The sequence below is a fragment of the Theobroma umbraticum genome, unplaced genomic scaffold (genome assembly GCF_002168275.2).
Source record: "Theobroma umbraticum cultivar Fairchild unplaced genomic scaffold, ASM216827v3 scaffold_50.0, whole genome shotgun sequence".
Lineage (NCBI taxonomy): Eukaryota > Viridiplantae > Streptophyta > Magnoliopsida > Malvales > Malvaceae > Theobroma > Theobroma umbraticum.
The window spans coordinates 3,901,909-4,037,429 of NW_018397261.1; the positions used below are offsets into that span (position 1 = coordinate 3,901,909).

A 135,521-nucleotide genomic window follows, 5' to 3' on the forward strand; every position below is an offset into this window, starting at 1 on the left:
CCCGGCTTCAGAACAAAATTAACGACATTCGCTTCTTCTTGAAAAACCCCACCATTATTCGACCTGAACACGCTGATCGCAACCGATTTTGGTGCGTCTTCTGCGATACTGATGTCGACGAGCTCGATAGCTCTTTCGCTTGGTAAGCTTTTTAATTTTGAAGCGGTTTCTTTTTTTTTTTTAATTTAAGTCTATGATTTATATGAACACAGAAACTTTGAAGCTTGGCTCAACTTAGTTAAATAGTTTGGAATTTACAGCCATTTCAGATTAGTTACTTAGAAAGCAAAGGGAAAATCGGAAACTAAAAATTTGGATTTAATGAGTGAAATTTATCAGAATAAACAAGATTGCTTTGCTTTGCCAACAATATCTCAGTGACTGAATTGTGATGGTGTTCGTGTTTTTGGTTCTTTGCAAAGTGAAAATGCTATTAATCACTTGGTTAGCGCGCATCACCTGAAGAATTTGAAGCATTTTCTCTGGCAATATGGTGGTAAGATGGACTGTTTGGACACGTATAGGATATTGGAAACTGATCTAACTAAGGTATGGCCATTAGCTTGCTACTAAAAGATCTCAAAAGAAAGCTTGGAATGATATTAATTGTGTTAAGGAGTTCATTTTTGGTCATTGTAGTGGGAGAAGAAGTGCAAGTCATTGAAGAGTGAAGCTGTGGCTGCACTTGGTGAAGGATCTTGTGGAGTTGTATATGGAACTTCTTATGATATCCACAATAACGTCAGCTTTGACAAAATAAATAATCTTGAACAGAATAATATTGACCCTCTCAAATCAAGTTATTCAAATGTTGTTATGCCTTTACAGTACTATACGAATGAGTCTCAGATATCTAATTCGAGATTCTCTGAAGTTGCAAACTTTGGTTCAAATTTGCATGATGCTAACTTTTCTTTGCCTACGGCTGCATGTTCCAATATTAGTTTGTGGAACTCAAATGATTTGACAGGTATGCATATCTGGTTATTTGATATTTTTCTCATTTAATCTAGTTCAAGTTATTTCACTGATATCTGAGAGGGTTTCTTGTATAAAAAATGAGAATACACTTATTAGTTTTGTTTTTATGTGCTCTGTGCTTGAATTGCCAGCTAACAGCATAAGCCAACATGATCTCCTGGACAAGAATGGAATATGCTCAGCCAATGCTTACCTAAGTAATATTGGGGTAAGTTTATTCATCCATGCGTTTTGCCTATGGAGCTAATTTCATTTAATTGTTTCTGAGAAAGAATCTTGTGACTGTTCTTATTATGCTAAAATTTGAAGCCATCCCTTAACAATATTATATGCTTATTGGGATATGGTATTTAGTACCTGGCTTTGTTCGTATAGTTGAATGCAGAGCGTTGTCCATCCTTATTTTGCCATGCCACTTTCCCTCAGGCTCTTGAGGAAGTTGATCATGTAAGTAGTTAAATCATCAGGTGCACCCTTGAGAATCTTCACCTTGATGAACACCTTGAAACTGCCTCCCATAGTAAAGTGCATTGCTGGATTGGAGAGCTTGCTTTTTTGTATTTGACTGAAGCTTCCTCTCTTTAAACCCAGCTTTACCATCTCACATGTGATCTTATTGTTAAGGGTCTTTACTAGTTTCCGTTAGTACTTACTTGCAGTTGGATTATCAGGATTTTGGTTTGGAGTTAAGTTGCATAGGTGACAATTGCTATACCATTATTTGCCATTGAAGTGCCTGTTCATTATTTTCTTCTTAAATACATGCTTCTTTATGCCATATCTTTACTGTTTAAAAATTTCACCGGGGCTAATTATATCATGTGCTTGAACTTTGAATATAGTACCGTATGCCTCTTATGCAACAAGCCCATCATCTGGATTCCTTCTCATGTTTTTTTTGTATGAAGTTCAGTTGTTTTCTAGGATTTCACAGACTAGTTTCTTCATACATGAAATTACAGTTACGTTTTTCGCGAATATATATTATGTCTCATACAGGTGTGCCAAGTGTATCAGGGTGGAAGCATGGTGAATAGAGAAAGCAGTTCTCAGGGTAATGCTTAATTAGATTTTGTTTTCATATAATTCTATTTTCATTCCAAGTCACTCAAAAATGTAAAAAAACAGTATGCTGAAAATTTGCTTATAGTTGTCTGGTAGCAAAGTGGAGAGATGCTTTTGAGAATGCTAATTTGTATTCATCATCTTATGACCATTTTTTTTTTCAGCTTTGCTGAGCTTAACTGAAGCCACTTCGCTGTCAACAGTAGATGCTGGAGGAAATGTGCATTCTGGAGCACCCCCTCCCTGGTTTGAGGCAACTGATGAAGCAAAACCATCTTTAAGTAGCTTTATTTCATCAAATAAGTCACAGAAATCCTCTAAGTTGAATCCAAAAAGGGTGGGAGCTGCTTGGGCTGAGAAGCGAAAGCTGGAGCTGGAGAAGGAGAAGAGAGGGGAGATTGTGAAGAGTGATTGTGATGCTAACTGGCTTCCTAATTTTGGTAGAGTTTGGCAGTCAGGTAGCAGGAAGGAATCTAGAAAAGAATTTGAGATCGAGAAACAGAAGTTCCTCAAGGTTGAAAGTCATTCTGAGATGCCGATTAAGATACAGCCTTACATCAGCAAACGAATGGTAAGCATCACATTTTCATATACCACATCATTCTGAAGGCTAGTTTCTCAAGAGGTAGAAGTGGAATGATAAACATGTGCTCTATTCCATGCTCATTTAAGGCATCAGCTTGTATGATTGTCATTTGGGTAAGGTAACCTGTCTATGTATTATAATGCAGTACTAATAATGGCAATTCAAAAGTTAGCCAAGCTGGTCTTTGAGTTGTCTCTTTAGCAGTAAAGGGCATGTTTGTAGAATCTCATTAGTTTGCTTCAAAATGCAACTAATCAACTGCGTCTCTAGTGGATTCACTTTAGTTTGAGTATTTTCCAGGAAGAAACTTGCTGCTTCTTGAAAAGATAATAGATCTAACTGTCTAGCCCTGGCATTATTACCATTAACTTCTAAGTTTATACTTCATTATGTTGAAAGGTGATTGTATATTTATGCAATTAATCTTTCCCCCCTTTTTGGCAGCGGGAAGATTTCGGTGAATGATGACTAGTGACCATGCAAAGAAAAGAAACTCAGGTGAAGCTGATGTTGAAAGAATCAAGTAGCATTGTTTTGTTTTTCCCCTCCCATGGTGAATCTAAAGATTCACAGGGAGAAATTTTCAGGAAAAGGGGGAGTGGGTCATGGTGATTTCACCCTAAGATATTTAGCAACTGTTGAGATCCCTAAATGTATTACACCTGGAATCTTGTCCTACCTCTCAAAGTTGTGCACTTTGTACAGCATAAGAAATACAAATTATCTTCCGCCCATGGCTCTTTTACTTTCCTCACAAAATGTACCATTAGTTGTGTTTCGTTCTTTCTATAGCAAGCAGATGTGCTGTTTGAATTTGAACCATGGATTTCTGAGCAATGGCACCCAGATTATACAAACAATTAGCAACCTTAATGGCCACTTTACCTTATTACGATATTTCAGGTCCTACACGATATTATGAGAGAAGCTGTTAGTAACAACCAAGTGCATCTATTGTTTCTAAATTTACACGCATCTGATTAAAATATGCAACAAGGCAGTAGCACTCGTACTCTTGACTGACCGAGTCCGTCTGATGTTTCTTCATTTACACGCATATGAATAAAATATGCAATTCTAGATACTCACAAATCTGCCTTCCTGAGCCGGAATTCTGTCGTCCACAATGTAGGGTATAACCGTGTGACTTACATATGATACGCGACCTAATACATCCTGGATGTGGTACTCCAATTTTGGTGATATATCTTTTATAACGCGAAATGTGATGGTATCTTATTCACAAATTCTAGGACGGCCGACCTGTAGCAACGATGCCACTGATTGTTCTGTTGCTGCAGAAAAAGAAGGCTGTTACTCTATCCGAACTGTCTCGGGAGAACAAAACCTTGTAGAATTTGATTGACCGGGGATCCTAAAGTTCCAGAATTTTCCTCTAGCAGAAACCAAGTTCTCTTCACACAGGAATTCCCAAGAAAACCATTTCTCTATCGTCCGATGAACGTCATGTACTACAACATCAGTCGTCCTCCCAACCCTGGCTAACATACTAGCAGTGTAGATAGTTGACATCCTGCCTGGTGCTTCTGGTCCGTCCCCAATTGGCCCGTCCACCACCACGACATCCCATTTACGCTGATAAATTTCTTTTGGTAAATTTCTCAATGCCAATTTGCAAGTTGATTGTTGGAGCAGACTTGTGCTTGGTGCGCAGGCAGGATTTCCCCTGGCATGCTTGAGCAGGCTGTATGCCTTCTTAGCTGGTGCCTGGTGCTTAACCTTATAAATTCGAGTTCCATTAGAATCAGCTTTGATTTCACTTATCTTGTATGGGTCATCCTCGAGAAAAAGAGTGACGCCTCCTGCATTTATTGATGAGAGGTTGAGGTACTGGGATTGAAGCCCGAAAACTAGGAGGTTACAAGGTGCTTTACGGGTAATGAGATTTGAAAGAAGCTTGAATTCCTTTGGGGTGAGAAGGGTTGCATTGGCGGAGGATTTGTGCGGACGGGAGACCTCCGGTTCATTTGATGTAGCCTCACTGCATTCAGAAGGAGATGAACACTCCTGTTGAAGAGACGACGACAAAGCAGAAGCTGGAGATGCAGAATGTGAAGTAGTAATTGCGATTTTAAGAAGTCTGAGAATGGAAAGGCATGACAGGATGAAAACAAGCACCGGGAGTAGTGTCTTTCCAGGGAATTTCATCCTTCTAGCTGCTCTGCCAAATTTGGGGCTTGAACCCGAGGCCGCAGTTGTAGAAAACTGAACCAAAGGAGTGATCTGAGGGGCACGGAAATGAGATACTTCAGGAGGCATTTTCTTGCTTGGCTTTTTTCCTTTTCCAGCACCTTACGGGCACTACTATCACATCCTCCTCACAGGGTAATTGTGGGTTTTTGATGGCATGGGTTGTTATTATGTTATCAATCTTCGTATCATCTTGAGTGAGGAAGAAGAAATGGTTTTTGCTTTCGTTTCAAGTGTTAAACCTCTCCTTTATTATCAGCTGTCAGCCAGTCACCTAATTGCTTCGGTTGCCACGTTGCGTTTTAGCAATTAAAGCTACTATCCGTATAGAAAAAGAATAATTAAGGTTTGGTGTTTCTATCATTTTGCAGGATCCGGCTCAAGCATAGGCACGTTTAGGGCATTGTTTGATTGGTTCATCTTTGTATCTTAACTGTTTTCAGCTTGTTTGCTGGGCATGCGTGATGCTGAAGGAGGCTCCTCCAGTTTGGTGCTCCATCACTTTCAATCATTTTTGACTTTCTTATTTGGTAAAGTTGCACATTGCATGCGAAATTGTAAGGTTTGTTGTTTTGTTGGCTAAGGCCCAGCCATGGTTGGGGTCCCAGCTAGGCTCATACAGAGAGAAGATCAGGAGCAAGAGACTTGAGCATGCAGATTTGCAGCCTAGCTCCGGATTATGCATTGCAGTTTGCAAACCATCTTCCCAAGTCCCAACCAAGACGTGCAAAATGAACCTTTCCATCTGTTTGCTGGGAGATTGTGATATTTCATACATGCTATTGGAATGCTTCTTTCGGCTTAGGAACTTTAGGAAAGTCTGAATGGATCCAATCATGTGTGGTCCAAAACCATAAGCTGTTTGGTTCATCGTATTTGCCCCACTTGAAGGGTGGGAATTACTCTGCAGGTTTACGGTCAAATCAAAGTCCTACAATCCCCTCAAAATAATAGTGTATAAGGCTATGCATGGTAATGTCCAGAGGTAATTGCATTGAATAATATTAACAGCTTGGGCCATGTGCTGATCACATCAATGGGGAGAATTATTAATAATTGTTTGCAATAAAGTTTAGGAAGCATGGGCTTAAACCTTATGACCTTTTCATTTTAGAGACTAACTATTGACTAAACTATATTAGAAACACTTGATCAAATGAGTTGGTGGAGGAAGTTGCGTTCTTGATCTCATATGAATTACTGTTTCAGTTTATATGTTTTGGTTGTATTGATAAGGTGAGAAGTCCTAGTAAGGAGTCCATGTTGTTGTCTGTGTCCTGTATTTTTGTTAGTTATGTTTTGTGTTTGGATAGGGAAGTGATTGATCAAATGCTGTGTTCGGATTATTTTTGTTGTCATCGGGATTCCTAGGGCTCGTGTAGTTTGGTGGGTGGTTTTCAGCAGAGTATTGCCTAGAGGTTTGAATTCATTATGCCCCCACTGCATCATAAAGACGTCAAACCTCCACTGTTTTTTTATTGGTCAATGGCCCTTTAATGAATTACAACCTTTCAAAAAAAAAAAAGAAAGAAATACTTGATCAAAAATCTTTCAAATATTTTTGGTTGTTAAAACTGTTAATAAGTTGGTGCAGTGGTCCTTTCAACCGTCCAATTTACCTAGAAGATGAAGAAAACCCAAACATTTAAACCAAAGCAAAATTTCAAATGGTAAAGGTGAAACAGACTTCAAAGGAGTAGGGAATTCTGTGGTTGCCTAAGCAATCTCTTCAAACTTGTCTAGTTCTTTTCTTTGGTACATTCAAACTAGTAGCAGCTTACTTGTATTATTTGGTTTCTCAGAAATTTGCCCAAAATTTTTGTTGACAGCTCATAAGAGGTTGATGATTAATTTATCAGAGTCAAATCCAGCGTGGCTGTAACTCTCTAGGCAACAAGTAAAAGAAATCATCAAACTAATGATCATAAAAATAGAAGAATATTTGATGAATGATAGAGAGAGGGAGAGAGAAAGAGAGTCGAAGTGTGGATTTAAAGCCTTGTTGTCCTTTTCAACTGAAGCCTCCAGGGAAGTCACATAACGAAAACTTCAACCAAGGGACAGATTTGTTTAAAGACTTGGTTTAAAAGAATAATTAGATTATGCTCTTAATTTATACTCTTAATTACAAATATGAGTAAATTAATGCATCTGAGCAGTTGGGTTCAACTGAAATATAGGTGTTTAAATAAGTTTGTTCTAGCCTGGAAGCTTAACATTTCCGGCTGATTACTCTAAATGCCAATTTGCACATAAAATAAGCTTGTTATTATATCCTTGTCTCTTTGTAAGCTCTCATCCAAGGTATCTCTATGAGGAGCATAATTTCTTTCTTCTACTGACTGTCTGCCTGATCATTGTTTCTAACGAATTGAATGACATGTTTTCTTGGAACCTTCTCTAGTCAGAAACAAGATCAAGGAAATATCGAAACCACCCTGGAATAACTTATTATTTTGCTCCATGAACATAATCTTTGTAAGGTAAGGGCACACTGAAGTAATATTGTTTGGAGTGCTTCAGAAATCTCTGCTCATGTCAATTCAATGCTGAAGTCCTGGAGTTGGTTTGAATCATTTTTCTACTTTGTGCCATAATTTCTCATGAATGTTAGAATATGTTAAAATGATATCTCGAAATATGATAGCTTCATTTTCCTGTTCTTTGAAATTTGCATCAAAACCTACAAATAAGGATGGCCCTCTCTCAATGGATGACATAAGGCTCCCTTGTTCCAAGTTTGGGAGATTGACTGGTTCTTCTTAAGCAAACCATAACAAAATTCAAAGAACAGTGTCAGGTATATAACAAATTTTCCATTCCATGCATGTACGTAAGCATCTTGATGACTGCTTAACTTGTTTGCTAAGGGAATTGAATGGCCTTTTAGGATGCAGTAGTGTAGTGATGTCTATATTGTATTTGATAATTTAGATCCATAAATATTTACATCCCAGGAGGCTCAAGTCACCACTTTCACGTATTACCTTAATGAATTTTTACAGGCTGACTCCCATCCTGCTTGTCTCCTAAGCCTCAAGATTCCCTTCCCACCTACTTTGTTAGATAAACAATAATTCAAATGGTCACTCTCCATTGAAGATTTTAAAATTCCCAAGGTGACGTTTCCTCTATAATTGAATCCATTTTTCTTGTTTGTTGTCATTCCGGAAAATCATATGAGGAATTTCAACACCATTTCGATATCCATCCTTAGGCTATTTGATTAAGGTAAAAAATTGAGCCAGAGTCCTGAACCCTACTCATGATCGCAGAACACGTGTTGGTGTTAAAGAATATTTAGCTGAACCACGGTTCTGGCAGTAAAATGTTTGCTCATCTACCTCTAGAGTTCCCCTGTTATGGAGCATTGCTGTTGTCATTGTCGGTATATCTTTATTCAAAACTACTACTTTTAATTTTTTATTACCCCTTAGCTATGGACTTGCACTGCAGCCAGAAATGTTTTAGTTTGGCTTGGTATTCTGTTCAAACCTACTTTTCTTCGTTTTCTTCCCCCATCTTTTCCCTCCTCATTCTGCATCTTTAATTTTTGAGGATAATAACTCCTTACCCTTCAAGAGCAGTTTTGGTTCATGCCTCTGTTTTCAGTTTCGCTTTTTGTTTGTGTGTTCCTCAATCTTGGCAAGTGTTGTTTATTGGCCTGAAGACAAATCTTTGAATGCTGGAGAGTGGAGAAGAGACAAGGTACTATGGTCTGTAGCAACAAAGATCGGGTGGTTTCACCTGCAGGATCCAAGGTAAGTGCTGTTAATGATTCAACAAGTTATCCTGCAAAGTGTCTATAGCAAAAGCTTCAAGGATTCTCATTGAAGTATTTGACAACAAATTTTAAACATGATGGAAAGTGAACACAAAGAATCCCCTTTTGCATCCATACCAAAATCAGCCATACAGAGCAGCAGACCAAGCAGCATGGTTGTCAAGGTAAAATACTATGCTTTGCCCTCCATTTTCTTGACTCTCAAGTTTCTGCAAATCTGTATTTCGAATATTTGACTTTTTTTTTTTAAATGCGACAAAAACAGAAAGCACATACTGTTATTCCAGCGCATATCGTAGCTGAGGCCATATCAACACTCCACGGTCTTGATCTCAGATGGTCAGGTCCCATCACAAACACTGAAAGGGTATATGTTGAACAGTATGTCTTGGCAAAATACCCGCAGTATGCAGGACAAGTTGAAATAGAAAATATGGATCTCTCTAGTCTTTGTATCAATGAGGAGTCCTCTGAGCCCGCACCTGATGATAAAAGAAAATCATCTAAAAGTAATTTTAGGGAGTCCTCCACACCTTCCTTTGGAAGCAATCTTCCCGACCTGGACAGGATCCAATTGGAGGCATCAAGACTGCTCGATATCCTGACCATGAAATCTTCCTTTCCTGGAAGTTTCATTTCAATTCCTGAAATCCAAGCTCAAAACAAAGTTTTGAAGCACTGCGGGCTACAAGATGATGACTATCTTGTTCTGTTTACTCCAAACTACAAGGATGCGATGATGCTAGTAGGAGAAAGCTACCCTTTTTTCCGAGGGAACTTCTACATGACCATCATTGGTGAAGATATGGATTACATAAGGGAGTTTGCCATTTATAAGGAAGCAAAAGCTATCCTGGCCCCTGAATCATGGTTGGATCTGAGAATCAAGGGATCACAACTTAGCCAGTACTTTAGGAGGAAGTGTAAGCACAGCCCGAAGGGTTTGTTCTCTTATCCAGCTGATGTAAACGGAATGCGTTACTCGATGCATTGGATTTCAGAAGCTCACAGGAATTCATGGCACGTTCTGCTCGATGCAACTGCCTTAGTTGTGGGACAGGATCGACTGAATCTTGCACTTCATAGACCTGACTTTGTTTTGTGTAGTCTGGAGAATACACACGCTCAACCATCAAGGATAACTTGCCTTCTGGTTAGGAAGAAATCTTTTGATACTACGACATCTTCATCTCAGGTCACCGAGTGAAAAGTGAGATTAGCTTTTGTGAATACATCATATGTTTAAATTAGTTAAGCCATATCTATACCTATTTTGGACTTAGGAAATTTACAACAAATTAAAGGAGTTGGGTCAGGGATCATGCAAAACCTGTCTAATTGATGCTCCCCATATATGAAATGCAATTATACAACTATGATTGAATTATTGGATGAAAGATCACAATTGTGGCAAGTTTCTAAACGTTGTTTAAAGCTTGGTTTCAGTTTCGGATATCATTTCAAGAAGCTTTGAGTATATTTTGGCTTCTCTTTTCAGTGTAAATTTCTTGCACGGGATCGATGCAATTATAAAGCATAACCTTCATGCTACCAATTTGACAAAGAAAGCCTTTCAAGCCAAAACACACACTAAAAGGCATAAAGAGTTAGGTTTCTCTTTAACTTGGGAATTTGGTGTAGTTGCAAATGTAAGTAATAAGTGAAGGCATGTTTCCGCTTTCTGCTCTACCAGGTGGACTTTCATGCATTGATCAAGTTTCTTGGGTGAAAAACTAGACAAGTTCTATTTCTACGCATTACAGGTAATTAGTCCAAAATGGCACTGCAGTTAACAGCCACTAATCAATTAAAAGGAACAAATCTTTAACAAGAAAGCATTACCATATCCATGTGGCAATTCCTATCAAGTTACATGCTTCTGGATTTGAAGGACACAGTCTTTCAAGGAATAAATTAGTTAGAACAATTCCTCCTTTGTTAGTCGGTTTCTGGGTTAGCAATTTATTGCCTCTACTTTCAATACATTGAGGGGTGAAGATCCAAGGGAAGTGACCGGTACCATACAGGATTTCGGATTCAATTTGTTTGACGTAAGGATATCTTACTAAGCTCGAGTTTATGATGGTGAAAATTAGTGTTTGATTTCAACAACGATTAATTACAAGAATGTCTATGCATAATGACTTCATATGAATGTTAGTTACCTAATTTTGGGTTCTTGCAAGGCAAAGTTATTTTCCATTTGGCTACTTAAAAGAAGTCATGTGAAAGACCACAAAGCAATTTCTGTTTGTTAAGGAAGAATTTCCTCATGATTTGTTTCTTCTTCTCGAAATAGCACAATAAGAAAAAGCTCGCAAGTCAAAGGCAAAATTAATCATAATCTATTACGGAGTGCTCAAAGAAATTCCAATTGACTTCAGATTCAAGGTTTCTATTTCAACTCATACATTTAAAAGGAAGGAAGGGGGTTGGGTTGTTCGCTAAAAGCTGTATTCTAACACTCCTCTTTGATGACAAGTTGCAACCAATCACAACGGTCACATCCGCCAGCAATGTCTACAAACCTGCAATTATATATTAAAACCAAATCAATCCCTTTCACTTATAGAACAACAAAACATAAATATTAAGCAAAATTGATCACCAAGAATGTTGACGTGTATGAGCTAAAGAAAACTTTAGGATATTACAGTATAAAGAGCAGCAATACTATCAATTTCATATTGATCCTAGCATATGCCAAAGGTTATACAACAACTTATATACCAAATTGTAGTTCAACTCTGTCATTCATTTTACATGTAACTTCGGTCTAAAACGTTAATATTCAAGCAAATGCTCAAATAATGCTACGAAACATTGATTGTTATATGATTCACTAAACTCAGAATTTTTACCCACACCAAGATGACAAAGACCGCCAAATGCCTAATTATATCAAAGCCCAAAACAGGAAAACTGAAGTCTGAGATCAAATTTCATATCTATTCCTGAGGGCCGAAAATGAATGATATACAAGGACCATAGCAACTATGGTTTTAAATTAGGGAAAAAAACATAACACCATTTGAACCTCAGAAGCAGTATTCCCATAAATAAATAAAAACAGAGGCAGTATTCCCAAAATTCATCATCAGTGAGGGAAAAAGGTAAACTATAAACTCATTTACCCCAAACAAAGCAGACTCTTCTATATCTATAGAAACTAGGAAGGACTGGGTAGTTTTGAGATCCAAGATTTAACATAGCATCACTAATCAGATCAACAAAAAATAAATTCAAATCCAACATAGCATCACTAGTCCAGATCAACAACAAATAAATGATGAAAAATTACAAATAGTCTTAATCCTCAAACCCAATGAAGACTCAGGGTGAAAATGCTAGTTTATGAGAGAAAATGAAGTTGCCATGCATATAGAACAAAAGACATGGCAATTGCAATCACCCACCAAAGGGTCCTGGAGAAACAATAAGCCTACCACATCTTTTAACATTCCAGAGCAGTAGATGCCATATCCCATAATCCAAATGGGTTAGGCTTAAAAACCAATATATTGTTCGTAAAAGGCAGAACATAGTAGCCGCTAATGATGATTCTGAAAAATGCATCTGCTTCAAAATCAGACCTTTCGCAAATTGACTATATATTTTTTTTCCATAAATACAAGAAGAAACCCCTAATTCAGAGTCATGCAAATGAGAAGAACCATAAAACTTGTATTGCAATCATGCATATGCAAAATCAGATAAGACAAGCATCCAAAAACCGAGTCAACAAATCAAGCATTAAAAACCAGATAGAATCGGATAACTACCTAAGCGGAGCCAACAATGATGTTGTTAATGGGAATAAAGATGAGCTTAACAAAGAATCCGACGAACCCCATCACTACAAAACCGATCGCAGTACGGAAGGCCACCTTCGTGAACTCTGCATGCAAAGAATCAGCATTCTCCAAAAATCAGATGCTCAATAAACCCTAATTTTAACAGATCTAAAGAAAAAGAAAAGAAAAGCATAAGGAAAGAAAAAGGGGATACCTTTGCGATCGGGCTTGTGACAGCGCTTGACGAGGCGGACGCTGTCCTTGGCAAAGTCTCTCAAAGGATCGACGACGGAGTCCAGGGCGTCCATTTCTCTCTCTCTCTCTCAACACCTAGCGACGAGATGAAATCTTAAAAGAGAAAAAAATGGAGATTCTTTATGAGGCGATTGCCGCATGTGAATGCAACTTATAAAAACGTCGAGGCAGCTTTGTTGGGTAGTAGTAGGAGGCAAGTCAAATTTGGGAACCCAGTTTTGGCCTTCTTCTCCATGAACAAAGAACAATTCCACAGGATAGTTGCCCATGGGCCTCAGGTCGGCCCACAATTTTAGGCTGCTTACAGACCTTTTCTTATTTCTGGGGCCGCATTGGGCCTGGTTTTTAGGACCCAATAAATACATTAACATAAAGTATTACAGATTTTAGATTATGGGTAAAAGGATAATATTTTCTATACCCCTTTATACATGGATCCCTATTTTACATTTTCTTATTTCTCTCATTGTTGGTAATGTTGTTTAGGTTATATAATATGTTAATTAGGTCATGCATAACTTGTTTTTTATAAAAATTTATATTTGATACATTGCTAGTATATTAATTCTATACATTATTAAAAATATAAAAAATATCATATAAACATAAAAATTTTCATTAATAGAGATTTGTGAGGCATGCTAATTAAAATCTCTATGGGATTAAAGGACAAAACAGTTTGTTTATCCTAGGTTTAAGATAAAATTAAATGCAAAACTTTCATGTGCTTGTTATTAATTGCATTGTCCATTCAGTTATATTAGGCGTGCCCATATTGCTGGCATGTGTTCAACCGTATTAAACAAAAAATGCAAACATGGCTGAATATATATAGGAAATTTTTGTAATTCAGACTTACACAATTCTCGATGGAATCCTGGATTCTGGGTCTCTTTGTTTTTCTCTTTCTTGCATCAGCAAAAACAAGCAAAGCTCGTAACAGTGCTAGCTTTTACTCTAACTACTATGTCACCTGGGGATTTGATCATGCCTTACCTATTAACAATGAAACAGAAATCCAGCTTACATTGGACCAAACTTCCGGTTCATGTTCTCTACTTGTTCTGTTGCCTTCATCACTTAAAGAGTGTTTTCTTGTTAATTTAATGGTATTTTCTGTGTTTTAGGGTCTGGCTTTGAGTCCAAGTGGAGATACGGATCAGGGTTCTTTCACATCAGAATGAAAATACCAGACAAGAATTCAACAGGGGTTCTTACAGCATTCTATGTAATTATATATGTACTTCTTTCCATTGAATTATTATGATATTCTTGATCGTGATGGTAACATGATGGTGTGGTTGCAGTTAACTTCACGTTCAAGTGATCACGATGAACTGGACTTTGAGTTCTTGGGAAACAATACTGCGCCTTATACATTACAGACAAACGTGTTTGCAAACGGTCAAGGAGGTCGCGAGCAAAGAATTCATCTTTGGTTTGATCCCACTAAAGATTTCCATTCTTACAAGATTCTTTGGAACCAGCATCAAATAGTGTACGATTAAATATCTACTTTTCACTCCATAACAAACGTCCAATGGCATAACGAATAATGTTCAACTTTCAGGTTCTATGTTGACAATGTGCCAATCAGGGTTTTCAAGAACAACAGGAAAATGGGAGTAAATTATCCAAACCAGCCAATGCAAATAGAGGGCAGTGTATGGAATGCTGAAGGGTGGGCATCCGGTGGAAAGAGAACTGACTGGAATCAAGCACCTTTCAAAGCCTACTTCCGAGAATTCGATATAAATGGTTGCGTTTTACATGATTATGCCGTTGAGAAATGTTATTCTTCACACTTTTGGTGGAACAGGGAGAAGTTTTGGAAGCTAAACCCCAAAGATCTGAAAGCATATGAACATGTCAGAACGAAATACATGTACTATGACTACTGCTCGCGCTACTCTAAGCCTCCACCAGAATGCAAAAGTAACCAGTAGAATTTAGATCCTGGTCAAATGATATCACATACAGATAAATATTAGTAGCTTTTTTATGATAATTTTCTTACAACTATTGCACTTCACAAGCATTTATGGGCAAATGATACTTAAATCCTCATCCCCTGTTTTGTTGATCATAGCGAACACCTAAAGACCGAGGGGATACCCTTGGGAGGGTTCTACTCAAGCTTACAAAGAGCACAAAGAAAAAGAAAGTTGTTCCCATTAATCATTCTCCAAAAAGAAGGTTGAGAAAATTTAAGATGTCCATTCACATGAAGATATAAGATAAACAGAATCCTTTAGAACACAACAAGGGGATAATTAACCCAGAGCTGCACATTAGATATGATTAGGCAAGTCATAGCAACAAGCAATTGTTTTGCTGCACTAAATGAGTTATGGTCTTGAGAAGTTTCTAAACAAGTCATTACATTAAAGGAAGCTGTCCATAAACAATAGCAGACAAGTGCATTCATAAATCATACGCAAGCAAAATTCCTAGTAGCATCAGCTGAGCTGCACACGTTTGCCACACCATTGAGCATCATATTGGAACAATGAAATGCTTAGCTGCAGGAAACAACAAAAATAACTTTAGACAATGGCCAGTGTGAAACCATGATAAATTAACAGCTCATAAAGCGAAAGAGGAAGAATGATTCAATAAAGCAATCCTCTTTCCTTCAAAAGGCAACACGACAATTAACGGTCCAAACAAAATAAAACATCAAGAGCATAACTTACTACAGCAGAGCAACATACTTTAAAAAAGGCATTATTCGATACATGAAAAGAGAACATTCATCCAAATGGCTTAAAGACTAGTAGAATCACCATTTAACTATTAATATGTTGACATTCCAAATTGTATCATAACTATTCAACTTCTCCTGTCCTAGCTTTTATCTCAAAAGACACAACCCCAATATGGGAGCAGGGCAAGGTGTTTGCAACCTTCTATATGGAAAAGAAAATAAAACCACAGCCAGGAAAAGGCGAATGCTGGTTGGCAGGCTTTAGAATTTGTCCTAGGTAAAATAAGTTCTACAGTTGAAAAAGAACGGTTCAGATTCTCCCCCTCGTTTGTTCAAGGTTTTAAGTCAAATCATGTTTTGATGGTGATTTACATCCACACCAACCTCTTGTATATAGTCAAAAGGCAGTCATGATCCACAACCTCTTATGTATAATCAATCAACAGTCAAGAATACAAGCATTTTTTAAAATGCAAAATGATAATTTAACAACAATGCAAAAATTAAAAGAAAAGTCAGACAGTATTATACAAAAAGCAAGTGCTAAGAATGCAACGTGCTAAAACCAATCATGGCATTGATATTACCTATATGTATCATAGTTGCTAAATGGTTAAGGGAAAAAGTCTAATGTTAGTTTAAGGAATCAAGTCACCAACCATGTTGCTGAATTGCAAATAAACAACTAAAAAAGAAACCATGCCCAAAAAAAAAAAACCAGCAATGAAGAATGGCTAAGACATGCACCCCTCCCCCCCCTTTTCTCTTCTTGTCCATACCCCCTTTAAGTTCATCAACAATCTCAAGAAGTTAGTGCCTACCAATTTTTACTAGGAACTAAATGAGTGAAGTGGAACTAAATTACACTGAATATGAATCGAAATGGAAAATTGAAGGTTGTTCACTGTCTTCGGACAATATTCAACATTTCCTAGAAAATGTCTCAACCATCTTCTTCCAAGTAAACTCTCCTTTCTTTGTTCTCAAGCTTTCCTAAGTGACAACCACCTAATTAATGATTTAACTAACATAATTTCTCATTCTAAGCAAGCTCTTCTTGCTCTTTTCTCAAGCTTTCCTAGATGGAAACCATCTCCATAAGTGATTGAATCAAAACTAATTAAGTTTCATCCTATACAACTAACTAAAGCATCCAAAGGATGCCTGCTCAAGTTACTCATAGCATCCATGTAGTGTACTACAATGAAATATCAGCAATATCATCACTACCATCAGTCCATCACTGCTTAGCCATAACATAAACAATCACTTATCTTAAAGCCAAATTTGTCTCAAAATCAAAGAAATAAAGTGACAAAAATTAGAAATTTAAACTGTAGATCTAGCAACTTCAATCCACCAAATGGGATCTTCATATCCTAACCAATAAACAAAATCCACTGATGTACTTAACCAGCCCTTGGCAAGGGAAAGACAATGCCTAAGCAAGACATATAAAAAATACACGCCAACCATCTCATTTTTCCCCACAAGAACTGCAATGATTATATGCTCAATTAAACTAAAAGGCAGCAACCAAAGTTCAAAGGATAGGAAATAGTTTTATAGAACTACAGCCCCTATCCAATAGGCTAGAATCTCAAACAAAACAAGTTAAACATCACTCTACCAAATGTTTCTTATTCTACAATATGAAAAGAGTTTACGAAAAACAGAAATTTTGGATGGAATCAATAAATTAAAGAACAAAAAAAAAAAACAATACTTTAACAAAGAGAAAAACCCCAGAAAGTGAAAATTCTCAAAATCAACAAAGAAAAAAAAATATTATTCCACATACCCTTGTCCGTCAAGATTCCCCTGACCACTGCTACCTCCACTGCCATACGAGCCATCCTCAGCCCCTGCCGTCTGCCAAACACTCTGCCAAGCTTGTGAAGGAGGCTGAACATAAACACCACCAGTGGGATCGACGGCAGGCCTCCCAATTATCATCCCACCAGGTCCAGCAGGACCCCCAGCAGGCTGACCTATCGGAGGATAATAGTACGGCACCCCACTTGCCGTGGCCCCCACCATCCCACCCAATCCAGCTTCGTCCTTGATCTCGTCCCTTGGCACAATATCCACCAAAAAATCGAAAATGTCGGTCCTCGTAATCGCCGCTGCGATGTCGTTTTTCTGAAGCGTCCGCCGCTTGTTCTCCTCGGCGTGAAGCCAAGAGCGGATGGTAAGTTCGAGAATGAAAAGCTCGCAGGCCTTAGCGAAGAGAATGGGAGCCTCGGCGGAGATCATGCGGACGTCCTCATCGGCTTTCATGATCTTCTTGATGCGGGCGAGAGGGAGTTGGTGGTTCTTGAAGTCGTTGACTTGCTCGATTTCTTGGCGTTGGTAAGACCAGAACATTTGCAGTTGCTGCTGCTGCTGTTGGAGGAGGTGGTGGAAAGGAGGGGGAGCGGTGGCGGAGGTGGTGGTGGAAGGAGTAGAGGTGATAGCAGCAGTGGGAGGCTGAGGAGGGTAAGAGGACTGAGCTTGCTGGTTACTGTCCATTGGCTGAAGAGCAAGGGAGAGATTTTGGGGCAAATGGGGCAAAATCACAAGTTTTGAATTTCCCTTTCTTTTTTATTTTTTTTTCCTTTTTTTTCTTTTCTTTATTTTGGGCTGGGTGGGGAGATGGGATGGGATGCGTTTGATCGGAGGGATAGGGTGGGAGATGGGGATGGCGGTGCTGGATTTTTTCAAGGGTGAGAGATGTATGGGATAAGGTACAGCCATTGCAGCTGATTCTTTTTATGTTATTTCTTCTTTGCTTTTTCTTTTCTTTGTTTTTTTTTTTTCGTTTCGAAAAAACGAACAACTTCTTTTATCTTATTTATTTATTTATTAGTCTACCTAAAAAAAATAAGAAATGGCCTTTAATAATTGGATTGTAGATTGTTATATGATATATAAATCAAAGTTAGAGTCTGCAAAATATTACAATTAAAGTTTATATGCTTGATACGTTTTTATTTAACTAAATATGTTAATTTAATATTAATTGATTCCTTTTATTTAGATGGATCAATTAAGTGTATAAAGTTATCTGTAAAATTTATGGATCAAAATGTAAAATAATATATTTTAGACAGATAGAGTTTATTTTTATTTTATTTTTGGATTTCGGACAAAGCAAGCTGTACGGAGATGGAGACTTTAGTCACATTTTAAACTTACCTCATATGTCATTGTAAATAATGCTGTAGCTATTAATTTATACGGAAGAGGTCGTCCGTCTGGTGGCCAACCAACCTTGATTATTTGAGTATCTCGTAATTTATAATAATTAAATATATTCTTCCATTAATTTTTTAATAGTTGAATGAAAAAAAATTAAGATTTTATTTTATTTTAACCAGGAATAAGAAAATCTAAGAAAAAGAAAAGAGAAAGAATCAACTTATTATTATATAACTTAAATGAATGAATTGAGGAAAAAAAAAAAGTTGGTCCACAATCATACAAGTCGGCGACTTAGTTGTTACGCTTTTACGTTGGACTCTTTTGTGGAGGATGAGCAAATGATGAGAGCAATGAATCGTAGATTAAAATAAACCCTTATGATGTTTACATTTATGGTTGAAGAGTTGCAAGTAGAGCTATGACTTATGAGTGGGCTATTATTCAGTCCTTTTTGAGTCAAATGAAGGAATATAATATCAATGCCGCTTTGGCAAAAGAATGGTTTTTGTTTCTTTGGAGGTGGGCAGGAAAAAGGATCTTTATTTATTACCTTTCACATTGTATTATAATTAGTGAATCGTTTAGCTTTAGCTTTGGCAAAACCTAAAAGGGCATTTGCATTATAGGAGAAGAGATTGAAGGGCATATATATATATATATTTCCAATTTCAGGTTAAGTGTTCCTCCTATCCAAGCATAATATAATTGACCAAAAAATAGTTTAAAATATATGGTGTCCCTTTCATGTGCTTTTTATGGGTCCCCATGTACAGCCACAAAGAATGGGGTTGAACCTGCTTACCAGTTACTAATATATATTGTTAATTACTATGAAATTGATCAATATTTAATATTAAAAAAGACTTCTATTAAGTATGTATAAATTATTGAAACCAATGTTTACGTCTGAAATTCAACTATTATCTTATTTATAAAATTATATTACTTTTTTTGTCAACTTATTGTGTTTTTTTTTTTATTTATTTGACTGGGACACTCACACATTTAAACCTTGTGAGCATTTTGAGGAAATAGCATGTAAGAATAAGATAATATTTTTAAGTATTCATGTGATTAGCATGTCAAAAGAATAATAATTCATATGCCACATCATCAGTTACGATTGGATTTTAAAGTGTTAATAAATGTTAGCAAAACATTAGAATATAACCAGCTATGTTAAGGGTGCTTTTAAGGCAAATGACAGGCAGGCATGGTAACAGAAACAGCAAGACAATCAAGTAGGAGGATTCAGGAAAAGTTGAAGAGAATCACCATGTACAAGCTGAAACATTTTCCAAATTGCTATATTAAGGAGAAATAAAAGCCTACATGAACCACAACTATAGTTTTCCATGAAAAAGAAAAAAAAAAGGCAAGGGCAGCTCCTGGAGGGTTTGTTTGTTTGTTTGTTTTTTTGACCAGGTGCAAACAATGAGTTCCTTTTGGAATATGTATTGACCCTTAAAGAAAAAGAAAAAAAGAAAGAAAGAAAACCTATGTTGATCTTCAAAACGTTCTTCAGGTTAACAGATATACCTAAACTCGGTTTTGAAGAAGACCCTATAACTTTGATGTGATTTTGTTGTCCCGCCAGTATGCAGCTTGCTGAATTCTGCAGAGCTGCATTTGACTGCTGAGGAGACTCAGAGAAAAACCTATGAACATTATAAATTCCTGGATTTTCACCTTAACAAATCCCTAATCACCAAGATTCCTCTGGCATTCCAGTTTTCCTTGCTGTCTTCTACCATAAACAAGCATCCCAGGTTTTTGGTTTTCCTCTTCTTCTATAATCTCTTCTTCCATGAAAGCTTGTCCAACACCTTCTACACCAATATTTGGTTTCATTTCTTGGTCATTCTCCACCAGCTCTTTTTCTTTAGATCTTTTCAAATCCCCCAACACAGTTTCTTCCCGAGCTCTTTCAGTGATCTCCTCCATTTCTATCACCTGAGCTTCACTTAATACCTGAAGAAGTTCCAAAGGAGTAGCTGCTGGATCAAGCTCCAAGCAACCATTCGGAGCATTATGACCTTCCTGACCTGGGAGCAAATAAGAAGGGACCTGATGAGAGAACCGAAACAACTCTTCTCTTGGAATCATCCAGGTTTTACTTGGCATGGAATGCTTCTGAAACACTGTCCTGAAGCCAGGCACCTTAACAAGCGGGGCAACAGCAACACCATTTTGCTCATTGTAATCTTCAAGCACCTTAACCATGTCATATTTGTGTATCACTTCATTAGGTGTCAGCTCATTCCAATCAGGGGACCAGTTCCTATATAGAGCCCAAACATCTCCCTTTCTAGGATATATTTGAATTGCTCCTTTTCTGCCTTTTGACCACTTCACCTTGTGTGAGAAAGAATTAAGAGACCTATTAACTACATGTTTGCCAATCCGGAAATCTCCACTAGTCTTGTAAAAGCCAGAACCAATCCAACTTAGTGGAGCCAGTTCCACATTGCTTTTAGAATTAAGCCAACTCATCCGCATTTTGAATGGTTTTAATGATATCACACCATGAATCATTACATAAAGACGAGGCATCCCATCATCGTCATCATAAGCAGCCCAAACCTGCTTCTGACCGAATGATCTTTCTGCACGATCCTTGTCAAAATCATGAAAATCTGGATCTGGAACATTCATTGACATTGGATCAGGTTCCTTTCTAGCAGGATCAACATCAGCATCAACAGGGTAAGACTTTTTGGGCTGAATGCTAGACTTGATATCCACGAACTCCATGGATTTTTGTGCATCAGATTTCATATTTAGAGCATCTTTCCCATTTCCTTCGTCCTTCTCATCCATCCCCTTATCAAAAGCCTTTGGTTTATTTGAAGCATTTGATAGAGAAGCTGGGTGCCATGAATTTAGCTTCTTGCCGATTTCTTCCTTAGCCATCTTCGTCAGCATATTGTGAATATCCTGCTTCGAGAGCTCCTTTCCTATGGGTGGATTCCCCATTTCACTTTGATTGAAGGGCCTCCTGTTCTTACTTCTGTGGCTTTTTGCTGCAAGACTGGAAATATAATCAAAGGACCAGGTACCTAAACCGTCATCTAGCTTCTGAGAAGGATGAAATTTCATTGGCAGGCTTCCCTCTCCCATGGTGACTGTCTGTGACCCTTTGTGCCCACTCTTTAATGTTTCACGGGCTGAATGAGTAAAATTAGCAACTTGAGCAGTGAAATAAGCCGGTGGAGCCGCGTTTATGTTACTTCCTGATCTATTCAGAGAAATATTGGTAAATGAATGCAAGCCAGAAAATCTCCCCGGACCTGTATTATGAACCTGAGGATATGTCTGTCGCTGAATACAGTCCGTTGATGGAGTATATGGCCTACTACCATTTACAGGTGCAGCTGGCATCACAACAGCTCTAAAGGGAGTGCTACAGTTGGGACAAGTAAGATTCAAGTTGACATAAACTCTATGGTACTCAAAATTCATCCTACAGGTATTGCAGGTTGTCCAAAAGGTATCGTTTCTTGCTGAGCGAGGAGGAGCAGGCCTGGAATAAGCAGCATTGTTCTGATCACTAGTGTTGTTGAAATTATGGAAACCCTCATGACTGGTTGGTGCCAATGAAGACGACTTCCCACATAAAACATTTGTATGACTGCACCTTAAGTTACGCTTCAGGTCATAAGCAATTCTCTTCGCTTTATCAGATAACAAATTCCAAGCTTCAGACAGAATATGGAAAGCCCCATCTGCACCTACTGATTTATTTTTGTCAGGATGAAGAATGAGAGCCAGCTTCCTGAAATGTTTCCGAATTGTGTCCTCATCGGCAGATGGTTGAACACCAAGCACGCTGTAGCAGTCCACTTCTCCATCGATCTTCATATCTGCAGTTATGTACACATCAATAGTTGCAAGCAACTGAGAAAGACCATCAAGCTCGGGATACATGTTTTGAGCCTTCAAAGCAAATCTTTTGGCCCCAGCAGCATCCATCTCCCCAAGTTTTTTCTCAGCAAGCTCTTTAGCTCTGGTGGCCTCTTCTTTGTTAGAATCCATTATAGTTATGCCAGTGACTCTCTGCCTGCCTCTAACTGCTAGCTATTTCCTTCTTCAGTTGATTATCTGCATTTGTCAGCCAACACAATATCAGAAAAGATTCTCACATTAAAAATATAAAATCTAAATCCAAGGTTCAAAATTTTTTTGCAAGCATTACAAGACTGCAATTAATTGTGCAAGACACCAAGTGGTTGTACACAACATTGCATAAAATCCTTTCACAGAAAAAAAAAATTGTCTAAAATGTCTTTCTCCAAGAATCTATCAACTGAAATAACGAATAATGCGCGGGAAGGTCATTCATTTAAAACTAAACACACTACGTTACCGAACTTTCAAAATACGCAACAGATTTGGAAATAAAATGTTGCACAAAATTTCGTTATCTGAGAATTTATTAATTAAAATAAGAAAAAAATGCGCGGGAAGTTAATCATTTTAAACTTCAACGAACTTGAATACCGAACTTTCAAAGAAATCATAACGGATTTAAAACAAACACCTTGCTAAAATATGATCACAATGCAGACATGGAATGTATCAAGTTACAAATACAAATGGCTATCTGCAAAGTCTTTTTCTTCATTTTAACAATACAACTTTTCCTCAATAACCAAAACAGATCATAATTCAGTTTTTCCTCCTGGAAAGTGAATTCTCAGTTCTCAACTTTCATTTCAAACAACGAAATTAAACCACCTTTTGAACCAAATTCAAATTGAATGAATGCATACAATTTAAATATCAAACAACAACAAAAAGCAATGAAAAAAAATTCCAGTACACCAATCGACTTGAATATTGGCCAAAACAAAGAAACCGACAATTCAACAGAGTATTTGAGATTGCCAAAAGCTTCAATCAATAGCTACACATTCCACATTCAAATTCGCCTCATTTCAGTACTTATTATCCCGATTAAAACCCCAAAAAAGCCTGTATCACAAGTTCACAATCAATGGCTATAAGAATGATTTTTTTTTTTCTAAAAGAATTGCATGCAAAGCAAAATAAAAGGAATACACTTTAACTTTCAGAGACAATAAAAAAAGGGGAAAGGAAACTCGCCTATTTACAGAGAATTCAATCTCAGAGGCGGCATTGAAGAATTACCAGCTAAATTTTGATTTTTGCTGACCTTGTTTACCTGAAAGATAAAAATTTAAAAACCTGAATTTTGAGAATGTATATAAGACAAAAGGCATAAGACACTATATAATTACTGGGTATATGAAAAAAAATACATATTCTATTCATTTATATAGGCATAAACCTGACCGTTTTGTATGTGGTAAAACCCTAACCATGGTTAACTTTTAACTCTGGCTAATGGAAACATTGCCATTTGGCTACAAAGAGGAGGCAAATTTAATTAGAACTTATCTGTATTTAATGGAATTTTTTTTCTCTATGTTTGGTGATTTTTTTTTTTTGGGCCTTTTTTGTGTATAGAAATTTTGAAATGAATAGGTGGCTGATCATTCTCAATTCAATGTAGCAATGGAATTTTTCCTTACCAGGGTCAAGTCTGTTAGACATTGGCAATTAGTCATACTGGGTAATATTAGCATCCCAATACTTATCATGTATCTAGTCAATTCAAGGAATGCGCCTTCCTTCATATTATTGTACAAGCCAAATAAAAGCAGCGTTTGCTGTGTCATAATTGAGCTTGTTCATGAATTCAATGGTCAGTGCTAGCACTCATTTTCTTTACCATTTATAATCTTCCCTTGTATGACTGAATTCTTTGGATTTTTGCTTTAAAGGAAGAATCCAACTGATTCTTAATGATTGGTTGTGGAATCACATTTGAGTGGTTTACCAAAAAAATGTTTGCAGTTACCAAATAATGGCCATGGTTGCCAAGAATGGAGGTGCAGAACAGGATGACTCATCACCATGTCACCAAAATGCATCCTAGTCACAGATGGAAGGTTGCCTTGCATTGCATACATGCTCCTTAGACGATTACATTTTCCTTTTACTTTCCATTTAATCCTGCAATTTGACTCATACAGCAGATTTGGAATTCTTTGCTGTTATTGCCATTTGGATGAAAAATACAGCTAAGATGGCCTGCTTAAGCTGTATGCCTAGCTGTTAGATCAGATACTGAATACAATAGGTTTTGCACTTTCTTTCACTGACATGGGATTTCTTCTGAGTTCATTACCAGTGCAAAACAAACTGGAAACAGCAGAAGAAGATCACTGCTTACAATGAGCAGAATTTTACATCCCACAACTAAGTAAGTGCCTTTTCCTGGAAGAAAACAGGGCAGAGGTTCAAATTTTCTTCACACCTTTTAGTCTAATGACAAAAAGTGTGCGGTGTTGTTTTCTGGTTGTACGGGACATGAATTTTCTCCAGAGACCATAACGCAGATCAGTTACCCTTGCATAAATGAGCTTCATCATGACTTTATTGGAAAGAGCTAGCATCCATATATAAATATTAATGATCTTGCCATTTATTATTGGAATTCTTAGGATTTTGCTGGTACTGTAAATCCTATTCTGACATAATTTGATTTGGAGTTTGTTCATGTCTGAGTTGTTTGCCAAATATGTAATTGGGTTACTTAGTTTGGGTATGGTCGCCATTAATGTATATGCAGAAGATTGCACCAAGGATATTTGCCCTATTCATACAGAGAGAGCTGCCTTGCATTCGCCGTTTACATTAATTTCCTTGTACAATGTAATTTATGCGAAACCTCGACATGTAATCTTTGGGTGAAATTTGAATGAACAATATACTGGCATGGCCTGGCTAAACACTGTGCAGAGATGCCAGATGGGATTCTAATTAATGTAAATTTGGCCTCTTTGTATTCCTAGTGCAAAATGGTATATCGTCAATGAATTCTAATGGAAAATGTCTGCAGAAAATATCAGAGAAAACCATTGCTTTCAGTCCAGCATATATCTCTTTGCAGATATATCTCATGCAAGCATCCTGTTCTTCATTAAGCAAACCGTTTTTGGAGACATTGATTTCACAACATATTATGGATGAGAGAAAAATGATGAAAAAGCAAGAGTATGAACCGAAAATTTGATGAAGTAGACAATATCTTTCTTATTGAACTGTCACCTAGATGCAACAAACCACAGTTTACATCTTGAGTGCAATGCCAGTCACATTTTTTCATCCATGCCTCTATCTCTTAGTCCCATGCTTTTTACTGTACAACAAGAAGCAGCATTGTTCTCTTAGAACCATGAATTTTCCTCTCAAGGCTTCCCTCTCTTCACAGTTCATACTCTCTCTTGATTTTCTAACGTGTGTTGGCTTGGATGGTTCACCTTTAGCTTGAGCAGCAGATGCAGGCGCAAGGATTATAGTTTTAATAATAGTAAAAATTAGAAATGGATTAAAATTTTTAGTTTACTGTTATAGCAATGTGATCAAATACTATTAATTAACACTTTAAACTACCTTGACAATGTATTTTGCATTCAACTTCTCTTCTAATTGCCATCTGCGCTCATTAGTTGTTAGACACAGAATCTTTACTAAGTATATTTAATTGTATGTACATCATTTATAACATTTTCTCCCTCTTTCTAATTATACGGCCATTAAGAAATATAAGATTCAATTTAAATTATGACAACATTGTGAAATGAGGAGTCAATATGAGTGAACTGCAGGCCCAGTCACATTTATCTTGCTTTTCTAACTGTCCTCTGTAAAACAGAAGATAATAAGAAAGGAAGACTTAAGAAAAATATTCTAACTCTACCATCTATAAGGCATGGTGGCTACATTACAAACATAAGTTGGCTGAGCAGATCCTGGTTATGGTCTACAGGTGAATGAAATAACCTGCACCTCTTGACCAGAATCCTCTAATTCTTGTATAAGAATCAACTATGCCTTCTGAACCGTATGCATCCAACATTAAAACAACATGCAGAGCTTGTTTTGAAAACCTTGTAAACATCTCCAGTTGCCTGTTTGCAGTTGCTTGAAAAGGAAATGTTTGCCCACTTTTCTTCCCTCTGCAACATACCCAATCGCATAGATAAGGACCAACAAAATTCTTCAGGTTGACAGTAAAGAAAAAAAGCTACAGTGGCTCCTCCTTGCAACTCAATTGCGAGACTTCCCATAGAGTTGAGCATACACACTTCTAGTCCGATAAACAACGATCAAGCTTAACACCATTGCAACCAGACAAAGTCCTGACATTAAAGCGCAAGTGAGAGAGTAGCATATGGAACCCTCACAGGTTAGTGAATCATCATCCCGAAGAGGAATACTGAGCAGAGATCCTGAAACTGGCTGTCGAAGGCTAGCTTGTTTCTCTGCATAATGGTCATATATACCACTAGCAATGACACCAGAAAATATTAGAGAACCAGCAGGACTTGCCAGTGTGAGAAAATTATACAAGGCGCCAAAAGACTTCAATCCAAAAAGCTCGGAAGCTGAGGCTGGCACAATAGCCCAGTGGGCACCATATCCTAGTCCTGTTAACACAGTCGTGACATATATTTGCCCAGGCCCGCCTAGAGCATAGTAGAGGAGTCCAAATGCCATTATAACCTGAACCACAGCCATGGCCACTGGTCTGGGGAAAGCATATTTCCTGGTAAAATATAAAACATAAAAACAAGGATTAGCATATCATTCGCCAGTATCAGCTGAAGGAGAATTACTGAAGTTGCACATTTGGATGAAATGTAATTTGTTTTCACCTGATAATAGTCTCAGAAAAGTATCCACCACCAACACGACCAAGAAAGTTAAAAATACTGACCATGGATACAAATATGCTCGTATCGCTGTACCCCAAAGACTGGCAAATTTGACCCAGGTTATCGATGACGGTCAAACCAGATCCAGCAGCCAGTACAAGGGAGAAGAACATTAGCCAAAAATCTGCTTTTATCAGTGCTTGTAATAAGGTGAAATCCTCCCCTCTACGTGGCCCTCTTTTTCTCTTGACCCGCACTGCTCCTTCTGCAGCTGCTTGGAACAGTTTTGCTTGCAACTGTGCAATTCGTTTTTGTCTTTCTAACGCTGGAAGAGAGTCCACTTCCGGAGGCTTCTCATCTTCAACCTCACTCAGAATGACCTCATTTTCATTCTGCTCAAAACTACCTGATTCTTGTTTCTCTGGCTTGGGGAGAAGATTCTCCTCTACTGGAGGGCTTGGTTCCGATGCAAAAACCAATAAAATAGGAATTATAACTGGAAGCAATATAAGAATGATTAAAAGCACTCCAAGCAATGTGACCAGAGTTTGATTTATGCCAACTATATCCTCAAGCACCAATACTCCCAACAAATAAGCTGCCAGAATAAGGCAAACACTATATGTAAAAAGGAAGCTTGAACCATCGGAAGGCCTGACTTGTTTGTGTCCCCCTACAGGTCTAACAATGAACATCAAAGCAATAACAACTATTGATGGCCCAACTGCAACCATGAAGATGAGTGCCGCTTCATTAGGAAAATTAATCATGGTATAAACTTGGGTCAAAATTGCACCACTTAAGCCAGCAAATCCTTTAAGTATCCCCACAACAGGACCCCGACTTTTGGGGAAGTTCTGCACACATGAAACTAGAGCTGCTGTGTTGTAGTATGTCTCACCATTTGTTCCCACAAATATAGCGACACACAGCTGCAAAGCAAAACTTGATTAGCATTTTTCAACTTGGAAACAGCCAAAGATGGTCCACAGATTTTTAACTAAAGTATGAAAAAAGGATGAATTTCCTCAGTTAGATAATTATGATTCAACAAATAAAACAAGATTCATTTTAACAATTATAATCTCAGAGTATGGTGCTTGACTATAGTGTCCTGGAACACATAGTATAGAAAAGAAGCATATTTTTAACTGCTTTTCTCCACCATAAAAAAGAACAACTCTTGGATAAACTTGTCATTAGATCAGTCCCTTCATTTTATATAGCCAACTTTCTCTTCTAACACAAGTCTATTTACTAGAAAGATTTAGCCTCAACTTGACAGGCTAAAACAAGTTCAGTCATTTTCAAGAGTCTTTCACTCATTATGTTTTTGACCATCATTAGTAATGAGACACTGAGGCAAAAATGAATATGAGATTGATTAAATTGCTGTGGCTGTACCCTTAAAATTTAAAACTAATGCAGGATAAGCCCAAAGCCTTTCTGTCTGTTAAATAGAAATATGATGAAGAGAAAGATTATGAAGTTCTTTATGTTTAAAACAAATGAAAAGAAAGCTCAGCTAAACAATATCAATATTAACAATCAGAATCAGATCAGAATTGAGGAACATGATCAACAAAAATTAAAAGCAACATAGATATGATTTTAACGTAAGTCCATGACTCAAGAGTGCATCTAGACAATCAGACACCCAATCTGCTATCAGTTTGTTGAAGAATCGACTCTAAATTGTAGGAGTAATTCAAAATACAGTTGAATCTGTTATGGATAGTATTAGAATTTTTTCACATTATGGACAACAACTTTTGTGAAATTTCAGGAGCTTTATCAACTGGAATCTAATTCTTGTTAGTGATCCTTCTGTCAATTAGAGTTCCCCCTTAATCTTGAGATAAAATGTTAATTTAGGGGAAAAACTTACAAATTTACCATATCACGGTTTACAGCTATAAGCTCAATTGCCAAGCTTAAGGCTCTCAGTTAATTAAACAATCAAATCAGATACCAACCACACATATTCCACTCTAAAACACAGAAAGATGCCTTCTTGCGAGCAACTGGATTATCATCACCATCAACAATTCAACATGATTGACAAAGATCACTAGATTTTCTTATCCCAGAAGAGAAATCAAATTTCTTAAAAGCCACAAAAATTAATCCAAAAATGCTTTTCAACCAAAGAGAGAAAAAGTCAAACTTTTTTCCTAGCACAGAGCAAACAATTAAACTTTTTCATTTAAAATCCCAAGATAAATGAAAACCGAATAAAACTCACCACCCAGAGAGGCAAATCAGGCAGTATATTAGCAATAACAAGCCAAACCAGACCATAGCCAACAAAATTCTGGACAACCCCAATGAGCAAAATCACCCAAATAGGCAGGATCTCACACAAGCTTCCAGCTACAAAGCCAATACTATCACCCAAGTCTTTAGCCACACCCAAGATAGCTATCTGCCTCTGGTTGTAGCCCATGGCACTTTTGATCACTGGCGAAATGCTTCCAAACAAGTAGCCAACTCCAGCACATGACTGAACCCACATTGCACACACAAACACCAGCCATCTGTTGTTGACAAGGGCCTTGAGTTTTTCAGGTATCTGTTCCATAACCTCTCTCTCTCTCTGTGGCTCCAGCGAACACAAAAAAAAGAAAGAGGTAAAACTGACCCAAAGAGAGTTTTGATTGGGATTGATTCAAGTTGATTGATGATAAAGGAGTCTTTGTTCAGACACAGTTTGTGTGAAGATGGAAGGGGTAACTTGTTAGCTGAATGGTTTGCCACGAACGTTTCTTCTTTTTCAACGATCTGTGGAGACTAGAATTACGAAACAGGACAATAGCTCATGGTCTGACCAACGGTCATTATAACTGCTGTCTCTTTCTCTCTCTCTCTCTCTCTCTTACATTCTCGTATCACATAGCTTATCAGTTTGCTTTTCCATCGCTCCCTCGTTCTTTCTGTGCTTTTTTTGTTTTTCGTAAAACAATTATTAACCATGTAGATCAATGGCCTAACCATGTAGACTCCTAACAACCATGATTAGGATAATAATGGTTGCATATATATATATATATATATATATATATTATATTTATTAATAAAAGCATGCTTGCGAGCTTAATTAATTAGTCAAAGCAGCTGGATTGAGAAGATAAACAGATGGGATGACATTCCAATTTCGATTTTAACTAGATAAGCATTGAAAAGTAGACGAGAATTATTGTTGGAAATAAGATGAAGAAAGGTGTGATAACAGTAGCTTCTGACCCTGATTCAGCAAACACATATTGGGCTTGATTGTCTTTTCCTCTAATTTTCTTGCAATTTGTAACCCAAACAAAAAGGGAAAAAATCTGCAAGAATCATGATTGTCCATGGAAAGCGCCTCTATTAAATGAAAACGTGTGCCGTTAATCCAATGAACATCGCAACGTGAATGCCTGCTGCTTTTAAAAATGATAATACTATCATCAACATGCGTAGGCCGTCATATAATAATTGAAAACGTGCTGTTTCGGTGTTTTCCACTTGCCTTCAATTAATATTTAATATTTGTCCCTAGGGATCTAAACAATAAGAATCCTACTCTTCTACGTAAGGCTTTTTGTTTGAAGGGCTTGTCAGTAGCATTTTGCTCGTGATGGTTGAGTTCAGGAGGCTAAGGTAAATGACCACAATGGCTTTTTCTTCATTTTCTTGAAAAAAATACCTATGGACAGAGGTGTTATAAATATATATGTATATATATATATATATTATATTAGGTTAAGTAGTCTAATAGGTTAAATATATGAGTGTAATTTAGTTTGAATTTTAATATTTGATTATTAAAGATAGATTTACAAATGTTAAGTAAAATTATAGTCAGAATTCAACAAAAAAAATAAATATTAAAAAAATCATATTTCAAAATTAAAATAAAAATATCTTATATATATTTTCATGCCCAATCTGATTTAATAAATTAATAAAAAAATATGATAAATACTATACAATAACAAAATTCACATTAAAATTAATTTTTACAAAATAAAAATACTTAAGAGATATCAAGTCATTTACTTGATTTGCTAAAACTTAAAATTAAACACCAACTATTAAAATCTTTTTGAAACCTGAAGAAATGGACTTTTGGATTATAAAAACTAAATGATACTAAAACTTAAAAAGATTAGAAATTGTACTAATAACATATTGTGAAATATAACCCGAAAGAACATCTATGAGAGAAAAGTATTAATAAAATAAAAAAATCTTATTCAAGAATATGTATTACAAATGAAGTAAGATACTTATTTATAGGGATAGAATTTACAAGATAAAATAATGCTAAAAGATTTGATTTGAATAGATTAAATTCAAATTTTAATCTAATCTAATGGACATTCAACTTAGTTTTTATGGTAATGTATAGAAATTAGTAAGTTTTTATATAATAATATAATAATATAAAAATTAAGTCTTTTAATCAAATTATATAGTAAAAGTGCTAAAACGATTCTATATAAAGCACATCCATTGAATTCACTAATAGTTGTAAGGTCACTAAATGTAAAAAAAAGACCCTTTCCAATCTCGTGAAGATGATAAAAGAATCTTTTGGTCTTGAAGTATCATATCTTAGTGAAATCAAAATACTAACGTATCTTACTAGCAATACATGACCTAATATATTATTTGCTGTAAATTTATTAGTAAGATATAGTTCTTTTCTAACTTGAAGGCATTGGAATGAAATTAAATATATAATTTTATATCTTTGAAGAACAATGGACACATGCTTATATTATTCAAATATATTCAAAATCAAATTTAATTAGTTATGAGGATGTAGAGTATTTATTTAATCTACACAAAGCTTGATCTCCGACAAGTTACTTATTCATATATAGAGGTACGGCTATTTCATAGCGTTCTATATAATAAATTATAGTTACTATTTCTTTTAATCGTGTATAAATTTTAACAATTCATGAAGCAAGTCAAAATTGTGTTTAGTTAAGGTTTATAACTCAACATATTCGAGTAAAGTGTGACTTGTCAACAAAGAAGAAAATTCTAACAACGCTATATGAGAACAATACTATTTGCTTGACCCGATTAAAGGAATGATACATTAAAAGCAATAGAACAAAATATATTTCACAAAAAATTCTTCTTCATTTATTATCTTAAAAAAAAATGATATTAGCGTTCAATAAATTCATTCAAGTGACAATCTAGTAAATTTATTCACCAAAGACCTTTCTACTGTAATATTTGAAAAATTGATACAAATACGTCGTTTTAAATATCTTAAACAATGTAGCCATTAAGAGAAGTAAAATATGAGCTGTATTATTTTTCTTAATCAAGGTTTTACTCACTAGTTTTTTTTTATAAGGTTTTTAATGAAGTAATATTTCAAAAGCGTATTCTTAAAAATAATTGTATACTATTTTTTCTTTGCTTAAATTTTTTTTCAGAGGTTTTTTTCTAGTAAAATTTTATATATTGAAATATATTTTTAATATAATGAATATTTAAAAAAATTGTTATAAATATATATATATATATATATATATATATATATGAATACATAATGTCGCCACTTAAGAGCCCGAGCCCGAACAAATAGCAGTAGACTTAAGGGTAATAAATAAATTTAAGATTTGAAAAAAAAAAAAAAGCCAAATTTTGTACTATTGCTTTCCTAGAATGGGTACCCTTTCTGCCACTTACAGATTTGGGACGAGAATAGCTCCATTGGTCCAATTCTACCCACCTTAATGTGATGGACGGTCCAATCAAATTAATCCAGCCGTCTTTATACAGTGAATTTTAATTTCAGAATTGCAGCCGTCTTTATACAGTGAGCTTGAGAATGAATTATTTGAGATACATATATAGATGAAGTGGAAATGTGGTATACGTCATTCTTTGACTGCATTATGATCAAAAGAAAGGGACAGGAGGTTTGGTGGGTAAAATTTAAAAAGTTTTTAAAAATATTTTAAAAGGATAATTTGATTTTTTTATTTTAAAATAATGTTTTTAATCTTTTATTATTAACACCATTAATCAATAATTGTTTTTATTTCAACTGTCCATTTCTATGGAGCATGCACTACACGCATCATCTATCCAAGCCATCCAATTTCTGTGGACTTTCTTTTATTTGACTCTTTCCACTCTTCCTTTTTCTTTCCTCCCTTTCACTGCCTCGATTTGTTGGGCTGTCGAGTGAAGAAACTGACATGCCAAAGACATTTTTTGGATTATCATCTCAATGTCGTTGTTTAGATCAATGTTGAATCACGAAATTCATGGCTATATATTGGCCAATTGGTACAGAATTTTCTTTATTTTCTTGCAATGACTTAAAGCCTACACCATATAAGAAAGGAGATACGATTTTTCAAACATGTTAATTAAGGAGTATTCCAATGACCAACTTGTTGATTGATTAAAAGGCGAAAAGTAGACTAGATTTTTCTTCAAGACTTTGCTTAGGAAATCTTGTGGATGAACAAATCGTTTTTACTAAGTTCTGTCAACTTGCCACTTGTTTTTGTACATGTGTTATACCTTGAAACTACGGCAACTTTGAAGACTTGCAAGCGATGACTTTTTTCAGTTGAATATTAAGTTGGATACCATTTTTGTTTTACCAATTATTTCAGAAGTCATGAAAACAGTGAGTAGTCAATGAATTTGCAGGTGAAACAGCAAATTCTAGGCACTAAAATGCCATAAAATTACAGATGAACTTCCACAGTCACCATACTCCATTCATCCTCCGTATATATACCCCGAATAGCTTTTCCAATTTTTATGAAAATTGTTCTTCTAGGAAAAAAGAAAGGAATTGAAGTAGTGGATACATATTGATGAGGGAAAACGACATAAGCCTATTCCATGGAATCAAAACTTGGAACATACCAGCCTAATTGGGCTATGATCTTCTTTAACCTCTCTTCCTGACCTTTTGAGTCACCAATTGCTGTTGTGAAAGGGTAAACATAGGTCACTTTCTCGGCCATAGACCTGTAAGTAACAACATCTCCCTTCACTAAAAACTCCAGCACGTCCCGCCCAAACGCTCCATCAACCTCGGCTAGTAAATATTTCCCTGATCATTTGTTTAACAGTTGTCAGTAAATTGTTCGATATCTCAGTCTACACAAATATATGAACATAAAAGATTAAAAGGCCTTAGCTTATTCTTAATTTGGTTCAATTGTCCTTCTTCCTTTCTGCCCCATATAAACTATCTTTAAAGCCTTTAATTTACACTTGAACTACATGCACATTGGATATCTCCATTATTCCACTTCAAATGCCAATTTGTATCATCATGTCGGCATGTATAGGGCTTTCAGTCTACTTACCACTTGGGGTATCTTCAACAACCTCAATCTTGGCATTCTTCTGAGTTTTTAGGATTGCTTCTTGTAGTTCCTGCAATGAAGCATGCTCAAAACCAAGTCAATATGACAATTTCACATTACAAATTATTCAGAAATAAAGGCAAAAAAATAAATTTCTCAAACCTGAACCGCATTCTCTGTAGAATTCTCGGGAATGATCCATGGGAAAGCAAAAGATGATGATTTTGCATTTGTTGACACACAACCTGGATTTGTGGACGGGCAAGGCCTAATTTTCCTGCGAAGTGATAAAGCATTTCCCTCCTAGTTATAAAACGTTATTATCAATAAATTAAAAACCACTGAAATAAACTTAATATATTTGCTTAATTGAAACCAGTTAAAGAGATGAAAAAGTTTTAAGACAGACCCATCTTCCAGTCCAAGCTGCAAGAACTTGGACTCAGTAAAAGGGGTGATGGGTGGTAGTTGGGGGGAAGACACAGAGTTAACAGAAGGAAAGGCTATGGAAGGTAGTGGCGAGTTCAAGGTTAAAGTGAGGGCTAGAGAGAGCAAGTTAGAGAAGAGAATGGGTTTCAGGTTAGGATTCTTTGAGATTTGCACTTGAGAAAATGTTGCAGAGGGTGTTGGCTGTTTAGAGGCCGAAGAAAGTAGAGGGAGGAGGTGACCAATCAGAGTAATGGCCATGGTTGTTACTTTCTGTTATCCTTTTTCTCCTCCGCTCACATCTCCAACCTTCTCTCCCTGGTTGTGTCCCAACTAGTATAAAACAGTACCGTTTCACACTTTTTTGTTTTTTTCAACAGAGTCAACTAGAAAATAAGAAAAAATACTAGTCCTGCTTAACTTTAACGCTGGTTGATTGTCTAAATACACATTTCCACTAAGAAGTTTTATAGTTAAGTTTCATGGCATAACTAAATTCTGAAACAATTTCCTTCTAAACAAGAAATAAATTCAGGCGGCTGAAACGTTATGATTTGGGTTTTGGGGAATGAAGCATTGTATGATCTTTATCACAATAATATTAAATACCTTACAGCGCTAGCAATTGTGTCGATATGTCCGAGTGGTTAAGGAGACAGACTTGAAATCTGTTGGGCATTGCCCGCGCAGGTTCGAACCCTGCTGTCGACGCTTCTTTTTATTTGTTTAAATTTTTTGTGCTCTGATTTTTCCCAATCACTAGCTTCATATTCACTGTTACGTTAGGGCTCACCCAGATTTGATTTCGTTTAGGAACTTGAAGCCCGGAAATCCTCCACTTTAAATTTTCTCGGCAACCAAACGGAAAAAGGGGGAAGACAAAAGAAAAACCCTTTTTAAGAAAATGGAAGAAAATCCCTTAAACGCGACAACACCACCAACAAGCAGCAACACCAAAACGACACAGGAGCTAGCAGCAGAAGGCCTGAAACATCTAGAAGAAACCATCGAAGCAGCTTTCCAGATCCTTTCTTCCATGAACGACGAGCTTTGCAACCCTGCCTTGTGGTCGACCACCCCTTCTTCAAGTAATTCTACAACCGCTTCTTCTACTACTACTGCCAACACTGCTGCGCCTAACGGCCCTTCTTCTCTCTCCAACGGCATAGCCAACGGTGATTCGGCATCCGATGGCGGCCATCACTTGGAGATGGGTGGAATCGGAGGTAGCGGCAATGGTGCTCTCGATGAGGCTCGCCTGAGGTATAAGAACTCCGTCGCTTCTCTTCGCGCTGTGCTCGCCGCTATTCCCAATTCTCAAAAGGTATTGAGAAATTTAGGGCTTTTACAGCTCAAGTTAGGAACTTTTCTGGGGTGGGAAGTATGAGTGTTATTTAGGCAATTAGGAATTTACTTAGAGCCTGATTTCATCATTTAAATTAGTCGGTCTTTGAAATTGTTAATTAGGAATAAGGCTTTTTGTCAAAAATTCTATATTCATACTGCTTTACTTTGAATGAGCATCATGCCACAAATTTTAATATATTTATTGCTACATTGTTAGGAAAGTTATTTTCATTATTTGGAGTTTTAATGTGTTTCAATTAGCTCAAGGAATAAGAATTGAATTATATTTGGTGTATTTTTTTTAATCTTAAAATAGGCAAAAGCATTTGAAACGGGTTCAACTGCAAGCAGTCCTGCAGATGAAGCAGAAATTGACAAGTTGGAAGACCAAGCCTCTAATCTAAGAAAGGTAGTTGGCAGTGAAAATGTTTTTAATTTTAGTCTTTACGTTATGCAGTTCATATCCCTTAAAACACTAGTGGTAATTACATCCACTCTTTTTGAAGGGGGCAGGATTTGGGTTGTTGTGGATTTTCAAATTTTAAAGTAGTGTTGTTACTTTGATTATATCAGGTTTGCAAAACCTATAAATTTGTGATGGTTCATGGATTCTTGGAAGTGTTAAAATGGGGAGCTCTTAGCTGATTACTTTCTTTCTGATGCTGTTTAATTTTGAGTCTTAATTCATCAAGAAACACTGTTTAATGTCTGTAAAAGAGCAACTAAAATGGTGGTTTTCTATGTAGGAGCTTGCAAACAAAAATGAATATCTCAAGCTTCTAATAGACCAGCTACGGGAGCTTATTACAGACATATCTACTTGGCAAAGTCCTTGTTCAATCTAAAGTTTGGATAAGCATCTTGGTTGCTGAAACGGGTGTCCTAGGAGAGGAACATGAACCCAGGTGTCTGCTTTGAATGATGATGTTGTTGTCTTCCCATCATTCATTCTATGGAATGCCAGGATTAGTTCTATGTATACGTCTTTCATTGGGATGGAGCGGCACTTTGGTTTTGAGCAATTGGAGGGCAGAAAAATGGTATGACCAAAAAGAAAAATGAAAAGGAGCCCTTCAAGAATTTTTTTTTTTTTTTTGCCTTGTATGCATTCAGTTTAACATTACAGACTAAGCGTAGTTCGAACCAAGCATCCATCAAGTACAAGGTAGCTTGATTCATTGTAGTGATCACTTGATTGAAATACATATAGGCATAACTTCATTTGCATTATGAGCTTGAGCTCACCATGGCTGTATCTCAAGCATTAAGCTGCTCCTCAAAGGAGAAGCCCTACGTGATTATTGAACCACTGGCACTTCCTAATTGAGCAAAATGAGCTGCGAGAAGTTGATTTATGTAGCTTTTTTCTCTTGCTGGTGCTAGGATGTTAGCTAATTGCTTTCTGGCCCATCAACTGGAACCCAAAATGGCTGCTGTTTATTTTGCTATTTGGTGTTAGTGGTAGGGGCTAGAAGCCCATTATTTGTCGTTTTCACGGAGTTGTTAGCTGCCTTGTCTTGTAGCAAGCGCAGCCATCGTCGGTCGCCACTCTGTTGCATCTTCAAAATTTTATTTCACGTGAAACTGATGGGGAGGATTATGTTCTAAACTCATATTCGAACCTGTAATTGATCGAAAAGACAACCAAATCCTTGTTAACCATGTGGTGTCAAGTTTTTCGCCACTCCTATTACCAGAATGTGGTAAATTTAACTGAATGATCAAATTTTTCTTTATGGTTATTTTTACTGAAATTCAAGTTAGAAACCATTAGGTGAACTGATGAAGATCTTAAACCTCTTCATCACGAATTTTTTTAGGGGTTCATGAAAATTAAGATCTTACCTTGTATAATTTTACATTTTGAATGATTGACTATATATTTTTGTTTTGGCCAGAGATTAACTAAAAATAATAGCTGCAATTTTCATCAAACCACAAGGCCAGGGGCGACTATAATAATCTGCGTTTTTAAGGGCAAATCCTAATTGGAATGGATAGCTTGATGAAGGTTCTCAGAATCGTGGATAATATATATATATCCCCGGTAATTATGAGCTTGCTGGGCTGTGTGTAGGCTGGTAGCCATTAGTTCTCGAGGCAGGAGCGAAGGAGCCCAGTCTGCCTTTTCTCTTCTCCCACCACACAAGCAAAGCAAACCTAAAATGTAAGGGTGCCAAGAGCCTAGGACCCATCTTCAGCTATTACAATCCTCGTGTCCAGATGCCGACCAGATGTTGGCAAAACGCCAGTTCTGAAATAAAAGCCCGGTGGTCATACGGCAACAAATTAACTAGTTACCTGTGAAGCATGGGAAGAGGGCGCTCTAAATGTACCAGACTAAGTTCTTCAAAGAGCAAAGGTGGATTCTATAATTTTGGCACAAACCCTTTTACTTCTACAAATTGAAGTAGCCCTTAAGCAGTTATTTACAGAAGGGGCTTTGACACTGGAACTTTCATCACCTCCACAGCATAAGGAGATATCATTACACATTTATAATTCAGACACACTTCTTTTCACAAAAATACCTAGATTTATTGCATATTACTTGATAAATTTAATGAGAGAATAAAATTCTATAACATGTAAGAGATAGAGGCCGATAGATATTAATGGAGGGGAGAAGATTCAACTAGTTGTGGATTGAAGATCTAGTTGTAAGTGATGATCTCATATCTACAATGGCAGATTCATCTGCTCCCAACTTGATTGCCTCTTTGCTTGCTCTTATAAATCGTGAAACTGCTCCTTTCACATACTCTTGAGCTTCTTTCACGCTCATCTTCTTGCCCATCTCATCAGGGAAGCTACTCAAGAAGTGATCACCATTAAGAACCGCAGCTAGTTGAACTACCTCACTTTGAAATTCAGAGAGACCAGCATCTTCTTTAGCTTCTGTTGTCCTCAAAGGTGCTACATCTGGCAGTGTCACTGCATTTAATTCAAAGGAAATAAATTAATAAATTTCTTTTCAGTTCATCATGCAAAACTTTGATGCTCTAATTATTAAAATGATATTTTGCCCTTTTCAAATTAGCATAAGCCAATCATGGATGCTCCATATATTTGTCACCAATCTGTCCATTGATTTCTTATTTTCCACATGATCAGAAGATCCAATAAATCCATATGATTTATTTTAAATTTATTTTTACCTAATTAGTCTGCTCATATCTCTTTCCACTCAGTTTCTCCCTTTTTCATCTCACTTTGAGTATACATTGCCCTTTTTCCCATCTAGGCCTAGCTAGAAGATCCTAAATTTGCCACACCAATTGTGTGCAACGGAAAAAATACCTGGGCAATCAGTTCTGGGAGAGGTCAACCCCGCAACAACCTCCTCAAAAGTGCCAGCCCAAGCATCTCTGTGAGTCAAGAAGTTGGAGGACAGGTTGAACATTTTCTTTACTGTTGCAGGGATGGATGAGTGCTCAAATTCAGAGTTTGGAGTAGGTCCCTTTGGACCACTTATCACTACAAGAAACAGCAGAAATTCAAGCATATAGAAGAAGAATTAGGGAATCAATCTTCTAATTTAAAACCACTAGAAAAAGTACAGCAGCATGCGCCTAAATACATTATTATTAACTAATCCACAAACATCTTCAGTTAAGGTGGCAATTGAAAATTACACCCAATTTTCAAATCAGTGGAGTCAAAATTATAACCATTATTAACTAATCCACATACATCTTCAGTTAAGGTGGCAATTGAAAATTACACCCAATTGTCAAAATCAGTGGAGTCAAAACCATAACCACTTGCCTAAACATACCCCAATCAATTAATCCAGAGTCTTACTTATTAGGCTATTTAGTAAGAAGATCAACCAAATCAAATCCTATATAATCTGAAAAATTAAGCGCCTTTTGACAAAATAAACTTATAATACCCCTCAATGCAGAAAAAACAGAAACGGGCTTGGAAAACTTAATGTCTTCTTATGAACAGGTATGAGTTTTTTCACAGAACTATTCTATTCTAATAATAGAGCTTATAGCAGAACATAGAAGAGGCAAGCTGAAAATAAATGATGAAAACCCAACTTACCAGTGCCTTTCTTGATCCAAGGAGAGACCATGATTGTCGGCACACGGACACCAAGCCTGTCAAACTTGAAGAAAGAAGGAGCAGGGCCAGTGTTTCCATCTGGGTTGGGGACATTGATATAAGGAGTCTTGACATGATCATAGAACCCACCATGCTCATCATAAGTAATAACCAAAAGGGTCTCATTCCATTGAGGACTTGCTCTCAATGTCTCATACACCTCCTTGACAAGCTTTTGCCCACTGGCAACATCATGGGATGGATGGTCATCATTTGCAGGCAATCCCTTAAGATCAAAATATCTTGGCTCGATAACAGTTAAGCTCGGAAGTTTACCTTTCCTAGCATCTTTCTTAAATTTTAAATCAAACTGATGAAATTTGAATACATACTTCAATTTTCTCAGATTTCTATAGAACAAAGTTGTGGGTATGTTTTGGAAATAAATACCGAAGTCCTTACCATTCTCATGAAGTGATTCAAAGATGGTTTTTTGGGGGTAGCCGTGAGCCAACTGCTTCTTAACATGACTTGTTGAGCCATGAGAAGTAGCAGAATACACAAATAACCTATTGGGCTGTGTTGGGCCAGGAATTGAAGAAAACCACCTATCAAAGAGTGCAAATTCCTTTACAAGAGCAGCATAAACTGGCACAGCCTGAGGCCTAAAACCTTTCATGACAGTCTCAGAGAGGTTCTGAGACAATGACAATGCTTGTTCCACAAAGCCAGACATGGAAGGAATGACGGCAGAGCCAAATACCTGTTGCTCCACAGCTTCAAAAGAGTGACCTGGATCCGGATCCACAAACTCGGCATCATCAGTGAAGCAGATGGATTCTGGGTTTGGATTTTTTGTCGAAACGGGATTGCATTCATCCCCTGTCACCCCATTGATTGCTGGATTAATGGATTTCTTCATCCACCCAACCATGTGATCAAAGGATCTATTTTCCATCACCAACACCACTATGGTCTTAATGGGTGACTGCTGCTGGGCTCCCAGTGTTGTGAAGAGACATGACACCGTGAGAAACAGCAAGAAAATGACGGAAAATGAAGTTGGTGCCTTGGTTTGGGATCCTCCCATTGAAACCTGTGGGAAAGATTGGTCTTTTACTATCTCGATACTCAGGAGGCTACCCCTTTGCTTCTATAGTGGGCTTCCAGGAATCCAAGAACCTCTAAACTTATCCTATAATGTTAACAAATGAAGGAAAAAAAAAACGTGAAAACTTGACTGGGAATTCAATACACTACCACACAGAGACAGTGTCTTTGCCTAGATATTTTCAGTGTAGAGAAGGGAGGAGAGAAAATCAATGTACAAGGACATCAGATACAGAAAGAGAGACCCACAGCGAAGAAAAGAAGGTTCTGGTTTTGTGCTCTTTACAAATTACAATGGTGACTGCTTTTTATCCTTAATATATTAAAAGAAAAAGTAAAACAATAAAGGGGCTGAGAAAACGACATCTGGAATGTGGAATCGGTTATGTTTTTCGTTTCCATTTATCAAGGCTTTAAATTTGATTCTTTCTTTCTTCTCTAAGTTGATTTAGAACTTTTCTTCTCCGGAAAAAGGTCAGTTATAATTTAAATTGGTGAGTGGGTTGGGATTTTGGATTAAGCACTGGTCAGGTTCCCACTCATTTTCGTAGCACTTTCAGTTACTCTTGTGACACAGATTCTTTATTTTGATATTTATAAATATAAATTTCACCTAATCTTTCAATAATTTTTGCACAGTTTATAATCCTGATTGATTAATTATAATTTAATTATGGCAAAAGATATGTATCCTCAGTTTCCATTAAAAAGTGCGACAAGTTAAAAATAGATTAACTGATATTAAAATTACACTTGTTAATTACCAAATTACGTGGAAAGGGCAAGTAAGCAATTAGAAAATGTTAGAAACTTTGTCTAATATGAAGACAAGAATCAAGAATGTCAAATGTGTTTGACTATGACAATAGCCATTTGGTTATTTTGTTAGAGCCAGACAGCGGTCATTGTGCTGGCAACGCCAAGATTTTTCCCTTCCCTTCCCTTCCCCTTCAAATAATCAATTCCCACATCATACAAATTTGATTAGACAGTTGTATTATACTACTCCTTGTATAGTAAATACAGAAGGGTACACAGCAACAATATGATTGGAAAAATTGTAATATTAAAATCTCATTTCCTTAAGTAGAACCATATATATGGCAACACTGGTTATTTCGAAGATGGGTATGGATTCAGATTAAATTATAACTATTCTTAATCCCCCTGTCTTCTCAAGTTCCAACAGACAGCAGCACAGGAAAGAAGAGTATAAATTGAAGCAGTGGGGAGAAAAAGTGGAAAAGAAAAGTGAAGGAGAGACCAAGGTGTGCACCGTGAAGGCCTCCCATTTCACCAAACTAAAGTTCAATTAAGGTATAACACCATCACTACCCTAGAATCCCGGGCAGGGCGAGTGCACTGCCTAACCTAACTTTAATCTATTTTCTTTCACTGAAAAAGTTCAGTTTCTTTTACTTTAGATAGGACAAACACTACTCTGCTTTGCTTTATCCCTTCCACTAACAGAACATGAAATGATGGGAAAAACTTGGGCAAGATTAGGCTGGGGTATTAATAAATAATTAGTTTAACAAATTAATTAATGATTTAGGTGTAGCAGTAGAATAGAAGGTTTAACGTCTCCAATTCAGATTAATTAGTATGTTTATTGTTCCACCCCCAAAGTGTAATGCACGTGATGCATGTTATAATCCTCCTCGAGCTTTAAATAATCTCCGATTTGATGGAACAAACACCACTCTTTAACTTTTCCTCTCGTTGAAGGGAGGGCCTAAAAATAAAGTTAGATAATAGTAATTGGAGACAGCTAAGTTTAAGGCGTACCTGCACCTTTCATGCTTTCTCGTTTCCATTGGCTGAGGTGGAGGCCCCGACAGGAATCTAGTCTTTAACTAGGCTAGGCTAACCATGTTTTAAGGTGAACGGATGGCGTTGTCGCATGGCATACCTCTTCAAAGTGAAAGGGAAAGGACCAATAGATTATGTGCTCTTCTGCACTACTGTCTCGCTTACAGACTAAGGAAGGTGGGAAATCACTGTATTTTTATTCCAAGAAGCCGAACTTTAAAAAAACCACATAAAGAAGTCAAAAATATTGTACCACAACACCCAAATCAGGCATTGAAGGGAGAATAGGCTCAGATTGGACCCACAAACCGACAGTTGAAACTAGAGGAGATTTGAAGGGCTCCAAGCTTCAACCATTTTAACCATTCGTTAAACCCACAAAAAGATATGTTACGGTCCTTGTTCCATTCGTAACTTCATTTTTACAATTTGGTTATCACTTACTGCGTCAATTGGATTTTCTTCAGACACCCATTTATGGCGATGGCGATCTATCCTTGCCTCCTGGGTGCGTAATACAAATTAGAGATTGATATTTCGAGAACCCTTCGGACCACACGATGGTTTCTTGTACTTCTGGCAGTGACCTTTCTTCTTGAGCTTGTTAGAGTTATGTCACAGTGACCATGGGGCAGCTACCTGTCCATGGTCTTTGAACTCCACTCCATAAATTAGTGTTAAGACAGCAGCCTTTTAAATCATAATTTTTGTTGTTTATCATCTAGGAAACGTTCTTTTTCCTTCAATTCACACTTACCCAACGTGCTGCCTGCCAGAGCCGTCATCGCTTGAAAACGTGAAACTTTACAATCCTACATTGGTACGTGTCTTTGTTTTGGCTGATCTTTTTAAAGAAGCAACGAAATTCAACCAATTCCGTCAGCGGCTTCGACTTAAAGATTGTCATCTGGCAAGGCTAAGTGACAAAAAGTTATTCCCACAATGCTTTACTACCTCTAATCAGTGATCTGCATCAAGCTTCCTGGGGCCTAATGAACATTGATAAGATTCGTATCAACTACGACAATCATTTTTACTAATCCTAAACATGAATTACATTGAGTCCAAATAGAGCCTACGTGTACTCCTTGATCAATTACTCATCAATGGTGCCAAATTCTAGACTGTACACAATTAATTTTTGGCGACATTAACCCCGTTTATATGGCTTGGAATTCAGACTACCTTCCAGTGTTTCGATCTTGTCTGCCGATGCAATGTATTTAAGTTGCCAGACCTAATCCAGGGAGTCCGAACTTGGAAAATCTGAAGCAAATTGTATTTCATCAAAATGGTATTGTTTATTTTTTATGCACGGTAATTCCACCGGTAATTGCACCGCTACAGCTGCAAAACCTGTAGCGATAGATAATGGAGACAACTGCGATTCAACATTGCAAGCTATGCAACATGCAGCACCCAGAACAAAAAAAAAATTGATTTCTTGATTTGGTATATTGTTGAGTCATGAGTATTGACCCAAAAGAAAAGGAAAACGAAATCTAGCACAAGGATTGCCTCCGAGCCAAACCCAAGTTGACCATTCAGTCCCAAAGAAAGTTGCATCGCCCGTGACATATTTCATTTTATAAAATGGCAAAGCATTTAACAATGCTAATTGCCGGCTTTCCTTAAGTATGCTAACAAGCCCAACCCAGCAACTACTGCAGCCCCCGCTGCAACAGCACTGTATGCAGCAGCCCAAGCATCAGAATGAGCATAATCCAAGCTTCCCGAACTGAAACCCCTTCGACGACCTTGTTTTCCTGAATAATCTAAATGCAATCTCAAACCCTGCAAAAATCATCAATCAGATGACTTCATTGAGCTGACAAATTCGATAAAAGTTGTCGCAGCTATAAAGTAGATGCTAATTCTAAAACTCTAATTGACACACTTGGAAACGTAAAATTTGCAAGAGGGATTAGACCTTTCAAGGTTTCCAATTAAGAATAAAAAAATGAAATAATTAAAATGTGGAAAGATCAAAAAATATACTAACGCCTAATGCCACCAATATCCACTATAGCCTACACTTGAGTTCAAGTCAGTCTGTCAGGCATGGATATCTGTCAAACATTATTAATTTGAATTTTACAAGTTTTCCTTATAGTTAGAGAGTCATATAGTCCTAGCCATGTCAAATTTTTATCATAAAATGTATGTTACTGTTAGGGAAAACAAAGAGTCAGACAGAAGTCCACCGTAAAATGCTCCATCAGGTGTACACCCACATAAAAACACAGTCTAATCGTACCTTCCAACCAACTAATTTTGCATGTTCCACAGCCGCTGCAAGATCATTGTCTGATGACAATACAACTTTGTCATGGTCTTCATCTTCATACTGCATAATGACCCCACCAATTACCATAAATTTCTGAGAAAAAAATTAAATACCCAAATTAATCATCATAAAGTAATATTTTTTCCTATATCATACCAGAATTTGAGGCACACTGTCCCTATCAATGTCATCCTCCAGCCTCTGAAGGATTGCAGTTATTAGATCTGTCATACTTCGTGTATCTGTATCCAGTAGCAACAAGCAAAATACCTATTATATACACTTTTTCTAGACAAATTGGTAGGTACAAATGCAGGGAGTTAATGAAGAATTAAATCTCTCCTATAATATCTCCTGAACATAATGCTCAGCTTTGGTGCCAAATGGCATGATCTTCCAACTAAAAATGTGCTATCAATGCAGCACCACTAACCAACTATTAATCATACATAGATATTAACCTAAAGATCAGAGCCTGGACCAACTGAAGGATGAATTGTTGAAGCTAGTGTCATCTATAAGTTAACTTGGCCAAGAAATGTTATGTTTAGGCTGCACAGTTTTGACAAGTGAAAAGACAAACAACATCCACATGTGCCACATGCAAATCAAAAAACCATATATACATGGAGGTGCCTAGCTCATGAATAGCACTAGTAGCATACCACAAAGTAAATCTATGCATTCACCCCCTTTTATCTTGTATTTTGAAACCAAATGTATTAGGCATGCTGAACGATCATCCCACTAAAAAGTGCTATCAATGCAGCACCACTAGCAAACAGTAAATCATACATGGATATTAACCATAAGATCAGAACTTGGACCAAATGAAGGATGAATTCTTGAAGCTAGTGTCATTATACGTTAACTTGGCCAAGAAATGCTTTGGTTAGGCTGCATGGTCTTGACAAGTGAAAAAACAAACATGCACATGTGCCACATGCAAATCAAAAGACCACATATTCATGGAGGTGCCTAGCTCATGAATAGAGCTAGTAGCATACCACAAGTAAATCTGTGCATTCGGCCCTTTTTATCTTGTATTTTGAAACCAAATGTATTTGGCATACTGGACGAAGGATAGGGAAGAGATCTTGCTGTCTCCCCTCCATCAGAAGCTAGCTTCAAGGAATTATCACTGAAACATCACTATCAATATGTCAATCAACAGTGGTGGCACAAATCACAACTATATAATCAGAAAGACGTCAAAATAACAAACCTTCGCGTCTCATCATCATCTTCATTGGGAGGTAAGGCCATTGCAGAATCCCAAAACTTCTGCATCATTGTTGTGGCAGCCTCATTATTGATTCCAGAAGTACTCCCAACCTAGTTATTGAAGAAAATGATGAGACGCTAACAAAAACATCATGCTTATCAAAAAAGGAAAAACAAAAACATCATGAATTACCAAGGGAAATAGAAAAAAACAATCATATACTTCTTAGAATTCTCATATCCATCTCCAAAGATATTTAAACAAGTTTGTTAGGTGCTTTGGAATAATTGTTCATAGACTACGGTTACTTATCCTGTAAGACTACTTCAAGAACACCAGAGTCTTGGAACGATACTGACTTGACTTACTGTGGCAACAGCAGCATGAGTAATGTGGATTACATCAACAACAGCAACTATCTCTCCATCTGCATCAAACCACACAAACTTCTAAAGAACTAGCTCGATGTACATACAACACTATATTCTTCACAAGATAGTAACTCATATCACCTCTATCAACCACAGGAAGGTGTAAAAATTTCCCATCATGCATGGTATGCAAGGCATCAACAATTGGTGTGTCAACTGTTGCACATTCTGGGTTAGGAGTCATGACCTGTACATTAGATAAATGGCAAAATGATTAGAATTCAAGAATGTGCTTATTATAGAGGTTAAAAATGATGATCTGCTACTAAAGGGTATAAAGTCAAGTCATAAGAATAAAATTCTATGGACATAAAAGGAAAATAAATCCAAAAAAGGCGAATACCTTCTCCACTAGTGTCGTCTCTGGAGGCAGATTTTGTGATATTACCCGCATCAATATATCCTTAGAACTGGAAGTATCAAAGGGATAAATTACAATTTACACCATTGACAACTGTAACATTTAGATATAATAAAAACAAATTGGCAATGCTCTTTCTCTTCCTGGCTATATATGGAACAATGTTGAATTACAATTTGATTCAAAAGAGACTCACGTTAGAATTCCTCGTGGTTTGTTTTCAACTGTCACAACTGCAGAGCTTAATCGAGATTCAAGCATCTTTTTTGCAGTTGCTAAAACTGAGTCAGTTGGTGAAACTTTTACAATCCTGAAAGATGGGCGTCATGTTATTAAGCAAAGCTACTCATAATATCAGGTGTGAACAAAATATTATTTACAGAAGTTGCATTAAGGACCAAATAGATATACATATACATAAATACATACACACACATATATATATATATATAAGAAAGTATTACCTACTTTGAATTGTCTGAGATAATCGTAGACAGTGAGGGCCTGAACATACGCTCTCGAAGTGCCTCAATGAATGTATTCTGACCTGCATATCACCCCAAAAGATAGCATAGACTCAAAACACCCCTGCTGATAGCTAAACTAAAACCACAAAATGAATAATACCAGACCCAAAATAAAAGAGTAAAAGGCACACATAACAACTCCATTAACAGCAAAAGATAACATTATCCACCAACCAGCGAAAGATGTTCCCCAGTTTTTTTCAACACCTTCAACAGCGGCCGCAATGGCTTTTCCCTTTTCAGCTGCCCTTTCCATTCGAGCAATAGCATCATACAAACACTTAGCTATATCGAGCAAAGCAATGACTTCCCCATTCTCTACAACAGGCAAGTGTCTAAATTTTCCTGTTTAGAAAAGTACCAAAACAATCTCAAAGGGTAAGGTATGAGAAAATATATCAAATAAGGTGGATATCCATCACAAAAGGCCAACCTTGCACCATCTTCTGCAGCGCCTCTACAGCAAGAGTGTCAGAAAGAACAAATACAGGGTTCCTAGTCATTACTTTGGAAACTGGTGTCTCCTCCAGATTAAGCTCCTGAGCAATCACTCTTGTTGCTATGTCCTTCAAACATATAATCAAAAGAATAAATTAAGAAGAAAGAACACTCATCTTGCATCATTTAGTTGTCTCATTATATTTTGAGATTTAAGTGTATAGAAATTTGAAATTGTCCATAAGGATATAAGTCATACCTTGTCTGTGAGGATCCCACAAAGTAATGCATTAGAATCAGTAAGCAATAAAGCATCAACCCTACGAGCAGCCATCCTACGGCAAGCCTCATAAATGTTTGTACTTTCAGGTACCGTCAGGGCCTTTGACAGTCGCAACCTCTTCACAGTACGCTCTCCAGCTAGTCCCCTATCAATATACAAGTCGAAACAAAAAGTTCCATTACTAATTTTTCAAGTTGAAATTTTGGATGAGTTAGAATCGGTAACCATTTGTCATCTCTGATTTGACAGAATATACACATTTAAAACATGAACTTTCACAAATTATTAATGACTGCTTTGACTTTTTGATAAGTAGCATGATTTATAGAAAATAGATGTACAGGCCCAATGTCTTCGCAAGCTGCTTCTACTCTTCCAGAATAAAAATTTCAAAGAATGAAGCCAGTCTCGAGAGGATGAGCATTTTTAGAGTGAACAAATGAACGTTCATGTTTATAGCAGTGCAACTAGCAGCAAAGCATATATTGCACCAACTCTTCAACTTTACAGCAAAACCTGTGTCAGACACAAAGCGACCCTTCCAAGCGTGCACATCCTTATCAATAGAGAATATGACCCCCCAATTATAAGGGAAAAAATGAATGCTCCCATGTTGGACACATTCCCATGTTTGATTTGAAACCAAGCAACATAGGCAACACATATACGAGAAAAAGAGGAAAAAGAAGATTATAGTTGCTAATGCTTTTTAACTCCTATCATATTGAATGTAGCTGTCCACATCCCATTCCTTTATGCAAATGGCAGCCACCCGAAATAGGCATACACTTGCACTTTCAAGTCGATATTCAAGAGCTAACACCAAGTTTTAAAGAATAATCAGCAGAAAGTTATCGAAAGAACTATCCAAAAGCACTGACAAATGCAACTACAGTAATGCATCCCTGAATGGGTAGTTTAAAGCAGCTAAGCTTATACAAACGGTAAAAAAAAAAAAACCGTATTCAAACAGTAACAATTAAAATAAAGATTACTTTCTTTCAACAACAATTGATAAACACTAGTAATATAATTAATAGCCTTTATTAATCCATTCAAATTCAATAATTCTTTTTCTAAGTAAAATTTCCAAGAACTAAATTGTGCCGTTTACACATCACCCTCACGCACACACACAAAAAGAAAGAAAGAAAGAAAGAAAGAAAACCTTTAATGTTTTCTTTACCCAAAACTTCAATAATTCAAGTTTCAAAACAAAGTACTATTATTTTAATGATGACAAAAAGAAAAATAAAATAAAATTCTCGCAATAAAAACTTACATAGGACGAGAAGATGGTAAGAGTTTTCGGCCAGAGTCGGAACCTGCATTCTCCGATGATTTTTTCCTCCCTGACGCCGAGTTTACCACTGATAAACTTCGTCTCGATGAACCGCCTTGACTTGCCATCTCCAATACCTGCTAAACGTATAGAATTTCCAATTTTCTCATACGAAAGAAACGAGTAAAAACAAGTTAATAAAATGAATTAACAACTTACCAGAATTTGAAACTTATTTGATTTTTATGTCAAATCCAAAGATTACAATCAAATCGCTAAATCCTCTTAAAATTACAGCTCAAGTTATTAATAAAGCAAAATGAGGAGAGGTGAAGCGGGAAAATGAAGCGATTGGAAAGAAAAGTAAAGATTCTTTGGCCTCAAAAAGCGCGGGAGGTTTTTCTAGCTTCGAGAAAAAAGGAACAAATCGTCGGTCGGGAATTTCGTCGGGAAACTTGGATTTTCCCGGCAAATGCACCGACCGGAGAGAAGAGAGAGAATAAAGAATGGAAACGAAACCCTAACAAATGGAAAGAGTAATAATAATTCGGAAAAGGGGAGCCAATGACATTTTGGCACGTGGGCTCTTTTATAACTGAAATCGCTCCAATTTGACGGGATTTCGTGAGGTTTCCAACTTTCGCGAAGGCTGTTCGAATTTTCGATTGTTCGATAGTAATTAATCGTAGGTAGCAGTAATAAAGTACATTACAGTAATTACAGCCTTTTAACGGTTTTTTATGTTCCAATCACCTTTTATTCTTTGACCTTTTTTGTTTTAAAAAGGTAAACTACAAATCTTTTGACAATGGTTTAAAAGGTTTGCTTACACATATATATATATATATATAAAATTTACATAATTAAAACTATTTTTATTATCAATAATGAGTTTTTCCATTTACAAGTAAATTATTTTCTCTATTCCAAAATAAACGTTTTTAATAGTATTGTTTAATTTTTATCTTATTTTTTATATAAATATGTAATATATTATTTAATATTAATAATTCATTTATTATGTAAAAGGTAATTTACCAGCGTTAAATTTGAATCTTAATATATTATAAAATTTAATTGTGGTCACTTATCCTAAAAGAAAGATTTTTTGTCAACATTATTACTATGATAATATATTTTGAAGTAATTAACATGTTTCAGTTTTTAAATTGTTTTATCAAAATATAATTTAATCAAAAGAAAGACTTGACTTCATGAAAAAAAAAAAAATTAATATAATAAATTTGTTTATTTATTATTATATTAAATACTAAAATATAGAGATGAAAAATGCAAAATAAACACCTTGTAGGGGAAAATTTGTATCTAAATTTGGTGGTTAGCATAAAGAGCATGGATGGTCCACTTCAGATTTCTTTCTCATTATTTTTGTCATTTTTTATACTTAAAATTGAAATAAAATATGTAGGAGACTTTACTTCAGACAAGTCGTATCATTGAATGTTTATTTAGTTTAATCCGCGGTCATACATCACGCGAGCCGATCTTAGTTGACTTGGTAATAATTAATTAAAGCACGATGATAATAATATTGGTTTGATTAACCTTTAAAAATATTGTAATATATAATATTAGTTTCACATTTTAAAAGATCATATGTATAATTCACATGATATTTAAATAAATTTTTAAATTATTTAATAAAATTTAAATACATTATTATTTTATTACGTAAAATTAAATTTTTATATATTTATTTTGTATCAAATAAATTTTTATGATTAATAATTAATTAATTATTATTATTTAAAAAAATTAACTAATTATTATTAATCAAAATATCATTTGTTATTTTATATTCATATGATATTGACGTAACTTTAATATGAATGATAAAAAAATCACATGATTATATTATTATATCAAATTAATACATCACTTCATCAATTATAATATATTAACATATCACATCATTATTAATTATAATATATTAACATATTACTTCAATGTCATGTATAATGAAATGATAAATAATATTTTAATTAAATTAATTATTAATAATAAAATTATAATTATAAAAAATTTAGTTCACTTAAAATAAAAAATTAATTAAATATAATAAAACTATAAAAATTTATTTTAAAATTTTAAAATAATTTAAAAGTTTTTTTAAAATATTATACTTATATAGATTCATACATCTAAAAGTCCCTTGAACCTTGAAGGTAAAATAGTTTGGCTAGGCCATCGCTTGCAAGCGATGTGCCTTTCCGAATGCCCAAACAGCATTCTGACAACTACATGTGACTAACCCTTTAATGCAATCTTGATTGATAGAAATAGAAGCCATTTGGTACTTGATTGTGAATTTATTATAGAAGTAAGCAAGCTTGCTCAAACAATTTGCTGTAGTTTTCCCTTTCTTCTTTTATCATTTTCTATGTAAAAAACCTTAGGAGGCTAAAACAATTCAATTTATCTGAGACATTTTCCTAATATAACACTAGTCCAACCAAGACCTTGCTTCTTATCCCTACCATCAATGTTGCAGGTACCTGTTGCATTGTCAACGTTTCCTTTGCCACAGCACCCCACCGCTCAGGTGGCGAAGTACAAATACATAGGCTGTCCAGTCCTACCAGGTTAGCAGGTCTCTTAACTCTCTCACTACCATATTGCCGTTTCGTGGATAACAAACAGCCTATTAGAGCTAATGCTCAAGCCTTGGCTTTGAAGTTTGATGCCAACGGATTATTTTGGCTACTAATGGAAGGGGGAGATGCTTAACCCAATGGGGTAGCTTTCTTTTGTCACCATTCCGTGGATGCATTTCTTTGGACGAAAGAAAGAAATCTTTGCCTAAGAATTTTGTCCTAAAGTGCGAGATTCTGAGACTTAAGTAGGGGAAAAGCTAGTGGTGCTGCTGCTGCATGCCTACCTATGTATTCTATAGGAACAAAAGATAGGGAAAAAAAAACAAAAAGGAAGGCAATCTAAAGAAACTATATTCATAAATTAGTCAATCTAATGGTGTTGGATGCCAGACTATAATGCTTTCATTGAAAGGAAAGAATTTCAACATATAAGGAGCCTCTGCCATTCCCCTGTGTAGGAAACTTTGCTCTCTCTGGGACTTCTATACTCAAAAGTATGCCAAAGCAAAAGTATCGAACCAGGCTTACCGTAGCGGGTCCCATGTCACTTTTACATAGCAAAGAGCTGACATCAAGCTCTTGCAATACCTCGAACTAACCTTTTTGTTTCTCCATATGCTTATAATGTTCCATTGCAATTCGTGTAAGCATTCTTGGTTGTTACTTAGACTGTTCCAGTTCCAGTGACACTCTTGCAGAAAAGCAAAGGCTCAGCAATGGTGGATTGGGCGCCTGTTGTGGTAGGGCTATTGCTCTTCATACTTCTCTCACCTGGCCTCCTCTTCCAGCTTCCAGGGAACACCCGGACTGTGGAATTTGGCAACTTCAAAACCAACGGGAAAGCAATTGTGATCCACACCATCCTCTTTTTTGGGCTCTTCACTATCCTCATTTTGGCCGTCGGCATCCGCATCTACATTGGCTAATTTTTATACGCAGAAACAGAATGGACAATCCAATGAGACCTGGTTGGTTTTAAATTTTATTTTATTTTTTTGGATTCTTTTCTATTTAGTTTGGTTTGTTTTCTATGTGATTTCATCATCTCTCCCCTGTAGAAACTACAAAGAAATTCTTTGCTCTGTTTTTCATTGTGTGATTCTTTTGTTTTTTTGGGGGTGACTGGTCGTGTCATTACTTGATGGTTGACTCCTTTTCAAGGGTGAATACTGCACCAAATTAAGGTATTTTGTCATAGTCATGCTACATTTATTTCTTTCTTTTTTTCAATTTGTGAAAGCTGCCATTTGTGGTAATCGAAAGTTTCCGGAGTTGCAGATGAAATTGGGATTTTATTATCAGTTACTAAGTCTGCAATAAATTTGCAAATATATCGATTTATGTATTATACAGATAGAAAATACAAGTGAGGAGATTATTTATCAAATAATTTATACCAAATTCTTTAAGCTTTGTTTCAAAACTTAAGGAGATTAGCTATCAAATAAGCCAACGGACCAATTAATAGGAGCATATAAATGGTGAATATGCGAGGTGGCTTTGTTAAGTTACTAAAATTAGTATTGGGTTTTAACAATAATTTTGGTAATGCTTGATATCGGCTTGATTGTCATTGTTAGAAGATACGTTTTGAGAGCTAAAGGCCTAAACGAGTTTGGAATTTTGGCACGTTGGTTCACGCATCCTTTCTAGGGCTTGGCCATCTTGTGGGCTTGGGTTTCTAACTTTTTAGCCTCCAAAATTTTTTAACAATATTGGTGGAAAAAAAACATTTATGTAAATAAAAATAAGATCCAAACTTAATACTCCTCCATCCCATCCCATGAATATCATCTTGTTTGCATACTTAAGTTATTATCCTAAATTAATGTCTCATTTAAAAGGTCAAAGAAAAATCATTCTTACTTTGTTTATTACCCTTAATTACAATCACTTAATTTTTTTCTCCTTATTCCAAATTGATGGTAATTTTCTCAAGTCTAGTCGATAGTGTTTGTTTTCGTATGTGATGATAAAATATAACTTCTTATGGCATACCTTCATTGCTAGTCAATAATTTTGACCTAACGCGACATATCATGCCATTATAATTAAGCATTATCACTGGTATTGTTTAGATTTCATAATTCATGTTTTTGTGTTTTAATTGTATGATATAAATATAAAGTATTTATAATTATATGAATAGATGTAAATATAATATAATTAATTAAAACTATTAAGATACTAAATATAAATAAAGATATGCTTATTAAACGTGTAATATGATACATATGATATTCATAAAAAAAGATACAAATCAATATGTTAAAAGCATATTGATCAAGTATTGAATAATATATTTTTTGTGGATTTTTTATGTGACTTAATTACTAAAAAACTATTTTTATTTATTTAATTTTGAGTTGAAACATGAAAAATTATTTTTTTGGATTTAAACTTCATAGTTTAGACTTAAAACAAATAGGAAAAAAATAGATTCAGCTTTTCTATCTCCACATATTAATTTTTTTAACTTTTAGTTAATAAATTAACCTGAAAAATACATGTCTTATTTAAAAATATATATTATCAAAGAGCATGTTGAAAGTTTAAATTAAAACAATATTTTTTTTAATTTATGTCATATAATCCTCAATCATATTAATAAATATAATATTTTTAAATTTATTTTTTTATTTTACACTTATACAAGTTATTTAGAAATAATTTTAATTTTTTATCATATCTTACGATATTATATGATATTTAAAAATAAAATTTAAATATACGATATATATATATATCTTGATTTAAAAACTATAAGAATTTTTAAAAATTCAAGTTTTTTGATAAGTTTTTACATTTTTTTTCAGTTTTTAGTCCCTTCCTAAGACTCTAGTTTTTTTTCTATTTGTATTTGGCTATATTGGTTTGGTATGCACATTGAGCTGGTGTTAAGGGTTACTTTTTTTTATTTATTTTTATATAATTGAAGGAGGGAGATTCGAATCTTGGGTTTTAGGTAAAAGATAATGTACTAACTAATGAACCAAATCTTTCTTTCTTGATTAAAGATGAAACTTAAAAAACTCTTAGATTCAACTTTACCTTTTTAAATAAAATTTTTTTATATTAATTAATTAATTAAATATTTGAGTATAAATATCTAAATTAATTAACAAAAAATAAATATTTTTCTAATAATAATAAATTTGGGAGATAAGAAAAAAAATTATTAGTGACAAGTAACATCACACGAGCTCAGATTGAGTTGTTGTGTGGACATTGAACTCGGCTTCACTAAAGTTGACTTCAAAGTCAAGCAAGATCTGGTGAAAGGCATGTGCCGCAGCCACGTTTTAAGGCTAACATAAAGCCCTAAACTTGAAGGCCTTCTTAACCAAGTTGACCCACTAGCCCACTACTTATGGCTCTTTTAATGTTTTAATAAATGTTTATTTTTTATCTATATAAACAAAGTCAAAATGAGCGCACAAATTTTCTCAATATCTGTAAATATCAAGCCTAAGATTTCGATTAAACAAGGTAAAAATTATTATTATTTATGTTATTTTATGGAAAGGGGAGAACTCCGAAAGGACCCAACCCAAGATAATCGCAGCCGTTGGAATCACAACACAAGCAGCGCAGAGTCCTCACACGTTTGCTCGCTCGTGTCACGACACCCGAGAAGCATCCAATATGAATGCAACCTGTCTCACTTCGTCCGTTTCCGCTGCCCCATCTTCTTTACATTGGCATCACTCTTTTCTTTTTTCCTCTTTCCAAAACCTTTTGCACATTCTCTTTGTACTCTACTTTTTCTCCTCTTCTTCATCTTTATTCTTTCTGGCAAAAATCAAAAACCACAGGTGAGAGGGCAAATGGCAGATTGGGGTCCTGTCTTAGTAGCAACAGTGCTGTTCGTTTTGCTGAGTCCTGGACTATTGTTTCAGATACCTGGCAGGAACAAGGTGGTCGAGTTTGGGAACATGCAAACTAGTGGAGCTTCCATTATCGTCCACGCTATTATCTACTTCGGTCTCATTACTATCTTTTGTATTGCCATTGGAGTTCACATCTATGCTTCGCAATGATCTTAGATTTTGTACCCTTAGTTTCTCATTTTTAATAGTTTTTTTTTTTTATTATTTATGTTGATGTTCTGGTTGTTTTGATTTTGCTGGATCTGTAATCAAGGAAGCGATGTCTTAAGTTATATAGTGTTTAAGCCTTTATTCTCTTTTGGTTGAACTGTGAAATGTTTTTGGGTTTGTAACTGAATAGAAACGAAGCATATTTTTCATTTGGGAGTTTGTGATTTGCATTTTTGCCAAGTTATGGTTGCTTATATTAGTTCTGTCTGGAAAGATGCGGGATTCGATGGGTAAATAAAAGATGAAAATCAGGCAAGAGGAACTACGACTAATAATTGAGTGAATGATAAAGATGTGAATCTAATCCAACTGCATTTCCCTTGATTCACTGCCTTTTTCAAGGCTATGTTTTGTGACCATGACACATTCCCATCTGCTTCGCTTTCGCTTGTCCTCCTTTGGAGGAGGGTATGATTGCTCCACCACTCTCACCAGCAACTTGGGTTGGGAGGTGCTGGGGTTTGAGTAACTAAAAACTGGACTGAGATAACACTTCTCGTCGAGCCAGCCTTCCAGTGACTGGGCTTAGGCCCTAACAAGGCTTCAAACAAAAGTTGAAATTTCAAAATCTTTCTTTGGCAACTTGCAAGTAATCTGTAATATTAATAGATTGGAAGCTTTGTCGGTAGTAAAATCTTCTGTGACTCTACTAGGAATTTATAAAGAAATTCCACCTCTAATGATTTCTTTTCGTTTCTCAGCTCATACAAGCTCAAGTCACGCGAGAAGTTTCACATTTAGACCATATGAAACGTGAGAAGCATTAAGCTCTGTTCAAACTTAGGTTAGAAGAATGAGAGATGAAGCTTGTTGGGCTTTTTCCCATAGTTTAAAAAGTAGTCAAACTTGCTAAGTATCTTATTGATTAGGGATGTTAATTGATAAGTTACCTGTTATTTTTGGGTATCTTAATATGAACTCTATATTTTAATAAGATCTTCGAATTCTATATATATCTGATTGAATTTTGAAATTATTATCCAAACTTGTACCTAATATCTTAATTACTATCCATTAAATATCTAATTAAAATAACAATAAAATCAATATTTATATATATTAGTAACAAAAAAATAAATTAATAAATTGAAGTTAATTCATGAAAAAATAAATTAAAATTTAAAATCATATTAAAAACAATCAATGAATTTTAGTAAGTATTACACAAATTATAAAAAATTTATAAAAAAAATAATATATAAAAAACTAAAATTTTGTTATGAATATTTTTGCATATATATATAGATTTGAATGTAAATTAGATTGAATGAAGATTAAGATTTAATCCATCCATTTAATCCTTTAATATTATCTTTATTTTATAAATTCTATCTAGATAAGAGGTTATTAGCCTATTTATCTCTACTTCATTCATAAATACACACTTGAATAAGGTCTTTTTACTCCCTCTAAATACTTTCTCTTATATTTCTTTTATAGTTATTTTTTAAGTTATATTTTATAACAGGTTATCAAACTGGTCTTCTAACCTCTCAAATTTTGATATTATTTTGTTTTCATCATCTTTAAGTTTCAAAAGAATTTCAATGATTAGGTTTTAATTTCTAATTTAGCAAATCAGGTAAATTGTTGATATTATTTTGTATTTATCATCTTTAAGCTTTAAAAGGATTTCAATTGTTAGTTTTTAATTTTTGGTTGTAGCAAAGCGATAAGTGACTTGATATGCCCTTGATGTTTTCATTCTTGAAAAGTCAACTTTAATATGAATTTTGCTTATCATGCAGTATTTTTATTATTGAGCAAAATATCAAGCTACTAAAGCTCAATTATAAATTTATCCATTTCTTAAAATGAATGCAATATCATTTAACAATTATGGTTATGGACATAAAAGATGTCGTCATAATAATTTACATTAATCACTATTCTAATTCTTAGAATAACTTTACCCACCAAGAGTGAATGTATAACTTTACCCATTAGGGGTGGATGAATGCTTTTAACTCATCAGGAATGGATAAATACTTTTAACTCACTAGGAGTGGGTGAATAGTAAAGAGGTATAAAAAAAAGACAAAAATGTACAAAATACAAAAAATATAGAAAATATCTTCTCAAGACCGTTGGTCATGCCCCTATTGTTCATCTTGAATTTTATCAAGCATCACTCTAAGCTAACCATGGCCAAGTTGATATAACACATCAAGATGTTGGTAATGAAAATATCCAAGAATGAAATTTCTTAATAGTAGTTGGTATATTTTAATATAATTATATTATGAAGATACTTTAATATTATTTCATTATATTTAAATGATATGTTCTTATTATATATTTTAATTATATATTTAATGCTCTTTCATGTTAAGTTATAAGCTTCTTATTGTATAGATCTTATTTTATTGAAAAAAAATATAGATATTCATTTTGTTGGATCCAAGATTCATAATGTAAATATATGTCTAGCAAACATTACTACAATGCATCCTATATTTAAAGATAATAAATATTTTTATCACTTGACAATAGAAAAAACCAATGTCAATATAATATTTGGTAGCATTGGATTATTTGAAGGTTTAAGAAGAGTCAATATTTTACTACCTTGAAGAGCAAAATTTATAAGAGGATGTATTATTTTCAATGTCTGAAAAAAATTTATTAAGTTTTAAAAAAATTAGTCTGAATGGATATCATATTGAACAACGAATGAAATAAACACTTAATACTTCTATATTACAATTATTATATTAGGTAAGAAGTGTATATTAAAAAAAATTACTCGTTTTGATCTTTGGATTGTACTACATAAATATTAAAATGATTGAAACTTATGCTATAGAAAATCAGAAGTTTACTAATGATTTTAATGTTTGGCATGACCGGTTGGACCAACCAAGATCAATAATAATGCAAAAAATAATTGAAAATACACGTAATCATCCATTGAAAAATCAAAATATTTTTCAATCTAATAAATTTTCATGTGTTGTTTGCTTAGAAGGTAAATTAATTATAAAGCTATTACTAATTAAAGTTGGGACTGAAGCCTCTACATTTTTTAAACATATTTAGGATGATATATGTTGATTCATACATCCACCATATGGATCATTTACACATTTTACAGTTTTAATCAATACATTGACTAGCTGGTCACATGTGTGCTTATTATTAACTTGCAATTTGACATTTGCAAGATTATTTGCACAAATAATTTGTTTGCAAGCACATTTTTTTTATTATGTAATTAAGATAATTCATCTTGATAATACTGGTGAATTTACGTCACAAGCTTTTACAGAATATTGCATATTAGTTGAAATAATTGTTGAACAATCTGTTACTTATATTCATACACAAAATGGTCAAGTAGAATCGTTTATTAAATGCCTCAAATTGATTGAAAGGCCATTGCTTAAACTTTCAATTTCTGTGTGGGGCATGATATTTTGAATGCTGTAGCACTTCTATATATCAGGCCAGTGAGTTATTATAAATTCTCCTTATACTAGTAGTTTATGATTAGAAACCAAATATTTTCTTCTAAGAATTTTTGGATGTGTAGGTATACATTCTAATTGCTCCACCATAATGCACAAAGATGGGTCCTCAAAGGAGGTTAGGAATATATGTTGGATATGAATTTTCATCTATAATTAAATATCTAGAACCTTAACAAGAGATTTATTCACGATAAAATTTATCAATTGTCATTTCGATGAAACAATTTTTTTAATATTAATGAGAGAAAATAAATAGTTGAAAAAGAAAATATCTTGAAATATGTTATCATTATTTAATTTTGATCTTCATACAAATCAATGCGAACTTGAAGTTCAAAATATAATTCATTAGTAAAATAGAGCAAATTAGTTACAAGACGTATTTATTAATGTAAAAAGAATAATTAAATCTTATATACCATCTGTAAAAACTCTTATTAGAATTAATGTCCCTATAGGACAAGGCACACAAGAAGTGTGGAAGACCAATTGATTTCAAAGATAAAATCCTTGAAAAAGATAAGGAACAAATATTCAAGATGGTCAAAAAAAAGAAAACAAAAAGTCTAGAAAAAATCCTTGAAATAATTGCAGAAGAAATTCAAGTACTTGAAATCTGTGAGAATGAAGATATCTCAATAAATTATGTCATGATGGTAAAAGATGGAATCAATAAATAAAAATCAACGATATTTTTGTATATAATGTAGTGCTTAATATTATGAAAGAAAATAATGATCGTGAACCTGCATTTGTTGGAAAATGTAGAAGTAGAAATAATTGGTCAACGTAGAAAAACGTAATTAAGGTAAAATTAAATTCACTTGCAAAACGTGAAGTTTTTGGATTTATAATCTGTACACCAAATGGTGTAAAATCAATGAGATATAAATGGGTATTTGTACAAAAATGAAATGAAAAAATTAAGATTATGAGATATAAAGTATGGTTTACTGTACAAGGTTTTACCTAAAAACCTTATATTGATTATGAAGTGACATGTTCTCCCATTGTAGATATAATTATATTTTGATATTTAATTAGTCTAACAATAAATAAAAAATTTGAAATACATCTAATGGATGTAGTTATAGCTTATTTATATGACTCACTTGAAAACGATATTTATATGAAAATTTTTGAAAAATTTATATTACCTTAAATACAAAATTTGAATTCTCGAAAAATTTACTTGATTAAAATAAATATATGGATTAAAGCAATCTGAACACATGTGGTATAATTGATTTAGTGAATATTTGTTGAAAGAATGCTATAAAAATGATCTTATATGCCTATTTATTTTTATAAAAAGATTTGGATATGAATTTGCTATAATTACTGTTTATATTGATAACCTAAACATTATTGAAAGTCTTGAAGAGTTATCAAAAGCCGTGGATTACTTAAAGAAAGAATTTGATATGAAAGACCTTGAAAAAAAATAAATTTTTGTTTGAGTCTTTAGATTGAGTACTTGACAAATGAAATTTTTATCCATTAATCAAATTATATAACAAAAGTGCTAAAATAATTTTATATGGACAAAACACATCTATTTAGTTCACCAATGGTTGTTAGGTTACTAGATGTGAAAAAAAGACTATTTCCAACTTCGTGAGGATGATGAAAAATTTCTTGGTCCTAAAGTACCATATTTTAGTGACATTAGAGCACTAATATATTTTACTAGCAATACACAACCTAATATATCATTTGTTGTAAATATTAGTAAGATATAATTCTTCTCCAACTCAAAGACCTTGAAATAGAATTAAATATATACTTTGATATCTCTGAGGAACAATAGACATGGATTTGTATTACTCAAATGTATCAAAATTAAATTTAATTAGTTATGCAGATGCAAAATATTTATTTGATCCACACAAAGCTTGATCCCAAACATGTTACTTATTTATATGTAGAGATATGATTATTTTATGGTTTTCTGTAAAACAAATTATAGTTGGTACTTCTTCTAACCATGTAAAAATTTTAGCAATTTATGAAGCAAGTCGTGAATGTGTCTGATTAAGATCTGTAACTCAATATATCCAAGAAACATGTGGCTTATTAACTAAGAATGAAATTCTAACAACATTATATGATGATAATACTACTTGCATAACAAAGTTAAAAAAAGGATACATTAAAGGCGATGAAATAAAACATATTTTGTCAAAAATTTCTTCTTCATGATCTCTAAGAAAATGGTGATAGTAGTGTTCAACAAATTTGTTCAAGTGACAACTTAGTAGATGTGTTCACCACAGTCCTGTACTTTTTTTTCTTCATTTGAATTTTTTCCTATGAGATTTTTTATTTGTAAAGTTTTAATAAACGTATTATTAATCAATGGATATTCAAGAGAGAATATTATGAATATTTTTATAAATATCTATTTATGTTATATGTATCTAGATTTGAATGTAGATTAGATTGGGTGAAGATTAAGATTTAATCTATCTATCAAATCTTTTAGTATTATCTTCATTTTGTAAATTTTACCTAGATAAAAAGTTATTAACCTATAAATAAACCCTCTCACTTCATTTATAAATAAACACTAAAATAAAATATTCTTACCCCCTCTAAATACTTTATTTTATATTTTCCTTATAATTATTCTTACAAATTATATTTGATAACAAATTTAATATTACAATTATTATTTATAATCAAGTTCAAATTGTAGGTATCCTAAAACTACTAACCAAACCTTACTTGAATTCATGATAGATAATATTTTTAATATTTAAATTTTATTTAAATTTAATTATAAAATATCTTAATTTTACTTAATCGAATCAAATAATATAAGGTACTTGATTACAAAATAGCTGGTCCTGTCCCTACTTATGATTCGTATCTTGAGCTGTTATCAGGCCCTGAGTACATGGACACAAGATAATGGAAAAAAAAAATGAAAAAGAAAGGAATAATCTCATCATAAACCACTTTTCATTTTGTTTATAAGAGACATCGGCAAGATGTCCTGAACCACAGCATTTTGGCTTTGTCCAGAGGGCGTGGGGGCTGTCGGAGGTTGAAACTGAAAGTGGAAACATTGAGGTTAAGCAACCCCACCTGTCAATATCCCTAACGCAAATGGCGGATCCACGAATAGTTGCTGTACCCCTACATACACCATCGCGGTTTTCCGGTTTTTCTTCGTTCTGATAAGTCAAAAGTGATGAGGAGAGTTGAGTTGATCTTTCAAGTCTTCTTCTCTCTTTCTACAGCGATCAGCATAAGATCTAAAAGTGTCGCTCGTGCATATTACTTTATAAAGGTTTTTACTACGCACCAAAGACCTAAAAGGCAGACGTGAAGGTGAGTTGAACATGATCAAATGATAGTATTTGGTTTTGAGCAGCAGAAAACAGTAGTGGGGGCTTCACTAGACTGGAAGATTTCTTGCTTAAATTGACCTTCAGCAAGAGAAATATCGACACCTGTCTTCCCAAGTTTTTAAAAACTCTAAGAAGAAAACAAAAAAGCCTAACGTCAAATTCATAATTTCCATTTCCAAAGGGGCATCATGATGAGATTCACTAAGCTTTTCTACTTTTTATCCCATCTCACAAATAATAAACCTCCCATCTACGCCAACATTTCAATCAATCAATTTTGCATAACACGTGTCTCTCTGGCCTTGGACCTAATAAAATCATTCGATTGTACCGCGAACCATACGTGTCGAACTCCCGAAATATTGTCAGTGAAAACGAGAAGCGGGGACTGTTTCCTGCTGTCTCCCCGGCCTGCTCGTTGTTCGACACAGATTGCTTGTTGTGGCCGTTAATTAGCACCCCATTGCTTTAACTGCCCTGCCCTCTCCGTTGACCACTGGTTCATGGATGCGCCAACCCCAACATGTCACATGCACTAAACCGCACTGATTTACTCTCTGGTTATCTTTTTCTTACCTTAATTACAAGGGTAAATTTTATTCAAGTTCTCAAGTTTTTGTTATTATACAATTCAACTCTATTAGATTTGAGGATCAAACATATCATCTCAAAATAATAAACAGTGTTACTAGATGTGATGAATTTATTAAACTATTCATAATCTTAAATGTCTAAACATTTGTTTACATGATCCTCCATATTCTTCTTCTATCCATAATAAGAGAAAAGTGGCAAAACATAAAAAGTTTGAACAAGACTATGTTTCGCATGAAAAAAACAAAGAAAGCATTTATCAGTTTCATTAGTTGTGGAAAGATTAAACTCTAATTGGATGTAATTTGGGGATTTCAAATCCTAGTTATAAGATTTTTTTATAAATTTACAATAAGATTGTTTCATTGTAAAAATAGAGGACATGCTTTAAAGCAAGAAAATTTTGTTATAACAGTTGTTGGTGGTGAGTTCATGGTTTGGTGATTCATTCAACAGTAGCCAAAATGCCATTGAAAAGATAATTAATTATTCTTCGAGTTAACATATGATCCATTGGAAGCTACTGTAGATGATGCCACTTCTGGCATGGGCTATAGCCATTCATCCAAACTCAAAAGAATTCTTGGAGTTGAAAATTGATGTTGATGTGTTAAATTTGCTGTAAATGCAGGAAGGCTCAAAGGAAATCCAACTTTATTTGGAAATCACTCATACAATTCCTCTTGAAACAATATTCAGGTCCATCACTACAGGTACTTATTCTTCCATACCTACTTCATTGGTTTTGTTGTTGATAATGTTAATAAGTAGTCTCTGTTCATGCTGGTGGAAATGCTAACGGTAGAGGGAAAGATGGGTTGGGGAACTTAGTAAGTCAAGTGTAGATGTAGGTGTTGGTGGCTCAAACACTATTTGATTTGATTATAAGAATCTAATGGCTGAAAGTGAATCTAGTAATGAACACGACCGTTAAAGATAAAAAACGATTTTAGGCTAGTAAGAAAAGCTAATATTTCAATTGGTTTGCTAGAGGGATTATAAGTTCAACTCTTGCTGGATTAAGGCTTTGTTTTCTTTGATATTATTAAAATAAGATCATATATATGCTTAAAGAATCCCTTTGAAAAGTTGGCAATTCCATGCCCAAATATTAACATTAGTGCTTTGATGGTAAAGATTAGCCAAATAAATGGTGTAGGAAAAGCTAAAACCCATTTTATGGGTTGGGAGGAGGGGCCGGCAAAAAAGTCCATAATCGGGAAATTATAATGAAAATGATCGTTAAACAAGTCAAATAGTGGGTGTAGTACTAATAATGGAAATGAAGGATAATTATGGAAAGCACATTCCTAGTGCGGTCGTGTCACCGAGTCATCTGCGCCAGACTGGACACACCAATGAGAGCATGCTCTCCCCAACGCCTACTGATGGATGTATGGTAAACTCGTTTTCGCTTTGCATGGAACATGTTTTTATTTTTATCCCATCTTTGAAAATCACAAGAGACCCCATTTATTGATTCTTGGGTATAAATATAGCTAAACATAGAGCTTTATGCAACAAGTTTATACTTGATTTAGGTGGGTTTAAAGAAATGGGGAGGGGGAAGGTAGAGCTGAAAAGGATAGAGAACCCAACGAGCAGGCAAGTCACCTTCTCAAAGAGACGAAATGGGCTTCTAAAGAAGGCTTTTGAGCTGTCCATCCTCTGCGATGCTGAAGTTGCCCTGCTCATCTTCTCTTCCACAGGAAAAGTTTACCAGTTTGCCAGTCATGAGTAAGTTCTATTCTCTCTTGGACTTTTTCACCTTTGCGCCCACCACGTATGACTTAAAAACCCTCGGGTTCACATTTTGTCATGGAAGCATGTTAATTCGTGCCAGGGCGTAAATTGTAAACCAAGCATTATATATGTTGTTTGATATTTTTCTTTGCTCTTATTATATTGCTGCAGCATGGATAGGAGCATTGGAAAGTATAGGAGTGCAGTAGGGCTGCCTGATTCAAGTAACCCTCAATTTAGAACCATGGAGGTAGTGTGATGAGTTCTGATCAAGTTTACTTTTCAATATTTAAGGCATGTGAATAATGAAGATAATTCGACTATAGAGTATAAACTATATACAACTACATTACAATGAATTTTGAAGTTGTTACGAAGAAATTATATACTGAATATGTATACCCAACAGTTTCTTCTTTTTCTTCTTCCTTTCTAACATTATTATGCCTCAGTGTCATTATTATAAAATTAGGTGTAAAATTCAAGGAAAAATAAGTAGTTTGTAACTATAGCTGCTGATAATCTCACTTTGGTTGTTTTCTATTGTAAACTTGACACGTTCATGGATTGATTGGGTCGTTTCTCGTTGCCCAAGGCCTAGGGTTAAATTATTTCTGTTGTTTACTGTTTGTATTTATGCTTTAGGACACACCAAGCTTGGTGTTTTTTTTTTTTTGAAAGACTTGGTTGGGATCTATATTCTGGATAAAAATATAAGGCAAAAATATTGATAATTGGTTTAATAACATACTTCAGTTTGTGTGCATGGACATTATCACCTAAAGACCAGGAGGATAATGCCTTAATGGCGTTCAGACATTGACTTATGCTAGGATATATATGGTCTATGCTTCTGCAGGCAGGTCAGTTTATGACTGCTTCGGGTTGGCAATTCTTTTCACCCAGTGGGCTTAATTCCACCTTTTATGGTTTCAGAATAAGGGCCCGAAATTGAACTTTATATTTGTATAAGCACTTTGGAACTCAGGCAACTAAAACCAAGTTCCTCCAATAGCGTTCTAACATGTATTAATTATGTACCATTTCACAAACATCTCGTTGCAAAGGCAAAGGTCAAACCTTCAATTTTGTTCCTAAATTAACTGCATGCATGGTAGTCAGTTGAACACTTTAAACTCTATTTTGGTCTATATAATATGTCAACAGCTTTGATTTCTTGCCGTTCGCAGTTTTGGAGAAGTGAGATTGAAGAGTTAAAGAGATCCATAAACACCTTGGAAACAAGACTTACGTACGTGCAACTGTTGCTGCAATACTATCTGTGTTGTTGTTGCCCAGACAATTTGCCATGTTGTCATCAGCATGTCTGTTTTTTTTATGCAGGCACTTATCTGGAGAAGACATACTATCTTTAGGCATGAGAGACTTGAAACAGCTGGAGCGACAGTTGAAGATAGGCGCTGAACGTGTCCGCTCAAGAAAGGTACAAACATTAATACATAGTCATGTGAGTTAAATATTATAGAACTAGTGATGATCAGGCACTTTTGTTTTGACCGGAAAGCTGAATCAGAAGAGATTGTTTAACCATGATAATGGCGTTAATTGTTGTTCAAAAACTATTACTTTGTAAACAATATAATTTGATCTTTTACTAATTCGCAATTCTATTAAACAGAGACGCATTGTTTCGGATCACGCCACCTTGCTGAAGAGAAGGGTAAGAAAATGCCTGTGAGAAACCTTATTTCCTGACGAGTATTGAATTTCGCTGGCCAGTGGCCTGATTTGTTTAAATGCTACAAAAAGAGATGTAAGAACTTTATGCCTTGATTGGAAGTTGTAACATATGATCAAGGTGACTCCTTAAAACTCTTGGAACTGAAAGTCATGATTAGAAATTTTTATAGTAGATGAAAGATGACATATTTTCCCTCCTCTGATCAGTCCTCTAAAAAATATTTCAGAACTATTACACCGATTGTGTATGGTACCCTTCAGGAAGATATGGTAAGGCAGCGACATATACCATGTCGTCGTCCAGTTGAGATTCTGGAAAATTTCTACTGGCATAGCAATACCTTCACACAACTTATTATGCAGAGTTTGATGAAATATTATCAGAACCAAATTCAAACTTACATCTTGTTTTTCAACGCAGCACAAAGAATTGCATGAGGAGAACACTCGTCTCCAGAAAAGAGTGAGATTGTCTCCTGCACTTTATATTCTTACTACTAATTTCGTTTGGAAGCATTAGATTTTGAAATGAACCTTTTTGATGTTAAGTTGAACGAGCTACGTGACGGTAACCTCAGCTCAACAATTGTGGGTGAAAATGTTTGCAGCAAGTTTCAGCAAAGGTATAGATTAATCAATAATCACCCTTAATTCATCAGGTCTTTGATAAACTACATATATGTAGCACCTTCTCTTGTGATATATATACATGCCACATAAGTCATCTTAAAGGATTTATAATTGCAGTCATACATTTATAGATTAATTCCTTAACTCTATTGTCGTATATTTAAAAATTTAATGATAGAAATGCAACCTTCTGATTGGATGATACCCAAAAAAGTTGCCATATACGCAATCTTCTTCTGCTGGACTTGTGAAGTTGTGCAGAACTTAGTGAAACTTTCTGAAATACTTGGTGTTTCTATTCTTTACTATCTGTCATATTGCTAGGCCCATATTTGGTGTTTCTATGGAAGACTGGAACTGTTTGCCATGTTAAGAACTTTTTTGCCCTTTGGAATGCAGGATTCTTCAAGATGAAAATCTCCTTAAAGAACCAGAAAAGGTCTCCCACTATGGCTAGATTTGCTTCAGTCACTTCAGCTGCACGCGCTATTATATTATTGCGTAGTAGTTGACAGTGACATATTTGTTTGCCCTGGCTTTATGTTTTGATTTGAATGATTTTTATAGTTTCTATTATTCTTAGGGGCCAAAAGTTGTAAAAACAATATTTGTGGAGAATCCCCATATGTGTGACGAGATGTACTAGATAATATCGTATCATCACTTTGATCATACAAGAAATATATATTCCCCTGAAAAGGCATACATATATAGGCCACCACACAGGGACGATAGTGCCTCTAGAAGGAATTTTTGCAGCACATGGTTAGGAAGAAAATTTTGGTATTTGCTGCATCTAAACGAGATGTCCTAGAGATCTCTACTGTAGGCGCCATAGAAGCATGAGAAAAGCCCAATATAACCTTTGGTATTATCACAAAACATATGTAAGTTAACCCTATGGAGGTTCTAAGTACTCCTTGTTTCATACCTTGGTAAGATGCTCTTTCAAGGTTGACTCATGCTGAACATCCCCCAATATCTAAAATATGGCATTTAGGATAAATATGAGGCCAAACTTAGTATATGGTTTTGATCATGCAAACAAGCATATTACTTTACAACAGAGAAAAACTTTTACATATTACAGCTTCCAACAAAAAGGAAGGATATGTATCTACTATTGGTATTAGCAATCAAAACAGATTAAAAAAAACTTCCAAGCAAGTGAAGGAACTTACAATTGATCAATCCCCCCTTTCAAGACTAAAACGCTTTCGAACTCCTGATATATAACTTGTAGCCCTGTCATCGATGCCTTCATCATAGTTGTATAGTTCAACACAACCATAGGAGTCGTTTCTTGTATCAGAGGCAAGATAAGAGTGCTTCTGCTTTGTTGAATGATCATCGCCATAGAAACCTGTAGAAACCATTGAACCAGATTGGCTAGGCATAGGTTTGTTGCTATACTGCACAGAAGATGATGTCTTTGGTGCCTGATACAGAGACGTGATCACCTTACTTTTCTTGAATCCTTTACGCTTAGACTCCATTAACTCACCAAGATCATTTTTTTATGATGTTTAGTGTAAATTAAGTTCAATCTGCATCTATTTATATAGTGGATTCCTATAGTCTAAAGGTATGAGATAGAGATAAAATCTTAGCTTAAACAGATAATATTGGCCCCTAAATAAAATATCTTGTGGGATATCTGTATCAGGTAGATATTTTAGAAATTCGAAATTAGCCCAGATACTTTTCAGCTTGTTAAGTAGTAGTCTAATTGAAGCAACAAGTGCACAAAGTGCACTGTGATCTCCCAGCTTTGTCGCATTGAAGGAAATGGGGCCAGCATTCCCAGATATATATGTTGATTCCATCCCTTTCTTGGGAACTTTAGCCTTTAATACGATGTGAAAGCTAAGATGCTTCCAAGCCCAAACAAAATGAAACTGGACATGTTCTTTTGTATAAAACCAGGCTGATAATATCACGATATCATGTAGTATATATCTTTCTGATTGAATGACTTGTGCTAGAGATAAACTTGACAAAGATCAATTGATCATTACATTGCATAGGCATTTTGACTAGTTGGGTCTTGCGCCAAGTTGTTCCCTCACACCATTCTGTATACTCTCCGGTCTCCAGTAATGTGATTATTCCAAGTAGCCTAATTTTTTCCAACTAAACTAAAACAACAACTGAAAAGGGAATAGCTTTATTTATTCCATGCATGTTTAAACATAAACAGTCCACTCCATTGATTAACAGACAATAATTTCTTGATGATGTGAAATGACAGAACTGAATAACTAAGTACACGGGCTTTCTATATATATGTCCTTCCATATGGATGGAATACAGAATATGCTTAAATTAGAGTAGAATACAGGACTTTGTTCATCCATAAATCTCATCATTCAATGCATTCATTCTTCAGCATTCAACAAAGAACTTCAATTTTAGGATTCATCATGGTACATTTCTTTCAAGTCTTTAACAAGTTGATGATGGATATATAATTTGACAGTAATTAAGACCAAAGGCTAAATCCCACTCTGTCATCCTTGGGGTCGTCAAGGACTTGACAAGATCGAACTGCAAAACTATAGTATATATATTTGACCATTAATTTGTGAATTCTTATCCCTGTCATTATTAGCATTGGCACCATATATGTTTTGTCAGACGTTCTGGTTAGACAAAGAGCCTCTGGAAACCTGCTTTGGTTGATTGGATGGAATTCCAAAGTCCAATCAATTCTCAGACAGTTGAATGTTGATGTCTAACCGAGAGGATGCTCTCTCTACACATGCAAAGCTACAGTCCAAGGATACCAAAAGACAAAGACATTGCAACTTGACTGATATGTTTTTCGCTCCAACATCTTTAAAGAAAAAAGGAAGCCGAAGCGTCAATGTAGACCTAACTGTATATGGTGATAAGGAGATTCTGAAATACTAGAGTTTTAAGTTGAGTCAAATATGGCTCCTAAGAGCACTGCCTTTGGGCTGTAAGTGGGGTGTCATGGTATCATATGAAAGCAGAGTGACATAGAGCAAGTGTCATTAGTTTTTATTGATTATTACGTTGCATAATTTTGAAATCTAAATCATTGCCAGGTTGTTACAAACAAAGCAATCACAAGCTTTGGCTGACGGAACAGAGCAAAATGAAAAGTCAAGGGTATTGCTAAAATGTTGTACAAATTTATTATTTCCTTTGGGCTTGTTGCCAGTTTCTGGGCTCAGCTCATAACCCACCAAATTCATCTGATTGGGGTTCGGCTTTTCTCCTCTAGCCCATTCTCATTTCTCTCCTCCATTTTCGCTCGTGTTGAAGCTCTAAATCCCTTTCTCTCTCTCCACCATTACCACCAACAATGGCGACATCTATAGCAGCTCGCATCTCCAGAAAGGCAGCTGCCTCGACATTCTCCGCTCACCGCCACGTCATCACCTCCCGTAACTTCGCCACCGAGGCGGCCAAAGCGATCTCGCCGTCGTCGGATCGAGTGAAGTGGGACTACAGGGGCCAAAGAAAGATAATCCCTCTCGGGCAGTGGGTCCCGAAGGTAGCTGTCGACGCTTACGTGGCGCCTAACGTTGTCTTGGCTGGTCAAGTAACCGTCGGCGACGGAGCCTCGGTGTGGAACGGCTGCGTCCTACGTGGCGATCTCAACAAGATTACCGTTGGATTCTGCTCTAATGTCCAGGAACGCTGCGTCATTCACGCTGCCTGGTCGTCACCTACAGGTAATCCTTTCATTTTTCATTCTTCTTTTGGTTTTTTCGAAACCTTTTTCTTAAAGAAATTTTAGGGTTTTGTAGTTCTTTTGGACTTGTTTAGAATAGAAAAATTTAAGTTGAATTAGATTTGGTTTTGATGTTAATTTACTGTGGAATGAGCCAAATTAGTTTAAGCTTTAACTGATTGAGACTTGTACATTGGGAGTATGAAAAATACTGTTTTGATATGTTCAATGCAGCTGAAAAATTACAATGGAAACAGCAATAGTTAGGCAGAATTTAGTGTTGCAGCCTCTAGAATTTAGGTGCCTGGGTATTAGGAGCTGTTGGTGTCCGTATAATGCAAATTGAGCTAATTTTGCTCGATGAAAGACAAAGGTTTTGTTGTGTCTTCTTGATTCTTACTGTCAGATGCAGAACATATTTTTAGGTTTGATTTTGAGCTTTACAGCCATCAGTAGCCTCATTTTCTTTTTGTGACATTCAGTACATGAGGTCTACATGTTTATCCTTTAGGTGATAGCTTGAAGTGTTGTCTCTTTCCTTGGCATTCAATGCTTTGCATTGTCAAAATACCCTTGACTCAAGGACCAATCATAAGATGAAGAAAGGGTAAAATAGATGGTCTGCAGTGCAGCTCTGATAGTTGCTAAGAATGTAAATGTCCATGCCAAAAGGGTGTTTTATTCTAGACCGGCTATGCAAGTGAGTTGCAATAATCAGTCTAAGCTATGAACATGGTCCTTGTTCCATGTTCTTATTATGCATAGGGAAGCTAATGTGTTGCAGCCGTGGAATGCTCAGAACATGATGTGATATGTGCAAAAAGAAAAAAACTAAAGAGCTGTCAGCACAGATGTGTAGTAGCTTAGCACCACCCTTAGGTTAATCCTATTTCTACAAAAGGAAGGACATGCTTCACTTTTTAGATTCAATCTGTGGATCCCCGGTGAACCAAAAGGGAGTTTTTTAATGAATGATTATGAACCTGTCAAAGAAAAATAGTTACGTATAGCACAAAGACACAGGGAAATATCCTGTCTGTGAAGTAACAATGACTGATTAGACTAACTTTGGCCACACCCATGACATTATTTTTAAAGCTTTTTACTTGTTATTGAATAAAATGTCCTCCTGGCATTGCTGCCTTGAACAGCAGAACTGCAGTTTTCAGGTCTACAAAATTGTTATAATGGCTTTCAATAAAATTACAAAAAAGTAATCACATTTAGAGGGATACTATTAGTGATCTTCACTTTAGTTTCCATTGATGTTTTTGGTTATCATATTATTTGCTTATATGCATCAGTTGTTGCTAGGGCATAGGTGCAAAAACATGTAAATTATGTTAAAGAACTGGAGAACTGGAGAAATGTAAATTATGATCCCATTTCCTAACCCATTAAAATCTTGTTCGCTAGAGTTTACATTTTCATCGCCTCTTCTAGTGGATAGATAGAGGCACAGGAGCTATCATATTTCTTTTATTCTAAATCTATCTCTAAATATGGTACCCACAACAGCTATTGCATTCTGGTTGACCAGTATAGGAAGTGGAGATGTAGTGATTTCTCGCTTTGATAGTAGCTTTAGGGAGATTATTCACCCCTATCGTACGTGGAAGGGTATTTTGATAGTAATGAAGGTTATTAACTGATGAAAAATAGTCTCTGTGTGACCCCTCAAAGATTCCTGGTTTTTTCACATGTCTTTTTATTAATAGTTTCAGGGATCTGATATTTGCAACTTGCTCCCTGCTATTGCTGTTACATGCCTTTTCTGAAAATGCCCTCTTTTGTTTCCAAAACAACTGGTTGACTCTCAAGAGCTGGTTCATTCTTGAATCTTGTTTATTGGTTGATCCTCTTTCGCTACTATTATTTTCTAGTTTGGCTCTTGGAACTTGCAAACCCATGCTGGATTGCAAGTCAGCCTCATTCATGTAACTGGGGATTTCTTCAATCGTTTACACTGTGCCGTGAAAATGGATCATATAAGCCAATGTTTTAGGTAGAACTTTATTCTGTCCATGTGTCGTTCAGGGATCAAGTCAATTCTATACCTCATTGACAACATCACAAACTCTATTATTGAATTCTGACTATATTTAATATGAAACTTTTTTCTATATTACAGGACTTCCAGCTGAGACATCAATTGAGAGGTTTGTGACAATTGGGGCATACAGTCTCTTGAGGTCATGCACAATTGAACCAGAGTGCATTATCGGACAGCATTCTATTCTTATGGAAGGTTCCTTGGTGGAGACTCACTCTATCCTGGAAGCCGGTTCTGTAGTTCCACCAGGTAGGAGAATCCCAACTGGTGAGCTTTGGGCAGGAAATCCAGCCAGGTTTGTCCGGGCTCTGACCCATGAAGAAACCTTAGAAATCCCGAAACTTGCAGTTGCAATTAATGATCTGAGCAAAGAACATTTCTCAGAGTTCCTTCCATACTCAACAATATATTTGGAAGTTGAGAAGTTTAAGAAGTCCCTGGGAATTACTATTTGATTGCATTTTTGTTGGCATTTTTCCATATGTCGGTTTACTGGAGTTTCCCTTGCAAGGAAATAAGCGGCCAAAGAACATATAGAAGAGAAGCTTTATCCGTTGTTTATCCATGTATTTTGATCATGTTGGCTGTTGAAAAAACTTGTAGTTGTGAGTGAGTTCCAATGAATGGAATATAGTTGCAATTGAAGAAGGATATTGTGGATAGTTTCTTTTGTATGCTGAAGTTTACTGTTTTTGCCCTTTTGTCATGGTATTTATTTATTGATTGTCAGCTTCCTTCACATCAAAATCAAAATCAAAGTCAAAATCAAATTGAATGATTGATGAAGATATCATATAACCCTGTGCTGTATGTTGGACTTATGTAATTAAGCCCTAGCGACCGATGTTGGCGGCTTTGATCTCATCTACACGCAACGCTCGTCTCTTGGTCACTATTTCATTATAACTTTCGTATTTTGCCTGCTAGACTCAAAAATGACTAGTATTTTTCAAAAGCAATCTTTATTTTGCAACTCCAACCTAACCAAAACATATTGTAAGAAACAACTGAATGAAGACTTGATATGTTTTTCTTCAGAAGTTGGTATGGACTTATTTCTTAAAGACCCAATCCTATTGCTACTAAATAGAACCAGAGTCCATTGTCATTCCTAATTATCAAATTCCGGATACTGTGAGAGAAAAGGCATATTCCCTCTAGAAAAGATTTGAAGATTATTATTCTAGACATTTGAGTGCGTTTGTCACCGTTGGCAAAAGTCTCAAGTATGGGCGTGGACTGGGATTATAGATTCTTTGGGTTGGTACAAAATATTGCAATTTACCACCTCACTACTCACTACTACTGCTATTCTTGTTCTTTTTCATGCTTGGCTCGTTTGTCTCATGACCCCGGAGCAGTGAACTGAAGCACCATGGAAACTATTAGAACTCCATTCATTCCAGGTCAAATCAAGCTCCAAGTGCTCAACCTTAGTAAGTTACTTCATAAACTATTGCAACTCCCAAAATATAATTAAGGTTATGATAAAGTTCAAGAGCAGAGTGGTCTGAACCTTAGTAGAAACCATAGAGCTAGACCAGTCTTGTAAGAACGAAAGCTAGCAATCATTAGATGAAGCATCGGTTGCCAGAAAACAAGTTTTTGGCTATGTCGGCTGGACAAAATTAGATTAGAATAAAGATTCGACAGGGCGGGTTATGTAGCTGCTTGTAAAACTCAAAGGACAAAGAGACAGGTTGCTGCTTCTGGTGCTGGGGGTCAAATCTAAACTTCATTTTCAATGCTTTGTATCATCATTTAATATAATTAATGTGCACTACATTGCTGGGAAATTTGGACAAACAACATTAGCGAATACATGGTTTCTTCCTGTCTTTAGTGGGAAGGAGAATTAATTAGACGAATCACTGAGCAGAAGCCTCTCTCTCTCCTCCCACCCAAATTTTCTAGCGCATAAATTTGAACCAGTCTATCATCTACTTCCTTATTGGTTTGTGGGAGAGCTTTGTCAAGCTTAATAAATATATTTTAAATGACATAATCATAGTATAACAATCATGATTACTTTCTGTAGCTTTTCAACAACCCCTACCTCTTTGGTCCTTGTAAACTAGATCATTTTTTACAGCTGATTTTAGGGCACTTATTCCATTACAAAAGCATCATCATCACCATCTTCCACTGGCATGGCAATATGCCATCTGCTAAATTCGATCTCTTGATGAATTGGAATATGGCCAGCTCATGACTTAGCAAAACCCGTTCAATATCCCTTGCTGTAGCTACCCACCATGTAATGCAAATAATTGGTCACAACTTTATTTCAACATACCAAAATGGGGGTTCAAGAACATTATTTTTGAACAAAGTTCATTTCATTGATTAATTAATCAATATTCTAGGCAAAAAAGTTTTTAAAAATTTTAATCATGTTCCTCTCATATGTTAATTCATTTACTTTTAAGGTAAATATATATATTAGAAATGTTAAAAGCATATGATATGATTACATTAGAATTTTATAAAATATTACTGGTAAATAAAAGAGAACTATAGTGATTAAGATATTGATAGCTCAAAATCTTAGACTTTTTTAATACGATAAAATTTTTTAGATTTGATTGCGATTATAAATTTTATTTACAAAATAACTTTTTTATTTTTCTATTTTCTAATGAGAATATAAATTGACGAGAATAAAAAAGTAACAATGATAGTCACATGAATATTAATTATTTTTTGACGGAATATGAATATATTATTTTCAATGAACAGGAAATTAAGACCATATTTGATACAAAGAAATGTATCATATAGATTCAAGTTTTTTTGGGGCAGTACTGAAGTCATAGGTCATCAACCACTAAGCATGGTGGAAAACCTAATGGGAAAATTTATATAAATTGTCACTCTTCTAAATGAAGCAAAGATTTTGACGTCTCAACCATTCTAGTATCTATCTAGCTAGCTAGCTTATAATTATACCTCTTCCATCTCATTTCCACTTCCTTTCCTTGTATTACATTCTCATCATTCAGTAGCTGCATAGTTCCTAATGCAATTTTCTGCTTCTTCTTCCTTTATCTTGAGCTGCTTTCCCTCACCATCAAAGAAACGAATATCATATACATGGATGAGGGCAGCCAGGCAAGCTTGTCATTTGGTTTCGGCTTCTTTGTCAGCTTGATCTTGATAAGTGGTAAGCACAAAGAGAAAACGGGGATGTTGGAATGGCTCAATCAAATCAAATCTCCCAAGCTTTTTTTTGGGTGTTTTAATTTGATTGAGCCGTGCCAATATCACGTTAATTACTCTTATATATATATATATATGTATGTATATATCCTTTTTCTTTTTCTTTTGTTTCAGTTTCTCACTATGAATATTCTTGCTATAACAAGTTCTTTTCTTGAAGTATATCTTTCCACTGACAAAGTAGAAGGGCCTGAAATGATCTCATGCATATATTTCATGAAACTCTTCTTCCCCAGCCTCCTTTGCATGCACATATATCCTGGAAAATTGTTTAGGAACAAAATCATATATACTCAAAAAGCTCCTCACAGGATGAAGATTATCCCAAACCAATACTGTGGATTTTAGCAAATAATAGATAAGATCCATTCCTGGCTTTTGTCTCTGATGAAACAGTGAGGACTGAGGATAATCTTGGTCAGAATAGGCTGTCCGAAAAGGAACTGCATAGCAACCATAAAAATTGTCTTATTTTAACAACCCAAGGTTAGATTACTGGTTATTTGCCTTTTATATCGAAAAGTCAAAGTTGAAGACTCAACTTCCTCTATAACTATACATCTTTTTGGGTAATTGACAGTGTGCCAGAAAATATTTTCATTCTTTCCAGCTGAGCCATGTCATCCTTGTGGTAGTTGCCCATCATCTTTCATCCTCTATTCTTCTTCACGACCAAATCTAATGTGAAAAGTGAAACAATACCGTCAACTGAAAGACCAAAAACCCTAAGCTCCATATATAGAGCAGCATGGTTTTGTTAATGAACTGATGCAGGTAATGCAAATTGTCAGTGTCTAAGCTAATTACGCTGTTCGGGTCTGTTTGCTCATGTTGGTCTACTTATCATACCTTTGTCTGCATTTTACTCAGATCTCGTAGTTTAAGGTGAAAATATTGGTGCCTTCAATAACTTGGCATCATAAAAGAATTCAGGGAGGGAATATATCCACATAGCAAAACACAACTTGACAATTCCAATTGGTCAAGGTTCTTCCCACCTCATTAATCACATGTGGTTCCAATACATCTCCCTTTAATTTATTCCATTTTCATCCATATTCATGCTTGACACGCTGATTTACCGGTGCTCAGTGAAAACGAGATGACACTTTGCAGCATCAGCAGTTTAACTCATACCTCTACCTAGAATGTTTGACAGACTAGAGGAATGTCAGGCATGATGCCAAATTCTCCTCTTTCTAATGAAGTAATTTTCTTACTGCTATAGACGGTTTGGTGGGAGCGAAGGGCATATGGCAAAAGTGGGGGAGAAGGGAAAAAGGAAGAATCTGCAGTTTTCCATGCCCCATGACCCAACATTTCCACAATTGGAAGGAAAATGTAAAGAAAACATCCATTTCATTACAAGTAATCATATGATGATTCAGAATTATACATGTCCATTAACTATGTTTTCGCGCCTTTCCATTCTTCATTCATTTTACCAAACTAGAAAAACCGACCATTTTTATTTTGCTTTCCCTAGTTTTTCCTCCCTCCTAAAATATAGTGTAGAAGTTGTGTGAAATTTTTTTCAATCCCTAAAGCTGTAACCTGCAAGCCAGTGGACTCGACTCAGCTTCCCCTCTCCAACAACAATTTTTTAATCGGTCCTACAAAAATTTAACCCATAAAACATAAAAGGCAACACAATCTTTATTGCTGACCATTCACCAAAGATACTTCTCTTCTTAAGTATCAGAAACAGAAGACAAATTAAATATAGCAAAGGTCTAGTACAAAGTAGTTGCTGGTTTTGTTCTGCAATTGTTAGTTCTTGCAATTCACAAGAACAAAGCCTTCCGAATAGGCCAGCTGTGATAAGTCATTCACCATGACTTTTCTTGAGAAAAATGAGAACACTTGAGCAGCACCAACACCTGGTTACTTTTATAGTCATCTCTGAGACTTTGAGGATGTCCCCATCCATATTGAAGGGAGCCATGGGCAACGATCTAATGCACTGCAGCTGGAGTATATGACATAACCAGATAAACAGTGCTATAGACATGTAGATGGCAACGAGCAGAGCCTTCTTCTTGGCCTCCATGAGCAGTCAAGCTTACATAGCCACGTCCAATTTCCCCACCGCAAAATATTCCCGCCAGGGGAACCCCAGGAAAGTTCTCCAAGAACGGGGAGCTTTCAACATTAAGGAATGGAGACCTGTCAGCATTAAGGTGCCCAAAAAATGGGTCCCCACGGCCACAGCAAGAAAAGATAAAACCTCCAAAAGTTTCCTTCTTATCAGTGGCATTAGCACCAGCACTTGTGCTGTGGGAGCTTTTCGTATCCCATTCCAACTTCAAATTTCTAAAGGTTGAGGAGACATTCCTGCATGATGGTAATGCAGTTTTTGGATCTGAATGGTAAAACTGGAAATAGTCACCAGTTCTGATACCGACACCATCAACGTAAAGGTACTCCTCATCTCCTCTGTTCAGAAAAATCTAATTCGTTATTTCAATTAAAATGAAAAAGAAAGGAAATGTAGGGAGAAAAAACAATGTGTGCTTAAAAAAAGGTTGAAACAACGATTCTACTAAACTTTTACCTTTTAAGTATAAAAAATAGTTCTCATGGATCACTCTGGTTGGCCAAACAAAGGAATGAGAACAAGAATAGTGAGTTTTTCCTGATAAATGGCCCTATTTATCATCTATCTTAGAAAGAGTGATTTAATCCTGAAGACAGATCTATTGGACTAGCAGTCTACATAAGAAAGCTGTTTTTTTTTTTGGCTCAATCAAATAAATTATCTTATTAGTATCAAAACTGATATAAAGCCTGGTTGTTAAAACCAGGAGAAGAAAAAACATCACATAGACATGCCCTAAGGCAGACGGTCATAGCATTATCAAACATGAAAACATTAATCTTGTTAAAGCCAAGATCAGATATGGGCTCAATTGGCAATTCATCTCCCTCCATATTATGAGACAAAAGCTTGAAGGTTCTCTGCTAAATTCATCAACATTGTAGGTAAAGAATTACCTCAGATACTAATAGCCCAGATAAAGCATTAACTAACTGTATTTCTTATTGACTTGTATCCAAGTGAAACTATCAACATATCCAAAAGCAAATGCTCTTATTGCAATTTTAAAGGAGAAAAACTGGCCCACTTGTAATTTGTAAACAAATCCCAAGTATCATACTGCAGAAACTATAACAAAGGGCCCCAAAAATCACTCCTTATCTAAGATGTTTCAGCAAGTTCATCTGTAATATGTCTATGAACACAGCAAAAGGGTTTTTGAGAGCAGGAAGGGTGCAGGGTATTGAGGGAGAGAAGGTATAGAACAAGAGAGTTTGATAGCTATACATGACAATATCTAACCTGTTTGTATGTGCACAAATCTGGGCATGAAACCCATGCAAATGAGCCCATGGCGTGCATGTTGTATAACGCTGTATGTGAAACCAAACAAAAACATGACCAATGTTTCATATCTTACCCTACTACTCCATGTAGAGCCAGGGATGCCATCAACCTTGGTTTATCTGAGCCAACAGAACAATTCCGTAGTCTTGTAACTCCAATGTAGAGATCAACGCATTCCATATGATTTTCCATCTGCCACATTTTTTTCACTTTAGAAAGTTTCAGAGAATGGAAGAATTATAAAGAATAATCAGAGCACCTAAGCACATGGATCTTTTTGATACGATATCAGTGTAACGGATCAAAACTTCAGTACAAAAGGGAAAAGGCTTCAAGATGAAAGATCAATTAAGAGCACAAAAAGTGTTTCAGTGAACAGGCGTTCACACTGCATTGTCATATTTTAAATCTATGCAAACTGATTTGCACAAAGCTCATGCTGTCTTATATTTACTCTGAAGTGCACAAAGGTACCTCATAATTGATATCATCCAGCATACGTTGACCATCAAGAACCTCGTGCTGTCCTTCTCTTTTGGCAGTGAGCCAAGTAACACTTTCAGAGTTACTCACTTTAACAGAAGCTGCCTTAAGCCTTGGTCCAATTGCTGAGACACCATTTGACAATGCAAAATGAAATTCAATATCCTCTACACCTGAAAATTTAAGGCACAACAGCATTAGGCTACCAAAAAATGAAACATATAAAAACATTATGTGATATACTGCATGATTCGACACCAAGTCACCAACCATAGGATAATTAAACATTATATATAGTAGCCAAAAACAGGAAGAACAAGAACAAGGCCTTAATGATATAGTATGTAGAAAATGGGGAGGGAAGATTGAGTAAGAAGAAACAAGAAACCACTTAATTTAATATTGCTCCCAGAAAATAAGCTAGCAAAACTGATAAAAGGTGAATTCTGGAATTTATACTATTCTTGGTAACAGTTTTCTTTAGAGAGGGACAGTGAGAACAAAAGAGGGGGGAAGGAATCCAGTGCCAGAATAAGTCAGCTATGAATTCACAGCACAGGGACTTGAGAATGCCGGATACCCAAAGTGGTATAGCCTCATTGGCAAGGAAGTATGTACTAGTAGCGTGGGATCAGAAACTGTACATAGGCGCTCACTAACATCAACAATTAACAAGCAAAAAACAGTAAACAATAAAAGCTAGGAAGTTAAGAACTCCTCTAAAAAAGGTACCTAACTAAATCCTTATCCTCTAGGGTGACACATGATGCCAAAATTTACGGGTCATTCGACCCCACACTTAAAAAAAATTAAAAGAAACCATTACATACGGTACAAAAAAAATTAAAAGAAACCATTACATATGGTACAGACTTCCTTATGCACCTGCTTCCAAGTTCTAACACTCCAAGGATGAATCTATTGCCATGAACAAAATGTTGCAAATGCAAATTCTTAACATAATAGGATTGACATGTAATATAATTAATACTGAGATTTCTTGGGGAATGAGATCAACTATCTTTACATAACACACTTACAACAGGAAAATTATGCATGTTAGTGATTCAAACAGTTAATAAGTTTCATAAAACTAGGAGAAAAAAGAAATACATACATAAACAAAGGAATAATTACCATGGGCTTTGTCTCTATCTCTTGCAAATACAAGAGCAACAGCATCAGGAGAACATTTTAGACTACTGCTGACATTTCTTGAAACATCACCACTTCTATATACAAATTGACTTCTCTCATCACCCACAATGATGGTCTCCGAAGACATAGCATAATCTGAAATGGATATCATATTAGAGATAATAATAAACCATACACAAATTTTCTGAATACTAATGAGAAGTGGTAAAATTGAGCTAGAAGCAATATGAAGACCTCCTAGGTCACATCGTAGGGAGCTAGGAAGAGGTGAGGTGGTATTAGCATGTAGATATGTATGACTGATCTGACATTTATATGTTCCATTTTATCTGTTGATCAAAAGGCACAATGTACTACATGCATGTGTCCTGCCTCCTCTTAGGCCCATGTTTGAGCTGCTGAAACTAGAATATATATGAGCAATCGTTATGAATATTAATTCGAAGCAAATGACAGGCCAGAGCTTTTCATATATTTTCTTCATGGTATTTTTCCATTTGAATTTCAAAAAGGATAAAGTTTTTACTAAGCCAGAAAGAAACAACAGGTACATTTGAGTGGATTCTTTTGAATTCTGACGCACAAACGGTTTGAATCGTTGCTTCCCCTTTGCTCCTCATCTTTTCAAGTTATCAAATGGAGGAACAGTTTTGCTCCACTGACAGCAAAATGAAAATAAAAGTAGGGGAAAAGAAAAAAAGCTCACCTAACTTTTCAATGATAGGTTTCTGGTCAACATCTGCGTCCTACAAAATCACAGTGCCGCATGTCAAAAATGCAACCAAGTAAAAAATCTAACTTGAGGAGATAAAGGATACACAAGGAACAGGGAAACTTAACTCCAATCATTATAATCGCAACTGGCGACGTGCAACCCGACATAGAGGATGTGTAACTCTTAATATCCATCACAAACTTGTCGATCATTGACCCTTGAGGAGTCTGACATATTAGCAAAGTTCTCCATGTTAATTTTCTTTTAATGAATCCAAACTAACAAACAAGTTCATAAAGCTGCAGCAACATTCACCAGTCAAGATTGAATATTTATTAGCAATTGTGTGATAATACTACTATTTGCAGAAAAAAATTTCACCTTTTTCTGTTGTAAAAGAGGGATAGCTTCAACTTTAAGTCCCGGAACATATCCAACATTCAAGACGATGCCAGTATTTGTAGAAACTTCATCATCAGCATTACCACTAGTCCACTTGACCTGCCATTTTTTTTATTAAAACAGAATTAACAAAAAACTATTAATTTAAACATAATAAAGGACAGAAAAGTACTTAAAATCAGAATGAAAACCTCGCTAAATTCATGAGTAAGGGCATCTCGGCCGATAATTCCGCTAACAGAAGATAAAATAATCGGAGTTCTTGATCCCAATTTCTCTACCATCTGCCCAAACAAACACACGAAAAAAATTTTTAAAAAAAACTTTAAAGCAAAAAAGCAAGAGAAGAAAAAGGTTAAGTTCTTTGAATTCATACGAATTGGAGAACATCTTTCAAGTTAAATCCAGGACCAACACTGGCAATAGCAAAATGGGGTCGAATTGGCTCTGACATAACCTTATCAAAAACCTCTTGTAAAGCAACCTATTAAAATTTTAAAAAAGAAAGAATCAGCGATAACAACTAGAAGAAAATTTTCCTTTTTTTTTCTTCTGAAATGGGAGTTAAATAAAAAAGGAGAGAGATATACGCGGGGAGAAGGGTTGAGGGACATAGCCGAGGAGAGCCTAGGGCGAGAGAGGACACGGTTGCAAGTAGCGTTCCAGGCCTTGGAGACGCAAGCAGCGGAAGCGAAGGTGGTGGCGGGTAGCCTTGAGAGTATGTTTTGAAGGAGATCATTGTTCATTAGACAAAACCCTTTGCTTTCTTTCTTGTTGGTTGTTGAAGGTGATGGAGATGATCGCTTCTTATTCTCCATTGAAGGGGTTAAGTGAAGACAAACTCTGAAGAAGTAATCAAATGTTTCTCCCGCTATGGGCTTGACTCCATTTCGTCCTAAATAAGTTGGGACTTGGAAATTCGTTGTTCCGTAAAGTGCACGGTTTTCCTTTTTCTATTCTTTTCCCCCTAAAATGAAGGAAAGGCTTTTTTATTATTATTATTATTATTTTACTTTCTTTTTTATTTTTGACATATACAGAGAGGAAAAAGTTTATCCAACTAAAATAATAAATACTCTCTTTGTTATTTTTTTTCTCTCTTTAACTTTTGATATATTTTATATTAATAAAAATTATAATTTAAATATTCAATACTTTTTCATATAAAAGATAAAAAAATTATGAAAAATAAATTTGTAATATAAAAAAGCAAGAGTATTATATATATATATATATATATATATATATATATGTAAAAGAAAACTTCATTTAGTAATACCCCAATAAAGGATGGACAAAGAAACAAGGATCCAGGGAGTAATTTTTTTAAAAAATTAGGAATTAAAATATTATTATATAAAAAAAATACATTTACTGGTATTATAAAATTTTTTATTTAAGTATTAATATTTTTTAATAAATTATATTTTGTTTTTAAGTCAAGTCTATATATAAACTCAAATTATTCTTTTCCAAATACAGTAGTCTCTATATAAAAAAAAAAAAACAGGAAAATCATGCAGTAGTTTCACAAATGGTTCTAAACAATTTGGAGTCTAATGTTTAGCTTCTGATAAAATAAATAGAACATTGCCTTTTCAAGCAACATTTCCTTTTGCCTTATCTTCCGATAAGAAAGAAACTAGAACAAAACGGAGATGTTGACAGTCTAAAACACTCCAAATTTGGCTCAACAGCCTGGAAACCGAGCAACTATTACAGAAAACAAGAGTCAAAACTCCAGACGAGTTGCATACAGGCATTATTACAAGGAGAAGCTGTCCAATTATTCAATGATCTGGAGATGGTGGAACAAATGACAACACCAAATAAACTGTGGTGCAAACATGCAGGGAGCAACGAGCTGGGCTTTCTCCTTTTGCTTGCTGCCACATTGAAGTTGAGGAGCCTGTCGAGTCACGGCCGATTTCCTTATTACAGACCACTCCTGCAAGTGGAGCACCAGGGAAGTTACTGTAGAATGGGAAGCTGTCAAAATATGATTCACCACGGTAATGGCAAGAGAACATCAAGCATCCAAAGACTTCGCCATTGCCATCGCCACCACCACCAGCAGCAGCAACATCCCTGATGGAGTAGCGGGTTTTGGAACTCGAAGCTGCCTTCAGAACTTTGAGGTTTTCAAAGGCATTAAGGCAGGATGATGATGCAGTGTCCGAGTCCGAATGGTAGAACAGGAATGTATCTCCAGGTCTTATGCCAACACCATCAACAACTAAATACTCTTCGTCTCCCCTGTGGATAACGAGAACTTACAGTCAATTCTTTTGCCTTCTGTAAGAAGTATGGGCAAATAAGTGGGAAGCAAAAAGGAGGCAAAGGGGATGAAAGATACAAAACTCTGAATGTTTAACCAAGCTTGATTATATTTAAAGCCAAAAATGCAGTTAAATTTTATCCAAGAATCAATTTACTTAAACCTATTTTTTGTTAGTGTCCTTAATATTTGATCAGAATCAAAAGCAAATACAAAGGGATAATAACTTTTACCAATCTTACCCTAAAACTTCATAAAAGGCCAAGTATGTTCTTAGTTCCAATTTCTCCGGCTCAATGGAGGATGGTCTTTTCTGAATAACCCCAATGTACAAATCAGTAGACTCATCATCCATCTGCAACACATAAATATTCGCTTTGCTTATCAGGTACAGAAACAGCATTAAGATAAGAAAAAATATCATAAGGGCAGCCTAACAAGCACTGAGAATTGGTTGTTTTATTCTAGTTTGTCTGGCAGAAGAAAAAGGAAATTTAGAAACCCACGAAATATATTGGTGAGTTCACAATATTGATCAATATGATTACCTCATCACTAATATCATCCAAAAGCCTCTGGCTATCTAATATCTCATCGTATCCATTCATGCAGGCAGTGAGCCATGAACATTCTGAGCCTTTGCTTGTTACAGAAACTGCCCTGAGCTCAGGACCAAAGGGCATTACACCTGTTGACAATGTCACATGGAATCGAGTCTCTCCTATACCTGTTCGTTCAAATAAACCAGGAACATATATGACCAATAGGATCTATGTTTTTCACCAAAAATGATGGCATTTGGCAAGCTGAAAGAATACAACAAAGAGAGAGAGAGAGACAAAAATACATAAGAAAACTCTGTATTACACTAAATGAAAAGTGAAACCAAAATGAGCAAGCAAGCACTCATATAGGCCAGCGTAATAATTATAATCTTATGTACATTTTAGCTTTTATAAAATATGGGATCTCTTAAACGTAGCCTTTTTTTAATACATAAGAAGAAATACAAGGGAGGAGTGGGGATTGAACCTTGAACCTCAACCCACCTGAGGAGAAATAAGAAAAAGCAGGCCAAGCCTGAGTTGTTGATCTCTTGAACATAATTGTTGCCTCAAAAAATAATATGATGCAAGCAAAACCAATTATTAGAGCAAGTGCAAGAAGCAGCAGTAACGTCCTTAGAAACTGAGAACACAGAAACTGAAAGCAAAAAACAAATTTCCACTCTAAGCAAATGGATATGCTCTATGAATCTATGCATAGCACAAGAAACCATAAGAATTTGTTGTTTGGGCATAAATGATTTTACTTTCTTTCCCTCTGGTTTGCTCATTCCTTGTCACCATGAAAACAGATTCTTTTCGCATTTTAAAATTTTTTTTTTTGGTAATACAGTCAGGGAAATCCCTAGCCTTTACTTGGACCTAATCCCCTCACTAAAGGATCTTAAGGGAGTACTCTCCCACATCAATTGGTGCATTGAAGATTTTAATCCCAAAGCTTTCTCCACAAGGATTGAACCCAAGAAAGGGGCTCCTCCCCTTACCAATTCAACGAACCTGTGTGGATATGTCATTTTAGAGTTCAATGGCTGGAATATATTTTCACATTTCTAAAATAGCCTCTAAGCACCATTCACAGCAATGGCACTTGAAATTTTGCAAAGAAGTAAAAGACATTGCAGGGAGAAACAGAAATGTTGATTAAAGAAGATCTCAGGAAATATTGCCAATCTCCAAGTATTTATATACTATCATCATTCATTTTGGAAAGAAGCATTTCTATATAGAATGTGAATCTATTCAGTGTATAACTCCGGATTTCAATCCATTAGAAGAAGTAAAAAATATGAAGTACCATGAGGCTTATCTTTATCCCCTGCAAATACAAGAGCAACGGCATCAAAATAGTACAGATCAGTGATGGAACTCTGAGAATTACCGCCACTTCTGAACAAGAAGCGGCTACTTGCATCCCCTACAATTACTGTTTCCTCAGGCATAGCACAATCTGACAAAAACAAGAGGTTGCCAACAATGTTTAGCCTGTGCAAGCAATGCATTCCAATAAAATTGGTACAAGAAAAGAGAAGGCTCTTTCTCAAACACAATATCTGATTAAGCAATTCTGTAAACAAGAAACCATAAAAAATTGGGACACAACACACAAGTAAATGCCACTTGATACTTAAACAAAGTCATTATCTTTACTAGCATTACAACAAGGTAACGAGAAACCTCATCATCAATAGTAGAGTAATATATATCTGAAAAAGAGGACTTACCAATCTCTGCGAGAACAGGTGTCATGTCAGTGTGTTGATCCTAAAATTAATCCATGCCAAGCATCAGTAATCCAACATGAAGAAGAAATAAAGTAAGTGGATTATTTGATTAAAATAATGAAAAGGCTCACTCACTCCAAACAGTATGATCCCAGCTGGAGCAATACAGCCAGAAACAGAAGCTGTATAATCCCTTATGTCCATCATAAATTTGTCAATCATGGTAAATCGGGGCTCCTGATATTAGTTGAAATCATTAAGTCAACATTTCTTTGAACAAACAAATTGCATTGAGAAAAAGAAAGATAAAAGGAGTCACAGGACTCTATGTATTCCCTCTAAAAACAGCAAAGAACAATCACAAACATTATATGACAACCCCATCTTGGTAGAATTGCAAAATTCATGGCTTCATTTCCGCACTACACTCATTCAGAACAGGAGAGATCCCGCCTTACCATGTTTGTTTGAGATGGCGCATTCATGTAGAACAGCATTATCACAATGAGAACTGTAACAAGAAATTTAATAAAGGTAGCAACATTACCCTCTTTGGTCGTAATAACGGGATGGTATCAACCTTTAGTCCAGGTAGAAATCCAACAATGAGAACAATTCCTCGGTTGAAATTGCTAGCAGCGTCGGATCCTTGAGAATTTGAATTATCCTCCTCAGGATCGAAGTTCCACCTGACCTGCAAGATAACTTCAGCTGACTTTAACGTAGTCTAATGGTAGATGGTTTTAACTTAGGAATCAAACAAGAAAAAATAAACCTCTTTCATTGTATTAGTAAGAGCATCTCTGCCAATAATTCCAAATGTAGCATTGGTAATGACCGGTGTTCTGGAGCCCAGTTTTTCAGTGATCTGCATCATATCTCAAGTCAAACCAAAGACCCTTTATTTTTTTTCCTTATATTGGGGGTATGGGTGATTTATAAAAGGCTCAAGATATATGAAAGACAAATCCAAAAGCAAAGAGTTTTTTTTGGCATAAAATAAATAAAGATTCTAGCAAAGAGTCCACACAAGTTGATGAGCCTCTTCCAAGCTAAACTGCAAGCCAATAGAGGCAATGGCAAACTGTGGACGAATTGGAGAGGAGAGAACCTTCTCAAGAACCTCTTTCACAGCATCCTGAAAATTGGAAACCAATTAAACAAAACACACAAATTCATTTTCTTCCTCTTGGTGTCTTTAGAGCCAGGTGCCTGGGCTAGACTATATAAATTAACAAGCGTTTGATATTGGATAATTAAGGATAAGCAGTTGCTTTAACTTACAGGAAGAGATGGGTTGAGAGAGAGTGCAGAGACAAGCTTCGGGCGAGAAAGAACTCTATCGCAGACTTTGTTCCAGGATTTGCTAACGCAGGCAGCCCATGCGAAGGATAAAGCTGGCAACCTGGAGAGTATGTTTTGAAGAATATCATCGTTTACTGCAGCCAAACAACCCATTTTGTTCTTCTTGTTGCTGTTGGTCTGCAGTGTATCTGTGCGACTGTGTTTACTGCCATGAACGTACTTATAATGCAAAGTTCAGAGGTGTGAAACGACAGAAGCAGCGTCGTTTTATGTACTTGTGAAAAGGAGATAATGAGCAGGATTCTTTTCTTTTCCATAATCCTGAAAGGGCTAAACCTGGCAATTAAAGCCATTTAAGGAGAAATGGATTCATTTCTTATTTGGATATGAAGTTTGGATTCTTTGGAGTGATTGGTTCTTGTTTTTTGGTTATTTCTGTCACCTCAGCAGATCTTCTCTTCTTTTGCTTTAATTGAGTATCAGCATCCATAATTATTGCCATTTGCCATTACTTGTCTCTTTCTTAACATACGGCTGGTAATTCAGCCAGGTTTTCTGTAGGCGTTTCCGCCCAATTTTTCTCTTTTATTTCTCTAGAATTAACGTCCATGAAATTATTACTGATTCTACAAACAAAGACGAACATAGACTACAAAATGAGTAGGGTTCAAAGTTGTAACTTCTTGGCCTCAAAGATATAATTTATTTTGTTACGAAACTTACAATGATGTTCGTCTTGACGTAGCAGGCAGTATGGATGCAACTCGATGACTCTATGCTTGAGTTTGATACAGGGCTTTTATTGGATTAAGTAAATTTATTTCACCCATCCAAAGAAAAGAATGCGGGAAGAACCTGCTAGAAGAAGAACCCAGCTGTCCAATTTACACTATAAAAGAGATTAAACTCCTCAAACAAGTTTTACAAATTGCTGAAATGGAATTGCAAGTGATGGTCAAGGATGCTGAAATGGAAATGCTTCTGTTAAGGCATTCTGCAACAACCATTAGTCATTGTTCTGATTTCAGCATTTATTAGAAATGTGTGCTTGTGCTGATATTTCGAGGAAGCAACCAGGAATCTAGTTGGCTTTTGCACCTGTAGGACTCTACATGTGAAGATTAACACTTTGTAACTGGTATATGATATATAATCATATTTTCCTCTTATTTCACTGGAGAGTGAATCAAACACATATTAATGGCTTGTGAACCCCAGTGTGAATCTATTTCGTAAAAGCTGCAAATGGATTGAGATTTTTCTATTAGTAAGGATCATTAATAGGATGAAAGGAGTAATTTCCCATGAAAATTCATGGCCTAGAAACAAGCAAGATGTGAAGCTATGGAAATGCCGAGGCATAGTTTATATATATGTCACCAAATATATGTCCACCATTAATCATTTTGCTGTGTTGTTAGGCCACTTACCCACACCAAAACTTAAAAATAAATAAACAAACCCTACTCGAGAGCCAAATGAACATAAATAAGAACAGGGAACACTGAATTTCACCCCGAAAGAATGAGATGAGGAATACTAAATCCAAACCCGGAAAAAGGGGAAACCTGAGCTTCAGCTTCGAAAGTCCTAGCACAATCACGACCTTGCAACGAAAAAAGCAGTTATATTGAATTCAATATACAAACATTATAGGTTTTGGCACTCAAGGTTCAACAAAAGAACCCATGTTTATTGTGCACTTAAGGTTTCAAAATTCCTACTGCCAATGAAAGGGAAGAGTTTGAGGGGCTTCATTGCCAGAGGATCCACCAGAACCCATGTGAAACATTCCTGGGCAATGGACCGCCGTGTCCCTGCCATTGGCAACAACAACCGAATCCATGGGCTCTATAATGTGGTTCTGTAGGCTTGGACCTAAGGGCTGCACCGAGGGGAATGAGTTAGGCTGCACCATGCTACTCAAACTGATCCCAGATGTCTGTGTCTGCGGAGATGACAGAAGAGAGAGAGCACAATCTGAATCTTGAACTGGAGTTGTTGACCTGTCCCAGAACACATTGTGGCTGCCCCCACTGCCTTCAGAGAAAGGCGTAGCCCTGAGAAGCGGCTGGCAGACAGAAGCTTCTGGAAGTGTTTGATTCTGGGGAGTGTTATTCTCACCTTGCAAGAACATGAATTGCTTCCCTCCTCTGTAGTTGCTTGAAGAGGATCCAAGAACAAGATTTTGTTTCTCTGGTGAGTGTAACTGTTGCTGCTGGTTAAGATGCCTAGAATCTGTCCCAGAATCGGTAACTCCAGGCCAAGTAGGTTTCACCACAGTGGTGGATGGATATACAGGCAAATTAGAGAATGGCAACATCTGGGTACCTGAAATGTAGAATATATATTGATTCAAAAATCTTATTACTTGTAAATTTTGGAAGAGATTGCTCTTATGGTGCATTTTAAGTTGCTACGTTCTAGACTACTCACCAACCTGTTAACAGGAAACAAGGGATTTTAATATAAATCCTTGTAAAAGTCACAAGCAGATTAGCATTTATAACCATTAGGACCCATAAGGGTGTCGATGAAAATAAGTCAGAAGGACAAAACATTGTGAAGTTATAAAAGTTTCTACAATGTATTCCTAAGGCATGGCTGCTCTCCGGCATTTAGGAGTGCTTTACATAAGCTTCATGGAGATTAAAATAGAACTATTCAAGATCAAACCATAAATAGACTATGTCCTTAAATCAATTCTCAAAAGTCAGCAGGGGAAAATAGACTGCTATAATTTACTCTGGTTGCCACTAGACTGTTCTAATGTTACTTTTAACAAAATAAATCAATGAAACCTCAGTGAGCTGATTCATAAAGTGAACATTTCAAGGATAATTGCTTGAATTCAGTCATACTTAAATACACCGAAACTAATTTCAGTCAAACAACATAGGCACAGCTGACCTTGGTAATTGGAAAAATAGCTCCCAGAACGTGAGAGGGGATCTGGCTGAGGCTTCCTTCGCCTCCGGTTGTGTCCATCAAGACGTTTCCTGCAGCTTCTCTTTCCTTCATCGAACTCCTCCAGTGAGTGAAACCTACAAAAAGAGTGAGGTGACTGTTGAGGAATTCAGGAAATTGCAAAGTTCCACACCTCAAAAGAATGGAATTGAAATGCTGGTAATTAATTTGAGGAACTGATTACATTGGTTGATATTTCAGACCATAATGCATACATGAGAAGAAAACAATACTAAACATGATCCAAACTAGATATAGTTATTAGCATTGAGTTAATGATGAAGTAGGCAAAGAATCTATTGCCCGCTTGCACTGCCTTTATTCATAGGTATAAGTAACAGATATCTCTATGAGAATGAGATTACCCCATTTGTTGAATAAAGCATCTATAACGGTAAAGAGTTAAAGAAAAGGAATTGATTCAAAACAAAGACGGACTTTAAGGACAAATGACAGTACTTACAAAGAAGAGGACCACCAAATCGAAAAGAAAATGGTGGGGGACAGCGGTGGAGAAAACTCAGCCTAGAAACAACAGTTAAACATTTTCTTTTCAGACAAAGAAAGATTCAGGTTAACTTTTAGCTCACAATGGCGACCATTCTTCCAGAGAATTCTTTTCTTTTCTTGAAACACCGGAAACCCTTTGCAGTGAAGCTCTCACTCAACATGAAAATCACAATCTGGCGTAACAATGAAACAATTGATGGTAAAGCAATTTTCTTAAAGCCATGAATTTTACCTCGCCCCTATATTAAGTATTACACTCAAATCACAAAATCCCATCAGAATCTTATCACTTAAAATTATGCCTACCATACGCAATGCCAAAGTTCCTCGCAGCAGCAGCCACTCAAAAATATTGACCAGCAAAGCAAAAGTAACCACAAAAAAAGGAAATATGTAACTGAGAGAAGGAATCATATCACATTTCACTAGAGCAACACAAATTTTTTGTACAAAATTCAAGTAATCAAGAAATGCAAAACCAGAATAGATGAAGTACCTGCTGCATTGTTGACAGAACCGTTGCTTCTGGCCATTAATCATAACCTGTGGAGTCTTGGAGTGAAGTTCACACACCTTATGGCGCCTATGGTAGTCTCTACAACTACTGAGGTCTGAATTGCACCCATCAACAAGGCAGGAAACCTGATGAGTTCCATTATTAGTTGCTCGAGCCCTCTTGGAAGGTGAAGACTCCATCTTTAACTCTCCTGGTTCCTTCCATTTATTCATCGACTCTTCTCCTGTATTTCCTACCTGACCAAGCTTCAAATCAACTGAGAAATCCCCTTCATTCCTAGGAACTCCATAGTTGCTTGATCCATTGACAGCAGCTATGGTTGGTACAGCTTCGTTAACAAGTTCAGTCAAATCCCAAGAAGTAGCTTTCAAGTTCCAGTCCATAAAATCTTTCACTCAATCAATCTGTGCTTTTGGATTTATTCTTCTGCACACCTTATTAGTTATCACCCCCAGCAGCTTCAACTTCTTGTCACTGTTTATGCCTCATCTAGGAAACTATTTCACAATTATATAAGAAAAAAATAATCAGCAGTGCTGTAGAAATTAGCTTAATAAGAAAAAGAAATACAAAAAAGGGAAGAATCCAATCAATAGTAAAATTTATCTTTGGGTGACATGAAGCTTCCAGATTCAAGATAAACAAGAAAAAAACGAGTAGCTACAGATATATGTAAAAATAAAATGATGGAGCCAGAAATACATACATAAGCATGCCAAATACTACAACGCTTTTTTTCTCCTCTTTTTTAATGAAGAGAGAGCCAAAAAGACATAAGAAAGAAAGAAATTATATCAGAAAGTCATATTTTTATATTGAAGTAAAGGATGGCATGTTAGCAACAAATATTGTTCCAAGAAGATTGGAAGCAAAAAAAAATGAGAAAGGTACTAGCAAAGAAGTAAAGAAATAATAAACAAATAAACAGATGAGAAAGATGCAAGAGAGGGTACTTACAGGCAGGCAAGAAGAGTTGTTGTTGTCTTTCCAGCAATTTATTCACTGACATGGACTCCATTAAAAATCAATAAAGTAGGGTAACCAAAGAGCAAGAGGAAATCAGACACAAAAAGGAGAAAAGAGAAGTAAAGAAGAAAGATGAGGTGGGGTGCAGGTTAAAGAGAGAAAAAAAAAAATCAGTTGCTGTACCTCATTAGGAGAAATGCCACCCGGGATTTTTCTTATAGTTGAGAAAATATAATGGATAATGTATTGAAAGGGGAAAAGAGGCTTTAGTCTTAGAGTTGAAGAAGTGAAGTGCTGCAATGAGAGGGCCGAAAAGAGAGTTGGATTTGTTTTGTTTTATAGGTGCAGTTATTATTTTAATATTTTCTCTTTTCCATTTTTAGGGCTTGTTTGAAAATATGTAATGTTGTTGAGGAAGGAGGGAGGGAGGGAGGGAGGGGATACTAGGGACAGCCTGTTTGTTCCTTTCAACTTTTGTAAACCAAGAAAAATAAGTACAAGTATGGATGCTTACGACAAAGCATGTGGCATTGTGTTTCACATTTCATGGCATGTTTTTCTTTTTGAGTTTTCTTTAGCTTTGAAACCTCAAGCCCACGCTCCAATGACCGAGGTTGGGACACAAGCAAGTATTCAACAAACTTATATAAGCCCAAACCCTGGAAGCAACTTTCCTCTCTTACTGTAAAAATTCTTTTCTTGCTTTCCAGTGGAAACTTGATGATTAATCTGAAATTCTAAACGCAAGATTTTATGCATTGGCGCCTTTGCTTTCACCCTCATCATTGATTTGCCTGCCAACCATAATCATCTTGATGTGAGGTTGGGGCCCTTAAAATGTCAATCTGTGGCTGTCTGTAATTAAAACTAGATAGATATACATGAAAATGACTCTCCCCCTGCTATTTAACTTGGCTCCATTTCGTCTAGGCGACACCATCCTCTTCACGCAAAGAAATGAAACAAAAATCCTCATCTAGGAATTCCTTGCTTTGAGACGTAAGAATATTTTTATTCTGTTCACAAATTTTTGAAAGCATTTGTCACACTATATCACCACCCACACCCACCGGCAGGAAATTAGGTAGACTCCTCTGCCAGAATTCTACTATTCACTAAGTACTATTCTTGTGGTACAATCAAAGCATCATGAAAATTTAAAGGCATTTTTAACTCAGTAAACTATATATTATCTTGGAACTAAGCTCATAACTAAACTTGCAATAAAGGTTAGGCAGTAGGCAACCCATTTTCCTCCCCCCTGACTGCCGTAGCTACTGTGGTCCTTGCCCCCCACTCCTCCCTCCCTTATCTTGTTGTGAAATTCAACTACTCTTTTGAATTTAACTTATTTCTAATCATATTTTTTTCTCTTATTATTTATTCAATATTTTGTACCAAACTATCATAATTGTACTTGAGAGTTCTTGAGGGTGATTCATGCTATCCCATTTTGAACTTGAGTATTCCTTCAATTTTTCTAACAAGCATGCATCATTGGAATAAATGTTTCATATTATTCTAAGATTTGCTTCCTTCATTAATTTCTATTAATATATAACATATTGATACACGAGTCTTTGATTCATCAACAGCTTGTGTTATACTCTACTTCACAGGGTACTATATTAAGGTTCTTAAATTCCGTACGACATACATAGTTTTCCTGTTTGAACAGTTGTAGTTTAACAAAGAGATGGACGAGTCATAGTTCACAAAACAATAGAAACATAAAATATTTGAGATAATTATAGTAGTATTAACCCTCATTAATACCGACGAAAACTAAAAATGATGTAATCGAGATCATTGACCGTCGACCTTGGAACTTGGCATGGAACCCCAATTCCTAATCTTGGAGCGTGAACGGCACTGGAGATGGACTGCGCTTGTGATAGGGGGATGGATGGAACGATTAAAGGCGTTTAAACAATCTTTGAATGGGGTCCAATTTGAAAATTTTCGGGAGGGTTGCTGCGGCCGCTTGCAACTTGCATTGCAACCTTAACAAATAAAAAAGGGCAGGTCTCAATCAGAGTCAGATAAAATAAAAACCCCAGTTGATTCAAGGTGAAACAGTGAAATCCGGAGAGGGGAAGGGGGAGGGGGGAGGGTCGAGAGGGAGACACAGTGAGACAGGACTGTTAAATCACCTAACAACCGGAGTCAGTATGGCAGCTGTCAAAAAGAAAGGGGTTGGGGGGTTGAAGGGGAAGGGAATTGATTTCTTCGGGGCTGAGTTCTGCTTCATCACGTGTCCTCTTCCTCACAAAGTCTATGCAAAGTGAAGTCCCACTAGGGCTCCCAAGCCAAGATCCTAGATTTTGTTGTCGGCGCCCTCTTGTTGGCTCCCACCCCAATTCCTTTCTTTACCACTACTATTTAATTAAGTATTAGTACTGTTTTTATTCCCTCTAAGTCTTAACTCCATAAAATGTTTAACCCATTTCATGCCCTGCCTGTGTCTCCTATCACTTATTGGCAATATTATATATCTTATTTTTTTTCCATATTTTCAATATAATTAATGTTATTGGTTTCTTTTATTTTACAGCAATTTCCCTTTGGTTAGACTCGCACAGGAAAAAATTTTGTACCACTATTAATAAAAATTTGGAAAACTTGATTTTTTAAATTTAGCAGCGTACTAATTCACTGACATTTTTTTGTTGTCTTGCTCTTTTTGATGAAAATGATTGAAAAACTTTCATCTGCATGTCATAGACAAAGCTTGGTGAAACTCCTTTTAGATCTTCATCACTGAAATGGTATAAGGACATTTATAGTCAAAGATGCAATGTGTACAAAATGAAAAAGAGGGCGCCTCCAATTGCTCTCAGCCAACGCAGCAGTACCACCAAAAAAAACATTGTGGCCTACGGGCTAGAGGGTTTTTGAATGGTGAAAATCTTAAAAACTATCGAAAAAGAAAAATCAACGCATTGACCCTTCTGTCACAGAGTCACCTAGCCCACAAGGCTAGAAGGTGCCCATGGATAGCAAGATGGGCAGCCAATTAGCAGTATATTATGAAAAATAAAAAGAAAAATGACAAGAATAAGAAACAGTGGTAATTAAATGGAGCTGAGGTTTTTTGGCCACGTTGATTACCTGCTGATTTTGGGGTGGCAGTTACAGCGGTTACGATTCCAGCTCTAATTCTCACAAAAAGTAGTAGATTATTTTCCTATTAGAGAAGGAGCCACGTACAGGCATGGGTTAATGATAATTAAGAACAGTGGAGTTCTAATAATTGTACGTCATAGGTTTCACTGTCCACATTCCAATGTGCAGAAGTCGAGCAGCTCGCCCAGTGAACAAATTCTAAACCAAAGGGTTTATTTGAGAACTCCATTGCCATAAATTGAGATGCAAGACGACGAGTGAGTGACCATGCCAAAGAAGTTGAAGCGTCAGAATATTGAGCAAGATGCCGGTAAGTTTCACTGTTTAGCATGAAACCCTGTGCATGTTACTAGTACAAATTTTATGATGCTGTTTGCAGGGCTTAAGGAACTATTGCGGATTGTTGAAGAGCCAAAAGCAAGGTGGATTCTGTGGAGGACACAGCCACTTATTCCAATATTTTCTAGGCAAGATACTCATATTCTTCCACTTCTTTTTCCAACTTTGATTGGAACATTCTTGATTTGATAGTAATTTAAGGAACAAGCAGGGGGTCCAAAGATGATGGTTACGCCTTTGCAAGCTGTCTCCAGAGGCCCTGCACTTGCAACTTTGTTTACAGCCTCCACGGGTTAAGATCAATCTATACCCTTCACCCACCAACGTAATTGGTCATCAATACATCTCATGAAACTTCATGATTAGATATGCAAATTTTCTTAATTCTTGAGCAAATTAAGAATACAAAGTACAAGCATTTTACTCTTTTTTTCTTGTTTTGTTTTGCATCAAAACTCATGAAATGTTGAAATACTCAAAACTAGATTTGGACATGCAAGATGAGCATGTCACCCCCGATAGGTCAACTGGTCAAACCAATAATGTTGCAGCTCTTTTGGGCCGAGTTAGATTCTAATGGCCCAAATCCACAACAACAGCAGTCAGTCCTATCCCCAATAACTTAAACTCCCCACTCGCGCTGACGCCAGGGAGAAAGATTTAGCCGTTTTCTAAAAGTTGCCTCTTTTTATGGATACTGCGAACACTTGGAATTTGCTTTGAAGCTAACAGTACAAGTAGTAGTAGGTAATTTTTTGCATTTTTTACTATAGGGTATTTGTTTCACTCTTTGTTCTGGGTTTTTGTGTTTTTAATTTTTGGGATTTAAAGTTTAAAGCTTGAAATGGACGGGGAGGAGTTGACAGAGCAGGAGACTGCTCTTTATGATCGCCAAATTAGGGTTTGGGGTGCTGATGCTCAAAGAAGGTAACTTTATTTTGTTTCATGGTACCCTTTTTTCTTAATATTTCTTTGAATTTCTTTTATTAGCTTGTTTATTCGTATGTTTTTTTTTTCTTTCTTTGTTTAGACTGAGCAAATCTCATATTCTAGTTTATGGAATTAAAGGGACTGTTGCTGAGGTATAATTTTCGTTTTTGACCTTTTGCAAATTGGGTTTTTCTTGCTCTATTATTACAAGTCTTTTGTTATTGCAATGTTTTTCTTTTAAAAAAAATAATATATGTTTAAACTTGTGGGTCTGCGTAGTTTTGCAAGAACATTGTACTGGCAGGAGTTGGTAGTCTGACATTGGTGGATGACCGGCTAGTTACTGAGGAAGCTTTGTCTGCCAATTTCTTGATACTGCCTGATGACAATCTATTTCAAGGGAAAACTCTTGCTGAGGTCTGTTGTGATTCTTTGAAAGAATTCAATCCTATGGTTCGAGTTTCTGTAGAAAAAGGTTAGCCTTTTTTTGGCATCTGCCTTGTGGTTTCATGCAGCATAAGCTGAAAAATCAGCAATGCTTGTAAATTTCGTACATTTTTGGTCCGTTTATGAGTGTGAAGTTGAATACTGCTATCTATGCTACTAACTGGAAACTGTTACTTTCTTTTGGGGGCTTGCAGGTGATATATCAACATTTGGTGTAGAATTCTTTGAAAAGTTCGATGTTGTGGTCATCAGTTGCTGCGCTCTCGCCAAAAAAGTATTATTAGATAACATTGTTATCTATGGATTTTATAGACTGTAGATGATATGTTTATCTATATGTTTCAGCATATTTTGATGCCTGCATGCTTTTCCCTTCAATTTGTACCTTAAACTTCTCTTTCATGCAGAAATTGATTAATCAGAAGTGCCGGAAGTTATCAAAGCGTGTAGCGTTTTACACAGTTGACTGTAGAGGCTCTTGTGGCGAAATATTTGTTGATTTACAGAACTATAAATATTCAAAGGTGATTATTTTACACATTTAATTATTCTAGTATCATATGTGGCCTTTTCCCTACTATATCTATGTTTTGTGAGATGCATGATATCCAATCCTTCCTAAGCATCAAACTGCCAATGGCAAGTGGAGAATCTTGGCAGTGCTATATTTTCTAATTCTGCTTGTGATTTCATGTTGGGGACAAGCCAGTACGCCGCTTTTATTTGTGGATTGCTAATCATCACTATAATGCTGAATTCATTTTCTTGTAATCATAGTAAACGACAATGCACATTCTGTATTTCCTATGTATAACATTTGTAGATGAACTGTTCCTAGCAAAATGAAGGACCAGAAGATATGTCAGGATTTATGAATTAGAAATGCACTTATTGGTACTAATCTTGTGAATTTCTATTGAGTTGCTGCTGAACTTGGTCTTGTTATAAATTAATCTCGTGGTTCTTGTATATTGTCCTCATCTTTTTTGGTTTAACTCTTAGTTGTACCCTATGATGTGTACTCCAATCATTTAGTGCTTTGAAATACCTTGATTTATTAACAAAATGTGTAAGCTTGTATTTATTAATATTAATATTTTTTTTTTACAGAAAAAACTTGAGGAAAACATTGATTGCCAACTAGAATACCCAAGCTTTGAGGTATGAAATGGTTTGTGCTCATTATCAACAATAATAGTATCAATAACTACAAATGTTCCTATAACCTTCCTTAGAACATATTATGCCATGTTGTCTCCTGATATTAGCATGTAATAATGTGCCATCCATACAGTGAAAGCATTTTATTGCCGTAAGTACATCCCCTTCTATCTTTCAAAGAAAAGTACATTCTCCTGTTGCAGGAAGCAATTTCAGTGCCTTGGAGAGCACTTCCGAGGAGAGTGTCGAAGCTGTACTTTGCTATGAGAGGTATGCTGAATATACTGGTTTTTGCTTTTTAAAGAACTGAAAGGGGGAGAACAAAATCAAAAGCAACTAGAATTTGAAATTGATAGCTACATTCATCGTAGGCCAAATCTAGGCTGCTCGTTTTACACTCATCCTGGCATGCCTCTTGATGAACCATTTTTACATAGTGATTCTGTTTGTTAAATACAGTGTTTCCTTCTTTTTATCCATGCATGTGTGCTATAAGAGGCAAATCCCTCAAATTACTTCTATTTCAAGCCAAGAACAGGTGAAATATGGTTAAGTTTTGCATCTTCATTTCAAATTTGTTAAACTTCTCCAATTTTAAGTGAAACCAGGTTTACTTATAAGCATTTCTTTTGCAGTAGCCTATATTCATACAATGGATGACATGATTGTCTATGTTCTTACAGTGATAGAGGGATTTGAAGATGTTGAAGATCGCAATCCAGGAGAAACCTCCATTGCTGATCTTCCTGGTGTTGTGAAGCTCAGAAAGGACCTTTGTCAAACAAATGTATGGTATTGGGCATTTGTCATCTGCATTGCCTTGTAGTGTGCTGCTTCTTCATACTGTGTTTTATTAATTTATTGCAGTCACTGAACGAGTCTCAAATACCTAATGCACTCTTAGAAAGACTGCTGATAGGTACAAGGGAGTATCCTCCAGTTTGTGCCATCATCGGGGGAATCCTTGGACAGGTTCCATTTTGACTATTTTTTCCCTTCGCAATCTATTGAAATGATTAATAGCTACTATAACTATATGAATTCAATGTGATTTGACTGTTGAATGAGTAGGAGGTGATCAAAGCCATATCAGGCAAAGGGGATCCACTCAAGAATTTCTTCTTCTTTGATGCCATGGATGGGAAAGGCTTGATAGAGGACATATCAGACCCTTAACACTGGAAGCTGAGCTCTGCTTTGATCAGGGAGGGATATGTAGAGTTGTAACTTAGGGGTGTAAGTTTTGGCCTGTCACTGACTATTGCTCTGGGGGGAAGTTTGGTTGAAGCTTTCATAGCATCAGATAACAATCACCAATTGATATTGTTGCCTAAATTGTAACCCCAGAAAACTTGGTGAACTTTATTCTTTCTTAAAGAATTTGGATCCAACACTGTTGCTAAGGAATCTTGATTTATGGAACTTAATGTTGGACGGGTCGTGTGTACTGACTGCAATAATTGATAAATGCTGTATGATGCATTCTCCAACTGTAGTGCTGAGGTATGGAAGGTAAGTTGTATAGAAGTATTTGCCACTAGGACTCTGAGAAGGGTAGCAAATACGATTGCCGTGGGGCTATTCTACGGATCGTGAAGATCCAAGGTTGCTTCCTAAAAGCCACAGCAGGCGCCAAGTGCGGCTGCTGTTGTTATGTGGTGGGGATAAAAGTTTCGAAGGAGGATGGAAAAGTGCCATCATATATGCATCAGCGCTGTATCTAATTAGAATGGAAAAGCGTATTACTTTTGATGGTGGTAGGCGAATGCTGCTGCTGTGTTAAAGATCATTGCTCGACTGCCCCACCAAAGTAATATTATGGTGACAAATTGCTGGAGATGTATAAAAGTTACACAATCATGGAGTCGTAGACAATGTTCGACAGAGTTGTATTAGATAATGATAATGCCTGAGTAGATTCAGCAAGAGCTAGATCGTGTGCATTTGTTTTGGGTTTTTTGCCTGGAAATTAATGCGTCAAAATCAAAGCTAAAAGGCAATCATATTAACGAAAGTGGTGAAAAATTGTACCAAAAAGAAGCAGCGATTGAAAACTACAGGAAGACCAAGTAAGAATGGAAACCACGAAAAGAATGACGTATCCGGATCCTGTGCAGGGTATCCGGGATTAAGTTTTACCCTGTCAAAGGTCATTATTACTCCATTAGTGGGGTTGGATGACGATTGAGTTTGTGGTAACTCCAGTCCTTTAAAATTTATGATCTACATATATTAGATTTTGATAGAGAATCCATGATGTTCAGTTTTTTTCCCTTAAATCACATTTTTAATTCCAAGATATAGCCAAAATCCGATAATCAAATTCAAAATATTTGCTGAACCAAAACGTGGGTGGTTTTTGTCCCGCTATAATCTCTTCAGTCATCACATTTAAAAGCAACGTCTCTAATCCCATTATTCAAAAGCCCCGCACTGTGCGCAAAGTCATGATAGAAAGCAAAAAAGAAAGAGACCCCACAATGGAAAGACCCTCTGTAGAAGAAGAAGAAGTAACCAATGACCAAAAACTGCACCGTCTTTTCAAGAACTTGGAACAGGAATGGGACTTCATAAAACAGAGGCCAGAAAGAACCCTACATACAGGTTCAACAGGCTCAAGTAAAATGATTCAAACCCTTCGACTGCTCAACAACTCGCCTAGAAAACTCATGTCTTCTCTTCAGCACAGAAACTCTCCATCGGAGAGAGTAGCATGGAAAGTGAGAATCAATGATTTGGCCGTTGAAGAGATACTCACTGAGCGAAGGGCAGCCATCGAGAGTGGCAAGTTGAAGGGAAGACGGCTTTTCGAGGAAGTAGAGGATGTGACCGAGATGGGTTTTGGAAGAGATGAGTTGACATGCAGTGGCTGGGAGTTTGGTTTGGATCAAGAGAGTGAAGTGAGGTCAGTTTTCTCTTATGAATCTGATAATGATGTGGACGAAATTTGGGGAAGGAAAGGGGTCTCGTCCGCTTCATGCCCTCGTTGTTGTTCTTGTTCGCCCTCCTCCTCTTCTTCTTCTTTATGTGCTGAGAAGGAACAGAGAGGAGGAACTGAGGTGGCAACTTTGGCAGAGAAGAGAATTGCCTGTGATGTAGGCAGTGGAAGAGGTAGACGATGGATGGTTATCATAGTCTGGCTTACTATTACTTTAGCTGTATGCGTAGTTGGTATCATCTCAAGGAGGAATTTTTGTCTATACGAGGATGAAGAGGTGATTCTAACCCCAACATGAAGTCTCCATTATAACCTACAATGATATTATAATAACCATGGTTAAGAGTGAAGAAGACTGATGCACTTGATCTCTTATTCTATCTTTCAAGGATGCTTCTGCTTGTTAATTTTTATCTTTTTATTTTACTTGCCAGACTATAGCATATATATCTGATTTTAACTGCAATTAGAATGACAAAAGAGGGTGTTTTCCTCTTCTCTTTTTCTTTTCCCTTGTTAATTTTCTTTGTTGTTACGAACATCAGTGCTCTTTCCAATTAGGAATTTGTTGTGATAATTACATGTTCATATATATATGAGCGGCATATGCTTTTCGATTATGAACTATTAACTAGTTTACATGTAATTAATCATGTGGCTTTGAGGGTTAGAAAACATGGAACTGTACATAGCAGGTACTTATTAGCACCACTATTTAAATATTCATGGAAGAAACAGAGGGAGGAGCTTAATTTCTGGAACGTGAAACTCCCTTTCATCTACTTTTTATTTGTAATGTTGCTTGGGAAGTTTGGTCCACTTGCTACAAGAAGTGGAATATCTATTGGGTTTCTCCAGCCGATGCGGCATCCTTTTTCAAAGCTTCGATGTTTTATCCCTTTCCAGCTAACACTAGAAACGCATGGAAAATCCTCTTCTTCGCAGCCCTATGGACCATCTGGTTACGTCGTAATGAGATAATTTTTAGGAACAAAGCCTTCAATCCCAACTAGATCGTTGACATCATCTAGTTGCGTTTTTCTCTTTGATGTAAAGGGAACAGGAAACTGGACCATTTTCCTACTAATTTATGTTTTGACTATCCTAGTGCCTTCTCCAGTAAAAAAGAGAGGAAGAAACCAACAAAGAAGGACATATGAACCCCTCCTCCCAAAAGCTCTCTCAAACTCAACACAGATGGAGCTGCCCGAGGCAAGCTAGGGCCTGCAGGCATCGGGGGAGTCATCAGAGATCATCTAGGCATCATCAAGGGTGTCTTCTCTCATGCCATTGGAGTAGAGGACTCCAACTTTGCTGAATTTCAGGCCATTCAAAGGGGAATTAAGTTCTTTCTTGGCTCTACGTGGGCATCCTTCCTTAAATGGGAAGTTGAGAGTGACTCTTCTAATGCAATACCCAGGGCCCAAAACCACAAAAAAAATCCTTTGGCGCATGAAGCTCATCTCCAACTCCATTGAAAGCACCAACGATATTTTGGACCTATCCTTCACCCATATTAGACGTGAAACTAACTCACTTGTAGATGGGCTCGCCAAAGCTGGTGTTGCAAGAGATTCAAACTTCAGTGCTTACTTTGAATTTGACTTGGGGTGGAAAACGTTTAAATGGGTCATTTTGTTATTACCAAACTTCGTGTTTCTGTACTTACAAGGAAATTCTTAATTTGGTGTGTAGTGTTATTGTAAGGAGAATGATCGACTAATGTACTTATGTTTGGCATATCAGAATCCACCTGATATCTTGCCAATCCTTACACTAAGGACTCTTTTTGTTTTTGTAAGCTACTGCAGCTTATCTTCTGTCTTCCGAATGAGACTATTAATAATATCATGAGCTTTCCAAGAAAAAAAAAATTCTGGAACGTCTAAAAGAAATGAAAATGTAAATATATAGCTTAAAATAATTGAAGGGTTTTCAGTGTTCTAGTTATTCTCTACATCCTAATACAGAACGGAGACTACTGCATAAAAACAAAGAAATGTAAAATGACAAATTCGTGATGGCCATTCTTGTTTAAGTTTTAGTATCATAATAAAGCTCAAAAAATAAAGGGAATGTATCATCATTTACTGAACCTCCAGCCACAGGCAATACAGGCGGAGGTTCACCCAATAACAATGGGGTTCCATTTCCCTGACTTTTACGAGGGACCCGCTCACTGAAAGGTAACAGGCCCCTGCTTTTTTTCATCAGGTTGAAAATATCATTGCAGATGCGGAGTATCGATCCCCGTACCTCTCGCATATTAAGCGAGCGCTCTACCATCTGGGCCGCATCCGCACGTTGCTAATCAGTACAAAGAAGAACACTTCAATATAGAAGTTCCTGGAAAATGTTCACACAGGCAGCCAGGGGTACGAAAAAGTATAAAGTGCCAATGATGGCGTGGAAAATAAGGTATGATAGAGAAAAATGTGTTGATTTTAAATCAATCATTGTGAATGAGACTAGGAATTCAAGTTTGGGAAAACAGAAAAGGTAGATATTAAAGATGCAATTATATATGGGTGGGTGCATTTTGGGATTTATTCCCGTCAGTGGATAGGTGATGATGAGGAAAAGGCCGAGTTGAGGGATAAAGTCAAAGATGATACCATCTACCATGAAATCTGACATGGAATGGTAGATGACATAATGTTGTCAAAGGGTTGGAAAAAGACATTGGGTGCATGTGCAATATGTGAAAAAAGGTTCATGTTGATTTAGAACAAAGAAATGAGGCAGTATCTTTCTTGCTCTTAACTCTTAAAAAGATACTACATCCAATAATAGTTCGGTTTCCTCTTTAAATGAAAGTAATTAGCATCAACAGCTATGGAACTTACTAGTATATTATCATATAATAAACAGCAAGCATATTGTATTGGTAATTATATAACTTAAATGCCAATGCTATATCAATTTTAAAAAGGCTTGTGAGATTGCAGGTTTAAGTCTTCGTGTTACTTTGTATAACATATAGTCGAATGACAAAAAATTACAATAGCAAAGCAGAGAGAAGGCGTGCTATTGGAATTAAATGTCCAATGGTGTTCAAGGTTGGGAAGAGAAGATGTTCCCTCCTTTCAAATGAATACAAAAGCAGGATAGTGAGGAGCAAAAAAACCTATGTGGTGTCATGTCTCAGGATTTCGACATTGTAGTCAAAAGTTTCCCCAATGAACCGGCAGCGCCATCTGCCAGCCCTGATTGAAAAGACACTGCCTATGAACAAAGAACAACGAATGGCTGTTCAAGAGAATTATTGGTTCTGTTAAGCACAGATGCGCGACAAGCAAATTAACTACACAAAAATATTCTCCATTGTCAGATGCAAAACCAGAAAACAATATACACAACAGGTAGGAGACTCTATATATGGACCGCCCCAAGATATAAATCAGCCGTCCCAGCAATGAATGTGTCAAGGGAGTTTCAGGCTCTATTGGCAGAGTCCCAATAATTTGATTCTGCTTTTGACTACTCAATGTATTAGCAAGAGCTAAATATGACCTATGCATCGGCTATGCAAATTCATTCGTTCCGCCTCGTACTCTTGTCGAAAGCATACTTTCACCGTCCAATTTAGCATTAGGCACAAAGCTAGTATGTACCTTGGCAAATCATTCTAGGGCGCCCTCTAGTTATCATATGATATCTGTTTTGGGACGAGATCCCACACCACGAAAAATGAAAAGACAAAAAAAAAAGCATAGCTTCAATAGTTTCTTTGCTGAGGAACAGCACTATAAGCCTAGGTGCATATAATGATATAAACACGTTCTGGCGATGGACTGCAGACCAACACATTTCATAAAGGATTGTACGTTTGCATCTGTCTCAGGATCTGTTCAAAGTTTTCGCTGAACTTCTCCACCGGATGTGTGTGTATCCCCTCATAGGTGGTCACCACAATTTCATCGTCTTTGGAACTGCGTTGGACTTGTTTCTTAACGTTGCATTCTTTATGTGTACACCTGTAATAACTTCTGCAAACAAGACACAACCAAAATGAATACTTGATATATATACACGAGATGGAGACTTCAATTGTTTTGATAACCAAAAATGGATTGAGTGCAGGCTGAATGATTTTAATTTCTTTGTCTGTTCTTTTACGCAGGCTAGCTGAATATGCTAAATTAATAGAAAGCTTCTACTTTCTACATGTATGCCATTCCACTAATAGAACTTGAATCAGCAAATAGGTAGAATGAAAATCCATGTAAAGGACATTAGCTGCCAAATTGCTTCCCTTGGTTCTTAAGTCCATGCTTTTAAACTAAGTGCAACTTTAATTTAAGGTCTGCGCCATAGAATATTGATGGATCTACTTAATCATGAGACCTACAATCTATAGAAGACTGGAATTAATCCCAAAATGCAAAAACCAGAGTTAAAATTTCGGGAGAAACGAATTAAGTAGAGAGATATACCTCGGGAATTTGCTATTCTTAACTGTTTTTTGCCCATATTTCCTCCATCGATACCCATCATCGAGTATATCAACCTGGCTCCTTGTTTGAAACGCATATTTGTGCTTCCTCATCCCCTTATTGTCTCCTTTCTTCCCTACTTTGACCTCACTTTCTGATGATACGTCCTTGGCATCCAAATCTTCACATTGATTTCCCACTTTCGTTGTAGTAATTACATCGTTGCCTTGCAAATAACTTCGATGATTTGTCATGGTTAGCAAGGAAGGGGAGGCTGAAGATCCATCCGGGAAAAGTATGTGGTAATTCTCCATGGTAATAAAGGATGAAGGAAAAAAAAAATATAAAGCTGATATTTAAGATAAGAGATGCATAGAGAGAGCAGTTTATATAAGAATGTGTATATATATATATATTACAGAAAAAAAATATGAAAGGGAATGGTTAGAAAAACAGGTGGGCGGCGTAATGGCCAACGTCCAAAGTCACTGAAAACAGAGAAAAAATTGATGCATGGAGGCTTTATTGTTCATGGATCCACCTCCCTCAGGAGCAAAGAAACTTGAGTCGTATACGTCACGTAACATAACTTGATGAGAATATTTGGCCAAAAATAGGCTTCACGACAGTACATAGCATGCTAAACGTTAATAAGATTGCAAGTTTCTGATGTATATCGTGAGAAATATGAAAATGATGTAAGTTGAAAATATTTATTTGAGATATTTGAATATTTAATTTAATAATAAATATATATATGATCTATTTAAATTTTATTTGAGTGATTAAAAAGTAATTATATAAAATTATAAATTTATATATTTTAAATTTTATATATATAATAAAAAAAAGTGACCACCACCACTATCTTAACTTACTACATTATATATTGTTTTATACAAAAAGTTGCATTCAAATTTTCTTTTCAGAATATATATGGAGGCCTGCGCATAAATTGTTAAAGCAATTAGCTTCAATTATGACATAAAAAATATATACTTTAAGATTAAATTTAAAATAAAATATTTAAACAATTTTCATAAAAATTATACAGAGTATATTAGTTTTTAAAATAAATAATTTGATGAAAAAAATGTTTTTGTTAGACATATAAATCTTATTATTAGTCAATCATTAATATTTTTATTAGTCTGATAATATGATAATATTATTAAGATAATATTTTTTTTATTAATTTTAAAAATTAATATTAAATAAATTATAAATTTTATTTTAAAAAAAAATTTGACTACCCACAGCCGGAGAACGAGTTCCCAAATGCTCCGTTGGGCAGCCCGATCAAGGCTCTTGGATGGGCACCAGATTCGATGTTCCCTTCAAGAGCCTGATTTAGGGTGTTTTTGTTCTTCAATTTATTTATTTTGAATAATTAAAAAGAAAACTCAAGTGTAAATGACTAGTTTAGGGTTGAATGCGGGGTCCAAGAATATGCTGCTATTGGCCAAAGCGGGCAAGTCTTTGTTTCAAACAATTAGGCCATGATACGATTCTAGACTGCGTTGTACCTTTTAAGATTGGACGGCGGCCCGGATAGTTTGAAGTGATATGAAATAAAACGTAATGCTCCGCGTCAGATTAGACTTTTTGGGAAGCTTCATTGAATACTTAGTAAAAGACAAAATGAAAGTTTTCTTCGGCCAAAGTTATTCGCAGAGCGAGGCTCACCCACATTTAATTTCCTATTACTTAAGCTACATTTGTATATGGTAAATAATGAGTAAATATGAGTAAATGTAACATCAATTCAACATATAATCCTTCTTTTTTACCTTTGGTTGGGGAACTTAATTTCTTTCACCATTTGATGAATGGAAAGTAATTTTACCTTGACTCAAATAGTAAAAAGAAACAATTGAAAGATATCTAAGTTATGGAATGAACTAGTTGGTATACCTTTGCTATTTAGAGCATAGTTAAGGTTTTGCTTGATTACTTTATTATTCTTGTTGTTACTTACTTGTGAAAATAAAAGGGCAAAAACTGCATGTGGATGTAAAAGTAAAAATAAATAAATAATTAATTAATTAATTAAAATATAATATAAATTTCCTATCTAAATTCATGATTTTACATTATCAAGGAAACCATGATTATGTAAATAAAAAAATTACAATAGTAGTTTTATGAGTTGAGTTTCTCTCAAAGTATGGATGTTAATGGATATTTTATAGTAAGATATCCTGTATTACTCAATTCAATTAAGTAAAATTAGAATATCTTATACTGAAATTTGAATAGTAATATTATTATTTATCACAGGTTAAAATAGTGATTATAGGGTACCCAATACCTAAACTTAATATAAATAATGTTTTTTAATATTAGTTTTTAGTTTTCTATATATTATATTTTGTTTATAGTTTTCTTATAATTAATATAATACTTACTAAAATTCATTAATTATTCTAAATATGATTTTAATTTTTAATTTTTTTATGAATTAACTTTATTTTTTATTATTAATAATATATATAAATTTATTTTAATTAAATATTTAACGAGTAATGCTATTTCATTATAATTTTAAATAACAGCTCAAAATTTTAATTTAATATTTATAAGATGCAGATATATTATCAAATAATAAGATTCGAATTAAAATATTTAAATAATAATATATTACCCACCGACATGTCCATGCCAATGTAAAATGCTATGGCATCACCAAAAATTTGGTTAGAGTGACAACAAAGGGACCGTACTTGTTCTTGACTTGTTTGGCGAGTTTCGATGCAGCATTGCTGCGCAGTCCTGAATTCTTGCATTCTTAATGTCGGACAACAGGCTGGAAAATGATGGCCATTAGATGAGCCGAATATGGTTAGTCTTGATGGTTTTGGAGCAAAATTATCATGTACAAGGTTCGGCTGGAGATTGAAGTTTCCAAGTTTGATAGTCATAGGTGCGTCTCTGTTTTCCCCTACCCAAGGAGGAGTTGCACATAATTCAAGTCAATAGTCGACTAAAGGGTTAGAAGCCGAGCTTGTAAACCATGAACATTGTCAAATTGTGTATGGAAATGGCAACCCAGGGATGGTCTTAGGATAACAGGAATGAATAAAATTAACATAGACTTGGCATTGAAATCAAGATGAAGGCATTGGGCAAGTGTTGATGATGAGGAATGATTAGTCCATGTAAGCTACAATGTGGTCACCTAAGCCCACTAACTTTTAGCACTTTAGCACCTTAAACTATGCAACTAATTTGACTGGCAACAGAGCGAAATCCGTATCCCCCAGAAAAATTTTTCAATGTGCCAACCGGAAATGGCTCCCCACTAAAACAAAACAAAAACTTTAATTGAAACAGCTGGAACGAGGCAAGTTTTTCTCGAGGAAACGAAAAAAATACATGAAAAATTAGCTCCTAGATACTCGGACCCCAGAGGCTCCACAAACGAGAGTTGAATAAGCCCACCACGTCCGGTAAAACCTTCCTGGCCAAACCCTTGTGGCTAGCCCCAGTTGCTACAGTCACCACCTCCATTTCCAGGTTTCCAGTCACCTCATCATCCACATTCCCTTCTCCTTCATGTTCAGGGCCACCCCGCCCACCCCCATTTTCAGCCTCCGCCAAGGCCTCATTTTCAACCATCGATATTTCACTATCTTGGGACTGCTCTCTATGCAATGCATTAACAGATACTACATTGGATTCATAGATTTCCTTATCTTTCTTCCTGGCTGCTTTATTGTGTTTCTTGGAGACCTCATTTTGGAGCAAATGGTCCTCAAAGGCTTCAATGACTTGATGAATTAGGTCCCTGTTGGGTGAAGAATCCCATCTGTGCCAAAACCTGGTGTAACAATCGAAGCACCCACATTGAAAAAGAGGGGCTTTTCCTTTCTTGCACTTGTTCTTGGATTGATGGTTGAAGGTAGATGGGTTTGTGGTGGAAATAATGGACCTGGTTATCATGTAAGCCAAGACTTCTTGGTCTTGTGGTGGGAGAGGTAGCGCTAGAGTTAGAATTGCTACCGGGAGAAGCTTCAACACAGAGTTAGGATCTCTATAACAAACTGGAGAGGATGGTGAGGATAGAGGAGGGTACACAGCACCTTTCTTCTTGACCTTCATTTTCGGCTTCTCTCTCTCTTCAGACTTCAAAGCTTTTCCTTTTCTTCCTGAAATTTATTCTAGGGGGTCTTTTCTGTTCTGTCTCGACTTCAAGAGAAGCGTCTCATTGTTGAAGAAGAGGGCAAGGGTGGGGTGGTTTCGGATTGGGGAGAGAGAGAGAGAGAGAGGCACTGTTGTTTCTTGGAGAGGTAAAGCTCAAGGCTTTTTTGACATCAAAACTGTAGCAAATGGCTTTTCTTTCTTTTGGGTTCGTACCACGCTTAGCAGCTATCTCAGGTCTGTCAATGGACTGCAGCTTTGCTTTTGCAGGACTTTACGGTCACCACCTTTAACAATCTCGGAGACTGTTAACCCCAGACTTTAATATAATAATAATAATTTTCTTTTTATTATACTGTAATAGGTTTTTTAAATAATTAGTCAAAAAATATTTGTATATGTACATCTATTTTAATTAGTGTAAGATAAGACAACAATTTCACCCTAAATTTATTTCATTAACATGAAATCAACTTAATAACTTTAGGCCTTGTTTCTCTTTTTCGCTTTCGCACCCTCGTGGCGCCCCATACAGAATTATCATCTATTAGTTCCACCAAGTACCTAACTCCTTCGTCTCCTGTTACACCTAAGATATGACAATGAGTATCTAATTATCATATATCAAACCGATCCACCCTGATACTTAAAAAAGTTATAACCCAAATATTTAAGTCTCTTATATCTGGATTTGAGAAAGGCTCGAGTAGAGAATTCATTGTCCATTTTGGATTCGAGTAAAGTACATGTATAAATTTTTATACACTTAGTATTCAAATTCATTTGCGTTTGTTACTGAGTAGTATGAAGCAATTAAACCCAATATCTCTTTAGAAAGTATATATGCTTGAAACGTTTTAACAGTGAATTACATTTAAATTTTCTGCTACTTAATCCTAAAATCCAGCACAGTAAATATAGTTTCTGCCCTAACACAAAAACTATCAAAAGCCAAACTTGAACCTCCTCCAAAAACGAAAAGAATAGTTTTGAAATCTTTTGATTATTCAGAATCTTATGAGGATTCGAAATTGTAGTTTGTCAATGATGTTAACCAAGTGGTAGTTCTCAATTTTTAGTTTAAAGTGAATATTTCTCATCATCTTCTATGTGCTTAATAGAAGAGTCTGTTGTTTACATTAATTGAAAGTTTGATTAATGTTTGTCTTACTGAAATTTGTTGTTGGATTCTATGAAAGAGGATTTTACTAATTTGTAGGGGAAAAAAGAATAAACCAAAATCAAAAGTTGAGTTCTTAATAGATATAAAGAAAGATTAAGAGGAAAAGGGACTTTCTTTGATGAGATTTGGGGGTTATATGGTGGGTTTTCGAGAGAACAATTTTTAGTCAAGGTTACTATGTATTCGTTTCAGGTATTTAACGGATTCAAGTAGTTTTTATTTATTTTGGATAAGATTTGGGTAATAATTTTTGTTTCTCACTTTTCTCTAAAAGTTAAGTATAGTGTCATGATTATGATTACTTAGGAAATTATTTGGTTGAAATTTTTATTGACACATCTAGACATTCTTTCCATTAAGCCAGTCCCCTTGTCTTGTGATTCACATGAATCCTTTCACTTAGTAGCTTATTCAGTCTACTATGAGAGCACTAAACGCATTGAAGTTGATTGCCATGTAGTTCATGAGAAACTCCAAGCTAAGATCCTTCTTCCTCATCCCATTTTCACCCCAAACCAACTTATTCATGACTTAATCACCAAACCCCGTGGCAAAGTATGTTTTCATTTTTTTCAAAGCCAAATTAGGCATTCAAATCTTAATACTCCAACTTAAGGAGTATTAGAACAATATTTTACTTGATTAGATCTCAGCATATTTTTACAATTATTTCAATATATTTTTCATACATATTTTTATTTAGGAACTCTTTGGTCAAATTATGTATTTAGTTTTTCTATTCTATCCAAATGCTAGATTTAACCATTTTATTACATGTCGTATAAATCAATTCTTTGTGTTTTCAAAATTTGTTAATATTAATCTAATCATTAATACAATCAAGTTTCTTTCGTTAAAGTTGTTGACGTGACATTGAACATATTAATGTAACATTGATTGATACTTGTTTGAAATTTTTAAGATTTTAATGATCAAAATTTGAATTTAAATTTTATACTCTATTAAAATGTTAAATTTAAAAAGTTGTTGGATTTTTTTTTGTAAGTAAAAAAAAAAATTTCATTCAAAGCCAAGGAATGAATGTTTCCCCATAAACGATACAGCCCATAGCACCAAAAGAAAACAAATTCACAGATATTTGAGATTATGCCCACAACCAGCTGGTATCCCCTTAAATCCCAAGGCTTGACTTGTTTTGTTAGACTTCTGCCCCATCAAAAACCGAGAAACCAATCACCAGAACGCCCAAAACCTATCATCCTACATCAAACAATCCGTCATAAGAAAACCCAGAGTCCCTACAAACTTAAAAAAGATCGCCCCATAAATCCAGATCTCCTGAACACCCTCTTAGGAATGGGCAAAAATCGAAACAAGCCAAAAACAAACTAATGATCAGTTCCTAAATAAAGGCACAAAAAAGCTCTATGATCGTTCAACACCTTCCTGCACCTCAACATCCTTTCATCACCTTCATAATGATTAAACTTTCTCCTTTTTTTTTCCAATCCAACAACATTATCCAGACCACAAAGCAACCCAAAGACGGAAAAACCAGGGATCAACACTTACTTGAAAGTTCTCAAGATATCTGACTGTTGTTAAGCACCTTCTTTTGCTAAAGTATCGGCTCTCTGATTACCTTCTCTTCTAACATGTCGAATCTCCCAACCCTCCAATTTCTCTTTCAATCTCTCCACATGTAAGACCACTTTTCTCATTCTCCACAGGCCTAAATCCGGATGGATCGTCCATTTAACCGCATTACTCGAATTGCTCTCAATAAGAAGTTTATGATTGTCCTTCCATGTTGATGCTGAAAAAATCAAGAATGTTTCCCTCACTGCCATCATCTTTGCGAAATTGGAGTCAACTTCACCTATAGCTTTGGAGAAAATGATTTTGACTTCCCCCCTATGATCCCTCAAAACCCCACATATCCATACCAGTCCAAGGCAACCTTTACCTGCTCCATTAACATTAAATTTTAATTGTCCTTGTGATGGTTTTTCCCATAGAATTCTCTTGCTTTCCTTACTCTTCTTAGCATCCTAGCCTTGGGCTGGAGGCTGTCTATACACATTGAACACAAACGGATAATCTTTTGGCCATTTTGCATTTGCCCAATAAGCTACCCTAATCCTGGCAAGCTCCAAGACCTGTTCCCTATTCCACTCCTTGGCTTGAAACACAATTTCATTTCTACTTTTCCATATTGACCATACTACTGCAAAAAACCACATTTTCCAAATCCTAACATCTAACCCACCCAGCTGCCATTTGTTTCACACACGAAACAGCTCTTTAACTCTCCCTGCAGAGACCCACATTGTGCCCCATAGCCTACACCATTCAACCCAAATTTTCCATGATTCATTACAAGTTACAAAAAGATGATCACAAGTCTCCCTATCAACATTACACAGCACACATTGCACTCCACTATTCAAGTTCACACCCCTTTTAACAAGCTTTTTCTTAACTCTTATTTTACGATGTAACAGTTGCCACACAAAGAACTCAACTTTGTAAGGTGCAAGATTTGCCCACACTTGTTTCCAAACCCCATTAACGTTCGCTCTTGAGTTAAGGGCGTATCTACAAAAGGACTTAGTTGTGTAATTGCCACTTGTATCACTTTTTCACACCAACTCATCTTTCAATTCCTTACTAAGCTGGAATTCTTTTATGGTGTCTTCAAACATTTCCCATTGCTCAACCTCCCAATCAAAAAGCTGTCTGCAAAGTTCTACCTTTCATTTCCACTTTTCTTCATCCCAACTTCCGAACTCAATGATTTTTCCTCTTTTTTTTACTGCCAACGCGAACACCCTCGAGAAGGCATCTGCCAGTGTCCTGCCTTAGATCCATTCATTCTGCCAGAATCTCAAATTCTCACCATTCCCAACAACAAAACCTAGATTTTCATGAACTTGCAAGAAAAACTTGTTAGAACAGAAAAAGGGACTGATTATTTTTCTCCATAATGTTGGATTTAGTGTCTCTATTATAATTTGTATGAATTGTATTTTCAAAATTTATTAATATGAGGCCAATCATTAACACCATTAAATCTCAATGATGTAAAATTTTTAAAGATTTTAAAAATTAGAAAATATGATGTGATTTTTAAAAGGTCACGTTGCTAACCAAACTGTTAAAAACCCAAAATCAACACAAACTAGCTTTAATGTCTAGTGAATTGTTTTGAGTATTAGATCAGAATAAAATACACATTCAACATAATTGGTTTTTAATGTCTAATACGTGATATGATATGAAAAAATAACGCATTATCATGGAAATCATTATTATGAAATGTAAAAGAATGAAGCGTTGCCGATTATATATGAGTCCACCATCAACGTTGGTCTCATGAGTTATACCTGTCATCATTCATAACCGGCTTATGATTTGGGTTTTGTTACTTCAGAATTGCAAATGGGAACCCTTTATCATGGGTGTACATTAGCCTATTGAAAACCCTGCCTATTCTAAACAACCGGTCAAGAGATTTGAGTGCCGTAATGGTCTCTCCTTGAGGCCCTAGCCTCCAGTTCCAGCTCCAGGCCATGCTCCACAATACTCCAGCTGCGACCAAAAAGCAGCCCACGACGGAAGCAACTATATTTTCTGGGCTATGGCCCCTGTCATGTGCTTGAATGCCTAGTGTTTTTCATTTGGAAAGACAATGAAGGTGCATTGCTTACTACGATTTGCTATTTCCTGAAATCAACAAACTTTATAGTAGCATTTGATACTTTCTAATGTAATAAAATATAATATAATTACAAATAATATAATTACAAGTAATATAATTACAAATAATATAATTATAAAAAAATAATATTACAGTGTTTAATATATAAATAAAATAATAATTAAAATATAAAAAAAATAATATTACTGTATTTGGTTTATAAATATTTTATTAGAAATATAATGTTAATTTTTAAAATTATCTCTATTTATTAAAATATAAATTTAATATATTTATATTTTTTATTATTAATTTTTAATAATATCATCTCGTAAATATATTTTTAATATCATATATTTTATTTTCATTTATTATTATAATCTTATATTTTTTTAATCTAATTTTTTATATTATATATTTTATTTTAATTTTTCTTACCTATATTATATAAATTTTAATTTATTATATGTTATTTTATTTTAATTTTTGATTCTTATATTATATATTTTATTTTAATATTTTTTATTTTAATTGTAACATTACAAAATATTTTTAATAAAGTAATAAAATTAAAATATAAAAATATCTTTAAAAATATTATAGAATGCAATGTAATATGATTGCATTAATTTTAAATTGTAATCACATTATAATCTTTAATTGTAATGTAATTGTTTTACAATATTAGATTACAGTGATCTGTTATAAAATAAATATTATAATATAATTTAATTAGACATATTAAAAAAATATATTTTCACTCTTTTTATACCAAATATTATCTATATATAAAGATTCAAAGTTAATTAGTGGTAGTTTCATTTATGGTAAATACATGAAGTCAGAGACAAAATTTTGAAGCAATTAACAGTTCGTCAGTAATTATTGTGACAAATGTCTTTCAAGCTTTAAATTTATGTACAACACTTGTATTTGTGAGCATTTGACCTAATTAATATTGCTCTTTTTTATCTTCGTACGTCTGACAAAACAAATACCAGGCATATCAGATGTTGATAAACATTTATGCCTGTTTCTAGTTCCTTTCCATGAATGGGTCCCTCCATACTATGGTTGTTAGCAAGACCGTGCCAAATTACACCCTCCTGCTCGCAAGTCACATCGGTTGGTACAGATGCAAGTGTCACATCCCTTTTACTCTCGCCCTTTCGTGATTCCGAGCATCGGAGGCGAGAGGCACGACGCAATAAAATGGCGATGGACGTGCAGGCGGGGGGGCTTAAGAAAGCTTGCCATGAGTCCCATGTCGCGCCGTGTCGGTGTTGGACTGGTTGGTACATGCCTGGGGGCCACCTTCGCCAGTGAGGGCTCCACATAAACATTGTCACATGCATGGCCAATCAAATAATTTTACCTTGGTATGTTTAGGCTTTTCACAGACAATGAGTGACGCTTGAGCCTCTTTGGATCATTTGATTAGTACGGCCATTATCTTACTCTTTTTTTTAAAAAAAAAAACGAATTTGCTTCCAGTTGATTGCATTCTCCTGTCTGAGATGGGCAAAATCCCTGTTGTCCCAGAGTCTCCCTTTGATCTTTGGATGAAAGCAAGAAATGGCCAAACAGAGGAATGTAGTCCGACAAAACCTCATGTCACTTTCGGTGTATTTGAGATAATTTCATTATAGAGAGACGCCTGGTCTTGTGATTATTATTATTTTTTTTCTCTCCTTTGTTTCGCCCCTCCCCTCCTTTGTTTGGCAGTTTTTGTTGCTTGAAGGAAGTGTTTTTAATTTGTGGTTACCTTGCATTTGTTGACTTGTCCCTCAAAGATTGAAAGAGTACCTTTTATCTCACTGTTATTAATAAAATTTGGGAGATATGCCTATCCTGCATAAACTGTTGGCATTTTCAAAAGGGGTAACTTCAACTTTTCATCCGATCATCATCGATACCGACACAGCGACTCAATATTTTTGACAATGATTCACATTCAACGAAACAAATGGTATGACTCAGCTCGAGAATGTGACTCGCGACAATTATTTTGGTTGAACTATACATATCTGAGACGAATCTAATCTTATCCTTTTCTTCCTTCGTTGTTTGATAAGAAAACAAACGTCATTAATTTTTTCCAACTACTAGGCTGCTTTAAAACTTGAAACCAACAGCCACGAATTGAATGTTCTGTTCTTCGATTAATCACATTGTTTGATTTTGATTAGTGCTGTTTGCCATTAAGGTTCCAAACCCCACTTTCTTTTTGGGATGCTCCGTTTGAATGGGGTACATGGGCCAAGGAAATGGACATAAAGAGAAAAATATGAATGGTTTTCTGGCAGTCAAAGTTGGGCCCTGTTAGCCCAAAACAGAGGCCCGATGAGGCTACTACAAAATCTTTTTGCCCTCTAGAATCTAGATGGTTAAGCTTGTACGATTTTGAAGCAAGTTCAAAGTTAGATCAAATGATTTCCTTCTGGTGGCTCAGATGATCCCAACTCACTGTACATATACTTGGGGGATTAGCACACGGGTTTGCGACACTGCACGTGTAGAAAATTTAATTCTAAAAGTTCGATGATTTAACAGATCATCGCAAAGTTATAAAACCTCCTTTGGCAACGACAAAACCTTTGGCAAACAGTAGCATGCCGAAAGGCACAACCAGACTTGGAACCTTTCTATGGGTTTCGAGGGCATTTTGCCAAGCGTCAAGAATTCAGGTGAGGAAAGGACATGTCATCTGGTATGTGGCATTTAAACATTTCATTAAGAAGACCATAATGTGTTGCCTTGAGAAGGAAGTATTGTCTGGATGCTTCGGATTAAGCAGCAGAAAAGTAATGCGCTGTTCGATTTCTTCTTGGCTGGAATTGGACACACTCACATGGAAAAGCCAATCCCCCCGTAAACGGGCTCATGCAAATGTGGGTCGGTCTGGAAGCCGTATGCCCTGTTGATGAGGGGGATGGATCATCCTTTTTACAGTATTTGGGACACGATGGACGTCTTCCTTTCCTGTTACTTTTTTCATATAGTACTAGGCTGCAATCATAACAAAAATAATAACGATAATAACAGTGTTGATGATCTGATTCCCAATCTGATTGAATATGTGGCGGGAACTAGTTGAGAAGTGAAAGTTGAAGAAGGTCCTTAACACGGGATCGTTTTAACTGCCGGTTTTACTAAATGTTAAGGAGTCTTGTGGTTTTAGTCTTTTAAACTTGATATAATAAAAATTGTGGATGTATGTGTCGTTTCGTTTCTTTAATGCTTAAGTTGTATGACACTCTCTTGTCTCGTTTAAATCTTGTTATTTTTATGTGAGTATAAATACAAATATGCAACCGTTATTCCTTAGCTGCTTGTGATTCTCTGCTATACAGCTTTCATTTCATTTTTTCCTTCTGTTCTTCAAGTATTCTTATATTTGCCGGCATTAGTCTTTCTCAAATCTTTGACAAACAGCAACCAATGCATGTGCTTTTAGTCACAGCTTCAATGAGAAGTAGTTTTCCTTAAAACATTTGGTGATCACAAGTGGTTCAGAAGGCAAAGGCTTAGTGGGGTAGTTGCTATTGCTTTCTGTTGCGACAGTGTTGTTTCTATGTGTTTCTGCCATTGTCATTATTGAATCTCGCTGAATCCCACTGATAGATTATATGCATAATGGTTAGTTGAATAAGGAAATCAGTGCTAAACTCAGTATAAGATGGTTTATGACCTGTTTAACTAATTCCAGAAAAGAAAGCTCGTGACTGCTCCAATAGACTAAAGGCCATAGGAGATTTTGATTTTGTGTGGTCCTGGAGGACAGGGACCTCTACTCTAGTTAGGTCCATTTGGAGATATCCTGTTAAAAAGGCCGATGACCTGTGGCGATTTGTGACACAGATCTTATCCCAGAATGGGAACAACTAGTTTCTACCATTGTCGTAAAGTTGCAATAATCACACTTGCATTATTAATTGATTTTCCTGGGATACCATTCTTCGGATATTTGAGCCCTTTCCAGGCAATCAAGGGAAAGGAGAAATTAGTTTGGACTTCAGATCTTTTTGCAGGTTCTGCAGCAAACCTGTAAAATGAAACGTCCATGGTACTTGTAATTACTTCCTGATACCGATAAATCTTGCAAAATTATCCTAGACAGAGGGAAATCATTTCCTGTTATAACTCTGTTTGTACTACAAGATTTGGTAGTGGGGGACGGTAATTTATCTAGAAAGCAACTCAATACTGTACCCAACTTCAATAATTTTCCATAAAGGAATCTGGGTTTTTCTATTTCTTTTCCTTTCTTGTTTCTATACAGTATTACAGCCATGGTGAAAAGGTGTACAATGAAATGTAAACTTGATTTGACATTAACTTTATGTCACATGCCAAGAATATTTTACCCTCTTTTACTGTGTATTAGTAAATCAACCAATGAACTTAATCTTCTCCGTATCTTAAAGAAGGGAAATCTGTCCTCTCGGTGAGTTTCTTTTTATCATTTTGCAAGAGTTAATTACACTGTCTTTAATTCAGGCTAAAGCTAACCATAATGAGAGTCCATATTCTTTATTTCTTTACCCAAAGAGTACAGTTCACATATTTTTTGTCTTGTTTGCTAGCTGTGAGGCTGCTTTAAGCTGCGCTAATAAATTTATGGAAACAGGCAGCTTGACTCAGCTGCTTGTAACTGGCTGCTAATATCCAGCAACACCTTCCTGATAAATGATAATTGGTCTTGGTTTGATCACGCAGGTGAAGAAGCTTTGCTTTTACAGCTGCCAAACCAATATGTGAAAACATCAAATTAGCTTTCTAATTCAAGCATCTTGGCTTGGTGTGGCATAGCTAAAAGTACTGGTTTCTTTTCTTCATTAAATTCAAGCTAATAATTCTGTTCATCTTGGTATCATGGATTGGAGTACAATTTTTAACACATTGCATCAGGCTGATCCAAGAATCTGTCTTGTTTATAAAAAGAGTTGAGTCACGGTGAAGAGATCACAATCACATAACCTAAGCATTAACCAACAATGTGCTAATCAAGTAATTTAGGTGATACTTATTGGCGAATGATTCTTGAGTTTGATAGTTGAAGACGTTGGTGTGGCATCTGGATACAGTTAAATTCCGCTCTTATCATCAAAGATAGTGACTTCCAATTGAAAAAAAAAAAAGTTAAAACCACTTTGTTCATCATGAAAGAAAGGATTAAGACAAGAAACTCTTGTCTCTCGAATGACTGTTTCCTTAAAAATCAACACATATATTTTACCTTATCGGAGACGGTAGTCTTTTTTGAATAATGAAAATATCTCCTCCCTCCACCATCCAAGCTCTAATATTCAATATAGAGAGAATTACTCATCTAATTCTGATCTTGTCATTAACGCTCTTTAATATCAAATTGAGTCAAATCAAAGTCATGTCTCATTGTTATCCCAACACACAGCCCCCTCTTATCTTATGAATCAGAGCCAACAATGTCAGTTCCATAAACAAAGCAACGTTTTGTGGCTTATGAGTCAAACATCAATCCCCACTCTTTGAAATTCCATGGACTTATTTTGTCACATATTAGGGATTAATTCAAATTATACCATCGACTAATCTAATCAATTATCGTATTCTTGTATCTTATTCTCATTAAATCCAACTTAGTTCTGAACAACACTTAACGATGTTAATATTAATCAATCATCTGGAATTCTCTACCAGCTTCTTGTTCTTTGTTGACCTACCAACAAAATGATTATTGTTTCCTAGTGCAATTTGTTTGAGGAGGTTTAGTTGGGTGGGTAATTCACGCACAAAATGCTGGAAAGGATGGTTATAGTTGTGAAAGCTTTCTGGTTTGGGAGATTATATCTCAGCTGAAGTAGCTGGGGGAGCACCCGGAAGAACAAGGAAATGGAAAAGACCCAAAATGCCAAGAAGTAGGTTAGATTAGAGATAGCCAAAAACTGAAATACTACCAGAAATGTCTCCGGTAATCATGAAGCTGGGGGCCACAATTTGGGGTAGCTTTTTCATCAACTCTCCTTTAAATAAATATTAGTTATATTACCATCATCAAAATTTAGAAATGGAGCAAATGCACACTTGATTCATGCATCTCAGGCTTCCTTAATTGTATGCCAACTTTGACATGTTACTCATTGAAAAAACTGTTTTTTTTTTCTTTTTTTTAAGCTACTCTTTTTTAATATTTTTCCTTCCCTCCTAATACCAAAATAGTGTAAAATATCGGATTTATTTCTTTTTTTTTTTAATGTAAGTAAAGAAAATTGTGAAATGCGTGCTTGAAATGTTGTGTCAATAGGGGTTTTAAATTCAACCTTCCTTCCTCCAACCTTTTATTTTTATAAAATAATCATAAGAAATTATGGTGAGGTCTATTTAATAGAGGAAGTTCCCGTTGCTATAAAGTGTTTGTAATTTTAAGAGAGTTGTCCCACATATTACTGCCTTTTTCATGACTTGAAATTCTAAAACCTTGTTTAACTCTGTCGATATTCGATATATATCAGATTTGTTCATTAATGGTCATGTGATTGGGCAGCCAACTTGAGTCTCAGTTTTGAATTTTGGGATCACTGGAATACCTATCTTAAGCACATGAATGAATCTCACCAATGGCCCAATCTGGAATCAGCTGCTTCGTGAAATTTAACTGCATTGGTCAAACTCGGTGGTTGTACTAAATCATCACACGTCCCTCTTCTTAATCACGCTTATTCATGTCTTTAATCAGGAGAAGCGAATCAATTATGTGGCAGCAAAAGGCTGGCGGGTTTAATTGTATTTATTACATCACACTAAAAATATATTCCGTAATAAAGTCCACACATTTATGTTCTTCCTAACTTGGGGCAGTTACAGCTAAGATAGGAAGCGAGCAAATTTATGATAAACAGAGCTACCTCTCTGTTTATTGGTGGGGACCATCCTTAATGATCTGGCGATCTGCATGGATGCCACCTGGCTTGACAAAATAAATCATACGGCAGTTGTTATGTTGTGTCATTTTGTGTGATTGGAGGGCATCTCGTAAGACTTCTACTTGTCTGTTAGTAGCAATGAAACCGATAACCACAGCCTGTGCGCAAAAAGAAAAAAAAAGAAGGGTAGTCATAGTTTATAAATCATAATCCAATTGAGCCTTTGAATCATTCAATAGCATAGCAGGTATAATTACACATGTGTATAAAGTTCAAATTCCTTTAAAAAGGAGAAGTGTTGATCTAATTTATAAAGCCTTTTTAGATAGGGGCCAATCTATGCATTTATCATGGATTCTAAAATCTAATTGCAGACTATCCTTAAAGCTAGTAACAGCCAGGCATAGTACACTTGTCATGGACTCATTCTATTATTACCAAACATAAAAGAGAAATGAGTTAAAGATGTGGTGTTTAAGTCTTCGAATTCTATCAAAAGTTACACTCTTTTTATGCCAAAAAAGCAAAGTTGTGTCCTTTTCAGAATGGATGTTACCATTAAAAATCATTATTTTACCTTTTTTATTTATTTGTGGGTGTGTCGTCTGTATTTGAGCACGTCCTCTTATCCAAAATACATTATTTGATATATTTATTATGTAATACATTTTGTGTGCATTTTGTAAATCACGAACTCGTATATTTGATTTAATATTTGTCAAAAATATGTGGGAAGTAGGGGAAACTATAATTAGTAGATGGGCAACAATGTATTCAAAAGGAAATCTAGGGCAGATAGTGAGTAGAGTATAGATTAGGGAGAGTGCAGCTGCAGTGCATATACGAAAGGGGTCAAACAAATTCAGATTGGATTTCCCAAAGTGCCACTAACAAAAAAAATGCCAAAAAGCATGTAACTTTCGGGCTCCATTTGTCTCAACCTCATCCCTCCTCCACACTACGTGCCCCTTACAAAAAGCCACGTCATGTGTATGATGAGCAGTAAGTATCCTTGCTTATGATGATGATGATGATGATGATGATGATGATGATGATGATGGCAGTGGTAATGATAAAATATCCCTCTCCTTCGCTATGGGCTTCAGATCTGATGGTCCTGGGAACTCACATAGTTTAAGAGAGTTTCTTTTAGACTTCAGAGAAAAATAAAAGAAAAAACAAAACTAGGGGAAAGGAAAGTTGCTCCAGAGGGAAAACACTAGAGACTAGAAAGAGATTTTGAGGAAGTGCCGGAGCTTTTATCTCTCTTATCATCAAACTCTTCGTACTTTCAACTCAACTTCACTAAATTAATGGGAGAGGTATTCTTCTAACTTTTATTTTTTTTGGGCAGTTTGCACCACTATCTTCCCATTTCTCTTTTTTCTTTCAGTATTATATATATGGGGGTCTTATTTGGTTTCTTCTTTTTCTTTTAACAGGAAGAGAAGAAACCAGCAGAGGAGAAGCAAATGGAAGAGAAAAAGCCTGAAGATGGAAAGAAAGGAGAGGAAGGGAAGAAAGAGGAAGCAAAACCGGCTGAAATGCCTGCAGAGGAAAAGAAAGAAGAAAAGAAAGGTGAAGAATCAAAAGATGAGAAATCCAAAGAGAAATCCCCTGCTCCTCCTCAAGAGATAATCTTGAAGGTCTACATGCATTGCGAAGGTTGCGCCCGCAAAGTCCGTAGGTGTCTCAGGGGCTTTGAAGGTTATTAAAAAAAAAAAACAGAACCCACCTTCCTTATTTTAAAATGTTTGGGTTTTTTTTTTTTTCATTTGATTTGATGAAATGAATACGTTTCGTTTTTGGTTTTGTAGGGGTGGATGATGTAATGACCGATTGCAAGAGCAATAAGGTGGTGGTGAAAGGAGAGAAAGCGGATCCTTTAAAAGTTCTTGAGAGAGTTCAAAGGAAGAGCCACAGGCAAGTGGAGCTTCTCTCACCGATCCCAAAACCAGCTCCACCAGAGGAGAAGAAAGCAGAGGAGAAAGAGAAGCCCAAGCCCGAAGAGAAGAAAGAAGAGGTCCTTTCCTCTTTCTCCCAAGTCTTTTCTTTTGCTTTGCCTAAGAAAATGTCAATAGTTTTCCAGATTTTCTAAATTAGAACATTCAGGTTTTAACATTTCTTGGTTCGATAAAAGTTTTCTTCTTTGTTTTTCTGGATGTGCAGCCTCAGGTGATCACAGTGGTGCTAAAGGTTCACATGCATTGCGAAGCTTGTGCACAGGAAATCAAGAAACGCATTCAGAGAATGAAAGGTGCCTTTTCTTTCTTGTTTTCTTTGTTAGTATTCGATTGAAGACTGGTGCTTTTTGTTTCTATTGGAGTTTGTTTTTCAGTTCATGCAATTTTGCTTTCCAATTCTTCTTTTTACTTTTTTAAATACGATTTTGTATTGTGATCAACGGTCTTGCTACCCTTTTTAGCTGTGATTTTATCGCCCCAAATATAAAAAATCACGAGGAATCGTCTTTTGACCTTTTGAATCTCTTTAAAAAAGTGTGTGCTCTCTCACTGATGTTTCAAAATCAACCATTTCTTTTCTTTATTGATTTATTAATATAGATTAAGATTCTAGGCAATTCAACTCAATTGAAGTCAATTATGCTTCTTTAATTCTACTAGTTCTGCATCGAATCCCACCTACCCCAAATCAAAACTCATTGATATCTCACAGTAAAAAAGACCATTTTCAAGACGTCTTAGAAAAGGAAGTTGTTATTCTGGAAAAATATTCAGGGGTAGAATCAGCTGAACCAGATCTAAAGAGTTCAGAGGTGACGGTGAAGGGAGTGTTTGATCCTCCAAAACTGGTAGAGTACGTGTACAAGCGAACCGGGAAGCACGCGGTGATAGTGAAGCAAGAGCCAGAGAACAAGAAAGAAGAAAAAGCCAAAGATGCCAACAAAGAAGAGCAAAAAGGTGAAGAAGGTGGTGACAAGGAAAAGAAAGAAGGCGGTGGAGAAGAAAACAAAAACAAGAAAGAAGGAGGTGCCAGCACGGAAGCCATAGCAGGGGCAGCAGGACCAGCGGCGGCAGTAGCCGCAGAAGGTGGTGCAGAAGAGACCAAGGTGGTGGAACAACACAGGATAAATGAATACATTTCTACCCACCAAGGTATGCTACAGAGTTTTATGCATACCCTCAGATCTTCAGCGATGAGAACCCTAATGCTTGCTCTGTAATGTAAAAACTTGGAGGGTTGAGGGCCATTGTAGGCATTGGGAAATACAAAAATTGGCTTCTGCTCTCCGCAAGTGCCCCCTTTGTAGTGTCTAGGCACCTCCCTAATGGCTATATTAAAACAAAAAAAAAAAAGTATAATCTACAGACAAGCTGTAGAATTTTGCGAGGCTTTGTAATTTTCTTGGTCTTTCCTTTTTAGTTCTAATATATATAAATAATGATAAATCATAACGTATAAATTTCAAAATATTTCTCCATTTTCCTCTTTTACTAGTTCTGCATGCGGTTGCAACTTTCGTTCTCTTCTTTTTGTTTTTTGTTTTTTTTTTTGGTACACTACGTTACATTACAAAAGATGATTATTTTCATATGATGTTTCATATGTAAATAAGGCTCGGGAATGAGGAATTCAGCAACCTTGGGTAGCTGGCTATTGTCGCTGTTAAACTAGTTTCGGCACTAAAGGGCAATCAATAGGAAGGGTTGCTTCTTAGTAGTGTATTGTGAATTGTGATTTTCAGTTTTTGGTGGACCCCGTTGGTTGGCACAAGGGGTTTTCAGATTGACGTGGCCATGATACTTCCCCCCTGAAACTCCTCCATCCATCCAAGGCTAGAAGAGCCAAAACCAATTCGAACGAAACATTGTGGTGGTTAATTTTTGGTGTTTTCTTGGGCATCCAATAAAAGATTTCACCTTAGTGGAGAAGCCTGACGTCCCACTCGAAAACAAAAATTACAGAAAGGGTTCCATTAACGGTATCTCTAAACCATTTGTTCTTGTTAAGGTGATTACAACCTAGAGCCCTATTACATTTCACCTAATATAAGTTGGTGGACATTAAAATCTTGTTTAAATAGCCGTCCAAATCTTGAATTTATTTTTCATTTTTAGACCTTTAAAGCGATGGATTCTAAAGAATCCGACATGGGAAAACCTGTCTTATTTTGTTTTACGTGGATGATCTGCTAATTAAATGCATCCAATCCTGTTCTTATTAACTAATAGTAAGGGGGAAATTTGGTATGTTGGAACTTAAGTGGACCTATTACCAGAAGAAATGGGCCAATTTTATTCGGTATTTCATTCAACAATTTTGTTATAATTTTCAATATTACATTCGTCGAGTCTTAATTTAATTCAACTCAAAAAACTTTTCCTCACCCGTCTTGGAAATTAACGCCTCCTTTGGAAGGCCACAACTTGCTCAAAATGTCAAACAGATTCTTACCTGGCTATACTTACCAGGAATAACATTTTCCGATGAGTGGGTTCCTTGGGAAACTTCTAACATTTCCTGTGAACCTAAGTGGTTCTGCTATTTCTAGGTAGGAAATCGAGGAACCAGAAACACACAGCCCAGTGAATACATATTTGGAAATGGAACGGAGGTGTAATTCTGGAAATAATGTCCCCAAAGTGTGTGCAATGTTTGGGTCCATGCCATGATAGAACAACAAAGTGCCGTATCATTTCTGTTTTAATTATATACAATTTTTCTCTTTTTTTGGTTCAGTACTTCAGCTCCAAAACTTATGTAATGAAAATTTCCTCACATTCATATTATTGTTTCTTCAACTGTCTAAACGATTAAGTTCAACTACATCATTAACCATGACTTTCCTTGTAAGATTTCACGTGTAACAAACAGTACTAATTATTATTAGTAAATGTGATGAACAGCATCAATTAAAATGGGTGGAAAATTCTGAAACTACAGTAATTCAACTCAGCTTGCCTGTTTCCTCTTTCTGCTTAACCATTATGAAGCTATGGTACCAAGACCACAATGGGTACCCTATTTTTGTTGGTTTTCTGTAATGTAATCATGATTTCTTGTACAAGTACTCTTTTTCCTTGCAGAAGAGTAAAAGAAAAGCTCCATTGATATAGACCAAGTATTCTAATTCCTAATAATTCAAGGAGGAGCAAACCTCAGAACTGACAAATTGATGGTTTTGTTTTTTTTTATAATTAAAGAGGGAGATTCAATTTTTTTTTTTAAACAAGAGATAATAAATTAAATGTTCGGGTGCTGATAAAATTGATCGTTAAAGTGATTTTCTTTAAGGTTATGAGTGGGCTCGTCGAACCTAAGGACAGTCTTAGAGAGATTCATAACCACCAATGCCGGCTACGGTATTTTTAGCACATGCATTGCCTTGAGCGTTTATTCAATGTCGAAAGCAGGATGTCGAGAGTTGTGCCAACAGTGTATACATACAAAGCAGCCTAATCATGCTCCCTTCATTTTAAGATTGTAGGCAGACGCCGTGGGAGTCTCTCTAACCTTTTCAAAAGGTTTGATGACTGCTTCTGCGTGAGATTCGAGCATCACATGCTAATTTAATCGTTCCAGCTAATTTTTGTTTCTTTTTGAATTTCGGGTCGTAAATTCTCCAAGGAATATAAGCTCGTTGTGGCCAACTTGTGTTGACTCTCCCTTACCTTAAGCAGGTACTACCTGAAAGATAAACAATAAAAAAGAATACCACAAAGTTAGGCAATATTTATTCCGATCGTTTCTGATGAAGATATGTGATCACATCTCTCATTTTTTTAGGGGAAATTTTGGCTGGCTTTATTAAAGCACGAAGCTAACCTCTCTTTTTGGCATTTACTGGGACTCTCAGCTAAGCTGAACTATATCTATAACTTGCTTAAAAAACACAATTACTAGTAATATTTTTCGTGGTTTATTTGCAACTACCAACTAAAGAAGACGCTTGATTTGTAATATATCCCAGAATAGGAATTGGGCAAATAGGAACATTGTGAATAATTTTCCAAAGACTAAATCATCGAAGCTAGCCCTGCTAGGAATCTGCAGTTAAAGAAGCGAACAGACAAGGAGGGGTAGCTGTGGACTGTGGAATGGAAACTGAGAACGTCCTTGTCCTCACTGTTTCCCCGCGTAGTTTGCTCACAGTGACGAAACCATGAGTAAATTTCTTAAAAGTGATACAGAGATTTGATTTCCCAATCTTCGGAAAGATGAAGTCCCCCTTTCTCCTTACCCATGCGTGTCAACAATACTGAGTAATATACAAACCCTTTTCTGGTCGTTTTTCGACGCCTTTTCTTTTCGCTGTTTGTACTAGACTTTGTACAGAATGCATGGTTTCCAACTTTCAACTCCCGAAGTCTTTCAATTTCCAGTTTTCCGCAAAGGTTTTTATCCTTTTGGTTTTTGCTTCAATTTTACTTCCTCTGAGAGTGGTATTGAGAATTTGTACTGGCGACGCCAATATTGGCCAAATTACTTGAAAGTTTCTTGAAGTATGGTATTCATGATATTACACGTTTTGATGACTACATTTTTGTGTAAACACCTACCACTCCCCTTTGCCTTATCCAAATATGTATATCCAAAAGGAAAAGATAAATAAATAGTACCCCATCACATATACGAATACTTTAATGCTTTTGTACCTACCAGCAATATTCTTCCATAAATAATGTACTCTACTGATTTAAATTTAAATTAGATAAAAGTTGAATCTTCATTTCCTAGCTCAGAAATTGAGAATGCAGTGCAACTATTATTCCCCTATAATATTCTTCCAGTTTAGTAATATATTGGATTCCAAATAATTAAGCAATTAAAACCGTAAAGAATAGTAAATTAAACACCCTGTTGACGGGGCTCGACATTGTTTCCGCGGAGCGGTAAATCTCACTTCCCAAAGGCCGCACATTCATGTTCTTTCCCTTATAATACTACAAACAACAACAAAGCTAGATCTCACTGCCTAACAAGTCTGGAAAACGTTAAAAACGATCTCTATTTTTATGTCTACGACTAACTAATTATCACGAGCCTAGGGGGAGGCCCCGATGCATCTTATTCCAAAGTCCTCTGCATTAAAAACCAGGGGCGTTTTTACTCCTCCATTGCGGACGATCCAGGTTGCTGGCCCACCTGCTCACTGCCCTCTGCTCACCTGATTTCATGATTCACTGCAAGAAAATATAGATTTTTTTGTTACCAGAGGCCGAGTAAATTCATCTGACAGACATAAAAATAAAGCTTGGAAAAAGTGGCCTCTCATTTTGTGGGCACTCACTCATCAATGGCGCCATGGGGGGTGGGGTGGGGAGTATGGTCACTGCAGGTGAAAAGCTATTGCTCTCGCATTTTCATGGACTACTGCTTTTGCTGTTATCTTTACCCTTTTTTTCCTTTTTTTTTTTATTTTTTACTGGTGATGAGTGATGCTGAGATGAGGTTACCATGTACTAACTGCTACTACGGCTGCTGCTGCTGCTGTCTGGCTGGCATGCCACTTTTGCTTTGTGAAGACGCCGCCAAAACTCCAGATTTTCTTCCTGCCTTCCTTTGTCTTCCTTCCTTATCACCGCGCGTTACCGGCACGTTCCCTCAATGCCAAGTAACGAAGCAGGGCGGTTCCCTGTGAAATCGGGATGTCTAATATAGTTTTGTCGTACGGGACGATCCTACTATGATACGCTGTCTTATCCACTACGTCATGAACCTTCGCCTGTTGCGGATCATGTGACTGTCTCACGTGATACCTTTCATATTTTTCTTTATTCTTCTTCTCTAATGCTACTTTCTTTTCTTAAATTAGCAGTATAAATCGTCCGTTCCATAAGATTTAAACGGTTAATTATATATTTAATATTTACATTATAATAAAAAATTTATTTGATATTTAAAAGTTTAAAATTTTATAATTAATTTTCAAATTTTCTCTCATTAATTTGAAAGTAAAATCAATATTGTTTATTAATATTTTCAAAATATATAATAAAATTATACATGTGATATATTGACGTGAATTTTTTGAAACACATCACCTATATTCATTGATTGTTCTAAATACATAATCGTATGTTATTAATTTTGTGTAAATTAATAAATAAAAAATAAAATTTAATTATTTAGTTATAAATATTTTAAATTTTAATAGAGATATAAATGAGTTATTGATGTATGGATACCCAACTTGATAATATATGGTTCAGATACCTTATTCAATTATGGGGTAGATTAGGAAAACGTTTTTAAAAATTCAAACTCAATTATGTATAATGTTGCAAAATTTTTAAATTTAGTGAGATTTGAACTTTTGACCTCTTTACCTTTAACACAATTTTTGTTATCTTAACCAACTGATTATTTTTCTAATAACTTATTTTTTAAAATTAATAAATATAAAATTAAATTATATTAATTGAATTATAACGTAAACTGAAAATAAGTAAAATTTTGTTCTAGTAAGGATTGAACTCAAAAGAAGATAGGAAACACTCCAAATCTTTGACAAAAAATTTTCCTTGTATAATTGTGTATTTAACTGATTTAAACAATTAATGAATAATACTTTATTATTAAAATTTTATATTATATAAATTTTAATAGAGTTTAGATGCTTTAATAGTTAAACGGGTTTTGAGTTGCATACCTAAAAAATAACCGATAATAAATCTATTTACATCTCTAAATTTTAAATATCAAATTTAAAATTTGACTATAGTTAAAAGTATCGATATTAATAGATTTATAATCAAACACGACATTTTAATTTGCATGAGTTAGATGCATAAGATAACACAAGTTGTATATTATTACAAAATCTTGAAACACCAAAAAATTGGTTGACTTAAATTTTATACTTAATACAAGAATATTCACAAAAGTGAATGATTATATGGAAATCATACTAAGCCATATATTGTATAACATAATAATTATTAGATTATTTTAACATATATGTAATGCTCCACAATCATTAGAGAAGAAAATATAAAGAATAGCATGCAAGTTTCACATGGGCAATGAAGTTGTCGCTCATGATCAAATTAAAATATGGTTTCATCTCATTTCCTCCCATATAATAATATTTTAGTTTGTGGTGCAAATGGACCCATCAAAGTCCCATTACATGTCATCATGCTCCGCCCCTTCCTGCGCTCTGCATTTCTTATGACATGCACGGAATATTCCTTTTTCCATCTCTAAACACTTCCCCTCTACGCTCCACCCGGACGCGTGCCCGCCAATCCTTTCTTGTGTACATTGTCCAAATCTGGAACAAGTGGGGTTGGTGGGCGGGTCCCACGTAATGGGTCCATAGTATTTACGGGGCTGAGCCCACGTGAACGCATTCCCCTCCCCCTTTACCATTTTCGCACTCCTTGGCCCCTCTACGTCCTCCTACACATAATTACTTTCTACGCTTCTACAAGTTTTGCAGGCCAAATTAAATGAAATGAAGTACTATTTCATTTATTACTTTTCGTTAGTAAAATTTACAGTAAATAAGTTTGTTCAACTCTCATTTTAGAATGTAAAATATTGAAAATTGCTTCTGTCACATAAAATCACATAGGTCAACGTAAATTTGATCAATTGAATGAATTTATGGATTCATAGTATATCAATATCACTATTATATGCAAATAAGTAAATAAATAAATAAAATATGTATAAAAAATAAAACTGAAAATGGTTGGATGAAATAGATGAAAGATCTTGGGATGACTTCATCTGCGAATACAAACGTATAGGGCAGCTCAAAAACCCAAAAAGGTTTAGTGCCCTTTCCCGATATACATACCGAGGAAACGAATTGTTTTGAAAATTCACATGCATTACACGCAGGAGACTGCGGGACTTACAGGTGGCTCTGTACTTTTGGTTGGGTGCATGTTCAATAATGTGTGGAAAAATTACGCAAAAGTTGAAGCAAATTTGCTTTTATCTTGTTTGGGTTTCTCAAGGGATTTAGGGTCTCTTTTTTGGATTGGGGTTCATCGATGTTTTTGAGTAACATTCGGGCTCCCCAGTGTCAGAACTTTGGACACAGAAAAATGGGGGAAGCGAAAGTGACTGTGTGACAGGGACTAAAGTGTGAGGTTGTGGTCATCACGTGGTCACACTGATTGGTTCTTTGTCTTGTCTACTTAACCTTTGGTCGTGGACCATCACTCTTTTCTCTGTATAACTGTATATCATTATTGTAATCAACATTTCTACTACTACTGCTACTATAGTAGTTATCATGTTCCGTGGAGCGTCACTTTCTGTATGGTTACATGAAATGAATTGAGTATATAGTTCCAATCAAATGACAGTGATATAAAAATTCAGACACCCCAGAAAACTGGACTTGTTCAAGGCGGTTAGTAACATGCGTGGCTGAGGAGACTTTATTTTGCCCATTCTTTCATACGACTAAATTTGGTTGATGACCATCTAATATGATTGTTTTGTGTTTGGCAAGCTGTAAAGTGAATACATAGAACTGAGATTTACTATTGGAGACTGAAAAGAAAAGAAAGAGCGAAACATAATGTTTAGTTATATTGCTATCTTTTGTTCTTTTGTTAGAAAGGGCAAGTTTAAAATTTGTCCAGAAACAAAAAGAAGGGAAAGATAAGAAAGAAGATAAAAGAAACATGAAGGAACACGTTGATGTTACGAAAAGCATCACGATACAACTTTTCTTTGCGTTACAGAAATGTTATATAGTTATTTTGTCATAAATTGGTCCTGGAGACTGACAATGATGGGTAGGAGTGGTAGGGTTAGCACTTGGAGTTCTTTTTGTAACATTTAACCTACAAGAGAGGGCATTATAACTTCAACTTAATTAATTTACATAAGAAAAAGAAAAATCTCAGCAAATTCATTTCCATGCAATTGTAGTTGAAAAGTCTCAATACAATGGCATATGTATAGGACACCAACCCTAATGTATATGATAATAGTTACTAATGTCGAGTGAACATTGCAAATAATCTCTTTGCTTCTGAATTTCCTCCACCAGCTAGGCAATATATAGTATATTTTTGTCTTAGCTTCTCTTTGGTGAATATAATTGGTTTTGCTGAAATAGGGAATTGGTGGTGGGTGATTAAAACTGAAAACCTAGTATCATCTTTAGTTCATTTGTCTTGTAGCCTGCTATTAATGCCTCTGTGAAGTGGGATCTATTGGGACAAGTGTAACGCACAAGGAGTCAAGAATGGGAAGAGAAACTATTTCTTAAGTAGGTGGGATTTGGGTATGTCCAATACAAATACTGAACTGAAAAATTCCTGTCTCCCAATTTGCTCCAAGGCTTCCCCTAGCCTTTTTTTTTTTTTAAATCAGGGAATATTAGATGATAAAATAATGGAGGAAGGAATAAAAAAGGAAATGAGTATTACTTTATTAGTATCATTGAAACTCTCAACTTATTAGAATCAATATATTTTACAAGTTAATTCTCAATCATTTCGGGTCACATGTCCTCTCAAACTATATATGGTTGATTGAGAATTGCCAGAAAGAAAGGACGAGAGTTTTCAGCTCATGATGATATGATTTAACTATTGGATTGATATCTTGCTTGTTGTTGCACCATTGGTTTCTTCAGAATTTTCCATACTTGCATTGATCACGCATTGACGGGATATTCTGTGGTCAAATTTCTCTCTTTTTTAGGTTTGAAGAAATGAAAGGAACCGGAGAGTCCAAGCATATGCACATCAATGGCTTTGGTGAAAAGTTTGCTTTTTTTATTCGGTTTTTTGGGTCCCCTAAAGTAGGTTCAAGAAGACAGAAAATAATGGCTCAGGTTGCTTCTCCTCCTATACATAGAGGCGTATAGGAATCAAGCTAGTCTTACTATAGAAGACGATAAAAAATTTGTAGTTTATTT

At 35.7% G+C, this 135,521-nt stretch overlaps 24 protein-coding genes and 2 non-coding genes across 33 annotated transcripts in view; 11 read left to right on the forward strand and 15 right to left on the reverse strand.

The window, feature by feature from the left end:
- The window catches only part of LOC110418109 (coiled coil protein), a 3,743-nt gene extending 292 nt beyond the window's left edge, over positions 1 to 3,451 (forward strand). Inside the window, exons 1-7 of one of the 2 annotated variants that reach the window (XM_021430733.1) lie at positions 1 to 142; positions 423 to 549; positions 640 to 970; positions 1,113 to 1,189; positions 1,981 to 2,035; positions 2,211 to 2,617; positions 3,077 to 3,451. The exon at positions 1 to 142 is cut by the window's left edge and continues 292 nt beyond it. In XM_021430733.1, the coding sequence (XP_021286408.1) occupies positions 1 to 142; positions 423 to 549; positions 640 to 970; positions 1,113 to 1,189; positions 1,981 to 2,035; positions 2,211 to 2,617; positions 3,077 to 3,097 (1,160 nt within the window). In that variant the 3' untranslated portion in view covers positions 3,098 to 3,451. The remainder of the gene's footprint in view (positions 143 to 422; positions 550 to 639; positions 971 to 1,112; positions 1,190 to 1,980; positions 2,036 to 2,210; positions 2,618 to 3,076) is intronic. The other variant, XM_021430735.1, reaches the window with a different exon arrangement.
- A 147-nt stretch (positions 3,452 to 3,598) lies between these two features.
- Positions 3,599 to 5,160, reverse strand: LOC110418110 (glucuronoxylan 4-O-methyltransferase-like protein (DUF579)). Its single transcript, XM_021430736.2, has one exon. It carries the CDS (start codon positions 4,910 to 4,912, stop codon positions 3,947 to 3,949), a length of 966 nt encoding a protein of 321 aa, XP_021286411.1. The 5' UTR covers positions 4,913 to 5,160; the 3' UTR covers positions 3,599 to 3,946.
- A 2,872-nt stretch (positions 5,161 to 8,032) lies between these two features.
- On the forward strand, positions 8,033 to 10,032 carry LOC110418495 (uncharacterized). Of its 2 annotated transcripts, XM_089783852.1 has the most exons (3): positions 8,033 to 8,642; positions 8,713 to 8,791; positions 8,893 to 10,032. In XM_089783852.1, exons 1-3 carry the CDS (start codon positions 8,557 to 8,559, stop codon positions 9,832 to 9,834), a joined length of 1,107 nt encoding a protein of 368 aa, XP_089639978.1. In that variant the 5' UTR covers positions 8,033 to 8,556; the 3' UTR covers positions 9,835 to 10,032. The 2 variants fall into 2 exon arrangements, with proteins under 2 accessions (XP_089639978.1, XP_021286913.1); XM_021431238.2 differs by having other exon boundaries at positions 8,573 to 8,791.
- A 917-nt stretch (positions 10,033 to 10,949) lies between these two features.
- Positions 10,950 to 12,832, reverse strand: LOC110418021 (protein transport protein Sec61 subunit gamma-1). Its single transcript, XM_021430640.2, has 3 exons — positions 12,636 to 12,832; positions 12,410 to 12,525; positions 10,950 to 11,155 (listed from the first exon to the last, which is right to left on the reverse strand). The coding sequence occupies exons 1-2, from the start codon at positions 12,727 to 12,729 to the stop codon at positions 12,410 to 12,412; spliced, it is 210 nt and encodes a 69-aa protein (XP_021286315.1). The 5' UTR covers positions 12,730 to 12,832; the 3' UTR covers positions 10,950 to 11,155.
- Positions 12,833 to 13,545: 713 nt separating this feature from the next.
- XTH11 (xyloglucan endotransglucosylase/hydrolase 11) lies at positions 13,546 to 14,774 on the forward strand. The gene is made up of 4 exons (XM_021431381.2): positions 13,546 to 13,720; positions 13,804 to 13,904; positions 13,984 to 14,174; positions 14,247 to 14,774. The coding sequence occupies exons 1-4, from the start codon at positions 13,546 to 13,548 to the stop codon at positions 14,620 to 14,622; spliced, it is 843 nt and encodes a 280-aa protein (XP_021287056.1). The 3' UTR covers positions 14,623 to 14,774.
- A 152-nt stretch (positions 14,775 to 14,926) lies between these two features.
- Positions 14,927 to 18,115, reverse strand: NF-YC1 (nuclear factor Y, subunit C1). The gene is made up of 2 exons (XM_021431382.1): positions 17,185 to 18,115; positions 14,927 to 15,198 (listed from the first exon to the last, which is right to left on the reverse strand). The coding sequence occupies exons 1-2, from the start codon at positions 17,892 to 17,894 to the stop codon at positions 15,195 to 15,197; spliced, it is 714 nt and encodes a 237-aa protein (XP_021287057.1). The 5' UTR covers positions 17,895 to 18,115; the 3' UTR covers positions 14,927 to 15,194.
- Positions 18,116 to 19,865: 1,750 nt separating this feature from the next.
- On the reverse strand, positions 19,866 to 23,812 carry LOC110418185 (uncharacterized). Its single transcript, XM_021430837.2, has 2 exons — positions 23,673 to 23,812; positions 19,866 to 22,667 (listed from the first exon to the last, which is right to left on the reverse strand). The coding sequence occupies exon 2, from the start codon at positions 22,599 to 22,601 to the stop codon at positions 20,268 to 20,270; it is 2,334 nt and encodes a 777-aa protein (XP_021286512.1). The 5' UTR covers positions 22,602 to 22,667; positions 23,673 to 23,812; the 3' UTR covers positions 19,866 to 20,267.
- A 2,519-nt stretch (positions 23,813 to 26,331) lies between these two features.
- LOC110418507 (protein NUCLEAR FUSION DEFECTIVE 4-like) lies at positions 26,332 to 30,301 on the reverse strand. Its single transcript, XM_021431250.2, has 3 exons — positions 29,559 to 30,301; positions 27,314 to 28,245; positions 26,332 to 27,204 (listed from the first exon to the last, which is right to left on the reverse strand). Exons 1-3 carry the CDS (start codon positions 29,892 to 29,894, stop codon positions 26,706 to 26,708), a joined length of 1,767 nt encoding a protein of 588 aa, XP_021286925.1. The 5' UTR covers positions 29,895 to 30,301; the 3' UTR covers positions 26,332 to 26,705.
- A 3,710-nt stretch (positions 30,302 to 34,011) lies between these two features.
- Positions 34,012 to 35,508, reverse strand: LOC110417901 (thylakoid lumenal 17.9 kDa protein, chloroplast). Its single transcript, XM_021430495.2, has 4 exons — positions 35,069 to 35,508; positions 34,822 to 34,936; positions 34,660 to 34,729; positions 34,012 to 34,400 (listed from the first exon to the last, which is right to left on the reverse strand). The coding sequence occupies exons 1-4, from the start codon at positions 35,344 to 35,346 to the stop codon at positions 34,180 to 34,182; spliced, it is 684 nt and encodes a 227-aa protein (XP_021286170.1). The 5' UTR covers positions 35,347 to 35,508; the 3' UTR covers positions 34,012 to 34,179.
- Positions 35,509 to 35,657: 149 nt separating this feature from the next.
- On the forward strand, positions 35,658 to 37,662 carry LOC110417903 (mediator of RNA polymerase II transcription subunit). Its single transcript, XM_021430496.1, has 4 exons — positions 35,658 to 35,775; positions 35,899 to 36,409; positions 36,749 to 36,841; positions 37,179 to 37,662. Exons 2-4 carry the CDS (start codon positions 35,990 to 35,992, stop codon positions 37,275 to 37,277), a joined length of 612 nt encoding a protein of 203 aa, XP_021286171.1. The 5' UTR covers positions 35,658 to 35,775; positions 35,899 to 35,989; the 3' UTR covers positions 37,278 to 37,662.
- On the forward strand, positions 35,715 to 35,796 carry TRNAS-UGA (transfer RNA serine (anticodon UGA)). The gene has a single exon. It is a non-coding gene; the product is annotated as a tRNA-Ser (tRNA).
- A 1,115-nt stretch (positions 37,663 to 38,777) lies between the features above and the next one.
- On the reverse strand, positions 38,778 to 41,898 carry NPC6 (non-specific phospholipase C6). The gene is made up of 3 exons (XM_021431430.2): positions 40,486 to 41,898; positions 39,733 to 39,909; positions 38,778 to 39,366 (listed from the first exon to the last, which is right to left on the reverse strand). The coding sequence occupies exons 1-3, from the start codon at positions 41,573 to 41,575 to the stop codon at positions 39,068 to 39,070; spliced, it is 1,566 nt and encodes a 521-aa protein (XP_021287105.1). The 5' UTR covers positions 41,576 to 41,898; the 3' UTR covers positions 38,778 to 39,067.
- A 2,931-nt stretch (positions 41,899 to 44,829) lies between these two features.
- Positions 44,830 to 50,808, reverse strand: LOC110417994 (CBS domain-containing protein CBSCBSPB5-like). Of its 3 annotated transcripts, none has more exons than XM_021430609.1 (15): positions 50,461 to 50,808; positions 50,242 to 50,378; positions 48,936 to 49,104; positions 48,672 to 48,804; positions 48,413 to 48,583; positions 48,180 to 48,258; positions 47,908 to 48,021; positions 47,694 to 47,760; positions 47,432 to 47,537; positions 47,288 to 47,346; positions 46,920 to 47,029; positions 46,702 to 46,835; positions 45,851 to 45,936; positions 45,665 to 45,754; positions 44,830 to 45,201 (listed from the first exon to the last, which is right to left on the reverse strand). In XM_021430609.1, the coding sequence occupies exons 2-15, from the start codon at positions 50,367 to 50,369 to the stop codon at positions 45,022 to 45,024; spliced, it is 1,626 nt and encodes a 541-aa protein (XP_021286284.1). In that variant the 5' UTR covers positions 50,370 to 50,378; positions 50,461 to 50,808; the 3' UTR covers positions 44,830 to 45,021. The 3 variants fall into 3 exon arrangements, with proteins under 3 accessions (XP_021286284.1, XP_021286283.1, XP_021286282.1); XM_021430608.1 differs by having other exon boundaries at positions 47,279 to 47,346; positions 50,242 to 50,381; XM_021430607.1 differs by having other exon boundaries at positions 47,279 to 47,346; positions 50,461 to 50,807.
- A 2,453-nt stretch (positions 50,809 to 53,261) lies between these two features.
- Positions 53,262 to 54,140, forward strand: LOC149527100 (uncharacterized). Its single transcript, XM_089783844.1, has one exon. The coding sequence runs from the start codon at positions 53,573 to 53,575 to the stop codon at positions 53,780 to 53,782; it is 210 nt and encodes a 69-aa protein (XP_089639970.1). The 5' UTR covers positions 53,262 to 53,572; the 3' UTR covers positions 53,783 to 54,140.
- A 2,382-nt stretch (positions 54,141 to 56,522) lies between these two features.
- On the forward strand, positions 56,523 to 57,105 carry LOC110418466 (uncharacterized). The gene has a single exon (XM_021431205.2). It carries the CDS (start codon positions 56,684 to 56,686, stop codon positions 56,894 to 56,896), a length of 213 nt encoding a protein of 70 aa, XP_021286880.1. The 5' UTR covers positions 56,523 to 56,683; the 3' UTR covers positions 56,897 to 57,105.
- Positions 57,106 to 65,880: 8,775 nt separating this feature from the next.
- LOC110418437 (MADS-box transcription factor 6-like) lies at positions 65,881 to 69,134 on the forward strand. The gene is made up of 8 exons (XM_021431161.1): positions 65,881 to 66,113; positions 66,291 to 66,369; positions 67,310 to 67,371; positions 67,464 to 67,563; positions 67,759 to 67,800; positions 68,242 to 68,283; positions 68,370 to 68,443; positions 68,850 to 69,134. The coding sequence occupies exons 1-8, from the start codon at positions 65,932 to 65,934 to the stop codon at positions 68,905 to 68,907; spliced, it is 639 nt and encodes a 212-aa protein (XP_021286836.1). The 5' UTR covers positions 65,881 to 65,931; the 3' UTR covers positions 68,908 to 69,134.
- A 2,539-nt stretch (positions 69,135 to 71,673) lies between these two features.
- On the forward strand, positions 71,674 to 74,904 carry LOC110417918 (gamma carbonic anhydrase like 1). The gene is made up of 2 exons (XM_021430516.2): positions 71,674 to 72,154; positions 74,285 to 74,904. The coding sequence occupies exons 1-2, from the start codon at positions 71,782 to 71,784 to the stop codon at positions 74,659 to 74,661; spliced, it is 750 nt and encodes a 249-aa protein (XP_021286191.1). The 5' UTR covers positions 71,674 to 71,781; the 3' UTR covers positions 74,662 to 74,904.
- Positions 74,905 to 79,063: 4,159 nt separating this feature from the next.
- On the reverse strand, positions 79,064 to 84,477 carry LOC110418644 (F-box/LRR protein). The gene is made up of 10 exons (XM_021431426.2): positions 84,159 to 84,477; positions 83,945 to 84,052; positions 83,760 to 83,852; positions 83,548 to 83,667; positions 83,292 to 83,393; positions 83,158 to 83,197; positions 82,431 to 82,586; positions 81,285 to 81,466; positions 80,884 to 81,002; positions 79,064 to 79,861 (listed from the first exon to the last, which is right to left on the reverse strand). The coding sequence occupies exons 1-10, from the start codon at positions 84,384 to 84,386 to the stop codon at positions 79,381 to 79,383; spliced, it is 1,629 nt and encodes a 542-aa protein (XP_021287101.1). The 5' UTR covers positions 84,387 to 84,477; the 3' UTR covers positions 79,064 to 79,380.
- A 589-nt stretch (positions 84,478 to 85,066) lies between these two features.
- LOC110418248 (F-box/LRR-repeat protein At5g63520-like) lies at positions 85,067 to 89,835 on the reverse strand. 2 transcript variants are annotated; one of them, XM_021430919.2, is made up of 10 exons: positions 89,418 to 89,835; positions 89,164 to 89,271; positions 88,909 to 89,001; positions 88,681 to 88,827; positions 88,269 to 88,370; positions 88,134 to 88,173; positions 87,791 to 87,859; positions 86,395 to 86,573; positions 86,089 to 86,201; positions 85,067 to 85,824 (listed from the first exon to the last, which is right to left on the reverse strand). In XM_021430919.2, exons 1-10 carry the CDS (start codon positions 89,589 to 89,591, stop codon positions 85,359 to 85,361), a joined length of 1,491 nt encoding a protein of 496 aa, XP_021286594.1. In that variant the 5' UTR covers positions 89,592 to 89,835; the 3' UTR covers positions 85,067 to 85,358. The 2 variants fall into 2 exon arrangements, with proteins under 2 accessions (XP_021286594.1, XP_021286593.1); XM_021430918.2 differs by having other exon boundaries at positions 85,069 to 85,824; positions 87,707 to 87,859; positions 89,418 to 89,786.
- A 946-nt stretch (positions 89,836 to 90,781) lies between these two features.
- Positions 90,782 to 94,799, reverse strand: LOC110418630 (squamosa promoter-binding-like protein 13A). Of its 2 annotated transcripts, XM_021431407.2 has the most exons (5): positions 94,582 to 94,799; positions 94,390 to 94,434; positions 93,412 to 93,929; positions 92,349 to 92,482; positions 90,782 to 91,769 (listed from the first exon to the last, which is right to left on the reverse strand). In XM_021431407.2, the coding sequence occupies exons 3-5, from the start codon at positions 93,813 to 93,815 to the stop codon at positions 91,159 to 91,161; spliced, it is 1,149 nt and encodes a 382-aa protein (XP_021287082.1). In that variant the 5' UTR covers positions 93,816 to 93,929; positions 94,390 to 94,434; positions 94,582 to 94,799; the 3' UTR covers positions 90,782 to 91,158. The 2 variants fall into 2 exon arrangements, with proteins under 2 accessions (XP_021287082.1, XP_021287083.1); XM_021431408.2 differs by lacking the exons at positions 94,390 to 94,434; positions 94,582 to 94,799 and adding an exon at positions 94,139 to 94,333.
- Positions 94,800 to 98,478: 3,679 nt separating this feature from the next.
- LOC110417859 (SUMO-activating enzyme subunit 1B-1-like) lies at positions 98,479 to 101,835 on the forward strand. 2 transcript variants are annotated; one of them, XM_021430425.1, is made up of 11 exons: positions 98,479 to 98,610; positions 98,695 to 98,790; positions 98,894 to 98,945; positions 99,073 to 99,268; positions 99,435 to 99,514; positions 99,648 to 99,764; positions 100,351 to 100,401; positions 100,605 to 100,671; positions 101,085 to 101,188; positions 101,269 to 101,373; positions 101,473 to 101,835. In XM_021430425.1, the coding sequence occupies exons 2-11, from the start codon at positions 98,708 to 98,710 to the stop codon at positions 101,575 to 101,577; spliced, it is 960 nt and encodes a 319-aa protein (XP_021286100.1). In that variant the 5' UTR covers positions 98,479 to 98,610; positions 98,695 to 98,707; the 3' UTR covers positions 101,578 to 101,835. The 2 variants fall into 2 exon arrangements, with proteins under 2 accessions (XP_021286100.1, XP_021286101.1); XM_021430426.2 differs by having other exon boundaries at positions 98,514 to 98,610; positions 98,702 to 98,790.
- Positions 101,836 to 105,412: 3,577 nt separating this feature from the next.
- On the reverse strand, positions 105,413 to 105,546 carry LOC149527101 (small nucleolar RNA snoR74). Its single transcript, XR_016351348.1, has one exon. It is a non-coding gene; the product is annotated as a small nucleolar RNA snoR74 (small nucleolar RNA).
- A 1,093-nt stretch (positions 105,547 to 106,639) lies between these two features.
- LOC110418066 (putative WRKY transcription factor 43) lies at positions 106,640 to 108,219 on the reverse strand. The gene is made up of 2 exons (XM_021430684.2): positions 107,776 to 108,219; positions 106,640 to 107,328 (listed from the first exon to the last, which is right to left on the reverse strand). The coding sequence occupies exons 1-2, from the start codon at positions 108,087 to 108,089 to the stop codon at positions 107,151 to 107,153; spliced, it is 492 nt and encodes a 163-aa protein (XP_021286359.1). The 5' UTR covers positions 108,090 to 108,219; the 3' UTR covers positions 106,640 to 107,150.
- A 2,687-nt stretch (positions 108,220 to 110,906) lies between these two features.
- LOC110418502 (uncharacterized) lies at positions 110,907 to 112,187 on the reverse strand. Its single transcript, XM_021431246.1, has one exon. The coding sequence runs from the start codon at positions 111,874 to 111,876 to the stop codon at positions 111,166 to 111,168; it is 711 nt and encodes a 236-aa protein (XP_021286921.1). The 5' UTR covers positions 111,877 to 112,187; the 3' UTR covers positions 110,907 to 111,165.
- A 2,473-nt stretch (positions 112,188 to 114,660) lies between these two features.
- LOC149527102 (uncharacterized) lies at positions 114,661 to 116,633 on the reverse strand. The gene is made up of 5 exons (XM_089783781.1): positions 116,488 to 116,633; positions 115,826 to 115,915; positions 115,447 to 115,657; positions 115,116 to 115,332; positions 114,661 to 115,025 (listed from the first exon to the last, which is right to left on the reverse strand). The coding sequence occupies exons 1-5, from the start codon at positions 116,631 to 116,633 to the stop codon at positions 114,661 to 114,663; spliced, it is 1,029 nt and encodes a 342-aa protein (XP_089639907.1).
- Positions 116,634 to 124,670: 8,037 nt separating this feature from the next.
- Positions 124,671 to 127,096, forward strand: LOC110418642 (heavy metal-associated isoprenylated plant protein 7-like). The gene is given in 6 exon segments (XM_021431424.2): positions 124,671 to 124,986; positions 125,107 to 125,371; positions 125,482 to 125,687; positions 125,834 to 125,921; positions 126,403 to 126,764; positions 126,767 to 127,096. Coding segments are annotated over 6 exon segments (1,017 nt in total). The 5' UTR covers positions 124,671 to 124,977; the 3' UTR covers positions 126,854 to 127,096.
- Positions 127,097 to 135,521: the final 8,425 nt, after the last annotated feature.

Excerpts from the sequence above, each read along its gene's own strand:
- LOC110418437 (XM_021431161.1), top strand. The coding sequence starts at position 65,932 with ATGGGGAGGGGGAAGGTAGAGCTGAAAAGGATAGAGAACCCAACGAGC. Across the intron at positions 67,564-67,758 it reads AACGTGTCCGCTCAAGAAAG|AGACGCATTGTTTCGGATCA; the intron begins GTACAAACATTA and ends TCTATTAAACAG. Across the intron at positions 68,284-68,369 it reads ACACTCGTCTCCAGAAAAGA|TTGAACGAGCTACGTGACGG; the intron begins GTGAGATTGTCT and ends TTTGATGTTAAG.
- LOC110418502 (XM_021431246.1), bottom strand. The coding sequence starts at position 111,876 with ATGAAGGTCAAGAAGAAAGGTGCTGTGTACCCTCCTCTATCCTCACCA.
- LOC110418021 (XM_021430640.2), bottom strand. The coding sequence starts at position 12,729 with ATGGACGCCCTGGACTCCGTCGTCGATCCTTTGAGAGACTTTGCCAAG. Across the intron at positions 12,526-12,635 it reads TCACAAGCCCGATCGCAAAG|AGTTCACGAAGGTGGCCTTC; the intron begins GTATCCCCTTTT and ends CTTTGCATGCAG.
- LOC149527100 (XM_089783844.1), top strand. The coding sequence starts at position 53,573 with ATGGTGGATTGGGCGCCTGTTGTGGTAGGGCTATTGCTCTTCATACTT.
- LOC110417901 (XM_021430495.2), bottom strand. The coding sequence starts at position 35,346 with ATGGCCATTACTCTGATTGGTCACCTCCTCCCTCTACTTTCTTCGGCC. Across the intron at positions 34,937-35,068 it reads CAGCTTGGACTGGAAGATGG|GAAAATTAGGCCTTGCCCGT; the intron begins GTCTGTCTTAAA and ends ATCACTTCGCAG. Across the intron at positions 34,730-34,821 it reads CTACAGAGAATGCGGTTCAG|GAACTACAAGAAGCAATCCT; the intron begins GTTTGAGAAATT and ends GCTTCATTGCAG.
- LOC110418630 (XM_021431407.2), bottom strand. The coding sequence starts at position 93,815 with ATGGACTGGAACTTGAAAGCTACTTCTTGGGATTTGACTGAACTTGTT. Across the intron at positions 92,483-93,411 it reads TTCTGTCAACAATGCAGCAG|GTTTCACTCACTGGAGGAGT; the intron begins GTACTTCATCTA and ends CTCTTTTTGTAG. Across the intron at positions 91,770-92,348 it reads CTATTTTTCCAATTACCAAG|GTACCCAGATGTTGCCATTC; the intron begins GTCAGCTGTGCC and ends TCTACATTTCAG.
- NF-YC1 (XM_021431382.1), bottom strand. The coding sequence starts at position 17,894 with ATGGACAGTAACCAGCAAGCTCAGTCCTCTTACCCTCCTCAGCCTCCC.
- LOC110418110 (XM_021430736.2), bottom strand. The coding sequence starts at position 4,912 with ATGCCTCCTGAAGTATCTCATTTCCGTGCCCCTCAGATCACTCCTTTG.
- LOC110418466 (XM_021431205.2), top strand. The coding sequence starts at position 56,684 with ATGGCAGATTGGGGTCCTGTCTTAGTAGCAACAGTGCTGTTCGTTTTG.
- NPC6 (XM_021431430.2), bottom strand. The coding sequence starts at position 41,575 with ATGGGAGGATCCCAAACCAAGGCACCAACTTCATTTTCCGTCATTTTC. Across the intron at positions 39,910-40,485 it reads TTGGATCAAGAAAGGCACTG|TGATAAGTGGTCCAAAGGGA; the intron begins GTAAGTTGGGTT and ends TGTTTCTTGTAG. Across the intron at positions 39,367-39,732 it reads TCCCAGAACTGATTGCCCAG|TGACACTGCCAGATGTAGCA; the intron begins GTATTTTTTCCG and ends AATTAAATGCAG.
- LOC110417859 (XM_021430425.1), top strand. The coding sequence starts at position 98,708 with ATGGACGGGGAGGAGTTGACAGAGCAGGAGACTGCTCTTTATGATCGC. Across the intron at positions 98,946-99,072 it reads TTAAAGGGACTGTTGCTGAG|TTTTGCAAGAACATTGTACT; the intron begins GTATAATTTTCG and ends GGGTCTGCGTAG. Across the intron at positions 99,765-100,350 it reads AGAACTATAAATATTCAAAG|AAAAAACTTGAGGAAAACAT; the intron begins GTGATTATTTTA and ends TTTTTTTTACAG.
- LOC110417994 (XM_021430608.1), bottom strand. The coding sequence starts at position 50,369 with ATGGCAAGTCAAGGCGGTTCATCGAGACGAAGTTTATCAGTGGTAAAC. Across the intron at positions 48,584-48,671 it reads GCTGCAGAAGATGGTGCAAG|GAAAATTTAGACACTTGCCT; the intron begins GTTGGCCTTTTG and ends TTTTCTAAACAG. Across the intron at positions 46,836-46,919 it reads GATGATGATGAGACGCGAAG|TGATAATTCCTTGAAGCTAG; the intron begins GTTTGTTATTTT and ends GTGATGTTTCAG.
- LOC110418248 (XM_021430918.2), bottom strand. The coding sequence starts at position 89,591 with ATGGGTTGTTTGGCTGCAGTAAACGATGATATTCTTCAAAACATACTC. Across the intron at positions 88,371-88,680 it reads CGTTATTACGACCAAAGAGG|GAGCCCCGATTTACCATGAT; the intron begins GTAATGTTGCTA and ends AACTAATATCAG. Across the intron at positions 86,574-87,706 it reads GGATAAAGATAAGCCTCATG|GTATAGGAGAGACTCGATTC; the intron begins GTACTTCATATT and ends TTGAACGAACAG.
- LOC110418185 (XM_021430837.2), bottom strand. The coding sequence starts at position 22,601 with ATGGATTCTAACAAAGAAGAGGCCACCAGAGCTAAAGAGCTTGCTGAG.
- LOC110418495 (XM_089783852.1), top strand. The coding sequence starts at position 8,557 with ATGGTCTGTAGCAACAAAGATCGGGTGGTTTCACCTGCAGGATCCAAG. Across the intron at positions 8,643-8,712 it reads TCAACAAGTTATCCTGCAAA|TGAACACAAAGAATCCCCTT; the intron begins GTGTCTATAGCA and ends CATGATGGAAAG. Across the intron at positions 8,792-8,892 it reads CAAGCAGCATGGTTGTCAAG|AAAGCACATACTGTTATTCC; the intron begins GTAAAATACTAT and ends CGACAAAAACAG.
- LOC110417903 (XM_021430496.1), top strand. The coding sequence starts at position 35,990 with ATGGAAGAAAATCCCTTAAACGCGACAACACCACCAACAAGCAGCAAC. Across the intron at positions 36,410-36,748 it reads CTATTCCCAATTCTCAAAAG|GCAAAAGCATTTGAAACGGG; the intron begins GTATTGAGAAAT and ends ATCTTAAAATAG. Across the intron at positions 36,842-37,178 it reads AAGCCTCTAATCTAAGAAAG|GAGCTTGCAAACAAAAATGA; the intron begins GTAGTTGGCAGT and ends TTTTCTATGTAG.
- LOC110418066 (XM_021430684.2), bottom strand. The coding sequence starts at position 108,089 with ATGGAGAATTACCACATACTTTTCCCGGATGGATCTTCAGCCTCCCCT. Across the intron at positions 107,329-107,775 it reads AAGAATAGCAAATTCCCGAG|AAGTTATTACAGGTGTACAC; the intron begins GTATATCTCTCT and ends TCTTGTTTGCAG.
- LOC110418644 (XM_021431426.2), bottom strand. The coding sequence starts at position 84,386 with ATGGAGAATAAGAAGCGATCATCTCCATCACCTTCAACAACCAACAAG. Across the intron at positions 83,394-83,547 it reads CTCTTTTACAACAGAAAAAG|ACTCCTCAAGGGTCAATGAT; the intron begins GTGAAATTTTTT and ends CTAATATGTCAG. Across the intron at positions 81,467-82,430 it reads AGATAGAGACAAAGCCCATG|GTGTAGAGGATATTGAATTT; the intron begins GTAATTATTCCT and ends TTAAATTTTCAG.
- LOC110418507 (XM_021431250.2), bottom strand. The coding sequence starts at position 29,894 with ATGGAACAGATACCTGAAAAACTCAAGGCCCTTGTCAACAACAGATGG. Across the intron at positions 28,246-29,558 it reads CTGATTTGCCTCTCTGGGTG|CTGTGTGTCGCTATATTTGT; the intron begins GTGAGTTTTATT and ends TTTGCTTTGCAG. Across the intron at positions 27,205-27,313 it reads TTTTCTGAGACTATTATCAG|GAAATATGCTTTCCCCAGAC; the intron begins GTGAAAACAAAT and ends ATATTTTACCAG.
- XTH11 (XM_021431381.2), top strand. The coding sequence starts at position 13,546 with ATGGAATCCTGGATTCTGGGTCTCTTTGTTTTTCTCTTTCTTGCATCA. Across the intron at positions 13,905-13,983 it reads GGGTTCTTACAGCATTCTAT|TTAACTTCACGTTCAAGTGA; the intron begins GTAATTATATAT and ends GTGTGGTTGCAG. Across the intron at positions 14,175-14,246 it reads TGGAACCAGCATCAAATAGT|GTTCTATGTTGACAATGTGC; the intron begins GTACGATTAAAT and ends TTCAACTTTCAG.
- LOC110417918 (XM_021430516.2), top strand. The coding sequence starts at position 71,782 with ATGGCGACATCTATAGCAGCTCGCATCTCCAGAAAGGCAGCTGCCTCG. Across the intron at positions 72,155-74,284 it reads TGCCTGGTCGTCACCTACAG|GACTTCCAGCTGAGACATCA; the intron begins GTAATCCTTTCA and ends TCTATATTACAG.
- LOC149527102 (XM_089783781.1), bottom strand. The coding sequence starts at position 116,633 with ATGGCCTGGAGCTGGAACTGGAGGCTAGGGCCTCAAGGAGAGACCATT. Across the intron at positions 115,658-115,825 it reads GGAAGTTGGGATGAAGAAAA|ATACGCCCTTAACTCAAGAG; the intron begins GTGGAAATGAAA and ends GTCCTTTTGTAG. Across the intron at positions 115,026-115,115 it reads TAGACAGCCTCCAGCCCAAG|GTAAAGGTTGCCTTGGACTG; the intron begins GCTAGGATGCTA and ends TTAATGGAGCAG.